Source organism: Rhinoderma darwinii, chromosome 3 (genome assembly GCF_050947455.1).
Source record: "Rhinoderma darwinii isolate aRhiDar2 chromosome 3, aRhiDar2.hap1, whole genome shotgun sequence".
Classification (NCBI taxonomy): Eukaryota; Metazoa; Chordata; class Amphibia; order Anura; family Rhinodermatidae; genus Rhinoderma; species Rhinoderma darwinii.
The window spans coordinates 396,865,852-397,010,030 of NC_134689.1; the positions used below are offsets into that span (position 1 = coordinate 396,865,852).

The 144,179-nt window shown below is 43.3% G+C and overlaps 3 protein-coding genes across 10 annotated transcripts in view; 1 reads left to right on the top strand and 2 right to left on the bottom strand.

The window, feature by feature from the left end:
• Positions 1 to 457: 457 nt before the first annotated feature.
• KANK2 (KN motif and ankyrin repeat domains 2) lies at positions 458 to 89,038 on the bottom strand. 2 transcript variants are annotated; one of them, XM_075859015.1, is made up of 14 exons: positions 88,992 to 89,038; positions 70,438 to 70,502; positions 33,224 to 33,309; positions 25,981 to 26,230; positions 24,711 to 25,900; positions 24,192 to 24,314; positions 15,545 to 15,614; positions 14,450 to 14,668; positions 14,057 to 14,144; positions 11,822 to 12,041; positions 10,044 to 10,186; positions 8,602 to 8,802; positions 3,291 to 3,383; positions 458 to 2,750 (listed from the first exon to the last, which is right to left on the bottom strand). In XM_075859015.1, exons 3-14 carry the CDS (start codon positions 33,261 to 33,263, stop codon positions 2,694 to 2,696), a joined length of 2,694 nt encoding a protein of 897 aa, XP_075715130.1. In that variant the 5' UTR covers positions 33,264 to 33,309; positions 70,438 to 70,502; positions 88,992 to 89,038; the 3' UTR covers positions 458 to 2,693. The 2 variants fall into 2 exon arrangements, with proteins under 2 accessions (XP_075715130.1, XP_075715132.1); XM_075859017.1 differs by lacking the exons at positions 70,438 to 70,502; positions 88,992 to 89,038 and adding an exon at positions 37,417 to 37,477.
• An 8,054-nt stretch (positions 89,039 to 97,092) lies between these two features.
• The window catches only part of DOCK6 (dedicator of cytokinesis 6), a 91,189-nt gene continuing 44,102 nt past the window's right edge, over positions 97,093 to 144,179 (bottom strand). Inside the window, exons 7-50 of one of the 7 annotated variants that reach the window (XM_075859018.1) lie at positions 140,785 to 140,870; positions 140,579 to 140,645; positions 140,014 to 140,163; positions 139,656 to 139,736; positions 138,642 to 138,795; positions 137,544 to 137,668; positions 137,041 to 137,134; positions 136,667 to 136,829; positions 128,240 to 128,357; positions 128,061 to 128,131; positions 127,381 to 127,519; positions 125,600 to 125,701; positions 125,363 to 125,449; positions 124,899 to 125,130; positions 124,319 to 124,483; positions 123,287 to 123,465; positions 119,306 to 119,410; positions 118,739 to 118,822; positions 117,589 to 117,684; positions 117,350 to 117,490; positions 115,497 to 115,610; positions 114,782 to 114,952; positions 114,227 to 114,366; positions 113,097 to 113,266; positions 111,498 to 111,655; positions 111,206 to 111,388; positions 110,248 to 110,374; positions 109,749 to 109,833; positions 109,534 to 109,630; positions 109,318 to 109,452; positions 109,038 to 109,190; positions 108,520 to 108,678; positions 108,150 to 108,250; positions 107,102 to 107,294; positions 106,871 to 107,014; positions 104,966 to 105,097; positions 104,388 to 104,402; positions 101,260 to 101,385; positions 101,027 to 101,116; positions 99,882 to 100,118; positions 99,591 to 99,734; positions 99,355 to 99,461; positions 98,553 to 98,720; positions 97,093 to 98,449 (exon numbers count right to left, since the gene is read on the bottom strand). In XM_075859018.1, the coding sequence (XP_075715133.1) occupies positions 98,407 to 98,449; positions 98,553 to 98,720; positions 99,355 to 99,461; positions 99,591 to 99,734; positions 99,882 to 100,118; positions 101,027 to 101,116; positions 101,260 to 101,385; positions 104,388 to 104,402; positions 104,966 to 105,097; positions 106,871 to 107,014; positions 107,102 to 107,294; positions 108,150 to 108,250; positions 108,520 to 108,678; positions 109,038 to 109,190; positions 109,318 to 109,452; positions 109,534 to 109,630; positions 109,749 to 109,833; positions 110,248 to 110,374; positions 111,206 to 111,388; positions 111,498 to 111,655; positions 113,097 to 113,266; positions 114,227 to 114,366; positions 114,782 to 114,952; positions 115,497 to 115,610; positions 117,350 to 117,490; positions 117,589 to 117,684; positions 118,739 to 118,822; positions 119,306 to 119,410; positions 123,287 to 123,465; positions 124,319 to 124,483; positions 124,899 to 125,130; positions 125,363 to 125,449; positions 125,600 to 125,701; positions 127,381 to 127,519; positions 128,061 to 128,131; positions 128,240 to 128,357; positions 136,667 to 136,829; positions 137,041 to 137,134; positions 137,544 to 137,668; positions 138,642 to 138,795; positions 139,656 to 139,736; positions 140,014 to 140,163; positions 140,579 to 140,645; positions 140,785 to 140,870 (5,631 nt within the window). In that variant the 3' untranslated portion in view covers positions 97,093 to 98,406. The other 6 variants (XM_075859021.1, XM_075859020.1, XM_075859019.1 and 3 more) reach the window with 6 other exon arrangements.
• Positions 123,259 to 133,465, top strand: ANGPTL8 (angiopoietin like 8). The gene is made up of 5 exons (XM_075859025.1): positions 123,259 to 123,433; positions 129,799 to 130,193; positions 130,476 to 130,622; positions 131,578 to 131,688; positions 131,851 to 133,465. Exons 2-5 carry the CDS (start codon positions 129,873 to 129,875, stop codon positions 131,872 to 131,874), a joined length of 603 nt encoding a protein of 200 aa, XP_075715140.1. The 5' UTR covers positions 123,259 to 123,433; positions 129,799 to 129,872; the 3' UTR covers positions 131,875 to 133,465.

The window sequence follows — 144,179 nt, forward strand, 5'->3', positions numbered from 1 at the left end:
GCTGGTAGACGTCGGACTGGTAGACGTCGGACTGGTAGACGTCGGGCTGGTAGACGTCGGTATACCTTATTTTTGAAGGATGGAATAGCGTAGTAGACTTTGCTATTCCATCCTGAGAGATTCCACAAAAAAACGTATACCGCTCCTGACATTAATATATGGACAGTGACGTCAGGAGCTTCCCAATGCCAGAGTCCCCAGACAGAGCATCACAAGTGCTCTGCCCGTGGACTTTGTCCCTGGGAAAGCTCCTGACATCACTGTCCATATATGTAAAGTGATGTGAGGGAATTCTCCAGGGCCGGAATCCCGTTGCCGACCCTCCGGCCGTGTACTCAGGCTTTGCAAAGCTTCTGACGTCACTTTACTTACATGGACATCAGGAACAGCGTCCACACTGTGAGTCCACTACACAAAAACATGTGACACGTAGCAGCGAGGCGTCATTTATAGCCATTTATTTATATACATATATTTATATAGTGATAACCTTAATACAATACAGGTAGTAAACCGTCTCACATATAAGTATGGATAACAAAAATATATATATATAGCAGTGCCTCTCGTACAACCAATATCAGAAAGATTATTGCTGAAACTCATGGAAGGAGTTTAGACGGCAGGTGTAGGGAAGAGCCTGAGAGAGGGTACCCCAAACTCAATGGGCCTCATCATGGACCAATACTTGGGCAAAGTGGGGCAAATGCCCCCAAGGCACCAATCACATCACTGCTTACATTATTATCAGCCATAAAAATAAACCAAAAACTAAATCTGAATAGTTGCTACGGGCAACGGATCCATTTTTTCGTCTGCACCAGTTATAGTACATGAGACCCTAGACCTGCACATATCACCTCTCTACACATCACCTCTTAGGGTCAGTTTGCACAGAGTTTTTTGGTGCCGATATTGACGCGGAAACCACTTCGATTTTATTGGGAGTCGGAGGCAGTTTTTTCCTGCTTGCGCTTTTAGCTGCTCGCGGGGGAAAAAAAGCGTCATGCTCTTTCTTCCCGCCGTTCCGTCTCTGATCTCCCATTGAAATCAGTGGGAGGCAGAGAAAGCATTTTTCATTGCGTTTTTTGCCCGCGGTGCTAAATGACCACTGCCAAAAAATGCCGCAAAAACCACGGCAAGAAAGTGCAGGAAGGTGAAAATCGGCCTCTAAATTCCTACTTTGAAAGGCCCATATTCTATCCTGTGTCCTTCACTCCAAAAATGTACAATGATTGCTCCCTAATAAGTGCCCATGATCTGTGATGCAAATTATTCCCAGTACATGTAAAAGTGGAGTTGTCCTTTAAGCCACCTGGAGATCAGTGGGAATCTCTTCTTCCTTTAGGCTCCCGCATTGATTGTCCTGAAGTGACAGACCTCACGCTCTCTGTCTTTCATTGATAATCTAAAAAGTGAGGACCCAATAGGGACCAGTAATATCTACAGAGCTCCCCGAAGACAGTGACAGGGGCATGACTGAGGTCTGACAACATGGTTCAGCTGGATTGGGACTACCCAAAGGTCGAAGAGTAGAAACTCCAGAGGTGGGGGGGGGGGGGTTGTTAGTCAGAACCCTCCTTTCCAAATACTACACATTGATTGGTCATCAATTAAAGGGGTTTTCTGGGTTTTTTCTCGTAATTAAAGCTTAATCATTGTATAATGAAAAATTCTGCAATTTTTGGTATTTCAGTTCCTCTGCTTGCTGTGAATGAATGAAAACATTCCTTTTTCCATCCAGAAGCTGAAAACCTATACAGGCCTAATACTACGCACAGCTGAGAGTTTGTTGCATTGTAACCAGTCTATGCAATCCGCTGTGAGCAAGGGCGTATGTAGAGGCATAGACATAGTGCCAGCTCATACTACTTTAATGGGGCACTAAATCTAAACCCTTATTTTAATGGGTGGTGAGAACCTGTCCTCTCTCCGCTGGACCTAAAACGTTAGCAAAATGTAGAAGGAATTAACCCAAGGATCGGGAAAAGGAGCAAACAAGCAGCAAGTCCTCCTGTCCCAGGTAGGTAGGGGTGTGGTAGTGTCAACTAGCGCCAGAAGGGGGCATCATTTGGCGTCCTCATCCATATGTATGCACCTGTATCTGAGCTCAGAATCCTAAGCTCCAGGCTGATACATTGTATATAGACGGATACATTGTTGGAAACTAGGAGGCAAGACAGGAGATAAAATTGTGTTTCTGCTGTGTTTAGCTCACAGGGGATTGTCTAGACTAGATGCAATTGTAACAAATCCTCAGCTGTCAGGTCTGTATATCTTATGAATGTTCCCATTCACTGACCACAAGCAAAGTTCTTGAAAATGAGAAGGAATTTAGTGGGCTTAATAACAAGCGTCTTTTCTATTTCTTCAGCCATTTCTATGTCATCACTTGTCCACATTCTTACTTTCAATCTTGAGTTCTGCTTTCTCCCTCAATTATATCTTTATTAACTCTTTCTGAACCTCCACATTAACCTGTTCCTGCCTGCCCTCACTGATAACCCATCCCTCAGGCCTCCAGCTCTCCTCTCTCCATGGTGCTGAAGCAGGATGAATAGTGGTTTTTGCAGTGCTGTGTTTCAGGGGAAGCCATATGGCTCTGGACGGCATGCAGAGGCAACGATCCACCCGAGTCCTTTTTATAAAGACCACAGGCATCAGGTGGAGAATCGTAACCCAAAATCCTCCTTTTATTGGGATTCATCACTTGGGTTTGTACCTTGGGTCTTAAGATTTTTCTCCGCTCCCTGAAAAGAAAATACAGGAATGTTACCATTTCCTAGACAAGTAACATAGTCACATCACACCCTCCTGTCCGTGTCATCCTGTAGTGGGAGGAGCAGATGTCATGTCACATAGCTCCTCCCTCCTGTCTGTCACCCTGTGATGGGAGGAGCAGACCCCATGTAACATAGCTAATCCCTCGTTTCTGTCACCCTGTGGTGGGGGGAATCGACTCCATGTCTTATATATACCCTCCCCTTGTCAGTGTCACCATGTGGTCGGAGGGGCATGCTCCATGTCACATAGCCCCTTTCCTTTGTCAGTGTCATCAAGTAGTGGGAGGAGCAGGCTCCATGTCCGATAGCTCCTCCCCTTGTCAGTGTCACCCTGTGGTGGAAGGGACAGCTCCCCCTGCAACAATGGCCTTGTTACCCAATGCAACCAATGAGCGTTCAAATATTCCTGATACATGAGGCTCATTGTCTAAAGGCAAAAATAAATGGCGTTGCCTGAGCGTAATAACAGGATAATAAACAATGGTTACCCTCTGGGTAGTAACTCACCATAGTGGAGGACTCGGAGTTCTGAGCATAGAGAAGCATCGCTATGTCATTCTGCCCAGCTTCCAGCGCAATAGACAGAGCTGTGCTCCCATCCTAAAAAAAAGATTATACACGGTGTATTATACATGCTATATGTGTGTTATATCTGTACATCTGATGTCAGAATCAGAACATTATATAGAAATGACGACCCCCGCCTGACAATACAACAGCACAGGTTACACTCCTCTCCAAACATCCAGTGCGGCCCCTTCATTTCCCACCTCATGTTTCCTCCTGGCTCCAGCACCTTTGAGACCCAACCTGTACTACCACCCTCTCAAGAGGAAGATCAAGTCTACCCATTTTAAAAGAGAAAACCAACAATATCCCTTGTAAATTCAATGTGTTAATATAAAAAGAAAATATATCCAAGTGAATCATATAGAAAAATAACTTTATTGTACCTAATATAACAGAGCTGGCAAAAGACAATCAAAAGAAATAATAGCAGCATCCGTCGAAGCAGGTGCGAAAGACGCATTGAGGTCCTGGACAGTGTGTTGTAGGAGTCCATTATGGCATGTGGGTAATTTGGATACAGCTTGGTGCTTCTAGTAGATGTTTTTTTAATAGTCTTCCGTCAGCTGTGTTGTATTCATAATACATAGTTGATAAGGTTGAAAAAAGACACAGGTCCATCAAGTCCATCCTACAATCCTACCGTGTTTATCCAGAGTAAGGCAAAACCCAATGAGGTTGGTGCCAATTGCCTCAATAGGGAAAAAATTCCTCCCCGACTCCAAATATGACAATCAGAATAAATCCTGGGATTAACATCCCATCTCCAGAATCCAGTACTCATAACCTGTAATATTATATTTTCCAAGAAAGGTATAAAGGCCCTTGAATTTGTTCAAAGAATCCACCAACACAACATCCTGTGGCAGAGAGTCCCATAGTCTCACCGCTCTTAGGCCCCATGCACACGAACGTGTTTTTGCGTCCGCAATTCCCCCGAAAATCCACGGGAGAATTGCGGACCCATTCATTTCTATAGGCCCATACACACTATCCGTGTTTTCACGGGTCCCCGCATGTTCGCAAATCCGTGCCGCACAAACTCGGGACATGTCTTATTACGGCCCACAAATTCGATGCGGACATGCCCATAGAAGTCAATGGGCCCGTGGAAAATGCGGGTACACCTCCGTGTGTCAACCGCAGTTTGCGGATTTGCGGAAGTGTTGCTAGGCTACGACCGGGAATGAGTTCTGTCGTCATCCTGTTTTACCTAGGCTTTTTTTTTTTATCCGCATTTTGCGGATTACATACGGATGAACTGCGTAGGACATTTCACGGAACACGGTCCTGGAATTTGCGGACCAGAAAAACACTACGGTCGTGTGCATGAGGCCTTACAGTAAAGAATCCCCATCTGTGATGATGGTAAAACCTTTTTTGCCTCTAGATGAAGAGGATACACCCTTGTCCTTGTTATAGTTACAGGCCTAGCTGTAAAAAGAGCATTAGAAAGATCTCTGTATTGTCTAGTTATATATTTGTACATTATAATTAGATCGCCCCTAAGCCGTCTTTTTCCTAAACTGAATAGCCCCAAGTTTGATAACCTTTCTTGGTTCTGCAATCCGCCCATTCCCTTAATTACCTTGGTCGCCCTTTGCACCCTTTCTAGTTCAGCCATGTCCTTTTTATACACAGGTGCCCAAAATTGTACACAATATTCCATGTGTGGTCTGACTAGCGATTTATATAGAGGCAAAACTATGTTCTTGTCATGAGCCTCTATGCCTCTTTTGATGATCTCATTTTTCTATTTGCCTTGGCCGCAGCTGCCTGGCACTGGTTGCTAAAGGTAAATGAACTGTCCACCAATATCCCCAAATCTTTTTCAGTATAAGTTTTACCCAGTGTTTTACCATTTAAATCTGTTTCCTCGGCCCAAGTACATATTCTTACATTTATCCCCATTAAACTTCATATGCCAGTTCTCTGCCCAAACCTCCAGCTTCCCCAAATCCCTCTGTAGTATTACATTATCCTCCTCTGTGTTGATTACTTTACAGTGCTTAGTATCATCTTCAAATACTGAAATTATACTCTGTAAACCCTCTACAAGGTCATTAATAAACATATTAAAAAGAAGAGGGCCCAATACTTCCCCCTGTGGAACCCCACTGGTAACGGTCACCCACTGTAAAGATGTACCATTAACCCCATCACGACTGCCATATGGCTAGATACGTTCTAACTTCCGATGCCCCGTGCACTTAGCACGTGTATAAACACTGACAGCCTGGAACGGGTTTAATGAGTGCAGTGTAGCTTCAGTGTGAGCAGCACTGCATTGTCCTAACGGCCGGGGCTTGAGAGCCCCGGAATATACCCCCCACTGTAGATAGTGCCACCCACAACCCCCTGTAGGCAGCTCAAAACCCTGGCCGAGGATTCCCCTCCTAGAGGGAGCCCATGCCGTCTCTCCATCCCCGCTGTAGATAGTGCCACCCCCTGCAGATAGCAACTTCCCCGCTATAGATCGCATCGCACTCTCAACTGTAGATACCACCACCTGAACTGACTCTAGGAGCGGAATCCCCGGTGTCAGAGCGCTGTCCGGGGATTCCGCTTCTAGAGAGCGTTTGGACAGGAATCCCTGGCCGACACTCTGCCCAGGGATTCCGCTACTGGAGAAGCCCCAGGTGTCACTATCCATATAGGGACAATGACGTCAGCATCTCTCTCTAGGAGTGGAATCCCCGGGGTCAGATCGCTCTGTGTCGGGGATTCCGCTACTGGAGAAGCCCCTGGTGTCACTAACCATATATGGACAGCGACGTCAGGGGACACTCCTGGAGCGGAATCACCACTTTGGAAGGGGATTCCGCTTTTAGAGTTAACCCCTGACGTCACTGTCCATATATGGACAGAGACATCAGGGGCTTCCTGTAGGAGCGGAATCTTCGGCCAGAGGGATTCCACTCCTACAGGGAGCTACAGTGGTGAAATTTACAGGAAGGGGGTGCCATTTACAGGTGGGGTGGTGGAGCTAACTGCAGCGGGGATATTGCTAAATACAGGGGAGATGTTGCTATCTACAGTGGTGGTGGCGCTATTTACAGGGGGTGTGGTGCTATCTACAGGGGGGTGCTATATACAGGGGGTGTGGCACTATCTACATGGGTACTGTGGCATTATATTGGCACTACCTACAGGGGACACTGGCACTATCTACATGGGCACTATCTACAGGGAGAACTGTGGCACTATTTACAGTGGGCACTATCTATGTGGGCACTGGTACTATCTATATGGGCAATGTGGCACTATCTACAGTAATATTGCGTCACTATCTACATGGGCACTGTGGTGTTTTCAGGGGGCTGGGACAAAAACTCTAATGAATAAAATTCATCAATTTTTTTAACGTCCATGAAAAACAGATGGCAAATGCCGATTAAAAACGGTCAGACGGCCGGGAAATGGATTCAAATTTTGAGACACATTGATGCTAAACAGCCACGAAAAACTGACATTTGATTCGTTGTTGACTGACATTTTTTTCACGGTCGTGTGTATATAGCCCTCTTCACTCTCCCCTCACAGCGAACCAGGGTGACAGAGAGAGAAGAGCACTAACTGTTACAGAGCTCTATAGTGTATGGATGGATGGATGCATAGATAGATAAAAAAAATAAAAAAAATTTGTGATTTGTCTGCTCATAATAAAAATTAAAAACACACTGAATTAATTAAACTAATCTAAAAAATGAAAGCCTCATAAGTCTTATAAAAAAAAATAAAAATAGTTGTGATATTCAAAGCGGTTCCAAAAATATTATCGTTTAAAGAAGTGCATATCAAAAATTTAAAATTTGACCTGGACACACGGGCATCAATGACCCTTGGTCATGAAAGGGTTAGGCTGGGTTCACACGACCTATTTTCAGACGTATTGGAGGCGTTTTACGCCTCGAATTACGTCTGTAAAAACGGCTCCAATACGTCGGCAAACATCTGTCCATTACTTTCAATGGGCTTTACGATGTACTGTGCCGACGACCTGTAATTTTACGCATCGCTGTCAAAAGACGGCTCGTAAAATTACAGCCTCGTCAAAAGAAGTGCAGGACACTTCTTGGGACGTTTTTGGAGCTGTTTTCTCATAGACTCTATTGAAAACAGCTCCAAAAACGGCCGTAAAAAATGCAGCGAAAACGCAGCAAAAAAGGCGAGTTGCTCAAAAAACGTCTGAAAATCAGGGGCTGTTTTCCCTTGAAAACAGCTCCGTATTTTGAGACGTTTTGGACTCTACGTGTGAACATACCCTTAATAACCACCCTCTGTTTTCTATCACTGAGCCAGTTGTTAACCCAATTACTCCCATTTTCCCCAGTCCCATCATTCTCATTTTATGCCCCAGTCTTTTATACGGCACAGGACCGATCCCTCATAAGCCCATACCGATATGAAATTTTACCTATATTTTCATTGGGATATTCCCGGATGGCATCTCTTACAAAACCTTCAAATATTTTACTCACAGTGAACGATAAACTTACAGGCTTAGAGTATGTGCAGTAAACATATTTTTGTATATGATCCACTTGGATATATTATCTTTATGTATATTGAGACATTGAATTTACAAGGGACATTGTAGGTTTTCTATATAGTTTTGGTGGACCCCTTTTTGTCTTGTTCGAGGTTATGTGGCCTATTGTCCTTGATAGGTTAACCATTTTATAAGAGGTTCTACAGCAGCCAGGGCATTGAACTGTATGATACACACAACAGCTGCCTCAGAACCACTTTATTAACATGAACTAACTGAGGTTCTGCAGCAGCTGGGAGGCGCATGGGCATAGATAGGTGAGGGGGCCCGTGGACATGTGCCAAAGGTGCTGGGTACCAACAAACCACTTTGCCTCAACCAAGGTATACAGATAAAAGGCTAGGACAATAAACTGAATCTCTGTTCCAGGTGAAGTAGAGCCTAGTCTAGCTGTAATACACTGCGCCGTGCCATAACTGCTGCAGAACTTCTTTACGAAGAGAAGGGAAAGTTCATAACAGTCAATATGTAACAGGAATGATTTTCTGTACAAACCGGCACATGTGTTATGCAGCATATTGCCTCAGATGCTGCAGAACCTCTTTGAAAATGATTGGGGCAATATATTTATATGCACCTCAGTGCCTAATGCCCCCCCCCCATAGTGTGACCAGGTACTATTGTATAGTTATGTGTTTTCAAAGTCTTCCTATAGTAGGGGTACATTAAGGGGTTGTCTGTTACTATATAATGACTTACGTTATCTGTAAGCCCCATGTCACAAGTAGGAACAGCCAGTAGGAGGCTGACGATATCCACGTGTCCGTGTTCGCAAGCACACATGAGCGCAGTGGAGCCATCGTGATCCTGCACATTTACATCCGCCCCACACTGCAGCAGAGCACGCACCACATCCAGACGCCCGTGACTGACCGCCAGCATCAGAGCGGTTTGACCTGCCTGAAAAAAAACGTGCAAATTGGTGTCAATTCATAAGAAAGACTGCGCCAGGACTATAATAGGGCCACTAGGGGGTGATATCCAGCACTTTCTAAGCAATGCAACCCATTTTTCCATTTTCTCATTTCTATGGAGACAACCCAACATTTCCCCTTGGGGAAAACAGAAAGAATAGGATAAATTTATACTGGTCTGATTAAAAGGGCTCTCCACTTTGGACAATTCTTGCTTATTAAAATGGTCCCTTGACAATAAGCTGGTCACAAAGTGTCCTCCTGCTAGGACCTCCAGCGATCAGCTGTAATCTGTGGGGAACCCTGGCAGTAAGTGTTTCGTTTCCCTGCAGCGCCACCACAGGGGAAATTAAGTATTACACAGTGCTCTTTCAAATCAATGTGTTGTCTGTGTAATGCAGGACATGAGATGTCGTCCAGAGAGAGACGCTCTTTGTAACCACTCTCCGCTCTGGCCAAGAGAAGAGGATCCTTAACAGAAGATCTCCTTTTATTATCTGAGAATTCCCTAATAGAGTGAATGAAAATGGGTTTTCTTAATTGGACTATACGGTCATGATGATACCAAATGTTTATATTATCTTATTTTTTGGGACTTAGGTTTAATAAAGTTTATTTATTGTAAAAAATGTGCATTCGTGTGTATTTTTTTATTTTACATTACTGTGTTTTTATTAATTTTACTTTTTTTTTCTTTTTCAATACCATTTGGCAATCTTTAATTTTGTTGTATTTTGTTCCCGGAATTCCTGAAGCTTTTCTAATATTGATGACGCGCCAACACGGCCCCGTGTGACTGAGGGCTTGCTTCCTGCGCTGTTCATGTCGACGTGTTATCAATGGCATGACCGCAAGGGGCTGTCACATTGCCTATTGCTGGAGTCCCCGAGCAGAGCATCAGCTAGCGCTTTGCTCGGGACTCCAGCACTGCTCCCGACATTTAGTCAGTGACTTCAGGGGTATCCTATAGCTGGAACTCCCAAGCAGAGCACCAGCTGATGCTCTACTCGGGGACCCCAGTACTGCTGCCGACGTCACTATAGGGTTTTAGCAATATATGTCTTCGTTCTCTGCAAATTTCCCATTCAGGAGTCTGGAAAAGCTGGGTGACAAACGCTTGGACCTATAGCAGCAATTGTCCAATGTGGTATTCACAATGATAATATATTTTCGGTCACTTGGTAGTGGATTTAACCCTTTAATGAGACCCCGTCTGTAAACACACACCTGGCTGGCTCTGCAGTTGACGTCTCCAAGACGAAGCATCTGTGTGACCGTCTCAATGTCCTCTTTGGAGCGGAAGGCTGCCAGAGCCGTGAGCATGAGCGGGGTGAAGCCGGCCTTATTCTGTCTGTTCACATCACACAGGCCTGGGGGTGAGTAAGAAGGGGAGGAGGGGTAAGAGAAGGCATCTTGGAGGGTTTGAAGCTTACTGAAAGGAAAGGGACATATACTGGAACAGATGGAGTAAATTAAAGGGGTTCGGTTTGCCAAAGGACGTTCAATAGCAAATGGGGCGAAATATAAGGATAATTAAAGGGATGCGCATGGATTACATGAGAACACGTTGAAAATCAGCTAAGCACAGGGTGCACCACTGCTGAGACCCCAGCGATCAGCAGTAATCTGTGGGTGAACCGGGCATCAAGTGTCCACTTTCCCTACAGTGCCTCCGCAGGTGAAGTGAAGCATTACATGCCTATAGAAATCAATGGGCTGTCTATGTAATGCACGGACATGCCTTCTAGAGAGAGTAATGTGGACCATGGAGGGGATAATAAATATCGTGCCAGCCACACAGCAGTGGCTGGTACATTCCTATTGGCTCTGGTCTGACTGCCATATTGTATGGGCAGTTCATTGGCTGGAATTTGTATGGCCACTGCTGTGTTAATGGGACTATTTTATGCTATGTTTCTGGCATACTTTTAGTGGTAATTCTTCTATGTGCAGAATCAAAAGGTATGGGCAATTCTGTTTGATTACAATGTTGGCACTACAGTGGGGAATATACTTCTATGTATGTGGCCAGATGTGGCGGCAGTCTGCTGTGAGAACTATCAATTGGCTCAGCTGAGGGATATCATTTTCTTCATCATCTCTGTGCCAATCTGAGAACTCCTGATTGTATTCAGGTTATTACAAGGGTTGGTTTTGGATTTGTGGGCAGATTATTAAGAGTTGGGGCATACAGCTAAAAATATTGCTGCGGCATATACTTCTATTACTGAGGCTCCTTAATGGCGGCTAGCCCTTATTGTGGCAACCGACAGGTAGTTAGTTGGATCACCCATATTATAGATGGTGGGTGAAGTGGTCACCTTGTACCATCAGAGTGATGATGTCACTGGTGTCAAATGCAAACTAACCAACATTTAAATCTCCTGAATTTTAGCCCCCCAAAATTAGCAGAAACACTAAACTTGCATAAACTTCACCCTATTCTGTGGTGTGGTTCGACAAAATCGGGACTGTAGGCAAGTATGGTCACATGACACATGATTGTGGGAGCTTCCATAATGTCAGAGGTGTCGTTTCTTGGATGCTTACTGCAAAATCTTTACTAGTGCTCCCAATTTATACTACCACTGTCTTTGGACCCCTTACCCAAGTGAGAATACTGCAACCTCAGCACCCCCTATAGCTATGCCACTGCCAAATATATCAGGCTAAACAACGTACTGTGCCACAGTCTATTATAGCCCTTAGCCAAAGCGTTGTGTTAATGACCTTGATGGGGGCCGGGACAAATCCATCATGAGTATTAATTTCCATTAGTGATGAGATCGGGCAATCATAGCATTGAACCAAAGCTATGCACAACAGTGACATCTACTGGCGGAGAGTAGTTACTGCGTGTGAAGTTATACTGAGGAAGAGTAAAAACATTAATTTCACAAAATATAGGCATTACAATTTAATCAGATGTGTTTTGATAAATTCCATGTTATCACCCTTCAAGAAACCGTCAATCACCACCCAATAAGCAATATGTGTGTTCTCACCAGAATCAAGGAGCTGCCTGACCACGGTAAAGTTAGACTGGGACACAGCATAGTGGACTGCAGTGTTCCCTTTAGTATCGGCCATGTTTATGATGACTTCCAGGAGACGAGGAGACATAGCACGGAAGACATTTAAATGATGGCGTATGATGGCTGGCTCCACCTCCTTCTGTCTGAAGATTTTCATCCATTCCTTCATAACGGCTTCATATGCTGCTGCCTAAACACACAAGCAGAAGCAATGTTAAAATATGACGCACATGTCCAGCTCCATATATTTTATTACTATATCTATCTATCTATCTATCTATCTATCTATCTATCTATCTATCTATCTATCTATCTATCTATCTATCTATCTATCTATCTATCTATCTATCTATCTATCTATCTATCTATCTATCTATCTATATCTGTATCTGTATCTATGTATATACAGTGAAGGAAATAAGTATTTGATCCCTTGCTGATTTTGTAAGTTTGCCCACTGTCAAAGTCATGAACAGTCTAGAATTTTTAGGCTAGGTTAATTTTACCAGTGAGAGATAGATTATATTTTAAAAAAAAACTGAAAATCACATTGTCAAAATGATATATATTTGTTTGCATTGTGCACAGAGAAATAAGTATTTGATCCCCTACCAACCATTAAGAGTTCAGCCTCCTCCAGACCAGTTACACGCTCCAAATCAACTTGGTGCCTGCATTAAAGACAGCTCTTACATGGTCACCTGTATAAAAGACTCCTGTCCACAGACTCAATTACTCAGTCTGACTCTAACCTCTACAACATGGGCAAGACCAAAGAGCTTTCTAAGGATGTCAGGGACAAGATCATAGACCTGCACAAGGCTGGAATGGGCTACAAAACCATAAGTAAGACGCTGGGTGAGAAGGAGACAACTGTCGGTGCAATAGTAAGAAAATGGAAGACATACAAAATGACTGTCAATCGACATCGATCTGGGGCTCCATGCAAAATCTCACCTCGTGGGGTATCCTTGATCCTGAGGAAGGTGAGAGCTCAGCCGAAAACTACACGGGGGGGAACTTGTTAATGATCTCAAGGCAGCTGGGACCACAGTCACCAAGAAAACCATTGGTAACACATTACGCCGTAATGGATTAAAATCCTGCAGTGCCCGCATGGTCCCCCTGCTCAAGAAGGCACATGTACAGGCCCGTCTGAAGTTTGCAAATGAACATCTGGATGATTCTGAGAGTGATTGGGAGAAGGTGCTGTGGTCAGATGAGACTAAAATTGAGCTCTTTGGCATTAACTCAACTCGCCGTGTTTGGAGGAAGAGAAATGCTGCCTATGACCCAAAGAACACCGTCCCCACAGTCAAGCATGGAGGTGGAAACATTATGTTTTGGGGGTGTTTCTCTGCTAAGGGCACAGGACTACTTCACCGCATCAATGGGAGAATGGATGGAGCCATGTACCGTCAAATCCTGAGTGACAACCTCCTTCCCTCCACCAGGACATTAAAAATGGCTCGTGGCTGGGTCTTCCAGGACGACAATGACCCGAAACATACAGCCAAGGCAACAAAGGAGTGGCTCAAAAAGAAGCACATTAAGGTCATGGAGTGTCCTAGCCAGTCTCCAGACCTTAATCCCATCGAAAACTTATGGAAGGAGCTGAAGATCCGAGTTGCCAAGCGACAGCCTCGAAATCTTAATGATTTACAGATGATCTGCAAAGAGGAGTGGGCCAAAATTCCATCTAACATGTGTGCAAACCTCATCATCAACTACAAAAAAACGTCTGACTGCTGTGCTTGCCAACAAGGGTTTTGCCACCAAGTATTAAGTCTTGTTTGCCAAAGGGATCAAATACTTATTTCTCTGTGCACAATGCAAATAAATATATATCATTTTGACAATGTGATTTTCTGTTTTTTTTTTTAAATATAATCTATCTCTCACTGGTAAAATTAACCTAGCCTAAAAATTCTAGACTGTTCATGACTTTGACAGTGGGCAAACTTACAAAATCAGCAAGGGATCAAATACTTATTTCCTTCACTGTATATATATATATATATATATATATATATATATATATATATGCATATCCTCATCTAAACAAACAACGGCTTTCATATGCGATAGGACTACAACTCTCAGCATACTATGCCAACTAATGCGTCCTTCCACTGAGGGTGAATATTTCTAGCTGGGACTTTTGGTTCCACCACGCATGGTAAGTCTGGTCTCATGTTTTCTTACCTTCTCAGCATCTGTAAGGGTGGCAGGTTCATCGAGAAATTTCTGTAGAGCGACACAGCCTGAGATCAGTACGTTACTGAGCTCCACCCTGCAACAAATCAAGATGGAGACCCAAGTTGGAGAACTGGGACAGGGAAATCCCTACCCATTTATTGAAGGAGCAAAACAGTGTTATTCTTAAGGCAATTCCCATCGCCCTTGTTCGCGATCATTATGGCCACTATAGAACGGGGGATGCATTTGAAGGTCCGCGGCCATTGGGCAAGGATGGAGCCAACCTGAATGTGGGCCCGTTTGTCCAGCAGTGATGACCATCCGTGATATAGTCTAAAGCCCCATTGTGACTGGCTCTATATGGTTAGCGCTATACAGTAATATCTGTACTAGTCTTACCTGGGCACTGGACTAGTTGGGGATGGGATGGTTGCTGGGGTCTCTGGGGCTTTGTGCTTCTCAGTGTCTTTCGGCTGGCTGCTGGTTGCGAGTGGTAGATGAATGTCTGTCTGGGTCGTTGTCAGCCCCTCACTGGCCTCATGATATTCACTTTCTGTGCTTTCACTGTCAGATGGATTCTCCATAGTTCCAGAATCTTCTGACGATGCCGCATCCATTCTATAAGAGGTGTGGCAGCCATTAGAGTTGACTAATAGCACCTCAACCTTTTGTCGTCATGTCATTTTAAGGTTTAAAATTCTGTGCTGAATAATTTCCTAATATATCTTTATAGTGTTCTGATATGGAGCTTCAAATCTCCTGCATGTTCTGGCTGCCAGTAGCCGCCACTAGGGCGTGGTCACTGCATGCTGTGATATTACTGAGAATGTAGGAAGTGCCTGAGCTCCCTCTAGTGGTGACTGCAGGCAGCCATAATTCTATCATTTTACTCTGTCTATACAGCACATTTAGACCCTTTTCACATCGAGTTTTTTGAAGGCGGAAAAATCTGCCTTAAAATTTCTTCAGGAATTTTGAGGCAGATTTTGACCTGCCTGCACTCTTTTTGACGTGTTTTTTGCAGCGTTTTTCGGCCACCGCCATTAAGCGACACGGCAAAAGACGCAGCGAAAACAGCTTTTTCTGCCTCCCATTGATGTTAATAGGAGTTCAGGGACGGAAATGCCTAAAGAAAGAGCATGTCACTCAATGGGAGGCAATTTCGGACGTTTTTTTGTCGTGGTGTCCCACGCGGTTCCCGCGTAAAAAACAGCGCCAAAAAACTTTGTGAACTAAACAGAGCTCTAACTACTATAGCGATATATTAAGAAATTAAAATCGGCACAAAAGTATGAACTTAAATAAGATAAAAAGTAAAAATGGTATTCAAGGGTGGACATTCAATTTAAGATACATGGTAAAGAAGAATATGGTTTCTGTAGGGAAACCAGTCAGTGTGTTTAATTTCCCTGCAGCACCACCACAGGGGAGATTGAGCATTACACAGTGTCCATAAAGCCGTATATGTATTCTAATTACTCCTCTGTCACTTACTCTCCATTAACCCCAGAATACTGAGATTTAGTTTCATGTTCATCCTGAGGGATTCCTTTCCCTGAAAAATCTGAAAAATACAATAAAACATTATCACAATTTTCCCATCTTTCCATGGACATAAATAAATCAAACAAATAAGACCAATTAAAGGAGTTGGCTGGTTGATAAATATTCATAGTAAATGACATATTATCCAGCCATTGTGCAGATATGGAATCAACATCTACATCAATATCTACATCCCCCTGGATCAATGTAATTGATGGTTTGGATCCACACCTCTATGACAACCTTGCACCTAATAGAAATCAAAAGTGGACATGTTGTCATCAGAATCTCTCAGTAGTGCAGCCTCAGGCTTTGGGTCTGTAACTTCAAGCAATCATATCTCAGCCTAGAATTAAGATATTAGCAAACAGTTTTCATATTTTTAGTGTACACTAAAGGGACGTTTTAAAATTTCTTCTTGCAGGTCTCCTTTAAGATGAATTTTCATAAGCCAGACAAACCCTATAAGGACTAAGTGAAACAGATGACATCTAGTAAGGAAATCCCACTTGTAATCAATTATGATATTTAAGGGGAAGTCCACCCAATAATGTTCTTTTATTATGTAAATCACATAAGCCTTGAGTTCTTTTGCGTCGTTCATACTTCCGTCACTAGAAATCCCTGACAATGTTTCAAACCGATGACCATCCTGCTTCCGGCTCCCCTCCCTCCCCCCCCCCCCACAAAGTAGCGGACTCAGTACTCTACATAAGAGACATAATTAGTTTGGTCAGCAGGTGGCAGTATTACACAGCCTTACCTGGAGTATTCTACATGGAGGAACGGGGGCATGTGAATATGGGGTAATAGGCCGCATTATTTATAAGGCATGGGGATGCACTCTATATAGGTTGATATGGCTACACTCTATATAGGGGAGTATATGACTGCACTTAGTTGCACATGTAGCTGCACTCAGTGGCGTAACTACCGCCGCAGCAGCCGTAGCGGCTGCTACAGGGCCCGCGGCATGAGGGGGCCCGTGTCGCCCGCCGGCACGGGCCCCCATCATGGCCGGAGGCTCCGCTAGCAGCCGCTATGGCTGCTACAGCGCGACGCCACTGAACACTACGGCAGAGCAGGGAGGTATCTCCCCGCTCTGCCATTAAACAAAAGACATGTATCTCCTATCCACAGGACTGGGGATACATGTGTGATCGCTGGCAGCGATAGGGAGAACGGGGGACTGATAGTCCCCTGAAGTTCTCCATCACAAACCTCGAACTTCCGGGGTCTGTGTCGGCAGCTCCGTAGAAATGAATGGAGCGCCGGTCGCGCTTGTGCGCATGCGTGACCAGCGCTCCTTTCATTTCTATTGAGCTGCGCAGACGCCGGAAGTCAGAGGTTAGTCATGGAGAACTTCGGGGGACTTTCGGTCCCCCGTTCTCCCTATCGCTGCCAGTGATCACTCATGTATCCCCTATCCTGTGGAGAGGGGATACATGTATTTTGTAGGACACGCTGTAGATCGGATTTTTTTGGGGGGTTGGGGCTGCATAGCATTACCTACAGGGGGGGGGCTGTATAGCGAGACCTACAGGCGGGGGGGGCTATATAGCGTTACCTACAGGGGGGGCTGTATGGCGTTACCTACAGGCGGGGGGGCTGTATAGCGTTACCTACAGGGGGGGCTGTATGGCGTTACCTACAGGGGGGGCTGTATGGTGTTACCTACAGGGGGGGCTGTATAGCGAGACCTACAGGCGGGGGGGCTGTATAGCGTTACCTACAGGGGGGGCTGTATGGCGTTACCTACAGGGGGGCTGTATGGCGTTACCTACAGGGGGGGCTGTATGCCGTTACCTACAGGGGGGCTGTATGGCGTTACCTACAGGGGGTCTGTATGGCGTTACCTACAGGGGGTCTGTATGGCGTTACCTACAGGGGGAGCTGTATGGCGTTACCTACAGGGGGGGCTGTATGGCGTTACCTACAGGGGGGGCTGTATGGCGTTACCTACAGGGGGGGCTGTATGGCGTTACCTACAGGGGGGGCTGTATGGCGTTACCTACAGGGGGGGCTGTATGGCGTTCTCTACAGGGGGGCTGTATGGCCTTCTCTACAGGGGGGGCTGTATGGCGCTATCTACAGAGGGGGCTGTATGGCGCTATCTACAGAGGGGGCTGTATGGAGTTATCTACAGAGGTGGCTGTATGGCGCTATCTACAGAGGGGGCTGTATGGAGTTATCTACAGAGGGGGCTGTATGGCGTTATCTACAGGGGGGGCTGTGAAAAAGGCACTATCTACAAAGGGGGGGGTTGTGTGACACCCAGGGGAGGGGGGGCCCAGTCTAAAGTTTGCTATGGGGCCCAGTCTTTCCTAGTTACGCCCCTGGCTGCACTCTATATGGGTGGATGTATAGGACTATATGGAGGCACATTATATGGGGGCTTCTGTCTGGCACTGTATATAGGGGCATGTGACTGACAGTGTAATTGAAAGCTTTGTGGTTATCACTGTATATGGGGGCCAGTAGCTATTGGTGTGGCTTTATTTGTATTCAGTAGCTCGCTCTGTCACCTCAAAAGGCAGAACACAGAAGGTTACCCCAGCATGCTATCGGCTTATATTTGGCCATTTCTAAATCTTCTACATATTGAAGAGAGACAGCATGTGCAAGATCACTTCTCCACTGCAAATGAGGGGATTCAGACAGAGTTAAGGCCTGCATTTGGCACTATTAACCCCTTCCCTCTTTAGCCACTTTTGACCTTCCTGACAGAGCCTCATTTTTCAAATCTGACATGTGTCACTTTATGTGGTAATAACTCCGGAATGCTTTCACCTATCCAAGCGATTCTGAGATTGTTTTCTCGTGACACATTGGACTTTATGTTACTGGCAAAATTTGCTCGATATGTTCAGTATTTAATTGTGAAAAACACCAAAAATTAGCGAAAAATTGCAAAAATTAGCATTTTTCTCAATTTAAATGTATCTGCTTGTAAGACAGGCAGTTATACCACACAAAATTGTTGCTAATTAACATCACCCATATGTCTACTTTAGATTGGCATCGTTTTTTGAACATCCTTTTATTTTTCTATGACCTCACAAGGCTTAGAACTTTAGCAGCAATTTCTCACATTTTCAAGAAAATTTCAAAAGGCTATTTTTACAGGGGCCAGTTCAGTTGTGAAGTGGTTTTGAGGGCCTTATATATTAGAAACCCCAAAAAAGTCACCCCATTTTAAAAACTTCACCCCTCAAAGTATTCAAAACAGCATTTAGAAAATGTCTTAACCCTTTACACATTTCACAGGAATTAAAGCAAAGTAGAGGTGAAATTTACAAATTTCATATTTTTCTGCAGAAATACATTTTTAATACAATTTTTTTTATAAAACAGAAGGTTTTACCAGAGAAATGCAACTCAATATTTGTTGCCCAGTTTCTGCAGTTTTAGGAAATATCCCACATGTGGCCGTAGCGTGCTACTGGACTTAAGCACCGGCCTCAGAAGCAAAGGAGCACCTAGTGGATTTTGGGGCCTTATTTTTGTTAGAATATATTTTAGGCACCATGTCAGGTTTGAAGGGCTCTTGCGGTGCCAAAACAGTCAAAATCAACCAAAAGTGACCCCATCTGGGAAACTAGACACCTCAAGGAAATTATCTAGGGGTGTAGTGAGCATTTTGACCGCACAGGTTTTTTACAGAAATTATTGGAAGTAGGCCGTGAAAATTAAAATCAACATTTCTTCAAAGAAAATGTAGGTTTAGCGATTTTTTTTCTCATTTCCACAAGGACTAAAGGAGAAAAAGCACCGCAAAATTTGTAAAGCAATTTCTCCCGAGTAAAACAATACCTCACATGTGGTAATAAACGGTTGTTTAGAGACACGGCGTGGCTGAGAAGGGAAAGAGCGCTATTTGGCTTTTGGAGTTCACATTTAGCAGGAATGGTTTGCGGAGGCCATGTCACATTTACAAAGCCCCTGAGGTGACAAAACAGTGGAAACCCCAAACAAGTGACCCCATTTTGGAAACTATACCCCTTGAGGAAATTATCTAGGGGTATAGTGAGCATTTTGACCCCACAGGTTTTTTGCAGAAATTTTTGCAAGTAGGCTGTGAAAATGAAAATCTACATTTTTTCAAATAAAATGTAGGTTTAGCTAATTTTTTTTCATTTCCACAAGGACTAAAGGAGAAAAAGCACCGCAACATTTGTAAAGAAATTTCTCCCGAGTAAAACAATACCCCACATGTGGTAATAAACGGCTGTTTGGACACACGGCGAGGCTGAGAAGGGAAAGAGCACCATTTGGCTTTTGGAGTTCACATTTAGCAGGAATGGTTTTCGGAGGCCATGTCACATTTACAAAGCCCCTGAGGGGATAAAACAGTGGAAACCCCCCACAAGTGACCCCATTTTGGAAACTACACCCATTGAGGAAATTATCTAGGGGTATAGTGAGCGATTTGACACCACAGTTTTTTTGCAGAAATTATTGGAAGTAGGCCCTGAAAATAATAATCTACATTTTTTCAAAGAAAATGTAGGTTTAGCTAATTTTTTCTCATTTCCAGAAGGACTGAAGGAGAAAAAGCACCACAAAATTTGTAAAGCAATTTCTCCCGAGTAAAACAATACCCCACATGTGGTAATAAACGGCTGTTTAGACACACGGCAGGGCTTAGAAGGGAAAGAGCACTATTTGGCTTTTTGAGATCACATTTAGCAGGAATGGTTTGCGGAGGCCAGGTCACATTTGCAAAGCCCCTGAGGGGACAAAACAATGAAAACGCCCAAAAAGGGACTCCATTTAGGAAACTACACCTCTTGAGGAATGCATCTAGGGGTGTAGTGAGCATTTTGACCCCACAGATGTTTCATAGAATTTATTAGAATTAGGCAGTGAAAATAAAAACAATCCTTTTTCTTCAATAAGACGTAGCTTTAGCGCAAATTTTTTCATTTTCTCAACAAATAAAGGAAAAAAAGAACCCAACATTTGTAAAGCTATTTCTCCCGAGTACGGCAATACCCCATATGTGGTCATAAACTGCTGTTTGGGCAAACCGCAGGGCTCAGATGGGAAGGACCGCCATTTGGAGTGCAGATGTTGCTGGATTGGTTTCTGGGCACCTGTGGGCCCAAAACAGTGGAAACCCCCCAGAAGTGACCCCATTTTGGAAACTACACCCCTCAATGCATTTACCAAGGGGTGTAGTAAGCATTTTAACCCTGCAGGTGTTTTGTAGAAATTAGTGTGCGCTCAATGTTGCAGAGTGAAAATGGGATTTTTTCCATAGATATGCCAATATGTGGTGCCCGGCTTGTGCCACCATAACAAGACAGCTCTCTAATTATTATGCGGTGTTTCCCGGTTTTAGAAACACCCTACATGGGGCACTAATCTTTTGTCTGGACATATGACAGGGCTCAGAAGTGAAGAGTACCATGCGGAGTGGAGGCCTAATTTGGCGATTTACAAAGTATTGGTTCACAACTGCAGAGGCTCAGATGTGAAATAATAAAAAGAAACCCCTGATAAGTGACCCCCACTATGGAACTGCACCCCTCAAGGCATTTATTAAGGGGTGTAGTGAGCATTTTCAACCCACAGGTCTTTTCCATAAATGAATGCGCTGTGGATGGTGCAAATTAAAAATGTATATTTTTCCCTAGATATGCCATTCAGTGGCAAATATGTCATGCCCAGCTTATGACGCTGGAGACACACCCCAAAAATTGTTAAAAGGGTTCTCCCGGGTATGACGATGCCATATATGTTGAAGGAAACTGCTGTTTGGGGACGCTGCAGGGTTCAGGGCCGAGGGAGCACCATTTGGCTTTTGGAGAGCGGATTTTGCTTGGTACTATATTTGTTTGAGTATTGCTGGTGTTTTATAATGTGGGGGTACATGTAAGCGGGGCGGAGTATATAAGGGGGATAGTCAGGTGGTATAAAAAAAAAAAAATAATCCATAGATGTGTGTTACGCTGTGAAGCAATCCTTTCCGCACAGGCCGGTGTCGCACTGATAAATGGTGTCATTTCTTATCCCCCTTTTGGTCCACACTCCGCACCTTTTGTAGTTTGGGGAATTTTGCTGGGAAAGTGTTGTCCTGGTATAATACGGGCACCGTCGCTTCCAGCGGATATGTTTGGGCTCTCCCCTTCCTGGTTCCCTAATTTTAGGTCCTTGATAAATCGCCTCTTGAAACTGAAGAAATGTTCCCCTCGGGCACAACTGCATATTTTTTTATTTCCTGACTTATTGGAGCCATAACTAATTTTATTTTTCATAGACGTAGCGGTATGAGGGCTGTTTTTTGCGGGACAAGCTGTAGTTATTATTGGTACCATTTTGGGGTACATGTGACTTTTTGATCACCTTTTATCCTATTTTTTGGGATGCCAGGTAAACAAAAAACGCAATTCTGGCACAGCTTTTTTTGTTTTTTTTATACAGCGTTCACCACGCATTATAAACTACATGTTAACTTTATTCTGCGGGTCAGTACGATTCCGGCGATACCTAATTTATAGCACTTTTTTATGTTTTACAACTTTTTGCCGCCAAGTTGTGAGAACCATAACTTTTTAATTTTTTTGTCGACGGAGGTGTATGAGGGCTTGTTTTTTGCGGGACGAGCTATAGTTTTTATAGGTACCATTTTTGGATACGTGCGACTTTTTGATCACTTTTTATTGTAATATTTGTAGGGCAAAGTGACCAAAAAACAGAAACTCTGGTAACGTTTTTTACGGGTTTTTTTTACGCTGTTCACCGCGTGCAATAAATAATATAATATTTTGATACCTCCGGTCGTTACGGTCGTGGCGATACTAAATACATATGGTTTATTATTATTTTTCAATAGTAAAGGACTTGATAAGAGTAAAAGGGGGATTGTGTTTTATTTGATTACTTGAAACTTTTATTGTTTTCAAACTTTTATTTTTTGCACTTTTTTTTACACTTTTTTATACTTTTTTTACACTTTTTCTCAAGTCCCACTAGGGGACTTGAAGGTCCAACGGTCAGATTTATTTTTTTCTAATACATTGCACTACCTATGTAGTGCAATGTATTAGATCTGTCAGTCATTCACTGACAGCAAGCCGTTTAGGCTTCGCCTCCCGGCGGGGCCTAAATCGGCTTCCGTAATGGCAGAGCAGGAGACCATTGTGTCTCCTGTTGCCATAACAGCAGTCGCCAGTCCCGATTGCCTGTCAGGGCTGGCGATCTGCTAGTAACCGCTACGATGCAGCAATCGCTTTCGATTGCTGCATCGAAGGGGTTAATGGCAGGGATCGGAGCTAGCTCCGGTTCCTGCCGTTACAGGTGGATGTCAGCTGTACAGTACAGCTGACCTCCACCGCTGATGACGCCGGATCAGCTCCTGACCCGGCGCCATCTTGCCGGCAGCTACGGAAGCCGATCAGGCTCCGCCGCCGGGCGGATCTTGACCGGCTTCGGTGCTAGGCAGACCGGGAGGCCAGTATTAGGCCTCCGGTTGCCATTGCAGCCACCGGAACGCCGGCAATTTCATTGCTGGGGCTCCGATGAGCTGCAAACACCTTAAGTGCAGCGATCGCGTTTGAGCGCTGCACTTAAGGGGTTAATGGCGGGGATCGAAGCTAATTTCGGTCCCCGCCGTTACAGTCGGATGTCAGCTGTAAGATACAGCTGAGATCCGGTGATGATGGCACCGGCTCAGCTTCTGAGCCGGTGCCAAACGTTTGACGTACATGTACGGCATTTTGCGGGAAGTCAATGCTTTCCATGACGTACATGTACGTCAAATGTCGGGAAGGGGTTAAGCCTTGCCAGTACAAAAAAGTAAACAAAAAGTTTATCAACATTAAACAATAAATAAAAGTTAAAACTAAGCCTTTTCCAAATTTTCACATAAAAAATGTGAACAATAAAAAAGAAACATAATTGGCATTGCCGTGTCCATAAAAGTCTGAGCTATTAAAATAACCCGTTATTTATCCAGCAGGATGAACGCCGTAGGAAAAAAAAATAGTCAAAATTGCTGTTTTTAGTCACCTCGCTCCCCCCAAAAAATTTTAAGAAAAAGTGATCAAAAAATCGTATGTACCCCAAAATGGAACTCCGCTCGCTCCGCAAAAACCCATCTATTGAAGGAAAAATGAAAAAAGTTATGAGTCTCAGAACATGGCGTCACAACATTTATTTTTTTTAACAAACGTTTTATTTTGTAAAAGTAGAAAAATATATGAATTTGGTATTGCCGCAAACGTACTGACTTGCAGAATAAACTTAACATGTCTTTTTTACCGCATGGTGAACGTCGTAAAAACAAAACCCCAAAAAAACTATGGCGGAATTGCATTTTTGTTTTTGAATTCCACTTTTCGAGAATAATTTGTAAAAGTTTCTCATATGGAAGATTAAATAGTACCATTAAAAAATATATCTCGCACTACAAAAAAACGTAGCCCTCATACGACTATGTCGATGGAAAAATAAGGATTACAAAATAAGGGGGTGAAGTAAAAATATGCAGTTATTGGTACAATCACGCTCCTATGTTATGGTGCTCATGGAAAGTATGAGACAAATCCTCCCTGACATTAGGAAGACAGTCTAAAGTTCATGACTACATTACCTGCGCCATCTTCTTTCCCGGGCAGTGACTGTGAACCCCTTCCAGTCATTTCAGCTCCCTGAATGTTTTGATCGACAATAGGACAGGAAGACGGCCCTTCTTTTTGATTGTCCATATCAAATCCTGAAGACACAAAGAATCAATAGCAGAGAAAGATGGACACATACTGTATCACAACGAGTAAGAGGTTTATGTAGAAGTGTCACCCAACCACTGGCTCGAGAGTGGCATGTGGCTCTCCAGCAGTTGGCGGCTACACATACTATTGTATACTAGTAGCACCACGGATATCATAACAAATGAAATGTGGCACCAGGGTCAAAACCATATTACTGTCGGTCAACGCTAGGGTAAGAGCCATATCACTTGGTCCTATTTTCAGCAAACCTGAGATATCTGAAGGTGGCTCACAAGCTTGGCGCACAAGGTTGGGGGAAGGTAGTTTTTTTATACATTGGGGCTTGCTTAGGAACCAATAGTTAAGGTCCACGTTATCGTCATACATATTTCACCACTCACCTTTCTTCTCCTCAATGCTTTGCCCAGTAATGCTGATCTTCTTGACCAAATGGACATGGGACGGAGGTCCAGTAGAAGTAAAAAGTGGTTTCTCCATCACCTCCCTACTCTTGTAGACTCTCTCCTCATCTTCTTTAGTTTTAAGTATTCCTACTCCTCTACCTTCCAAATCTCGTGACCTTTGAGGATGGACGCTTGGTCCAACCTCAGTACTGGAGACAACCTCACTTCCTCTCTCCACTCTTGCAACTTTCACTGCATCAGCTCTTACATCCTCTTTCTTTTCTTTTTTTAATGTATCTTCATTCCATGACGCTCGCTCTGCTTCTTCTAGTTTCCGGTTGGCATCTTGAACCTCGGTCAATGCCCGGTTTAGCTGCCGTTCCAATACTGCTACTTTGGCTGATAGTGCCTGAACTAGCAGTTTTTGTTTTTCTGCCTCTAGCTGTCTAGGTGGACCATGAGGGTTGAGGTCAATCTCTCTGACCCACACACCAACACTGCAGAATTTCTTAACAGGTCTTCCATTCGAAACCATACATTCTTTCTTGGCTTCTGTTCCCGTATGCTCCTTTTGTTCTTCTGACCCTTTCCTGTCTTCTCCTTTAGTTCCTTCATGACCTACTTTTGCCTCTTCTTTAATTCCAAACTCATTTCTTCCATCCCTTGACTCTTCCTCTGGAATTTCAATGTATAGTTCTCCTCTGGTCTTGCTTTTAATGCTTCCTCCTGGGTGTCCTAGATATTTCTGGCTCTTGAGTTGGACGCTGAGCTGACGCTTTTCCTCCTGGAGCACCGAAATTTTCACTTGAAGTACTGGGATCATTTTAACCTGTTCTTCCAGTTGACGCAATCTCTTCAGTGCCACAGCCATTTGCTCCCGTACATGTTGAAGGTGGACCGGAGTTGGAGACACTGGAGTAGACATCCCAGAACTTAGTGGAGTAAAAGAAGACAGCTGCTGACAAGAGGATGAGGATGGAAGACGAGAGAGAGACGGAGTCGACAAGTTGCTGGTGGACCTGCAGCCAAGACTAAGTGGACGAGACTGTCCAGCCTCAAGCTTCTTACTAGCATCCAGCAGTGTCCTCTCAACTCGGGGATTGAAGTTGCTTGAAGTTTGAGATCCGCTCCTAACTTCATAGGCTGGATAAAACCCTCTACCACAGTAGGAATAAGATGAATGACGACTGCAATACAAGAAACAAAAGTCAGATCCTGACACTCTTTACATTTACCAAGCTTTATCTATGTGTATACAGTAGAGTACCTGTCATTGCTGGCATTGGAGCAGAGGGATTCAGTAGATGTCCACCATGATCCGGTATATCCGGGGCCCCGGGGTAACGATCCATAACGAGGTCTGCGGCTGACCGGCACTCGTTTAATTGTGTGCCCTTTTTCTATATCATCAACATATTTCAGGAAGTCCAGATCAAGTCGGTATCCATACGGAGTCTCCACAGAATATGATGCATCAGGCTCTTTTATTGCAGATAAAGAATTTGGGACAGATTTACCTATAAATGTAAAAGATTTAAAAAGGTTGTCCATAGGAGGCAGTATTATAGAAGTTATATTCTTGTATATAGGGGCAGTATTATAGTAGTTATATTCTTGTATATAGGAGCAGTATTATAGAAGTTATATTCTTGTATATAGGGGCAGTATTATAGTAGTTATATTCTTGTATATAGGGGGCAGTATTATAGTAGTTATATTCTTGTATATAGGGGCAGTATTATAGTAGTTATATTCTTGTATATAGGAGGCAGTATTATAGTAGTTATATTCTTGTATATAGGGGGCAGTATTATAGTAGTTATATTCTTGTATATAGGAGGCGGTATTATAGTAGTTATATTCTTGTATATAGGGGGTGGTATTATAGTAGTTATATTCTTGTATATAGGGGCAGTATTATAGTAGTTATATTCTTGTATATAGAGGCAGTATTATAGTAGTTATATTCTTGTATATAGGGGCAGTATTATAGTAGTTATATTCTTCTATATAGGGGCAGTATTATAGTAGTTATATTCTTGTATATAGGAGCAGTATTATAGTAGTTATATTCTTGTATATAGGGGCAGTATTATAGTAGTTATATTCTTGTACATAGGGGGCAGTATTATAGTAGTTATATTCTTGTATATATGGGGCAGTATTATAGTAGTTATATTCTTGTACATAGGGGCAGTATTATAGTAGTTATATTCTTGTATATAGGGGCAGTATTATAGTAGTTATATTCTTGTATATAGGGTGCAGTATTATAGTAGTTATATTCTTGTATATAGGGAGCAGTATACAGTAGTTATATTCTTGTATATAGGGGGCAGTATTATAGTAGTTATATTCTTGTATATAGGGAGCAGTATATAGTAGTTATATTCTTGTACATAGGGGGCAGTATTATAGTAGTTATATTCTTGTATATAGGGAGCAGTATTATAGTAGTTATATTCTTGTATATAGGGGGCAGTATTATAGTAGTTATATTCTTGTACATAGGAGCAGTATTATAGTGGTTATATACTTGTATATAGGAGCAGTATTATAGTAGTTATATTCTTGTACATAGGAGGCAGTATTATAGTAGTTATATTCTTGTATATAGGGGCAGTATTATAGTAGTTATATTCTTCTATATAGGGGCAGTATTATAGTAGTTATATTCTTGTATATAGGAGCAGTATTATAGTAGTTATATTCTTGTATATAGGGGCAGTATTATAGTAGATTTATTCTTGTATATAGAGGGCAGTATTATAGTAGTTATATTCTTGTACATAGGAGGCAGTATTATAGTAGTTATATTCCTGTATATAGGGGACAGTATTATAGTAGTTATATTCTTGTATATAGGAGCAGTATTATAGTAGTTATATTCTTGTACATAGGGGGCAGTACTATAGTAGTTATATTCTTGTATATAGGGGGTAGTATTATAGTAGTTATATTCTTGTATATAGGGGCAGTATTATAGTAGTTATATTCTTGTACATAGGGGCAGTATTATAGTATTCATATTCTTGTACATAGGGGCAGTATTATAGTAGTTATATTCTTGTACATAGGAGCAGTATTATAGTAGTTATATTCTTGTACATAGGGGCAGTATTATAGTAGTTATATTCTTGTACATAGGGGGCAGTATTATAGTAGTTATATTCTTGTATATAGGGGCAGTATTATAGTAGTTATATTCTTGTATATAGGGGGCAGTATTATAGTAGTTATATTCTTGTACATAGGGGGCAGTATTATAGTAGTTATATTCTTGTACATAGGTGGCAGTATTATAGTAGTTATATTCTTGTACATAGGGGGCAGTATTATAGTAGTTATATTCTTGTATATAGGGGGCAGTATTATAGTAGTTATATTCTTGTACATAGGAGGCAGTATTATAGTAGTTATATTCTTGTACATAGGGGCAGTATTATAGTAGTTATATTCTTGTATATAGGGGGCAGTATTATAGTAGTTATATTCTTGTACATAGGGGCAGTATTATAGTAGTTATATTCTTGTACATAGGTCGCAGTATTATAGTAGTTATATTCTTGTATATAGGGGGCAGTATTATAGTAGTTATATTCTTGTACATAGGAGGCAGTATTATAGTAGTTATATTCTTGTACATAGGAGCAGTATTATAGTAGTTATATTCTTGTACATAGGTGGCAGTATTATAGTAGTTATATTCTTGTATATAGGGGGCAGTATTATAGTAGTTATATTCTTGTACATAGGAGGCAGTATTATAGTAGTTATATTCTTGTATATAGGGGGCAGTATTATAGTAGTTATATTCTTGTATATAGGGGGCAGTATTATAGTAGTTATATTCTTGTATATAGGGGGCAGTATTATAGTAGTTATATTCTTGTATATAGGAGGTAGTATTATAGTAGTTATATTCTTGTATATAGGGGCAGTATTATAGTAGTTATAGTCTTGTACATAGAAGTAGTATTATAGCAGTTATATTCTTGTACATATGGGCAGTATTATAGAAGTTATATTCTTGTATATAGGAGGCAGTATTATAGTAGTTATATTCTTGTATATAGGAGCAGTATTATAGTAGTTATATTCTTGTATATAGGGGCAGTATTATATTCTTGTATATAGGGGCAGTATAATAGTAGTTATATTCATTTATATAGGGGACAGTATTATAGTAGTTATATTATTGTATATAGGGGCAGTATTATAGTAGTTATATTCTTGTATATAGGAGGCAGTATTATAGTAGTTATATTCGTGTACATAGGAGTAGTATTATAGTAGTTATATTCTTGTACATAGGAGTAGTATTATAGTAGTTATATTCCTGTACATAGGGGGCAGTATTATAGTAGTTAAATTCTTGTACATAGGGGCAGTATAATAGTAGTTATATTCTTATATATAAGGGCAGTATTATAGTAGTTATATTCTTGTACATAGGGGGCAGTATTATAGTAGTTATATTCTTGTATATAGGGGGCCGTATTATAGCAGTTATAATGTTGTACATTGGTGGCAGTATTATAGTAGTTATATTCTTGTACATAGGGGCAGTATTATAGCATTCATATTCTTGTACATAGGAGCAGTATTATAGTAGTTATATTCTTGTATATAGAGGGCAGTATTATAGTAGTTATATTCTTGTATATAGGGGGCAGTATTAGGGCATGACCACACATGGCGGAATTCCTCCGCAACTGTCCGCATCAATGCCGCACAGAATCTGCGTTGCAGATTCTGCAGCGGATCTGCACAAAATGTGCAGAAAATTGATGCGGACTGGCCGCTGCGGACTGCAGGAAAAGTGCTTCTCTTCTCCCTATTCAGTGCAGGATAGAGAGAAGGGACAGCACTTTCCCTAGTGAAAGTAAAAGAAATTCATACTTACCGCCCGTTGTCTTGGTGACGCGTCCCTCTTTCGGCATCCGGCCCGACCTCCCTGGATGACGCTCCAGTCCATGTGACCGCTGCAGCCTGTGCTTGGCCTGTGATTGGCTGCAGCCGTCACTTACACTGAAACGTCATCCTGGGAGGCCGGACTGGAGACAGACGCAGGGAGTTCTCGGTAAGTATGAACTTATATTTTTTCTTACAGATACATGTATATTGCGATCGGTAGTCACTGTCCCGGGTGCAGAAACAGTTACTGCCGATCGCGTAACTCTTTCAGCACCCTGGACAGTGACTATTTACAGACGTCTCCTAGCAACGCTCCCGTCATTACGGGAGCCCCATTGACTTCCTCAGTCTGGCTGTAGACCTAGAAATACATAGGTCCAGCCAGAATGAAGAAATGTCATGGTAGTAAAAACAATACGCTCCGCAGCACACATAAGATCTGCGGACTTCATTGCGGAATTTTGACTCTCCATTGAAGTCAATGGAGAAATTCCGCCATGAGTCCGCAACCAGTCCGCCACTGCTCCGCAACAGACAGAGCATGCTGCGGACACCAAATTCCGCTCCGCAGCCTATGCTCCGCAGCGGAATTGTACGCATCGTGTAAACGAACACTGCTAAATTAAAGTGAAAGTCAATGGAGAAACGGCTCCGCTGCGGATTAACGCTGCGGAGTGTCCGCAGCGGAATTTAAGTGAAATTCCGCTATGTGTGAACCCGCCCTTATAGTAGTTATATTGTTGTATAAAGGGGGCAGTATTATAGTAGTTATATTCTTGTACATAGGGGGCAGTATTATAGTAGTTATATTCTTGTATATATGGGGCAGTATTATAGTAGTTATATTCTTGTACATAGGGGCAGTATTATAGTAGTTATATTCTTGTATATAGGGGCAGTATTATAGTAGTTATATTCTTGTATATAGGGTGCAGTATTATAGTAGTTATATTCTTGTATATAGGGAGCAGTATACAGTAGTTATATTCTTGTATATAGGGGGCAGTATTATAGTAGTTATATTCTTGTATATAGGGAGCAGTATTATAGTAGTTATATTCTTGTATATAGGGGGCAGTATTATAGTAGTTATATTCTTGTACATAGGAGCAGTATTATAGTAGTTATATTCTTGTATATAGGGAGCAGTATTATAGTAGTTATATTCTTGTACATAGGAGGCAGTATTATAGTAGTTATATTCTTGTATATAGGGGCAGTATTATAGTAGTTATATTCTTCTATATAGGGGCAGTATTATAGTAGTTATATTCTTGTATATAGGAGCAGTATTATAGTAGTTATATTCTTGTATATAGGGGCAGTATTATAGTAGATTTATTCTTGTATATAGAGGGCAGTATTATAGTAGTTATATTCTTGTACATAGGAGGCAGTATTATAGTAGTTATATTCCTGTATATAGGGGACAGTATTATAGTAGTTATATTCTTGTATATAGGAGCAGTATTATAGTAGTTATATTCTTGTACATAGGGGGCAGTACTATAGTAGTTATATTCTTGTATATAGGGGGTAGTATTATAGTAGTTATATTCTTGTATATAGGGGGCAGTATTATAGTAGTTATATTCTTGTACATAGGGGCAGTATTATAGTATTCATATTCTTGTACATAGGGGCAGTATTATAGTAGTTATATTCTTGTACATAGGAGGCAGTATTATAGTAGTTATATTCTTGTATATAGGAGGCAGTATTATAGTAGTTATATTCTTGTACATAGGAGGCAGTATTATAGTAGTTATATTCTTGTATATAGGGAGCAGTATTATAGTAGTTATATTCTTGTACATAGGAGGCAGTATTATAGTAGTTATATTCTTGTATATAGGGGCAGTATTATAGTAGTTATATTCTTCTATATAGGGGCAGTATTATAGTAGTTATATTCTTGTATATAGGAGCAGTATTATAGTAGTTATATTCTTGCATATAGGGGCAGTATTATAGTAGATTTATTCTTGTATATAGAGGGCAGTATTATAGTAGTTATATTCTTGTACATAGGAGGCAGTATTATAGTAGTTATATTCCTGTATATAGGGGACAGTATTATAGTAGTTATATTCTTGTATATAGGAGCAGTATTATAGTAGTTATATTCTTGTACATAGGGGGCAGTACTATAGTAGTTATATTCTTGTATATAGGGGGTAGTATTATAGTAGTTATATTCTTCTATATAGGGGCAGTATTATAGTAGTTATATTCTTGTATATAGGAGCAGTATTATAGTAGTTATATTCTTGTATATAGGGGCAGTATTATAGTAGTTATATTCTTGTATATAGGGAGCAGTATATAGTAGTTATATTCTTGTACATAGGGGGCAGTATTATAGTAGTTATATTCTTGTGTATAGGGGGCAGTATTATAGTAGTTATATTTTTGTACATAGGGGGCAGTATTATAGTAGTTATATTCTTGTATATAGGGAGCAGTATTATAGTAGTTATATTCTTGTATATAGGGGGCAGTATTATAGTAGTTCTATTCTTGTACATAGGAGCAGTATTATAGTAGTTATATACTTGTATATAGGAGCAGTATTATAGTAGTTATATTCTTGTACATAGGAGGCAGTATTATTGTAGTTATATTCTTGTATATAGGGGCAGTATTATAGTAGTTATATTCTTGTACATAGGAGCAGTGTTATAGTAGTTATATTCTTGTATATAGAGGGCAGTATTATAGTAGTTATATTCTTGTATATAGGAGGCAGTATTATAGTAGTTATATTCTTGTATATAGGGGGCAGTATTATAGTAGTTATATTCTTGTATATAAGGGCAGTATTATAGTAGTTATATTCTTGTACATAGGACCCCAGTATTATAGTAGTTATATTCTTGTATATAGGGGGCAGTATTATAGTAGTTATATTCTTGTATATAAGGCCAGTATTATAGTTTTATTCTTGTATATAGGGGGCAGTATTATAGTAGTTATATTCTTGTATATAAGGGCAGTATTATAGTAGTTATATTCTTGTACATAGGACCCCAGTATTATAGTAGTTATATTCTTGTATATAGGGAGCAGTATTATAGTAGTTATATTCTTGTATATAGGGGGCAGTATTATAGTAGTTATATTCTTGTATATAGGGGGCAGTATTATAGTAGTTATATTCTTGTATATAGGGGGCAGTATTATAGTAGTTATATTCTTGTATATAAGGGGCAGCACTATATAAGTTAGTATTGCTGAATTAAAGATATTATACTTAGTTCTACTATCAATGTAATGGGTTTTAAAATATTGGTATTGCAGTTTTCACCCATCCCCCAATTTTTTTGTAAGGTCATATAAAGTGCATTACTCAGACGGGGCTCAGCAATGAGTAGTTGCAGGCACAGACAGGGACTGGGTATAATGGGGTTGTCTCATTACAGATGTCTTTAATATGTGGGCAGCTGGCCTGATCAGGTTATTCCTACGAGCTGGGGACGGACCTCCCTGTATGACGACCCTACCCAGATTTTCCTTTGAAATATAAAATTATGAAATTAGATTCCAGCTCATAATAAAAAAATAAAATAAAAACAATACTGGACAACTGGTACCTGGAAAGTGAGTCTCCATGTGAAGAACTTGTGCCATCATGTCTTCAATTGCTTATGCCAAACAGAAATAATAGTTTGCTGGGTCACTGTACAAAAAAAGAGAGGTTGTATAGTTACAATGTACAGACATAACACGGAGTCTACCCCTCCCATAACAGGGTGACACAGACAGGAGGGAGGAGCTATGGGACATGGAGTCTGCTCCTCCCACCACAGGGTAACAGGAGGGCAGGCATAATCGCCTTGGGGAACGGAATCAGAATAAAGTCTACCATAGCAACCAATCAGATGACTGCTTTCATTTTCTATCCTGTACTGAGTGCTGGAACCTGGTTGCTATGAGCAACGACTCCTTCTTTTCAGCATTGATTTTTTTTTTATAAATGGCCCCTGTGTCTCGTCTCTGCTGACTTGTAATCACACGGCAGTATCTTGTCCTCATGTGCTGTGTGTCACACGTTCTGTACACGCTCCATCACGAGTTTCCTCTAATCTGTCCCTGACACACGTCTCCCAACTCTGTCCTCCTTTCTATAGTCATGGCTGCCTCTTCTTCTTCTTCACCCTAGTCTTCATTCACTCATTCGTCTCCCTGCTTGCCCCCTCTATCTCCCCTCTGCAGACATTATCCTTATTCTTGACCCTCTATATTACCCCACCCCCCAAGTCTCTCAACTTTTCTTACAGAAATATCTCACAATAACCCTCCACTCCCTCCTCTTGATTTTTTTTTTTGCCCACAATTTTTTTAAGCCACTGGAGCTTATGCAAAAACCGCCGCAAAAACGCTCCAAACGATCGCCGTGACTTTTTTCTTCCTCCTGTTGATTTCAATAGAAGGTCTGAGGTGAAAACCACCTAATTCACACAGAGTTTTTTGCCGCAGCCATGAAGCTAATGCAAAGACCTCGGGCAAAAAACAGCGAAAAATGCTCAAGTGCCACACGTTTTTTTAAATCAATCGGAGGTCAGGGGCGGAAACCACGGCAAGAAAGGACATGTTGCTTTTGTCGCCTCTAAATGCCGCCTGGGAAAAAAAAAATGCTTGTGACCCCTGTGAATATATATTATTCAGCAGATAATTTTGGACCAATTTAATTCAATAAAATGGCCAACTTAAAGGTCGTGGCAGGCCCCCTTGCCTACTGGGCCCCTGTGCAGCTGCACATGTGGTATGTGCACCCTTGTTATAGACCCTTCTACCCTTCATATAACCATTTAGTTAGTTAGATTATATAAATCGGTCTGCCTCCAGCTGCCACTAGGAGGAGCTCACTGCATAGGGATTTATACATCTCCACCTGAACTCAATAGTGAATCAGTATGTTGTGAGCTCCCCCTTGTGGCCACAGAAATGTTCTTTGTTTTGTTTTCAATGTTTTCCCCTGAACTGTGTGGTTTCAGGATACTAGTACATCACCCTAAGGCCGGATTCACACGAGCGTGTGCGTTTTGCGCGTGCAAAAAACATGGTCCATAAAAGCTCCGTGTGTCATCAGCATATGATGCGTGGCTGCATGATTTTCGCGCAGCCGTCATCATTATGACACTCTGTTTTTATGTTTGTAAACAGAAAAGTACGTGGTGCTTTTCTGTTTTCACTCAGTTTTGACTACTGTTGTGCGCATCATGCGCGGCACACGGAACTGCATTGACTTCAATGGGTGCGTGATGCGTGAAAAACGGGCAAATATAGGACATGCCGTGAGTTTTACGCAGCAGACATACGCTACGTGAAACTCACGGACTGTCTGAACGGCCTCATTGACTAACATAGGTCCGTGCGACGCGCGTGAAAATCACGCACATAACACGAACGTATTATACGTTCCTCTGAATAAGCCATTAGTTCGCCCATGCTCTTTGCTGTCTCTTTCCATTCCTCTATCCCTGTCTTCACACATCGGTGCAGATTTACTAAGCTGTCTAATATTTAAACATATAAACTTAGACCATTCAGTCTGAAGATGCGCCAAATTTACGCATGCTGTATGATTTGGCGCATCTTGCTACAGTTTTCCTCCTGCCAACACTTTGATGGCAGCTTTTGTTTGGCGCACTTTGTTGCATGTGAAGCCACACCCCTTTTTAGATTATTTTTTTTAAACGTGCCTAGTGAGACGCAGACATCTGTTCTTAATTTAGTTGAAAAATGTGCAACATTTTGGCGCATATCATTTTAAACACATTCAAGACGCAGACACAGAAGTAAATCTGCCCAGTGTCTGACATTTTCTCCTAATTTCCGCACATCTTTGTTTTTTGTACTCCTTTCCTCTCAGCCCCTCCCTCACCATCTTCGCCTCCTGATCCCTCATCCACTTCTGCCCCCAATCCCTCACCTTCTTCTCCCTCTGATCCCTCACCCTCTTCTCCTCTTGATCCCTCACCCTCTTTTTCTCCCCCATCCTCTTCTCCTCCTGATCCCTCACCCTCTTCGACGCTTGATCTCTCACCCTCAATTCCTCCCAATCACTCAGCCTCTTCTTCCCCTCACCCCTAACTCTCTTCTCCCCCTGATCCCTCACCTTCTTCTCCCCCAGATTTCTCACTCTCTTCTCCACCTGATCCCTCACTCTTCTTCCCCCTCAACCCCACCCTCTTCTTCCCCTGAACCCTCACCCTCCTCTCCCCCTGATCACTCACCCTCTTCTCACCCAGTCCCTCCGATTCCTCACCCTCTTTTACCGCTGATTCTGCTCTCTTCTCCCCACAATCCATCACCTTCTTCTCCCCCGATTCCTCACCCTCTTCTCTCCCCGATCCCTTACCCTCTTCTTCCCCTGATCCCTCACCCTCTTCTCTTCTCAATCCATCACCCTCTTCTCCCCCCAATTACTCACCCTTTTCCCCCTGATTCCTCATCCTTTTTGCCCCTGATTCCTCACCCTTTTTCCCCCCTGATCCCTCACCCTCTTCTTCCCCTGACCCCTCACCCTCTTCTCCCCCAGATTCCTCACCCCTTTTCCCCCCTGATTCCTCACCCTCTTTTTCCCCTGACCCCTCACCCTTTCCCCCCCTGATTCCTCACCCTTTTCCCCCCTGATTCCACACTCTATTCTCCCCCTGATTCCTCACCCTCTTCTTCCCCTGACCCCTCACCCTCTTCTCCCCCAGATTCCTCACCCTTTTTCCCCCTGATTCATCACCCTTTTTCCCCCTGATTCCTCACCCTCTTCTTCCTCTGATTCCTCACTCTCTTCTCCCCGATTCCTCACCCTCTTCTTCCCCTGACCCCTCACCCTCTTCTCCCCCAGATTCCGCACCCTTTTTCCCCCTGATTCATCACCCCTTTTCCCCGATTCCTCACCCTTTTTCCCCCTGATTCCTCACCCTCTTCTTCCCCTGATCCCTCACTCTCTTCTTCCCCTGATCCCTCACCCTCTTCTCCCCACAAGCCTTCTTCATGCTGTTCTGCTCTTGTAGACACACACTTATTGTCTGTCCTTGTCACAGCCGTTCCTCAGATCACAGTGACAGCAGGCTCTCTGTCTACTAGCTCCAAGCCACAGCATCCCGTACTGTGTGCAGCTGTAATATGGCCCCCACCCCTCTATGTTCCTTATACCCTTAAAGCGGCTACGCGAACTACAAGACTGAGCTATACTGGGAGCATCCATATAGTCAACATATACCATGATGCAGTGATCACAGTTCATAAGTTTTATCCATAACTACACTACTATCCCTTTGCTACTTTTCAGCTATTCTTGTATAATCTACATATACAACTCTGTCACTATCTCATGATCTTACTTCTCAGCTATTCTTGTATCATCTACATATACAATCCTGTCACTACCTCATGATCTTACTTCTCAGCTATTCCTGTATCATCTACATATACAACTCTGTCACTACCTCATGATCTTACTTCTCACCTATTCTTGTATCATCTACATATACAACTCTGTCACTACCTCCCCATCTTAACTCTTTGCACTCTCCCATTCCTGTATAATCTACTTAAAAAGCTCCCATCTCATCTCTTTGCACGCTCTTATTCCTTTATAGTGTCCACATATAAAGCTCTGTCACTACCTCCCCATCTTACCTCTTTGCACTCTGCTATTCCTGTATGGTATAGTGTCTACATATAAAGCTCTGTCACTACATTCCCATCTTACCTCTTTGCCCTCTGCTATTCTTGTGTAGTCTGCTTATAAAGCTCTGTCACTACCTCCCCATCTTACCTCTTTGTACTCAGCTATTCCTGTATTTTCCCAGATGCAGGGTTGTGGTGTTGAACCCGCTGTGCAGCTGCAGCAGAATGTATTGTTTATTTTTAGAAGTTGCCCTCGCCTCACGCTGCCTGACTGTTCCTTCTCATCTCAAGTCATTTTACAAACAAGGAAAATTGAATTTTTCTGCCTGAACGGCAGCAAATCGGAACATCTCGAACACAACGTCCTAGTCTCCCAAGGAAATCCTCCTTATATCTCACCCAGTTTTCTAGATCATTGGTGTCTCATGCCACTCCAGTATACCTATCTTGTGTACCCATCTATATCCTGCCAGGGGATCTAAATAAGGGTCAGATTATTTCATGAGAAAAGGACAAAATGCCCACGGCCTCCACCATTAAGGGGCCCTCTTCCTCCCAGCATTATGTAGAACTGATAACTGGGCACTCTAATGGCGGATATATTTTGGCTCTGTGTATCACCACTATTATATTTCATCAGTGTGTACTGGTATTACATGAGCACTCTATGGCACTATTATGTGAGCACTGTATGGCACTATTATGTGAGCACTGTATGGGGCTATTATGTGAGCACTGTATGGCACTATTATGTGAACACTGTATGGCACTATTATGTGAGCAGTGTATGGCACTATTATGTGAGCAGTGTATGGCGCTATTATGTGAGCACTGTATGACACTTATGTGAGCACTGCATGGTACTATTATATGAGCACTGCATGGTACTATTATATGAGCACTACATGGCACTATTATGTGAGAACTGTATGGCACTATTATGTGAGCACTGTATGGCACTATTATGTGAGCACTGTATGGCACTATTATGTGAGCACTGTATGGCACTATTATGTGAGTACTGTATGGCACTATTATGTGAACACAGTATGGCACTATTATGTGAGCACTGTATGGCACTATTATGTGAGCACTGTACGGCACTATTATGTGAGCACTGTATGGCACTATTATGTGAACACAGTATGGCACTATTATGTGAGCACTGTATGGCACTATTATGTGAACACAGTATGGCACTATTATGTGAGCACTGTATGGCACTATTATGTGAGCAGTGTATGGCGCTATTATGTGAGCACTGTATAGCACTATTATGTGAACACTGTATGGCACTATTATGTGAGCAGTGTATGGCACTATTATGTGAGCACTGTATGGGGCTATTATGTGAGCACTGTATGGCACTATTATGTGAGCACTGTATGGCACTATTATGTGAGCACTGTATAGCACTATTATGTGAACACTGTATGGCACTATTATGTGAGCAGTGTATGGCGCTATTATGTGAGCAGTGTATGGCGCTATTATGTGAGCACTGTATGACACTTATGTGAGCACTGCATGGTACTATTATATGAGCACTGCATGGTACTATTATATGAGCACTACATGGCACTATTATGTGAGAACTGTATGGCACTATTATGTGAGCACTGTATGGCACTATTATGTGAGCACTGTATGGCACTATTATGTGAGCACTGTATGGCACTATTATGTGAGTACTGTATGGCACTATTATGTGAACACAGTATGGCACTATTATGTGAGCACTGTATGGCACTATTATGTGAGCACTGTATGGCACTATTATGTGAGCACTGTATGGCACTATTATGTGAACACAGTATGGCACTATTATGTGAGCACTGTATGGCACTATTATGTGAGCACTGTATGGGGCTATTATGTGAGCACTGTATGGCGCTATTATGTGAGCAGTGTATGGCGCTATTATGTGAGCACTGTATAGCACTATTATGTGAACACTGTATGGCACTATTATGTGAGCAGTGTATGGCACTATTATGTGAGCACTGTATGGGGCTATTATGTGAGCACTGTATGGCACTATTATGTGAGCACTGTATGGCACTATTATGTGAGCACTGTATAGCACTATTATGTGAACACTGTATGGCACTATTATGTGAGCAGTGTATGGCACTATTATGTGAGCAGTGTATGGCGCTATTATGTGAGCACTGTATGACACTTATGTGAGCACTGCATGGTACTATTATATGAGCACTGCATGGTACTATTATATGAGCACTACATGGCACTATTATGTGAGAACTGTATGGCACTATTATGTGAGCACTGTATGGCACTATTATGTGAGCACTGTATGGCACTATTATGTGAGCACTGTATGGCACTATTATGTGAGTACTGTATGGCACTATTATGTGAACACAGTATGGCACTATTATGTGAGCACTGTATGGCACTATTATGTGAGCACTGTACGGCACTATTATGTGAGCACTGTATGGCACTATTATGTGAACACAGTATGGCACTATTATGTGAGCACTGTATGGCACTATTATGTGAACACAGTATGGCACTATTATGTGAGCACTGTATGGCACTATTATGTGAGCAGTGTATGGCGCTATTATGTGAGCACTGTATAGCACTATTATGTGAACACTGTATGGCACTATTATGTGAGCAGTGTATGGCACTATTATGTGAGCACTGTATGGGGCTATTATGTGAGCACTGTATGGCACTATTATGTGAGCACTGTATGGCACTATTATGTGAGCACTGTATAGCACTATTATGTGAACACTGTATGGCACTATTATGTGAGCAGTGTATCGCACTATTATGTGAGCAGTGTATGGCGCTATTATGTGAGCACTGTATGACACTTATGTGAGCACTGCATGGTACTATTATATGAGCACTGCATGGTACTATTATATGAGCACTACATGGCACTATTATGTGAGAACTGTATGGCACTATTATGTGAGCACTGTATGGCACTATTATGTGAGCACTGTATGGCACTATTATGTGAGCACTGTATGGCACTATTATGTGAGTACTGTATGGCACTATTATGTGAACACAGTATGGCACTATTATGTGAGCACTGTATGGCACTATTATGTGAGCACTGTATGGCACTATTATGTGAGCACTGTATGGCACTATTATGTGAACACAGTACGGCACTATTATGTGAGCACTGTATGGCACTATTATGTGAACACAGTATGGCACTATTATGTGAGCACTGTATGGCACTATTATGTGAGCACTGTATGGCACTATTATGTGAGCACTGTATGGCACTATTATGTGAGCACTGTATGGCACTATTATGTGAACACAGTATGGCACTTATGTGAGCACTGTATGGCACTATTATGCGAGCACTGTATTGAACTATTATGTGAGCACTGTATGGCACTATTATGTGAGCACTGTATGGGCACTATATAGCGATATTATGCGGTTATCATATATAGAACTGCTATGCACTCATTGTATGTCACTGTCCACTCTATGGCACTATTATACAAGCATTTTTTAGTAGTAGTTTGGAACACTATTATTTGGGTAGCGCTATGGCATTAAGGCCCTGCAAAAAAGGACCCCCATGGGTTGTGCCCGGGGGCCTCAACTAACCTAAATCTGGCCCTGTCAGAAAGTAACATAGATGATAGGCTTAGATACATCGGCTGACAAGGACATCAGTATCATTACATGATGGGGATTGTAGTGTTGTGTGGTTCTCTGAGACAGTCACACATGTTTGGCTTAGATACTCTGGATTATCAGACAGTATAACACATGAAAGGCTTAGATACCATGGCTCAGCAGACAGTGTCACACATGATATGCTTAGATACAATGGCTCAGCGGATCGTATCGCACATGATAAGCTTAGATACATCAGCTCAGCAGACCGTATCACCCACGATAAGCTTAGATACACCATCCAAGAATTACAACATCCCTGATAATTATTCAGTTAACCATTTATGGTACAGGCTTCTCTGCAGATAATTGTAATTTGTATTGCAGTATGTATATGGTTGTTGTTTATTAATTAAAGAGACCAATGTGAAAAAGTGTGAAAAATCATTCCAGTCATATCAAGAACTTTCTAGACGTCTGCCCTGATATAACATTTTGGAATTTGTTATCCACTATCAGGAATCATACCCAGCCCCGTCTGCATTTGTAGCACTGACTGCTCTCCTGAATTCACCTTTGTTCAATTATCTGAGGTACACGGGTTGTTTCATATCCTTCAATGAACTCAAGACATTCTCAAGCTGCCTGGCAGGACCCAGCGGTGGGGTTTGGGTGGTCCCACACTAGGTAATGGGAAGTTTTTAAATAACCGCTAATTGCAAAAGAAACACAGATCAATCACCGCAGTGTAAACAGCATCATACAGGCGGCTCCGATAACATGCGCCTGGATGTGATTATAATAAACCATATAATGAGACACCCCCATAATGCTCTTCTGCTGCTATGGAGAAACTGGGGGGTCTAGGGGTCTTATAGCCCCCCCCCCACTATAACACAAAGATTTAAAGGGTCAATATAACAGAGGTACCTAATTATATGTATCATACAGCTGTGCCCCTACAATATATAGTACCAGATGCAGCTATACCCAAACATTATATATATGAGGAGTGACAAAGCAACATCTAGTGTCAGCCACAGCAATGCCAATACAACATATAGTGCCATCCATAGCAGTAACCATACAATATACAGTGCCAACCATAGCAGTGACCATACAATATACAGTGCCAACCATATCAGTGACTATACAATATGCAGCACCGACCATAGCTGTGACCATACAATATACAGTGCCATCCATAGCAGTAACAATACAATATACAGTGCCAACCATAGCGCTAACCATACAATATACAGTGCCAACCATAGTGGTGACCATACACTATATTGTGCCAACCATAGTGGTAACTGTACAATATATAGTGTCAACCATATCGATAACCATACACTATACAGTGCCAACAAAAGCAGTAACCATACAACATACAGTGCCATCCATAGAGGTTACCACACAATATATAGTGCCAACCGTAGCACTAACCATACAATATACAGTGCCAACCATAGCAGTCACCATACAATATACAGTGCCATCCATAGAGGTTACCTCACAATATATAGTGCCAACCATAGTACTAACCATACAATATACAGTACCAACCATGGAAGTGACCATACAGTATACAGTGCCAACCATAGCAGTGACCATACAATATACAGTGCCAACCATAGCAGTGACCATACAATATACAGTGCCAACCATAGCAGTGACCATACAATATACAGCGCCGACCATAGCTGTGACCATACAATATACAGTGCCATCTATAGCAGTAACAATACAATATACAGTGCCAACCATAGCAGTGACCATACAATATACAGTGCCAACCATAGCGATAACCATACAATATACAGTGCCAACCATAGTGGTGACCATACACTATATTGTGCCAACCATAGCGGTAACTGTACAATATATAGTGTCAACCATAGCGATACGATAACCATACAATATACAGTGCCAACAAAAGCAGTAACCATACAACATACAGTGCCATCCATAGAGGTTACCACACAATATATAGTGCCAACCATAGCACTAACCATACAATATACAGTGCCAACCATAGCAGTCACCATACAATATACAGTTCCCTCCATAGAGGTTACCACACAATATATAGTGCCAACCATAGCACTAACCATACAATATACAGTACCAACCATAGAAGTGACCATACAATATACAGTGCCATCCATAGAGGTGACCATAGAAGTACACAGTGCCAACCATAGCGGTAACTATACAATATATAGTGCCATTCATAGCAGTGACTATACAATATACAGCAGTGATTATATGATGCCAACTACAGTAATGTCCGGACAAAAAAAGTACCAGCCAGATCTGTGCCCATATACATCAGTGCTCGTACAATATTCATCAGTGCCCGTACAAAGAGCCACAAAACCTGCAATATACAATAGCGCCCATACAATATGTTTATTCTAAATAGTAACGTGGGCACACATCCAGCCTGTGCAGCTTCTTTATAGATCATGATGTGGGCAGAGAGGTCAGAATGTTCTATGTGGGCGTTTAGGACCATTTTACAGAGGACATTTTTGTTTATATCACTGATGACCTCCGGTGATTTTTGACACTGATGCGACCAGAGCAAAAGGGATTTCTTAGGAACTGATATATGTTATTGTGTCATTTCAGGCTCCCAGTCTACATATGGAATAGAAGGTGCATAAGGCGGCACATGCCCTTACTAGCTACGCCCCTGCAGAGGAGATGTCCAGCAAATCGGCCACGTGCAGACATACCACAAATGTATGATGGAAACATTGTGAAGCTGGAGAACCTCTGCATGGAACAAGTAATGCACTAAAACGATGGCACAAATGATGGGTGTAATAACCTCTAATGACAGAGACGTTCTGTACACTGGACACACCCTGACTAATTATATAATTATCATCATCATCATCATCATCATGAGCCAGCAAATGCCTCCACATGTAGAGAATCACTGTCAGCTAATGACGATATGTCCAGCACCTCATCTCTACACACATTTCATTATACTGAGATTCTCCACACAAATTTCTCTACCTATACAAATGCAAATTTTGGCCCCTAGGAGGCAGTATTACAGTAATTATATTCTTGTATATAGGAGCAGTATTATAGTAGTTATATTCTTGTATATAGGGGGTAGTATTATAGTAGTTATATTCTTGTATATAGGAGGAAGTATTACAGTAATTATATTCTTGTATATAGGAGCAGTATTATAGTAGTTATATTCTTGTATATAGGGGGTAGTATTATAGTAGTTATATTCTTGTACATAGGAAGCAGTATTATAGTAGTTATATTCTTGTATATAGGTGGCAGTATTATAGTAGTTATGTTCTTGTACATAGGGGCAGTATTATAGTAGTTATATTCTTGTACATAGGAGCAGTATTATAGTAGTTATATTCTTGTATATAAGAGCAGTATTATAGTAGTTATATTCTTGTATATAGGAAGCAGTATTATAGTAGTTATATTCTTGTACATAGGAGTAGTATTATAGTAGTTATATTCTTGTACACAGGGGGGCAGTATTATAGTAATTATATTCTTGTATATAGGAGGCAGTATTATAGTAGTTATATTCTTGTACATAGGGGGCAGTATTATAGTAGTTATATTCTTGTATATAGGGTGCAGTATTATACTAGTTATATTCTTGTATATAGAGGCAGTATTATAGTAGTTATATTCTTGTACATAGGAGCAGTATTATAGTAGTTATATTCTTGTACATAGGAGCAGTATTGTAGTAGTTATATTCTTGTATATAGGGGGCAGCATTATAGTAGTTATATTCTTGTATATAGGGGCAGTATTATAGTGGTTATATTCTTGTATATAGGGGCAGTATTATAGTAGTTATATTCTTGTACATAGGGGGCAGTATTATAGTAGTTATATTCTTGTATATAGGGTGCAGTATTATACTAGTTATATTCTTGTATATAGAGGCAGTATTATAGTAGTTATATTCTTGTACATAGGAGCAGTATTATAGTAGTTATATTCTTGTACATAGGAGCAGTATTGTAGTAGTTATATTCTTGTATATAGGGGGCAGCATTATAGTAGTTATATTCTTGTATATAGGGGCAGTATTATAGTGGTTATATTCTTGTATATAGGGGCAGTATTATAGTAGTTATATTCTTGTACAAAGGGGGCAGTACTATAGTAGTTATATTCTTGTATATAGGGGCAGTATTATAGTAGTTATATTCTTGTACAAAGGGGGCAGTACTATAGTAGTTATATTCTTGTATATAGGAGGCAGTATTATAGTGGTTATATTCTTGTATATAGGGGCAGTACTATAGTAGTTATATTCTTGTATATAGGGGGCAGTATTATAGTATAGCAGCAGCAGGGTAAATAGCCAGCTCACCTCCAAACAAACCACCGATCCACAATTAGCACATGGCAGTATCAGGCACGGATAAGTCCAGAGCGGGAGACACACAAGGTTGGAGGGAGAAATTCCAGCTATACAAATCCACGGTAATGTAGTAAAATCTTTGCTTCTTTGTTTGAACATTTTAAAACAACCACGGCATTACCAAGGAGCACAGGTTTCGCTTACGCGTTTTGGATAAACAGCCTTAGTCATAGCTTCCCTGTGAAGGAAGCTGGAAGCTTTATTAGGCTATGTTCACACGGAGTATTTTGGGGGAGGAATATCTGGCTCAAAATTCCGTTTGGAACTTTGAGGCAGATATTCCTCTCCCTGCACGCCGATTTTCGCGCCGTTTTTTGCCCGCGGTCATTGAACGCCGCGGGCATAAAACAGCGAGAAATACGCTTTCTCCTGCCTCCCATTGAAGTCAATGGGAGGTCAGAGGCGAAAGCGCCCGAAGATAGGGCATGTCGCTTCTTTTTCCCGCGAGGCAGTTTTACTGCTCGCGGGAAAACGACGCCGACGCCTCCCATTGAAATCAATGGGAGGAGTTCTCGGGCCGTTTTTGCCGAGTTTTGCGACGCGGTTTCCGCGTCAAAAAACTCGGCAAAATACCCCGTGTGAACATAGCCTAAAAGTGTATTAATGAACACCTGTTAAAAACAGCCTGTTTTAGTGTCTCAGGTAATTGCACAGAGAAGTGAGTGCAATGATGGGGTTAACCTTTATAGAAACTACCAAACATAGTACAAATAGAAACCAGAAATCCCAAGGTTATGAACAAATTACAGGATTTAATATAGCAATATTGATTATTTATAGGTTATTCCATGTGCACTATGTTTGGGAGTTTCTATAAAGGTTTACCCAATCATTGCACTCACTTCTCTGTGCAATTACCTGAGACACTAAAACAAGCTATTTTTAACAGGTGTTCATTAAAATACTCTTAGAAAGCTTCCAGCTTCCTTCACAGGTTAGCTATGACTAAGGATGTTTATCCGAAACGCGTAAGCGAAACCTGTGCTACTTGCTAATGCCGTGGTTGTTTTAAATGTTCAAATAAAGAAGCAAAGATTTTTCTACATTGCAGTGGATTTGTATCGCTGGAATATATCCCTCCAACCAATTATTATAGTAGTTATATTCTTGTACATAGGGGCAGTATTATAGTAGTTATATTCTTGTATATAGGAGCAGTATTATGGTAGTTATATTCTTGTATATAGGGGGCAGTAATATGGTAGTTATATTCTTGTACATAGGAGGAAGTATTATAATAGTTATATTCTGGTATATAGGGTCAGTATTATAGTAGTTATATTCTTTTACATAGGGGGCAATATTATAGTAGTTATTTCCTGATGGTCCTTGGCAGCACAACACATATGGGTTTTAGTCCCCTAGGTACAATTAAGCAGAGACAGGTTAATTAGCAATAAGCATTAAGCAATTAAGGACTTCCCCTATAAGTATGTACCGGTAACCGGGCCCAAGCGTATTTTTTTCTTTCTCTCTACGATCAGTTCGGAGACCGTTCCCTATCCTACCACTGAGGAAAAGATTTGTTCCGGGCTGTATGTAGGGCTGCGTCTCTGTCCCTCAGTCACGAAGGTAACCAAGATGGCAGACATCTTCTTGGTACACGGTGACAGAGCACCTTATCTTATCCTGGTAAAGGTAGCAAGGGAGGAGGACCCCCTGTTGGAGCATCCCCCGTTCGTCTAGGTCCGAGGTGGATTTCCATACCGACCCTCCGCCCTCTTCCGGTACCCGGAAGTGCTGCTCGGCATTACAGAGGCATGGATGGGGGCGGAAGTGATGTCAGCTTGGCCCCACCCCCAGATGTGAAGCGCTGACGAGGCGGGCTCATAATGCCGGTGTCTCTTTTGAAAGATTGCGCGCTCTGTCTCTGGACAGCCCTCTGCTTGCTAAGGTCAGTACAGCTGTTTACATTGATGGGTCCTGATGTGTCTCTATGCTGATGGCTATGCACATTTCCTACCATGCGTTTGTTTCTGCCTCTTCTCTAGATGTCTGCCAGAAGAGAAGGTAGAAAAAGGACCCACAAATACAGGCACAGGCTTTGCAGGGAATGCCTCCAGCCTCTGCCTGATGACACTGTGTCAGATCTGTGTGTATCATGCTCCACCCCAGTCGCCTCCCCTCCCAGGGAGGATTCTAGGGGATTTATGCAATGGTTCAAACAACAGTTATCTGTAGTATTTGAAGATGTCAAATCATCACACCATGCTAAAAGGGCCAGGTGCTCTCCCTCTCCACCTCCTCAATACATGGAGGATTCCTCCTCAGCTGGAGGTTCAGATTCAGAGGTGATCTCTGACTCCCCTGACTCTGATGACCCTTAAGAATGTTATATCTGGAGTAAGGATAAGCTCCATGATCTCCTCAGAGCGGTGAAGGATACATTAGAGACGGGGAAAGAGGTTGAGCATAATCCTAAAAAGGACAGACTGTTCTATTTTCCCATTACCAAGGAGAAACATTTTCCCAGCCATCTTGTCCTCACGGAATGGATGAAACGGGATTGGTATAAGCCTGAGAGGAAGACTGAACTGGGCTCTTGGTTTAAAAACCTCTACAGGCTGGATAAAACTGACTCCAAAGATTGGGAGAATGTACCAAAACTGGATTTGCCAGTGGATAAATTGGCAAAGAAAGGCGTTTTTCCATCTGATGAATCAGCCCTGCTGAAAGACCCTATGGACCGCAGAGCGGATTCCCTTCTGAAGAAGGTGTATACCTCAGCAGTGGGCTCGTGCAAAGCCTCCTTGTCTTCAGTACCGGTGGCTAGGGCACTCCGGGTCTGGCTAAGCCACCTATCAAAGGATCTAGAGGATGGAGTCCCAAGGGAAGAAATTCTCCAGTTCCTCTCAGTAATGAAGTCAGCTTCGGAGTTCCTCTGTGACTCCCAGCTGGATAACATCAAATGTGCATCTAGGGCATTGTCCCTGTCGAATGCGGCCAGGAGGGCTCATTGGCTTTCCAGCCAGAATCTCTGTTTGGTCCCCAACTAATGGATATATTGAATTCCTTAGGGGAAGGCAAAGGGGCTAGGTTTCCTGAACCTAAAAGCAAGGATACCGGGCGTTACTTTTGGGATCAGAAAAGAAGGTCCCCAAAGTTCAATAGAAGGTTTCCAGACCACCAGCGCACATTTAAAATGAAGCAGGAAAACCCTTCCTCCTTTCAGAAGAAAACCCCCGGTCAAAACCCAAACGGTTTATGACACCGAGCCAATCCTACAAGTAGGAGCAAGACTTCAGAGATTCTCCTCTCGGTGGTCGGTGACATCATCCGATGACTGGGTGACGACGACCATCAGAAGAGGATGCTCGAAGTTCAGAAATCTCCCCCAGACCACTTTGTCCTCAACAGGCATCACAATCCGATAGTCCATCAGCTTCTACATGTCTTTCTGCAGAAAGCAGCCCTGGAAGATGTTCCAGTCTCAGAAAGAGGGCAAGGAGTTTACTCCAGAGTGTTCCCGGTGCCCAAATCAGACGGCAGTTGGAGACCGGTAATAGACCTGACCTTCCTCAATCAATATCTGGTGAGGAGAACCTTCAAGATGGAGACCATGCGGTCGGTGATTAATCTTCTGGAAAGAAACTATGTTCTGGCAACAATCGACCTTACGGACGCATACTTGCATGTCCCTATTCTGTCCGCGCACTAAAAGTTCCTCCGACTGGCGGTCCAGACGCAGGGGGCGGAATACAGCACTTACAGTTTACCTGCCTACCCTTCGGGATTTCGTCGGCACCCCGTGTGTCCATGACAATCGTGGTGGTCCTAACAGTAGCGCTTAGGCTGAAAGGGATATGTGTGGTCCCTTACTTGGACGACTGGCTAATAAAAGCGCCATCAAAATCTCTTCTCCAAGAGTATCTTCAAACCACATTGGAGTTTCTTCACTTTCACGGGTTCCTGGTGAACTTCAGAAAGTCACAGCTCTCACCATCACAGAATCTGAAATTCTTAGGATTCATGGTGAATTCCCGGTCGATGACAGTCAAGTTGTCTCCAGAGAGGATTACTGTAATTCGGGGTTCAATAGAACGGCTTATTTGCAATCCGAATACATCGGTTCGAGGGGCCATGAAAATCCTAGATCTAATGACCTCATCCATAGATGCGGTCCACTTGGCCAAAGCCCATATGAGATTATTGCAGCTCGACATCCTCAAATCCTGGGACAAAAATTTCAGAAATCTGGATGCTCTCTTCAAAGTCTCCAACTTATGAGTTGGGCAGAACAACATTCGTTGGGAATTTCAGCAGTTCACATCAAATGCCCCTTGAACCGGACTGCAGATTTCCTCAGTCGCAATATCCTCCATCCGGGGGAGTGGAGTCTCAACCCTCAGGTTTTCAACAGCTTAGCTGCTACATGAGGAATGCCAGACTTGGATGTGATGGCATCGGAAGAGAACAACAAAGTCTTCGGCTTCTGTTCTCTATACCACACCCGCCATGCAGTAGCATTGGATGGCCTGTCTCTCAGTTGGGGAGAAAAATGAATCCACATCTTTCCTCCCCTCCCCTCCCCTTAATACCCAGAGTATGGAGACAAGTTCAGGACGAAAAAGCGGAAGCCATTGCAATCCTGGTGCTCCCTAGCCTTGTCTCTCTCGAAAGGCAGGTTCCTGAAACTACCGGTGTCACTGGAACTTCTGTCTCAGAAAGGGGTGTATCACCCAAACCCTCACAGTCTATATCTCACGGCCTGGAGACTGACCGAGAGAATCTGACAGAAATGGGGCTCTCATCTGAAGACATTAAAACTTTGCTGTCAGCCAGACGCCCCTCAACGGTCAAAGTATACAACAGGGTTTGGACCCCGTTTACCTCCTGGTGCTCTAAGAATTCAGCAAACACAGTTTCTCTGAATACTATACTGCAATTTCTTCAGGAAGGCTTCAATAAAGGTTTGAAGCTAAATACCCTCAAGGTGCAGTTCACGGCAATCAATGCCCAATTGCAAAATCGGTTCTCCAACCAACAGTTGGTGAAGACCTTCTTCAAGGCTTTAAGAAACCTTAGCCCAATCTCTCAGGTACCCTCTCCTTCCTGGGACCTTCTAATAGTGGCGTCGGCTCTAACAAAGCCACCATTTGAATCCATGCAAGAGTCGTCCATCAGATTGCTCTCTTTCAAGGCCTTCTTCCTGGTGGCAATCACGTCGGCCAGGCGCATAAGCGAGCTTCAGGCCCTTTCCTTCAAAGAACCCTATTTGTGAGAGCTGGGAGATTGTCTTCTACTACGTACTATGCCTGGGTTCTTGCCTAAATTTCCTTCCTTTAGGAATATAAACCAAGAGATATTATTGCCAGTTCTTTTCCCTCATCTCCAAGGTGAAAATCAGGAAAATTGGCATAGACTGGACGTGAGAAGAGCAGTTCTCACCTATATTCAAAGGACAAAGGCTTTTAGGAAAGCAGAAAATCTGTTCCTTCAACATGCCGGTCCTAATAAGGGGCAAAAAGCAAGTAAAGCCACCCTAGCCAGGTGGATTAGGTTAAAGGAACAGTGTCATCACAAATATTTTATTTATATGTTAAAGATGTTAGTGCCTTAATATAAACGTTTATTTTCATTTGTGTGTTTGTGTTTTACTGTTTCTTTTTTTCACACTTTTTCTTCCCTATGGGGGCTGCCATTTTTTGTTCCATTTCTGTGTGTGTCGATTAACGACACACACAGACATGGAATACGGCAGCCACAGTCCCATAGGGACTGCGAACGGCTCCCGTCCCATTGACTGCCGTGTACGGCGTCTGTGTGGGAACTGCGCATGCGCCGCTCCCACACAGTCCTATTCGAAATTGGCGCCGTCCGGCGCCATTTTCCTGTGGACCGGAAGTCGCGGCCGGACAGTGATATTACTACTTCCGGTCGCGGCTTCCGGACAAGTGCACATGGGACAGCGGCAGCAAAGGGAGCGGACGGGCCGCGGCGGCAGGAGCAGGTAAGCGATTTCAATGTATGTTAGTGTTTGTGTGTGTTTACTACTGCATGTAAACCTACTACACTGTGAGTTACCTCAAAAAATGGCGACACACAGTGTTGCAGGTTAAACCTTTCAAACCCCTCGTTTATCCCGGCACTAGCCAGGATAAAGGAGGGGGGGATGCTGAGCGCTCACTAGAGCGATAGCTTTTAACCCAATGTTGCAATGCTGCAATTTTGGGAACTAGCTCCAAACAGCTCCATCTAGTGACCAAAAATGGGTAGTATTATAAATTTTGAAAAATTTGAAAAAATTTATAATATTTCCTGACTCGCGAAAAAAATAAAAAAAATTTGAACAATGTTTAATCACCCACACACTAAATGTTTAAATTTTAAAAAAAAAACATGTTTTTGGGGCGACACCATGCCTTTAACTATTGAAAAATGCTATCATCTCAGTGACGTTCAATCTCCTCTACAGATCAGGGCACATTCCACACGCTCTACAGCTACCTCATGGGCAGAAGACAGGCATATTCCCCTGGATCAAATCTGCAGAGCTGCTACGCGGGCATCCACGTCAACCTTTGTCAAGCACTACAGGCTCGACTCACTGGCATCAGAGGGTTCTCTATTTGGCAAAAGGGTGCTTGAAATGGCGTCTGCTATCCCGCCCATATAGCTATTGCTTGGCAAGTCCCATATGTGTGTTGTGCTGCCAAGGACGATTAGGAAAACAAAAATTTACTCACCAAAATGTTTATTTCCTGGAGTCCGTAGGCAGCACAAGCTTCCCTCCACAAGCTTCGTAAAAATACGCTGGGGCCCGTTTACTGTACATACTTATAGGGGAAGTCCTTAATGCTTATTGCTAATTAACCGGTCTCTGTTTATTTGTACCTAGGGGACTAAAACCCATATGTGTTGTGCTGCCTACGGACTCCAGGAAATAAAAATTTTGGTGAGTGAATTTTCGTTATTCTTGTACATAGGAGGCAATATTATAGTTGTTATATTCTTGTATATAGGGGGCAGTATTATAGTAGTTATATTCTTGTATATAGGGGGCAGTATTATAGTAGTTATATTCTTGTACATAGGAGCAGTATTATAGTAGTAATATTCTTGTATATAGTGGGCAGTATTATAGTAGTTATATTCTTGTACATAGGGGTAGTATTAGAGTAGTTATATTCTTGTACATAGGGGGCAGTATTATAGTAGTTATATTCTTGTATATAGGGGCAGTATTATATAGTAGTTATATTCTTGTACATAGGGGGCAATATTATAGTGGTTATATTCTTGTATATAGGGGTAGTATTATAGATGTTACATTCTTGTACACAGGGGGCAGTATTATAGAAGTTGTATTCTTGTCTATAGGGGGCAGTGTTTTAGTAGTGCGTGCAGATAGTAATAGTTTGGAATAAATCCTTATTTATTACATTATAATGTCTGTGGCTTAACTTTGAAATAAAATAAATGGTCCTACAAAAACAGAACATCTGGGACACTTGTAGGATTGTGTAGAAAGAAAATATATTTCTCCTAACAACGTAACATTATTGTCATGTTCACAGACGTGAAATAAATCCTGCGCCCTGACCCCTCCGCTTCTACCAGTCCTGAGTCCCGGCCCCCTCTCTCCCACATCCCGTCCCCTTATATGGAATTAATTTTCTCTATAAATAAACATTTCTAACCCACTCTGGTTACTGACTGGATTCCCGCCAATTACGACTCCCTCCCTTGCAGCCCCGAGGGAAGAAGTCAGGAGAGGGGAGACCTAGGACATCCCTTATATAACTGAAATCCTCGTAATTACAAGATAGATCCAAGAAAAGAATTAGTCTGTAAAGCTGAAATGAAAAGTAACGCTATAAAGGAATAACATGCTGTAAATGAAGAGGCATAGTGCAATGAGGCCAGGCCAGATTATGGTATTAATTAAAGGGGCAACTGCAAAAGGCTGTCCATGCACAACTTATGGGCCGCCGCCTCCCTGCCTTCACCTAGTTTCAGAGTCCACACTGTAAACTTCTCCTAAGTGGCAATTGTACCTATGACTGTACTATTTAAGCAAAAGTATGGTGCTACTATTTGGGTACTACATAGAACTGCTATTTGTGCATTATTTGGAACTATTAAAGGGATATCCCCATCTGACAATGTTCTAGCATATCGCTAGGATATACCATAACATTATGGTTGATGGTGGTCTGACCTCTGGGACATTCGTTAATCAAAAATAGGAAGGGTTTCAGGACCTTTCAGTTTTTTCATGCACAGTGGCGCTCTCTACTGGCTGTACAGGGAATTGTGGCACAACTCCGTTCAAGTAAATGGGGCCATGATGTAGTTCCCTTCACAGTGGGAACATAAGGATTGGTGGGAGTCCTGGAAGTTGGACTTTCTCTAATCAGTAAGCGATGGCATATCCTAGCGTTATGCCATTACATTCAATGATGAGAAAGCCCCTTTAATTTTTCACTGTATAGCCCTGTTTTGAAGGCATTGAAGGGCAGTACTATGTGAGCACTGTATGGTACTGTTTGCACTATATGGCAGCATTATTTAGACACTCAATGATAGTAAAATACAGTCGTATATATAGAACGAAATGACAAGACTCCAGTGTAATATAGCATATAGATGCAGAGTTGTCATGTTAATCCTGTCATTTATAGTTTATTTTCAGGGAGATATGATGTCATTTGTTCCCCATTTCATGCTGGAATGTTCCAAATTAGAGTGTAATAATAACACAGCTAAGTGCCATAACATAAGCAGTCACATACCCCATCATAGTAATGGAAAGTAAACAATTGCAGGCACCAAAACGCTGCTTTTCATAATTTAGCTGCCACATGGCATTGTGCTGACAAAAAGCAACGTCATCTAGTGGCACCACAAAACAGCTGCTATCTATATATTAATTTGGAGAATATATATGTACTAGTAATTCTCAATGAATGAGAATATCATCAAAAGTTAATTTATTTCAGTAATTCGATACAAAAAGTGAAACTCATATCTTTGCTCTCATTTGGGCTTGGTGGACTAAGTGGCTTGTGTAACAAGTGGAGTTATTAAACCGGAGTTAAAAGAGTTCAAGTCCCTGTAAGTACTCTTCTTTACTTTAACTTTTTGAATTGTTCATTGTTTTTTGTAACTGGGATAATGGATAGAAATATTGGAGGTTTTCTTCAGTGCACAGTTGGCCATATGTATGCACGACTGGAGTCGGAGTTCCAGCGTGACTACCTCTGTGGCAGATGTGAGCATGTTGTTCACCTGGATGCTCGCATTAAAGATCTGGAGGAGAAAAATGCAACACTGAGGGCGATAGACAACCTTGAGCGGAGCATGCTGCTCACTGAGTACGCAGTTAGTGGGGTAGACCTGGAGGATGAAGACATGGGTCAGCAGGACCAGGCAAGTAGGTGGGTTAATGTAGTGTAGTGGTGGAACGGGCGGATAAATTACTGGGAGGGGCTGGTGATGAGACAGCTGTTGTGGTCCATGTGGAAACCAACAACAGAATAAATGGTAGGTAGAGGACCCTTAAGACTAATTTTAAAGAACTAGGCTACAAGCCGAAGGGAAGGACCTTCAAGGTTGTATTCTCAGGAATACTGCCTGTGCGATGCGCTTCATAGGAGCTCAGGGAGTTAAATGCATGGCTGAAGTCTTGGTGTAGAGGAGAAGGCTTTGGGTTCCTAGAGCACTGGACTGACTTTTCATTGGGGTACAAACTGTATTCTGCAGATGATTTGCACCTAAATGGAAGGGAGTCTGCTGTTCTGGGGGGTGGGGAATTCTAACTGGGGTGGAAAAGTATTTAAAACTAGGGCTGAGGAGGGAGGTCAATCAAGAAAATAAAGGGGTAGCTAGGTTAGAGAGGGGTCAGACTATGTTAGTGGGTGGAGAAATAGACGGTGGGGAGAGGATTAGACAACAGGATAAGCAGATCCTCTTGTTATAAAACAGTAATGAAAGTAAAAATGCCCAAATAATGTTTAATAGTCACATTTCTGATACCAAACGTGGCAATTTGAAATGCAAGTTAAAGTGTATGTCCACAAATGCCAAAAGTCTAGCGAGCAAAATGGGGCAGCTGGAGGCCTTGGTACTGGAGGAACATATTCATATAGTTGCTGAAACATGGCTAGACTCTTCACCACACGACTGGGCTGTATTACACTATTTCCAAAAGACAGGGCACATAGGAAAGGTGGTGGTGTATGTCTGTATGTGAGAAGGGATATGAAGGCGGTGGTGTATATCTGTATGTGAGAAGTGATATGAAGGCGGGTGTATGTCTGTATGTGAGAAGTGATATGAAGGCGGTGGTGTATGTCTATGTGAGAAGTGATATGAAGGCGGTGGTGTATGCCTGTATGTGAGAAGGGATAGGAAAGGCGGTGGTGTATGTCTGTATGTGAGAAGTGATATGAAGGTGTTGGTGTATGTCTGTATGTGAGAAGCGATATGAAGGTGGTGGTGTATGTCTGTATGTGAGAAGCGATATGAAGGCGGTGGTGAATGTCTGTATGTGAGAAGTGATATGAAGGCGAGTGTGAAAGAGACATTAGAGGGTGAAGATTGTGAGGAGGTTGAAACCTTGTGGGTGGAATTACAAAGGGAGGTAAACACTGAAACAATTACTTTTGGTGTAATCTATAGACCCCGCAATATATCTGAGGAGATGGAAGGTCAGCTATATAAACAGATGGAGTGGGCAGCACAGGCGGGTACTGTAGTGATAATGGGAGATTTTAATTACCAGGATATTAATTGGGGTCATGGTTCGGCTACAACTTCGAAGGGGGGAAATGTCATCAACCTGTTGCAGGAAAATGTTATGTGCCAGTTTGTGGAAGACCCGACTGGAGGTGAAGCTCTGTTGGATCTGGTCATTTCTAATAATGCAGAGCTTGTTGGGAATGTCAATGTTTGTGAAAAACCTCGGTAACAGTGATAGTTATATTTTACCTATACTGTAAAAAACAAAACACAGGCTGGGAGGGCAAAAACACTTAATTTTAAGAAGGCCAATTTCCCCAGGATGAGGGCTGCAATTCAGGACATAGGCTGGGAACTAATGTCAAATAATGGGACAAATGATAAATGGGAGATCTTAAAATCCACTTTGTATAATTATAGTGCAAAATTTATTCCTATAGGTAACAAGTATAAATTACTAAAATTAAACCCCACATGGCTTACACCTTCTGTAAAAAGGGCAATACATAACAAAAAAAAAGGGGCATTTGAAAAATACAAATTTGAGGGTACAGCTGTAGACTTTGTAAATTACAAAGAGCTTAATAAAATCTGTAAAAAGGTAATAAAATCAGCAAAGCTTGACTTCCGGTTCCGGCGCTGGGATGTGAGGACGGCGTGAGGTGAGCTCCCGAGACCCGATCCCCTGAACCTCCGCCGCCACACACACCCGCAAAATAAACCTACCTCGGCAGTTAGCTGGAGGCACGGTGAGAGGGCACAGATAGTGCATGGAGCGGTACCTCCTCAGGAGCGGCAGCCGCGAGAACACCCGTCCGTCCGGACACACGAGGCAGGGAGAGGAGATATCCAAGATGGCGACGTTGCAGCATGTCTCTCCGCCGGGCAGCAGGCCACAGAGTCCAGAGCCCCTTGTAGAGCAAATATCACAGCCGGAGGTGGCAAAACTGGATTATAGGAGATTGGCGATAGAAGTTGCCACACATCTAGCTCCCGACATCAAAGATTCGCTGGTGGCTACGGTAACAACGACATTGCAGAAACTGCAAAATGAGGTTACGTCACATGGTGCACGGCTGGATGAACTGGAGCAACGAGTCAGCCTTATGGAGGATGAATCAGCGGGGGCACATACACACATCCAAGGCCTATTGCAAGACAACTCCAGGCTCAGAGACCGCCTGGAGGACTTGGAAAACCGCTCCAGGAGGAACAACCTCAGAATTGTCGGCCTGCCTGAGCACATTAAACCCCAGCACTTACAGGGGATATGCGAAATGGAGCTTCCAGAAGCCCTAGGCCTGAACAGGTCTTGCAGAGTGGAGAGAGCGCATCGGGTCGGCCCACCGGGTGCAGTAAAGGCCAACACAGGAGAACCGCACAACAGGCCACGTCAAGTGATTATGCGATACCTAGACTACAATGACAAAGAGGAACTCTTGCGAACCTTTAGGAATCGAAATACACCATTACAGCTTCGAGGAGCTAAAATAATTTTATTTGCCGACTACTCTGCAGATGTCACGCGGAGACGGAGATCATTTGGAGGAGTATGCACTACTTTATACAAGAGCAAAGTTAAATTCCAGCTGCAATACCCGGCAACATTGAGGGTTACAAGACCAGACGGTTCAGTCAAGGTTTTTCATACGCCGGAGGAGGCGACGCTCTTCGTGGACAAGATGGTGAGACATGAGAACTCCGACGCAACAATAGCGAACACCCGGCAGAGCTCAACGACAAAGAAAAAGACCTCGATGGACTCAGCATTAGCACGGGACAGTTCCTGGTCCTCCATTGCCCGGGTTCCATCACCCAAGCAACAACGCACAGAGTCCTCCAAATCCTTGCAAGGATCCCGCATTGATAGGATGATGGAGGCGCTACCGGACTGATGAGTATAACTTGCAATATGGAGGGTGTATACATGTCTCATGGCACGCACAAATGTGGTTTTACTGTGGGGTACGAAGGCTAGACATATAAGGCATTATAATTGTATCTAAAGGGTAGGATATTGTACATTAATGACACTTTGGCAAAAGGAATGGTCCAGAAACACCCGAGGGTCATTAAAATCACAAAAATAAGGAGGGGGGGAGGGGGAAGGGCCTTCACCCAGAAAAAAGTGAAGTCAGGCATACCAATATGACGCGAGACACACAAGAGAGAGTGTGGACTTTGCTGGTCGGGTATTATGTTGATACTGGTTATAATACTGTTTTTTTACTGTTTGCACATGAAAATGTTATGGGTTTAGGAGCAACGTGGAGCAGGAACCCCCGAGCAGCCACCATAGGAACGGGGCGCACATGCCCGGAAATAGATATACAAAATAACTCAAATTTGATCCTTATAGAGAAATTTAGAATATGCAAGTGACCTCATGGAATGTTAAGGGGCTCCGTTCCCCCAATAAACGGATGATGGTTCTTCGTCACCTAAAAAAATTACACACTGACATCGCTCTCCTACAGGAGACCCATTTGGAGGAGAGCGACTTCCACCGCATGAAAAAAAATGTGGGTGGGTGCAGTTTACGGCTCTTCAGCTTGTGGTCGTAAAGCAGGTGTACTCATTTTGATCAATAGAAACATGATACACAAGGTACTACGCACAAATTCCGACTCGGCAGGTCGCTTGCTCCATGTCGTTCTTGACACTCCGTGTGGGGTCCTAAGCATATACAACATCTACGGACCCAATGATGATAACGTTAAATTTTATAATGAATTGGAAAGGGCGTTGCTAACAGATGATATCCCACATAAATTGGTAGGGGGTGATTTCAATTCTGTCTTAGACCACAGAGAGGATAGGAGGTCACACAAAATTCAAGAGTCGGGACCCATCTTTGCAGGGACCCCCAGAAAGCACGATAGGGTATTGGGACCTTTATTAGAGAGCACTCATCTAATAGACGCATGGCGGGAGGGCAACCCGGACGCAAGGGAATTCACACACTATTCGCATTCTCAGCAGTCATGGTCAAGGATAGATTACATTTTCATATCGGCACCCTTGAGGCAACGAATAGGAGTTTCTACTGTGGGGGACTTGGTGATATCGGATCACGCACCTATAATGATATCCCTTCAAGAGGTGTACCCGAGAGGGACAGATTTTATTTGGCGCTTTCCGGCTCATCTAGCGCTAGATGATACATTCAAAAGACAGTTGCAGGGATGGTGGTTGGAATATGCATCCGAGAATGACGGGCACAGGGATAATACCTCCCTCTTTTGGGACACAGCGAAGGCAGTATTGAGGGGTAGGATTCTCGCTTACTCTGTAAGCAAAAAAAGGGAAATAGCAAGACAATTTAAAGCAGCAAGCAGTGCGTTGAGGTCAGCATACACAACATATCTCTCCCAACCAACGGAGGGCAATAGACAAACCTGGGTACAGGCCAAACACAACTTTGATGAGTGGACTTCTCAGAAAGAAATAACCCGCAATTACGAGTTTGAGGCAACAATACACAGATTTGGAAATAAGGCGGGAAGATTGCTAGCAAATGTAGCTAGGGGACAACGCCCGGCACAACACATAGCCAAACTTAGGGATCACACGGGACAAATCACGGGAGATCCTTCACATATAAATTCCATTCTGGCCAGATTCTACGAGGAGCTGTATTCCGATGAATCAGTCTCACCGTTAGAGGCTACACTCCTGGACAGCACCACTCTTCCTGTCATCTCAGAGGATCAACTGCAAATACTGAATGCGCAGGTTACTAGGGAGGAGGTAGATAGGGCTATCAGAAACCTGAAAAACTCCAAAGCCCCAGGCCCAGATGGCTTCTCAGGAGAATTTTACAAAGCGATGAGAGAACAGGTGACCGAAACCCTGGTTTCGCTCTTTAACAATGCCCTGGGTAGTGAAGGTCTGCCACCATCGGCAAACACGTCCTATATCAAACTTCTGTTGAAACCAGGAAAAGATCCCCTGCTACCAGGGTCTTACCGACCCATATCCCTGATAAACGTCGATGCGAAACTTCTCTCTAAAATCATAGCAAATAGATTAGCGGATATAATGCCGCACCTCATAGCTCCTGAGCAGGTGGGGTTCATTAAGGGGAGATCGGCGGTCACCAATATTAGAACGGTATTGGCGGTGCTAGACAGGGTGCAGCACAGTCCAGGACAGGGGGAACACCCAGCACTGCTTTTGCTGGATGCTGAAAAAGCATTCGACAACGTTAGATGGAAGTGGCTGGATGCGGTTTTGGACAGAGTAGGGATTACCGGGGCTTTTCGAAACCTACTGCGACACATTTATAAGTCCCCTAATGCTAGGATCTGCACCACAGGGTTTCTATCTCAGCCGTTTCGCTTATATAAAGGCACAAGACAAGGCTGCCCGCTGTCTCCATTGCTGTTTAATCTGGCATTGGAGCCACTGGCAAGACATTTGAAATCTTCAGAGGTATTCAGAGGCATCTCGGTGGGGGAAATGGAGGTTAAGGAAACACTGTTCGCAGATGACATACTTTTATTCCTAGCAAACCCCTCACGGGACGTTCCACGGGTATTTCAGACGCTAAGTGACTTTGGGGAATATTCAGGATATAAAATTAATTATTCAAAGTGCCAACTGCTAGATTTGGGACCGAAGGAGGGTAGTCATGGTCGACTATTGGATGCTCTAGATGTGGAGATAGTGCGGTCACAGATCACGTATTTGGGCATCAAGGTGGGGCGAGCACCTAGCTCCCTATATGATCTAAATTATCCCCCTTTGATACGGGACATACAGGCGGATCTTCTGAGGTGGCACGGACTGCCCCTTTCACTCCTGGGAAGGTGTGCCTTGGTCAAAATGTCGGGATTTGCAAAACTACTATACCCCTTACAAACCATTCCATTACTAATCAAACACGGGGATATCAATACACTAAATTCGTCCTTCACTAAATTCATATGGGGGGGAAGAAAACCGAGAATAGCACTGGCAAAACTTATGTTAAGAAAAGAAGAGGGGGGCATTAACTTCCCTAACATACGGGGATACAACCTGGCATGCTTGAGCAGACACTTGCTGGATTGGCAACATGGCACCGGATGCCATTCCAACATCAACCTAGAAAGGCAGCTAGCAAAACCATGGGATCTTATGGCTTTAGCGCATACAGCATTTGCGTCCCTGCCCACTAACATTAAGAGATCGGCCCTACTACGGGATACCATTATCACATGGAAAGTATTGCGTAAGCATTATGGTCTTCCATATCGCATTTCAAAACACATGCCTATATGGAGACATCCAGATTTGTGGGCGGGAAGGCATAGTCAGCTACTCCAGAGATGGAGAGAGAGAGGGATAGCGACTCTGGGTGACATGTTCCAGGAACAGGAAGGGAGATGGCTGACCCTGCAGGAAATACAGACAAAGTACAATTTTGACCATCCCCAACATCTACAATATTATCAAATATTATCTTCATGCAAAGCAAAACTGGCGGACATATCCGACGAGACCCACCCCAACCTGTTTGACTCATGGTTCCTAAGCACACACCACAGGTCCATATCGCAACTGTATAACACCCTAAAGCCAGTGCTATTAAAGGTGACACCAGCTCAGGCATTTATGAAATGGGAAAAGCTATTTGGCTTGCCTAATATTGCCAAACATGTGGAAATGGGGTTGGTGGATCTCAGAAAACATATAACAAGCGAGAAATGGAGAGAAACCCACTTAAAAATCCTCCATCATGCCATATATGCGTTCACCTTGCCCCCTTCCATAACTAAACCAGATAGAAAGACTTCATGCCCGAGGTGTGGATCACCTCGCACAGACATGTACCATGGGTTTTGGGCATGCACCAAAATACAGCCATTTTGGAAAGAAATGACATCTTTAGTGCAACAAATAAGCAAATTTAAGGGGCTCCTGGGGCCAATGGAAGTTCTTTTACATGTCCAGCATGATGGAGGGTCAGATGACACAGAAGTAACCCATTTGCCCCCCATTACACATGCGGCATTGATGGTGGCAAAACGATGCATACTCCAGAAATGGTTGGTACCAGATATCCCGCAATCAAGTGAGGTTGTACAGGGGATGAAAAACCTATTCTATTTAGATAGAATGGATGTTCTAAAACACAAAGATGCACAAGGGGGGAGATTTTTTGGGAAATGGAAACTATTCATAACAGAGCATTTCTCGGGGGAGGAGATACGCAAAATGATCGATCCATTCACGGGATCACCTTGGTACCTGATAGAGGATCTTAAGGGCACCTTAGGAGTGTTGAGAACACGTAGAACATAATATCTATAACTTTGAAATGATATCTAGGCCAACTCGGTTAGGAATGTAGCTTCATGTGGCTCCAGTTTAGGTTATTCATGTTTATACGTATATTAAATAAGTTTTGTATGCATTGTTTCTCAGGGATATTCATTGTTAACGCTGTTCACCAAATGTTATGGAAATTTCTGTAAGGACCTTCAATAACTGTCACATAATGATGTAAACAACTATGAGCTTAGTGTCATTGTAGGAATGTGTTTTTCATACCATCAACAATAGGTGACTATATTCCTGTAACAGTTTATTGCATATCATGTTATGTGAAAAATTTTCAGAAAATCAATAAAAATATGTTTTAAAAAAAAAAAAATCAGCAAAAATACAAAATGAAAGGCAGGCGGCCAAGGATAGCAAAACAAATCCCCAAAAATTCTTCAAGTATGTAAATGCAAAAAAGCCAAAGTCTGAACATATAGGACCCCTAAATAGTGGTAATGCGGAGATGGTCGCAGGGGATCAAGGGAAGGCAAAATTACTAAATGGGTTCTTTAGCTCTGTATATACAACACAAGAAAGAGCAGCTGATGTAGCCGATGCCAGTGCTGTTAATATATCAGTTGATATACTGAATTGGCTGAATGAAGATATGGTCCAAGCTAAATAAAATAAATGTGAACAAGGCCCCGGGACCAGATGGGTTCACTCTAGAGTTCTTAAAGAGCTTAGTTCAGTTATTTCTGTCCCCCTCTACATAATATTCAGAGATTCTCTAGTGACTGGTATAGTGCCAAGGGACTGGCGCAGGGCAAAGATGGTGCCTATTTTTAAAAAGGGCTCTAGGTCTTCCCCGGGTAATTATAGACCAGTAAGCTTAACATCCATCGTGGGAAAAGTGTTTGAGGGGCTATTGAGGGACTATATACAGGATTGTGTGACAAAAAATAGTATTACAAGTGACAGCCAGCACGGTTTTACTAAGGACAGAAGTTGTCAAACCAACTTGATTTGTTTTTATGAAGAGGTGAGTGGAAGCCTTACCCCGGGGTAGCTGCTGTGGATATAGTGTTTTTGGACCTTGCAAAGGCATTTGACACTGTCCCTCATAGACGTCTAATGGGTAAATTAAGGACTATAGGTTTAGATAGTACAGCTTGTAATTGGATTGAAAAATGACTCAAGGACCGTATCCAGAGAGTTGTGGTCAATGATTCCTACTCTGAATGGTCCCTGGTTATACGTGGTGTACCCCAGGGTTCAGTGCTGGGACCACTATTATTCAACTTATTTATTAATTATATAGAGGATGGGATTAATAGCACTATTTCTATTTTTGCAGATGACACCGAGCTATGTAGTATAGTCCAGTCTTTGGAAGATGTTCGTAAATTACACACACTGAGTGTTTGAGCATCCACTCGGCAAATGAGGTTTAATGTAGATAAATGTAAAGTTATGCATCTGGGTACCAACAATCTTCAAGCATCATATGTCCTAGGGGGAGCTATACTGGGGGAGTCACTTGTTGAGAAGAATCTGGGTGTACTTGTAGATCATAAACTAAATGATAGAATGCAATGTCAATCAGCTGCTTCTAAGGCCAGCAAGATATTGTCGTGTATTAAAAGAGGCAAGGACTCGCGGGACAGGGATATAATATTACCACTTTACAAAGCATTAGTGAGGCATCATCTAGAACAGGGGTTTCAAGCACGCGGCCCACGGGCCGCATGCGGCCCCTGAGGGAGTCATCTGCGGCCCGCGGGACACAGAGTCGCTAGTATCGGCTCTGCTCCGGTACTCTGTGAAATCCCTGTCCATGAATGGACACGCGATGTCAGGGTCTTCCCCAGAGCGGAGTCCCGTGCAGAGCGCTAGCATCGGCTCTGCTCCGTGACTCTGTGGAAATCCCCGACATCGCTGTCCATATATGGACAGTTTTGTCAGGGTCTTCCCCAGAGCGGAGTCCCTGGCAGAGCGCTAGTATCGGCTCTGCTCCAGGACTCTGTGGAATTCCCTGACATCGCTGTCCACATATGGACAGCGATGTCTAGGGATTCCCCAGAACTGGACAGTGATGTCAGGAGAACAGCTAGAGTCCCAGTAGTAGCGCTCTGCCCGGGACTCCAGCTCTGGGGTTGTCCCTGACATCTCTCTCCATATATGAACAGTGATGTCAGGAGCAGAGCTGGAATCCCAGGCAGGGTGCTAGAAGCGGCTCTTCTCCGGGACTCCAGCTCTGGGCAAGCCCCTGACATCACTCTCCATATATGGACACTGATGTCAGTTGCTTCCCCAGAGTTCCGGAGTAGAGCCTATACTTGTGCTCCGCTCTGGGACACCGGCTCTGGGGTTGCCCCTGACATCACATTCCGGTCCAGGAGGATCCCCTCACGTCACTGTGTATGAACAGTGACATCAGGGGCTCCTCCAGCAGAGGAATCCCTGGCCAAAGCGTAGGCAACACTCTGGCTGGGGATTACACTCCTAGAGGGAGCCCCAATGGAGCTATCCACTCGGGGTGTCTGTGGCACTATCTACAAGGGGTGTGTGTGGCATTATCTACAGAGGGCACTGTGGCAGCATCTACAGAGGGCACTGTGGCAGTATCTACAGAGGGCACTGTGGCAGTATCTACAGAAAGCACTGTGGCAGTATCTACAGAGGGCACTGTGGCAGTATCTACAGAGGGCACTGTGGCAGTATCTACAGAAAGCACTGTGACAGTATCTACAGAAAGCACTGTGGTAGTATCTACAGAAAGCACTGTGGTAGCATCTACAGAAAGAACTGTGGCAGCATCTACAGAGGGCACTGTGGTAGCATCTACAGAGGGCACTGTGGCAGCATCTACAGAGGGCACTGTGGCAGCATCTACAGAGGGCACTGTGGCAGCATCTACAGAGGGCACTGTGGCAGCATCTACAGAGGGCACTGTGGCAGTATCTACAGAAAGCACTGTGGCAGTATCTACAGAAAGCACTGTGGCAGTATCTACAGAGGGCACTGTGGCAGTATCTACAGAAAGAACTGTGGCAGTATCTACAGAAAGCACTGTGGCAGTATCTACAGAAAGCACTGTGGCAGTATCTACAGAAAGCACTGTGGTAGTATCTACAGAAAGCACTGTGGTAGCATCTACAGAAAGCACTGTGGCAGCATCTACAGAGGGCACTGTGGCAGCATCTACAGAGGGCACTGTGGCAGCATCTACAGAGGGCACTGTGGCAGCATCTACAGAGGGCACTGTGGCAGCATCTACAGAGGGCACTGTGGCAGCATCTTGAAGTAACTTATTACTTGATACTATTTGTTATATGGCCATGCTAAATGAGAATTTTTCTTAAAACTGATTTATTTGCCATTCATTACCCGGCCGGGTTTGTGATGTCTGTTTGTAGGTTTTTGTGCAAGATTGCATAATTTTACATATATATTAATAAACTTTTGATAATTAAATTGCGACTTTATTGAGCCGAGTGCCTTTTTTACCAGGTTTTTGTTTTTTCTTTTCCTCAGCATCTACAGAGGGCACTGTGGCAGCATCTACAGAGGGCACTGTGGCATTATCTACAGAGGGCACTGTGGCATTATCTACGGAGGGCATTGTGGCATTATTTACGGAGGGCACTGTGGCATTATCTACAGAAGGCACTCTAGCAGTATCTATAGAGGGCTCTGTGGCACGATCTAAAAAGCGGTTGCCTAATTTTGACATTTGTGTGTCTGCCAAATGAGCTGCTGGACTGCATTTAGCGACACTTAAAATGTAAAAGTGGATTGTTGAAATAAGCGCGTGGAGAAATCTCGCAAATTTCCGGTAAGTTTAAACCTACCGCTATTATTATAGTAATGTAGTATTATAGTAACGTAGTATTGTTATAGTAATGTAGTATAGTAACATAGTGTTATAGTAGTTCAAATAACTAATTAATGAACAATAATTTTGTAATGTATCAAATTTGAAAGTAATGCGGCCCGTCAACTTAAATTTTTTTCTATATGTGGCCCACATACCCGGCCGAGTTTGAGACCCCTGATCTAGAATATGAAGTTCAGTTCTGAGCTCCAGTTCATAGGTGTCATGATATGTGGGTATGTGGACCCACTGTGCCGTACCGAAATAGCAGCTGTACCAAGTCAATGTCTATATAGTCCAGGCACAAGGGTACCTGTAGCAGTTCAGACAATAGTAACGGCTAGGCTCAGATGGGACCTTGGCAGCCGACACCAGGCGTGGTGTAACACAGCAGGCGTCACCGATGGCACAACACGACTCCAACTTTCTAAGGCACGGGAACAACTGTAGCTTGGGATACAGGTAGCAGGTACAGGAACACTGCGAACTGGATAACACTAAGGGACCATTTGCAAGACTAACACGGGTGAACACAACAATGATCAGGCCATGAGTGAGAGGGCAGAGCCTTTTTTATAGTCCAGGGTGATCATGGGTAAATTGATGATTATTTTCATGTGCGCGCGCACCCTACGGGACACAGCAGACCGGAGCGGAAGTGAGCGCTGGATTCTCCTGGGGAGGAGATGTGGGCCAGCGCTCACAGATCCATGGCTGTGGCCATCGGGGGTGAGTAATCTCGACGGTCCGCGGCCGTGGACGCTACAATAGGAAAGATGCCCAGGAGTTGGAAAAAATACAAAGAAGAGCAACTAAGCTAATAAGGGGAATGGAGAATCTAAGTTATGAGGAAAGATTAAAAGAATGAAACCTATTTAGCCTATTTAGAAAAAAGCAGACTAAGGGGGGACATGATTAACTTATATAAATATATTAATGGCACATACAAATAATATGGTGAAATCCTGTTCCATGTAAAACCCCCTCAAAAAACAAGGGGGCGCTCCCTCCGTCTGGAGAAAAAAAGGTTCAATCTGCAGAGGCGACAAGTCTTCTTTACTGTGAGAACTGTGAATCTATGGAATAGTCACCGCAGGAGCCGTCACAGCAGGGACAGGAGATGCTTTACAAAAGGCAAAGATAATTTCCTAGAACAAAAAAATATTAGCTCCTATGTGTAGAAATGTTTCCCTTCTCTTTCCCATCCCTTGGTTGAACTTGATGGACATGTGTCTTTTTTCAACTGTACTATGTAATATTCTATAGATTCATTACACACAGAGTGATCTATTTCCAGCATTTTTTTATTTTAATGTTGATGATTATGATAACAGTTAATAAAAACCCAAAATTTTGTGTCTCAGAAAATGAGAATATTATATAACCCCAATTTAAAAAATTATTTTTAATACCGAAATGTTGCCTTACTGAAAATTATGTACAGTATCTGCCCTCAATACTTGGTCGGGGCTCCGACTCTGCATGAATTACTGCATCAATGCGGCGTGGCACGGGGGCGGTCAGCCTGTGGCACTGCTGAGGGGTTATCAATGCGGCGTGGCATGGAGGCGATCAGCCTGTGGCACTGCTGAGGGGTTATCAATGCGGTGTGGCATGGAGGTGATCAGCTTGTGGCACTGCTGAGGGGTTATCAATGTGGCGTGGCATGGAGGTGATCAGCCTGTGGCACTGCTGAAGCCAGTTACTTTGATAGCGGCCTTCAGCTCGTCTGCATTGTTGGGTCTGGTGTCTCATCTTCCTATTGACAATACCCTATAGATTCTCTATGGGGTTTAGGTCAGGCGAGTTTGCTGGCCAATCAAGCGCAGTGATACTGTGGTTATTAAACCAGGTATTGGTAGTTTTGGCAGTGTGGACAGGTGCCAAGTCCTGCTGGAACATGAAATCAGCATCTCCATAAAGCTTGTCAGCAGAAGGAAGCAAGAAGTGCTGGGAAATGTCCTGCTAGACGCTGCGCTGACTCTGGACTTGATATAACACAGAGGACCAACACCAGCAGATGACACTGCTCTCCAAACCATCACTGACTGTGGAAACTTCACACTGGACTGCAAGCCACTTGGATTGACGCCTCTCCACTCTTCCTCCAGACTCTGGGACTGAGATTTCCCAATGAAATGCAAAATTTATTTTCATCTTAAAACAGGACTTTGGACACTGAGCAACAGACCAGTCCTTTTTCGTGTCCTGGAAACATCTGTGTGTGGTGGATCTTGAAGCACTGACTCCAGCCACAGTCCACTCCTTGTGAATTTACCCCAGTTTCTTGAATGGCCTTTTCTTGACAATCCTTTCAAGGCTGCGGTTATCCCTGTTGCTTGTGCACCTTTTTCTACCACACTTTTTCCTTTCTCTCAACTTTCCATTAATATGCTCGGATACAGCACTCTGAACAGCAGCTTCTTTAGCAATGTCCGTTTAGGGCTTACCCTCATTGTTCAGGGTGTCAATGACTGTCTTCTGGACAAATGTCAAGTCAGCAGTCTTCCCCATGATTGTGTAGCCTACTGAATCAGACTGTTGGACCATTTAAAGGCCTAGGAAACCTTTGCTGGTGTTTTGTGCTGATTCGCTGATTAGAGTGTCACACCGTGAGTCTACAATCTTCAACTTTTACCCAATATTCAAATTTTTTGAGACACAATTTTGGGTTTTTATTAACTGTTTGCCATAATCATCAACATTAAAAGAAAAAAAAATGCTGGAATAGATCACTCTGTGTGTAATGAATCTATATAATATATGAGTTTCACTTTTTGAATTGAATTACTGAAATAAATTAACTTTTTGATGATATTCTAATTCATTGAGAAGGACTAGTAGAAGCCTATGAATCTATCTCGCATATATAATTATATGTCATCAAGAATTGCACTGACTATATAAATGCGAATCAAACTATAATAAAGGGGATATAGGGCATGTGTAGAGTGGCCAATATGCATGAAGGCCGCCTTCACATATTCTCTAATACGTCATTGAGAAAAGTCACAACATATTATAAGTGGGGGCCGTGTGTTAAGATCCCCTCCTATTGCTAAGAGTCCAGGGATGCATTTCTCATTCATTCACTAAACGAACGAGCAAATGAATGAATGAGGAGCAATGGGGGCAGGTATAAGCAGTTGTGATATAGCATAGGAAGTGCGTGTAGGATCATATGTCAGTACAGATAATATTATGGGGGTCCTGCATTAATAATTATGGTAATGGCGTACAGTCATACAGAAGAGGAATAAATAGCAATGATCCAAGTAAAATAACTCACTTGTAACAACAACCTTCTTAGAAGTTGCTAAGACGGAAAAACACTCAACGGTGCGGGGAAGTATAGACACAATATGTACGCTCTACCGGAGGTTAAGGGGTTAAGAATGTAGCCCCAAACCCTCAGTGACAGAGAGCAGACTCGACACTTCCCTCCCCCTGGCATGAGATTAAAGCGGAAACCAGGAGTTGGGGAGGAATGACACAAAATGGGTTATTTCAACACCATGGAGCAGACAGACATCTCCCAGGGCCCCTTATCCCCGACACATTCCAGTCCGGGGTTCAGATTCCTCTTAATCCCTAGACGGAGCAAGAGGAAGGTTACCCCAAGGCCCAGCTTAGATGGCTATAGGACGCAGGTCACATGATACAGCCAGACAACCCCAGCCAAACTGGATAAATGTCTGTGTGATCTTCTTGTAGCACTGGGGTCAAAACAAGCCAGGGCCACATCTGTATGGAGTGTTAATGTTCGCCACGTGTTTCCTCCCACATTACAAATTATGCTTAGGTTAAAAAAAAAAATAATTTGACTTTTTATGAAATTCTTCCTACAGTGCTCCACCCACCCACAATGGGGTGCCATAGAAAAAAAAAAAGGAGGAACTTTATGTGACCTAAAGTCTGCTCCAACCACAATGGGGTGACATAGGCATGAAGGATGAGTTATGTGACATAGTGTCTACTCCACCCAAAAAGGGGTGACATAGACAGGAAGGAGGAGCTTTGTGACTTGGAGTCTGCTTCACCCACAATGGGGTGACATAGGCAGGAAGAATGAGTTATGTAATCTAGAGTCTGCTCCACCCACAGTGGGGTGACATAGACAAGAAGGAGGAGCTATATGACATGGAGACTGCTCCTCCAACCATAGGATGACAGTAAGGAGGGAGGAGCTATGTGACATGGGGTCTGCTCCTCCCACCACAGGATGACACAGTCAGGAGGGAGGAGCTATGTGACATGGAGTTTGCTCCACCCAGCACATAAAAAGAGATACTGACCTTATATAAAGCGTGTAAACATTAAACATCCAGTATGTGTCAGTATCACGTCATTTTCCGGTCACCTGAGGAAAACAAAATTATTTGAATTTTATAATTTTGGCACATGCAGAATTTCTGATTTTGATGAAAAATAAGGACAGCATTAGCAAAAAGCAAATCAAAGTGGACACATAGTGCCCTCCCAGTATTGTAGAAATACATTTTAATTGATACATACACAATACATTTTAAAAAAATGGAAAAGTAACTTGGGTCCTCTAAAATATGGAGACACCCCTGCAGTACACACACAAATAGAGTGAGAAAATCAAAAAGTTAATGCACAATAATGCCTCACATGTGATACATAAAGTAATATACTGTATATAGAATACAAATGACCGAGAAATCCACCAACAAGAACCACCGAAATAATCCCTACAGTGCAATTATAAGGACATCAGTCAATACTAAACAGACAACAGTTGACATTATGGATACAAGAACACATGCAAAGGATATCTATGAGGTCACATTGCTGGGAGCCCCTCGTGAACAGATGGGGGAACCCCTGCAGCAACGATGCAGAGGAAGGGATGCATTACAAGCACCCCTAAAAATCAATGGGGCCCTTGATATAAAACGACTCAAGAGGTCCTCCTGAGTGACACATTTTGCAGTGGCTCTCTGCTCTTGATAATAGACAGTGGACACGATCAGGAGACCTTTTCTATCACCTCAATATGCCCTAATAGGGCATACAGTATATACAAAGGGATGTCCAAAGCGGACAACCCCTTTATCCATATTCAAGTGATCTAATTTGGATGACCGGTAACATCTCATTTTTCAAGAAAGTATACAGAGAACCTCTGATTTTGGAGTAGGGCACATTGGTAATTCACTGTATATACTTGGACATTTTGGAAAAGTTTAATTTTCGATCTGAAGACCAGTAGAGTAAGATATTAAGAAACCAAGGCCAAGAAAATCAGGAAAAGTAACAAATGCGGCAAAATTGCTTTAGTGTCAAGCACAACTCTACGAAGACTCCACAACAAATTGAGCGGGCCAAGTTTGACACTTCTAGAGATTATGACACTGTAGCGCACGGACCGGACACCTTCTAAAAGCGGTCACCTTCATGCAGATGCTACAGTCCTGGTACAAGTAATGTAATGGTGGCAACAGAAATACAGGCTGGGACCCGTCAAAGCTTGAGGAGACAGATGTTGTTACCACTATGATGTTCCCGCTCTCATGGTTATTATTAGACACATGTGTAAAATCAGAATTTGCAGTTTGGAGATGGCCCAGGAACACAAAGAGCCATTTATATCAAAAGGACCCCTTGCAGACTGATGAAGAATGGAACTTTGGGGGGGGGGGGTAGTTACTTAATAAACAGAGTAAAGTGGCATGGTGCATTTACATAGATTAAGATCATCTGTCTACATTACATGGATATAAATATAGACACCCAAACATCTAATTTCATAAACATCTCCAAACCGTTTTCCAAACCCCCACTCTATCGGCTGCTATAACAGCCGCCACTCTTCTATTAAGGTTCAACCCCGAATGCATTAGTGAGGTTGGCATTTGTGCTGGGTGATGAGGCCTGGTTCACACTTGTGGTTCTAACCTATCCCAAAACTCTTTGAAGGGTGGAGGTCAGAACTTAAGGTCTTCCACACCCAACTCAGAATTTTTTTTTTTTATGGATCTCACATTGGGTACTGGACATTGTGATCTTAAAAGAGGAATGGACCTTGCCCAAATTATTGCCACTAAATTGGAATCTTACAATTTGCAAGAATGTCATTGTATGCTGGAACACTAAGAGTTCTAAAGGACACAAATCATGAAAACTAGCTCCCAACTATTAGTCCGATTTGACCAAACTTTACGCTTGACAATAAACATTCAGACAGGAAGCATTCTCTTGACAACCCTCGTATCCAGGTGTACCCATCTGAGCTGCTAGACAGTAATGTGATTTATCGACGTGCTACGACATCCAATACTGATGTCCTTTACACCACACTAGCCGACACCTGGCATTGAGCACTGTGAAATTCATGGAGCTTCTGATCTTACTTCTAGAGGAGTTTAGTCTTCCTTCTCAATGAACTTGTCTGTCCACTACTTCGTGGCTGAGCTGTTACTCCTGGATGTGTCCACTTAGTTATGATTAGTTACTCTTGGCTGGAGCAAAAATTTGTCAATAAACGGTGGCTTCCTATGACAGCGCCATGTTGAAACTCAATTGGAGAAATTATTAAGACTGGTGTTTCATACACCAGTCTTAATAGAAAGAAAGTTGGGGTATAATGCAACACATTTATTAAGAGGCGAACGCTTCTTAATAAATGTGTCGCATCCACCTTCCCCATCGGTCTTAAAAAAAAACAAAAAAACATACTCATCTCACCTCTTCTCGTCTCCCCTCTGGGTCCCCTCACCATGCTGTGGCTCATACAAGCTCATACATGCTGAGGGAGTCTGAGGGGAGCTGGAGGGGAAAAGAGGAGCAGTAAGGTGAACAGAATAATAACTTTTTTATTAATTTGTCCAATGGGAAGGTTGCCTGATCAGGGGTCCGGCAAGGTATGGGGTCCAGCACGGGCCTCTACCTCGCTACGCCCCACAGAGATATCAGCTGGTCTAGATTTCCGCTATAATTTCCGCCAGTTTTCTGAAGTAAATTATAATAAATGTGTCACGACCCCTTTCCACAAAAGTCCCGAGGCTGGCGTAAATGTTAACTTTTAGACCCTTTTGCAACTTTTCTACGCCAGAAAACTCACGCAGACAGGTTGATAAATTCCCCCCCATTGAGTTAGTCAGTACAACCCATTCTACTGCTAATGTTTGTCTGGAGAGGTACTTGTTAAACCTGTTAGCAATAGTAGTTGACCCTACTAATTTGAGGGGGGTAACATACTTTTAGCTGTCTCTTTAATTATCTATTTGTGATTACTAGAGAAACTCCTTACTAAATTATACTGTAAGTCAACGTCAAGTTCTGGGCCTCCTATTGACCTTTTACTCTCACACAACGTCTTGCAGTGTTTCAGTCTCTCCTCCCTTCTAAAAAATGTCTTTATTATCGAATACAATGGCCTTAAGAATTCTTCCAAATTTGGCAGGACTGGATATGTTATTGTCCCGTTACCAGGGCATTTAATCAGACACATTGCTCTCGCGGTTGACTAGGACCCACTCAGATAATGAAATACTTGACATCCAGTCTTGTGAGTTTGAGTATAGGGTAGTCGTATGTGCCAGGGGTGTACTTTATTCTGTATAATAGGTCAGTTATTTCTATAATCAGATATGATATATCTGGACCTGGCCTGAAAACCTCCAGATCAGGAATGTACATAGAGAACATAGGGCCTGATAGCAAAAATAAATGCCATCTCTATTCCTGGTGCTCATCAACAACATGACATCCTTCATCATAAGAAAGGATGATTTTGCCCTCCAACCTTCGTTTGGCCTCCTGTATAATGAGATATCTGTAGCAGGCCAGAAAACCTCCATATCAGTGTTGTACTTAGAGGACATGAGAACGGATAGCAAAAAATAAATGCCCACTCCTTTCCCGATGCTCCTCCACAACATCACACCCTTGATCCTCCTGGGGAAAGATGACTATGCCCCCCCCCCCCAGCTGGCCATGCTGCCATGGTCAACTCTATAGTGTGTACACCCTTGTGTATGAGTTTTTCTATGCTAACCCTGACCTGGTGGTAATTTTGGTTTAAAAAAAAGTTACTTACATTTTTATAACATTTTATTGGCTCATTGCCCAATTGCACCATGGCCATGAATTCATAACAATGGACAGTTGTGGTGACCCTTGACTAAAGCAGACTGTGTCCTCTGACAAATTTCTCCTGCGTTCTGGTGCTGCCCTTTAAAGATCTGTGTTGTAGATGAATGTGTTTGGCTTTTGCTTAGCAACAACGCACACAGCCTCTTGGTCAATGCTGGATCACCAGAGACCTGGCCGGGAAATCAGTAGTCATATGCGCCTACCAGCATTTCTGGCTGCCAGATAAAGGAAGATGGCCCCCGGGATCCAGATTTTTGGGTATTTATTAGTTTCATACTGCGGTTGGGGACAGGTCACATCAATGATGATTTATTTGCTTATAGTCTCTCATTCAGTAATATTGTACTATGGTGAAATAGGTTTTTGGTAGTTATGATGTACAATGACCATAGGACCTCAAATTTTTGGGATAATAACCGACAGCAACAAACTGGTAATTTCCAACCAATAGAAAACTCATCAACTTGGATACAACATGGCAGCTGGTTGAGATTTTGAGTTGGGTTATGCGAGCAAGAGAGAGAGAGAGAAAAGAGAGCAGGAGAAAAGAAACATAGAAAGACAAAGAGCGAGACAGAGAGACAAAGTAAAAAAAGAGAGACAAAGTCAAAAGAGGGAGACAGAGGGAGAGAGACAAAGGCCAGAGAGGGAGACCCACACAGACAAGACAGATACAGACAAGAGAGAGACAAAGACAAGAAAGAGAGACAAAGACAAGAGAGAGAGACAGAGCGAGACAAATACAATGGAGAGAGTCAAGAGAGATAAAAAGACGAGAGAGACAGGGAGAGCAACAAAGACAAGAGAGAGACACACACACAGAAAGAGAAACACAAAGAAAAGAGATGAGAGACAAAGATAGAGAGAGGCAAAGAGGCAAAAACTAGAGAAAAAGAGAGAAAGACAAGAGAGAAAAAAGAGAGAGGAGAAATAGTAAGAAGAGAGGAGAGAAATAGTGAGAGAGAGGAAAGAGATCTAGACAAGAGAGAGACAAAGACGAGAGAGACTGACAAGAGAGACTCAGACAAGAGAGAGAGAGAGAGCTACACAAACAAGAGAGACACAGAGACAAGAGGGAAACAGACATAAGAAAGACAAGATATAGAGAGACAAAGACAAGGGAGAAAAAAGAGAGCAGACAACTAGAGAGAGAAAAGAGAGTGACAAGAGAGCGATAGAGAAAGAAAAGAGAGATGAGAGAGACATATATATCTATCCACATGCTTCACATTCACAACATCTGTGCGTGCAGGGTCTTGTGTCAGTCTCTCTATCATTTCATCTCTCCCTCATAACAGTCATAGTGGCGCCCTCGAAGCCAGTCGTGTCTAAGTCATCCAACAGCCCTGCCTTCCTCCATATCACTCCATGTTATATTTACTGATTGCCCAACTTTCCCGAATCCCCCGTTATCCGGTAATATATTCCCTGCTCAGTTCCGAGCTGGTACAGTAATAAATATATGTAGTGGGCATGAGGCCTGGACCACAGCAGTCATCTGCCCTTACTACAAGCCTACCATTGATACATGCCACTATACCCAACATGTATCCATGCTTCCACCAAGTGCTTACACTTGACTCCATAAAGGGACCTGCATGATGGCTTATATACAGCGTTGGCCCTTTATTGTTGAAGGCACATGTGGCGTTGGGGGGGGGGTCCTGTTTTGATTTCACTAGGGAGCCCACACCATGCTGAGATATGCCTCACCTCCTCATGGCACCAGTGAACCCATTGTGGGTAATATACACATTACGAGAGTCACATTGCAGCAGGTTCCTGAGCATGCAGTGAGTTAATCCACTGACTGAGGAGATAAGAAGCAGCAGGGTCTTGGATGAAGAATGTCAGGGGCTGAGTCTCCTTATTAGGGATGATCTGCTGGTATCTACAAGAGCCTGGAATTCAGAACATCACAACAGAACGTGTAACACAAACACACTGTTGTCACGCAGGACACTAATACACCATGACCCGCATTAATTATATTACCCGTGCCTAATATCCTATATAACCGGACAATGGGTGCAATGTAGGCCTGGACAGAGCGCTCCTCATAGAGAATAATGGCATTCTTATCACCATGAGCGGTGACATTGCCCCTTTACACTATAACTGGAGAGTTTTTCAGTAACCCAACATTACAGCAACATGGAGAAGGTGTCAAAAAACAAACATTGTACACCATTGCTATGGCACAAACCACAAGCACCATCATTGGTAATTAGACGAGGGATATTGCTAGCTGGTGCCATATCATTGCTGTGGTGGGGTAGGACCGTTCTTGATCTAGGAATGGCCAATCCAATGGTGATGAATCCAAGGACCTGATGGTGTAAAGAGGATCCAGTCTGAGAAGACAATAGGGTCGAGTAGGTGGTTGCGGACTCCACAAAGGCCAATTAGGGTATTGAAGACTTGAATTTTGTTCGGAATGGTTGGGTGTATAGGAGATCGCTCAATATAGGTTGCTGAGGGCACAGATGGAGGTGGGTGGGGGGTTTGTAGCGCCTCTGTCACCCATGCTACTAAAATTGAGGATGGAGGAGAGCAAATGACTTTGCCCTCTCCTAACTACAATGTACACCCTCTACTACCACTACCGAAACAGAATAACCTGAATGAGGTGAACCTTATTCAGCCCCTATTATTTATTTCTGTTACATTGCACCAACATATTCCGACATGGATGTACAGAGTTTGTCCTCACTCACTGTCCCCATTGAGACTCACAATCTAAATTCCCCATTTGTATGTTTTTGAGGTGTGGGAGGAAACCGGAGTACCCGGAGGGGACCCATGCCAACACGGGGAGAACATACAAACTTCATGCAGATGTTGCCCATGGTTGGGTTTGAACCCAAGACCCAGAATCCAGGACCGAGCCACCTACAAAAGATAACTTTCCTGCGTGGTCATGACACCTGGAGTGGACTTCAGAGCCACACTAAAAATGGTGCATCGTACTAGTGCCATCATCCATTACAAAAAATAGCTATTACAATAGGATCCAACGTGTATAAGGATAATATTATTTATATCATACACATAATGTTGAGGTCGTCTGTAGAATTTTTGGTGCCCATTAGGCTGAGGAACATTATACAGTTCTTAACAGTCTTGTGCCGAAAAAGGGTATTGAATTTTTTTTAAAGAAACAGCTGCAGAAAAGGTTCTTAGATCTGCTTCTATTAAAATCACATGTGAGGTACCGCCTGGATAATAGGCACATAGGGCTTTTATACGCAGTTAATATGTTGGAACTAGAACGTGGCGGGAATTCCAAAAACTGCAGCAACTTCAAAACTTTACTAAAACAGTTTATTGACTTCCACAGCCACTTGGGTTTCTTTGCCCCATAACGCATCAACAGGTGATCAATCTGAAGCCTTGTTCTTGTCCCATATCTGCCTGGTGACCTTCACTATTCATATAATTTACAGCAGGGAATGAACATCCTAATGTGAATTTTTATGGTATGTTTATAACTCAGTCCATGATGAGGCTCTGGATGGAGCAAAGAGCCCAGTAACCCGAGATCTACAGACAAACAGCTGGAAGCAGTCTGGTACCCAAAGAGGGGGATGGGGGCTTCTCATGGCAGACAGGAAGAAACAGAAAAAGTCTTGAGGGGGCTGCGAGGTACAGTCAGAGCTGTCGGGAAATAAAAAGTTGTTATATATATATATATATATATACAAAAGAGAAGACAGCAGCACTCACAGAATAAATGTGAATCGGGTGCCAGCAAAAAACGTCCCGATCCTCGGACGTGGTGTATATAGAAGAAAGAAAAACTTTGCGGCACTCCAATTTGAAAAAATGGTGGTTTATTCAATCCAAATATAACAGCAACGTTTCAATCCTACATTAGGATCCTAATGTAGGATTGAAACGTTGCTGTTATATTTGGATTGAATAAACCACCATTTTTTCAAATTGGAGTGCCGCAAAGTTTTTCTTTCTTCTATATATATATATATATATATGTTAGTGCTGGTTTGTCCACTTTGGAGAATCAACTTTCCATGGGCGTAAGAAGGTAAAGCAATTGGAACCACCATCTATTAAGGAGAGAAGAGAGCTTCGGCTCTGGAGCACACTGGTATAGATGCATTCAATTAATAGGTTCGCAGAAGTCCTCATCACTAGGAAGACCAGCCAAATGAAGTGAAAAGCCATTGTCCTAAGTGTGGACAACCTCGTCAAGAGCATAGCTATAGGGGGTGTAGAGGTAGCAGTCAAATCCGGCCACTGGTGGTTCAGGGGGCCTCAAAAAAGAAGATACGAGTATTATAAAATAGCATATGGTCGATGGGTGCCCTGTTACAGATCAATAGCCATAGAGCAACCATCGCGCCACCTAGAGTAACCTAACACAAAAGCCTCTACACTGATGTAGCTTACAATCTTTCCTACCACAAACTACACATCATGTTCTCCACATCCAAAACAAAACGTCTGAAATCAGAATATAAAAAGCGTCAGATGTAGATGTGTTCTGCAGTTCTCTGTGTTATTCCGGTTACCAAACGTCAGCAGTTCTATGAACACCGTGTAAACAAGGGGAAATATCCTGCCGTGTGTCAGCGTCACTGGTCTGTGTGTCCCCGCTGTGTCACTCTGCACAAAAACAACTGATGTCACACTAATATGTCCAATATGTACGGTGCAGCCCATGGAACCTATGACAAGTCATGTTTTTCTAAGGGTAAACAACATGAACCGGCCAAGCGTGAATACTCATCATAGACTATCCCAAAATATGCATTCAGTGGCTATAGCACCTTAGTAGACCAACTCTGGATAGAGGCGTTCAGAAGAAGGAAGCAAGTGCTGACTCTAGGTTTGGTATGAACTAATAAAAATGGTCTTTCAACCCTCCTGAAAGGCGCCATGCTCATGTCAGAACATCCGCGCTTTCTGAAAATATCTCAAGATCTTCTACCCAACTCAATAGCTTTCTTCTCAATCCTTCACGTAAACTTCTACATCATTCTATCACCTCTGTATTATTCCTACACGTCACCTACTACACTAATTCGTCATTTCCTCATCAATCCACACATCTCCTTCTAGGCCAATACATCACTTCCTTCACATTTCAATAAATCACCATTTAGATTGCTTTATTATCATTCTCACATCTTCTCTGCTCCATCACTTCCTTCTCATTCCAATATCAACTTATACACAGCTCCATCGCTTCCTTCTCATACATCGACTTTTATATTTCTCCATCTGGTTCTGTTGTCTCTACTCTCGTCCATTACTTCCTTATCAAGACACACATCTTTTACATTCTCAACATATTACTTCTCTTTTTAACACTCCCCCCTATTTCCTGCTCTATTACTTCCTTTTCATGGCCACACGTGTCCTCTATTGCTCTATCATTTCCTTTTCATTCCTGCATCAATTTCTATAATGATCTATTACTTCTTGCTTAGTCACATATTACTTTCTCCATTACTCTATTACTTCTTTCCCACACATTTCCTGTACTGCTTGTCAGTTCCTTCTCTTTCCCACGTCACCCTGTACATCATTTACATCCCATTCCCTCATATTAGCTTCTACATTACTCCATCACTTCCTTCTCATTTCAACACACCACCTTCTAAATCACTCCATTACTTCCTTCCCATTCCCTCATATCACCTTCTATATTACTCCATCATTTCCTTCTCAATTCCACATCACCTTCTACTTTCCTCCATCACTTCCTTCCCATTCTCAGACTTCTGAACTCTTATGTCCGTTCATTCCAATTTCTGCACACCACCTTCTACATCACTTAATCACGTTCTTCCTGTCTGTACTCCTCCATCACATCTAATCACTTCCCATACATTGCCCGGTCATTTCCTTCCCATTACTGTACACCACTTTCTACATCACTTCCTTCTGATTCTCACACATGCCCTGTGCTGCTCTATCACTTCCTTCTCATACTTTCACATCTCAGAGTCTAAACCACTCCATCACTTCGATACTCTGTCCTATACCCCCTTCCTATACATCTCCTATTCTAAACTCACTTTCTTCTTATTCCCATACATCTCCGATCCTATTCTAACTATCTTCTCATGCCCATACATCTTCTATTCGAAACTCAATTCTTTCTCATTCCCACATCTCCTTCTACATCACTTCCTTCCCCTTCCCATACATCTCCTTCTACATCACTTCCTTCCCCTTCCCATACATCTCCTTCTACATCACTTCCTTCTCCTTGCCATACATCTCCTGAACTGCTCCAACACTTCCTTCTCGGCCTGCACACCCCACCTTTTACCCCCAGTCCATCACCTTCTCTACTACTCCATCACTTCCCTCTCATTTCCACACATCTGCTTCTTCCTCTCCTTATTCTCACACTAACCTTGTATCTCCTTTTATCTTTGCTGGCAGTCCTCTCCTCAGTCCATCCATTCACACAACTCCATCACTCCCTCCTTTAGTTTTTCCATTCCTTCTCATCTCCTTCCTCCTTCCCAGGCTCATTTCTTTCGTTTCAAACACTTTCTACCACCGTCGACTCATTCCTCTCATGACTCATTTTTCCCCCATAACAATCCCTCTCATGAGAAATCCAGATAATACACTCAGCCACATGACACCTTATCTATGGAAGCTTAACTTCATTCCAGGAACATGTGATCTCGTCTTACAAACCTTCCCAAATAAAAGACTATTTACTGTATTAAAGGAATCGACACAATCCTTGTAAATTGTATGAATATAATATTAATATAAATGGGATAACATTAAATACATGACAGGGTGGAGCTCCTTCACAAATAAGTTAAGGTCATAATAGCAGCAAGAGAGGACAAGTTTCGTATGAACGCCCATGGCTTTGGAAACAGAAGTTCTTCAAACACATATGAAGGTGATGGTCGGTTGTCCACATATGTTTGTCCATGTAATATATAGTGGATGTGGATGTAGATGTAAATGCGTGTGGAGGATCTTCTGGGACATATCGTTCATTACTACTAGTTGCCTGGAGAACCTATGCTCGAATAAGGAAGCATCTGACAGGAAAGGCTCGACACCTCGAAAGGAAGCGTCAAATTTCTGCCTCCTACTAATTGGTTTGCAGAGTTAGATAAAAGACTTCTAATGACTCTTGTGTTACGCACCTGTCACCACTAAGTGTCATCACCCCTAGTCCCTTCACCCCTCTCCGTCTGCATACCACGTGCCACATCTCATCAGCTCTACTACATACTGTGGTGGTCACCTACAGCTGCTGTAAAGAAGTAATTCAGTGTGGTCCTTAAGTACATTTCTGGGGATAAATTTTTTTGTACCTTCTCAGTTGTGCAGAGCATTGCACCTATAATAGCAAATGATCTGCTTGCATTCCTAAACCTCCCATACACATTGAATAACTATGACTGACCGTCACATGAATGCGTCTGTGCTGCAGTACCAGGCACGGCCAGAAGTGTTGCTGTGTCTGGTACAACAAGGAAGTGGTTGTCCTGCCATGGCCCCTTGGTTTTGATTATCATGGGGGGTTTCTAACAATGCAGTTCCTCTGTAGAGGGAAGTCCTGGATAAGTTCTGGTCACCTAAAATGAAGATACGACTAACCAGGACTGGACACCCTCTTTCCAAGAGTTCCATAGCAGCCAGATGGGCTGTATCTATGCTCTTGACAAGATCGGGTCATGGTCTATGGAGGCTCCTGAGCAAAATCTTTTCTACAGTGTCCAAATAATACCACCATATTATACAAAAATAATGCCACCACAATACCCAGATAACAGAGCCATATAGTGCCTAATAATACCAACATACTGTACACGGCCTCAATAACAGTGCTTATATAATGTCCAGAAAATAGTGTTCTGATCCCGGGTTTCTAAATGTCAAAAAATTGCAGTTGCTGTCACACGAACGGACGCCGGGGGTGTGAACCCCAGTGCATTTGCTTTTTTTTACCCTCCTATAACCCAGCCCTGGCCATAGGCAACTGCAGTGACTCAATGAGCAATTTATGGCTGCTACCAGGCAATAGCCTTCATGTGACCTGATCATTTATAACGAGGTCTTCCAGAGAAAGGTTGCCTTTCTATCATCTTATGCCTCCAGCTTTGTAAACACGAATACTATATATCCATGTTGCCTTAATTCCGTTTTTCATTTGTCGATCTTATTTTGTCAACCCATATTTCAATCTATCATTATTTAACTTCCCCTAAGCTCTCTCTCCGAATACATCTCTCGCTTTTCCCTATCTTATTTCCTCTTCCCTCACTCTATTTTCTTTACTGAATCCAACCAAATTCTCAAGTCCCTGCACTGATCCCAGATTTCCCTCTCTCCTTTCAGCTTCACATTTCACCCAGGACAGGGCGGAGGGCCCAGACTGCAAGAGTGAGCTCAACATCTGTTTTCCAGATGTACTCACACCCAAATGTGCCCTCCTACCTGAATCCTGGAGGATGATCTGATTCCAGCACTCCATCATATTATTCTCCTGTAGTATCGAGCTCCTGAGCCTCTTATTACCCCTGTAACATCTTATTACAGTAACCCGACTCCTGAGCCTCTTATTACCCCTGTAACATCTTATTACAGTAACCCGGCTCCTGATCCTCTTATTACCCTGTAACATCTTATTACAGTAACCCGGCTCCTGATCCTCTTATTACCCCTGTAACACCTTATTACAGTAACCCGGCTCCTGATCCTCTTATTACCCTGTAACACCTTATTACAGTAACCCGGCTCCTGAGCCTCTTATTACCCCTGTAACCTCTTATTACAGTAACCCGGCTCCTGATCCTCTTATTACCCCTGTAACCTCTTATTACAGTAACCCGGCTCCTGATCCTCTTATTACCCCTGTAACATCTTATTACAGTAACCCGCCTCCTGATCCTCTTATTACCCTGTAACATCTTATTACAGTAACCCGGCTCCTGAGCCTCTTATTACCCCTGTAACATCTTATTACAGTAACCCGGCTCCTGATCCTCTTATTACCCCTGTAACATCTTATTACAGTAACCCGGCTCCTGAGCCTCTTATTACCCCTGTAACATCTTATTACAGTAACCCGACTCCTGAGCCTCTTATTACCCCTGTAACATCTTATTACAGTAACCCGGCTCCTGATCCTCTTATTACCCTGTAACATCTTATTACAGTAACCCGGCTCCTGATCCTCTTATTACTCTGTAACATCTTATTACAGTAACCCGGCTCCTGATCCTCTTATTACCCTGTAACATCTTATTACAGTAACCCGGCTCCTCATCCTCTTATTACCCTGTAACATCTTATTACAGTAACCCGGCTCCTGATCCTCTTATTACTCTGTAACATCTTATTACAGTAACCCGGCTCCTGATCCTCTTATTACCCTGTAACATCTTATTACAGTAACCCGGCTCCTGATCCTCTTATTACCCTGTAACATCTTATTACAGTAACCCGGCTCCTGATCCTCTTATTACCCCTGTAACATCTTATTACAGTAACCCGGCTCCTGATCCTCTTATTACCCCTGTAACATCTTATTACAGTAACCCGGCTCCTGATCCTCTTATTACCCTGTAACATCTTATTACAGTAACCCGGCTCCTGATCCTCTTATTACCCTGTAACATCTTATTACAGTAACCCGGCTCCTGAGCCTCTTATTACCCCTGTAACATCTTATTACAGTAACCCGGCTCCTGATCCTCTTATTACCCTGTAACATCTTATTACAGTAACCCGGCTCCTGATCCTCTTATTACCCCTGTAACATCTTATTACAGTAACCCGGCTCCTGATCCTCTTATTACCCTGTAACATATTATTACAGTAACCCGGCTCCTGATCCTCTTATTACCCTGTAATATCTTATTACAGTAACCCGGCTCCTGATCCTCTTATTACCCCCGTAACATCTTATTACAGTAACCCGGCTCCTGAGCCTCTTATTACCCTGTAACATCTTATTACAGTAACCCGGCTCCTGATCCTCTTATTACCCTGTAACATCTTATTACAGTAACCCGGCTCCTGATCCTCTTATTACCCTGTAACATCTTATTACAGTAACCCGGCTCCTGATCCTCTTATTACCCCTGTAACATCTTATTACAGTAACCCGGCTCCTGATCCTCTTATTACCGTGTAACATCTTATTACAGTAACCCGGCTCCTGATCCTCTTATTATCCCTGTAACATCTTATTACAGTAACCCGGCTCCTGATCCTCTTATTACCCTGTAACATCTTATTACAGTAACCCGGCTCCTGATCCTCTTATTACCCTGTAACATCTTATTACAGTAACCCGGCTCCTGATCCTCTTATTACCCCTGTAACATCTTATTACAGTAACCCGGCTCCCGATCCTCTTATTACCCTGTAACATGTTATTACAGTTACCCGGCTCCTGAGCCTCTTATTACCCTGTAACATCTTATTACAGTAACCCGGCTCCTCATCCTCTTATTACCCTGTAACATCTTATTACAGTAACCCGGCTCCTCATCCTCTTATTACCCCTGTAACATCTTATTACAGTAACCCGGCTCCTGATCCTCTTATTACCCCTGTAACATCTTATTACAGTAACCCGGCTCCTGATCCTCTTATTACCCTGTAACATCTTATTACAGTAACCCGGCTCCTGATCCTCTTATTACCCTGTAACATCTTATTACAGTAACCCGGCTCCTGATCCTCTTATTACCCCTGTAACATCTTATTACAGTAACCCGGCTCCTGAGCCTCTTATTACCCTGTAACATCTTATTACAGTAACCCGGCTCCTGATCCTCTTATTACCCCTGTAACATCTTATTACAGTAACCCGGCTCCTGATCCTCTTATTACCATGTAACATCTTATTACAGTAACCCGGCTCCTGATCCTCTTATTACCCCTGTAACATCTTATTACAGTAACCCGGCTCCTGAGCCTCTTATTACCGCTGTAACATCTTATTACAGTAACCCGGCTCCTAATCCTCTTATTACCCCTGTAACATCTTATTACAGTAACCCGGCTCCTGATCCTCTTATTACCCCTGTAACATCTTATTACAGTAACCCGGCTCCTGATCCTCTTATTACCCTGTAACATCTTATTACAGTAACCCGGCTCCTGATACTCTTATTACCCTGTAACATCTTATTACAGTAACCCGGCTCCTGATCCTCTTATTACCCCTGTAACATCTTATTACAGTAACCCGGCTCCTGATCCTCTTATTACCCTGTAACATCTTATTACAGTAACCCGGCTCCTCATCCTCTTATTACCCTGTAACATCTTATTACAGTAACCCGGCTCCTGATCCTCTTATTACCCTGTAACATCTTATTACAGTAACCCGGCTCCTGATCCTCTTATTACCCCTGTAACATCTTATTACAGTAACCCGGCTCCTGATCCCCTTATTACCCTGTAACATCTTATTACAGTAACCCGGCTCCTGATCCTCTTATTACTCTGTAACATCTTATTACAGTAACCCGGCTCCTGATACTCTTATTACCCCGTAACATCTTATTACAGTAACCCGGCTCCTGATCCTCTTATTGCCCTGTAACATCTTATTACAGTAACCCGGCTCCTGATCCTCTTATTGCCCTGTAACATCTTATTACAGTGCACGATGACACTTGTCCATATGGCTGTGTTAGGTACTGCAGCTTTGCCACAGCTCAGCCCCATTTATAGCCGCACGCATGTGGATGGGTACCGCAGTGACAGGGCCACAGTTTGCTGATCCATGATGGGTCAGACCTCCATCGATCACACATTGATGACCTATTTTAAGGATAAGCCATTTATAATAAATCCTGGAAAACACCGTTATCAATCACAGTCATATCTACAACTTTTTAAAACCCTGGAAATCACCATCGCTTTGTTTCAACAACCGCATCTTAAATATTCCTTATATAGAGCACAGCGAACTCCCTGCTAAATTCCATATTTATCATGTACATTAGCCAAGAACATCTTTATCGACATTATCCAGACTGGTTGGTTTATCCTTAAAACACGTACATGTTCCAGATCCTATATATCCAGCTAATTATACGCAGCGTTGATAATAAATCTAAGTAAGCGTCAAATTATTGCTTGCGAAAAAAGTCTCTGCCGAAGTGAAATTCTCCTATATGTAGTTGGTACTATAAGGGCATTGTATGGCAGTATTATTTAGTTAGTATAATTTTGTGCATTGTATGGCGCTATTATTAAGGATGTTTTGCCCAGGGGCCTTCACAGACCTTAATTCGTCTCTGTTGAGAGCATACGTACAATAGAGGCAGCCCATGTGGCAGCTATGGGGCCCTTGGAGAGAGGGACCCAGTCTAGTTTGGTTGCATCCCCATTAGGTGGTGAGAAACTGTGCAGGACACCCCTCTCCAGGGGAACGTCATTGTTAGTAAACATAAGGGTTGGGAAATTGGCCAAAGGGTAATGGACCTTCTGTCCTGGGTAGCTAAATAAGGCCCCTAGGCTGCCATGACAAGAATCGGCACACTGCGATTGCGTCGTGGGAGGGCCAATGGGGTGACAGAAGGGGCTTGTGAATCAGATCTATACTTGCTCTTCCCGGCCAGGATATATAGTTATATCAAATGTCAGGAAATGGTTAAAAAAAAGGTTCTATGGTTCGGGACTTTTAAAAAAAATAAAATAAAATCAGCTGGGCCTGACTTAGACAGTCTATTAATTTCCATGGAAACTGTAATTCTTCCTTTCTCCTGTTGTGGCGCTGCAGGAAAATGAAACACTTGGCGCAAGATTCCCCCACAGATTACAGCTGATCACTTGGGATCACTGAAAGCACCATCCCACCAGTACCCAGTATTCCTAGAGTTTCCGCCGATTATACTTTGTAATGTTGTATCATGGAGGTCTAGGGTTCAAATCCAGACAACGCCATGCATGCCCCAAATCCAATTCTTAATACACACATGGGGTGGGCCGGTAGTAATGTATGGTTTTGTAAATAGTGCCCAATAAGCCCCATTTGGATTAAATGGTGATTCCCCCCCCCCCCCCCCCCACCTAGAAAGGCACGGTTATTATAGTGTGTACAGTGTTGTATAAGCAGTAGTATAGACTCGGGAGGACCGAGGTTGAATCACACCTGGGCCCTAGCCCCCAATAGGGCCAAATGCCAACTAACCGGACTTTTAAAGGCATACACACTACTTCTAGGTCTTACTATTTCTGCATTACGGAAAAAAAAAAACTATTTTCAAGGCACATGAGAAAAAAAAAAAAACGGCAATAAACATAAATGTGAGGATGAGGCCTTCTGCAAGTCTTGCCGAAAATGTATTAAGATTCCAGTTTTCTGCCTCTTGTGGCAGAAATGACTAGGACCCTAGAGCAACTGTTATATGTTTATTGTTCATGGCTCCCCAGACTTATCCCGCTGAGCCAGATCAACTCTGAAACTTTAGGGCCAGTAAAACTTTTCATAGGATGTTATGGACGGACTAATAAATGTAGCAGAGCTAAACTTGTCATGGGACTGTATTTTGTTAAGATCATGTAGTTGGCTTATCTGCAATTCTCTACATCTGACCAATTTAGCTCTGCTACATCTGTATAATATAATCCAGTATTGTGCAAAATAGTTTCACCTGTAATGTCATGTAATGGGGTCATATCCATTATATGATAGGTAGATTTTACAACGGACATAGGATTTGTTGAAAAAAACTAAAACGTGTTTCCATCCTTAGCCTGATACCCCTATCTGGCCCTCCATAACTCTACACACACCCAAAGCTCGACACTCCACCTCTGCCTTCCAAATCCGCGCTGCTCCCAGTTATTTCAGTCTCCTCTTTCCATAGAAATGGGTTTCACATAAAAAGCCATTGGCACAGCACATAATGAAATACAGATGTAGGAGAGCAGGGTTTGTCATTTGGCACAACTCAGGCTTAATATACCAAAATATATTATCTGTGTCTTTACATAGGACTGGAGGTAAATCATCTACATTATCTTAATTCTGGAAATCATTATCAGCTGTATATAGAATTCAGCTCTGCTACATCTATATACACTGTCTCATCATTAATCTGCATGAGTTCCCCAGAAAAATCTGGAATTCATAATCCTTAATACGGTTTCTTTTTGGTCCCTGGAATAAACCAAGAATTCCTGCATCCACCCTACGTTGACTGTGAACCAAGCTGAGCAAAATCGATTGTCAGCTCCTGTGGTTTAGCAGCCCCCAGGGAGACAATATGGCGTAATATTATTATCCGAAACCTACGCAGTTATGTAAAGCATGAGAATATAACTTCATAAGACTCCATATATGATCCCTATACATTTAGTTATGGACCCCGCTAATACTTTTGCAATGGTTTCCTCTCCATATTGCGGGAGAAGCTTCATCCTAATACTATAATAGGTCCTCAATGATATAATACAAGTCTGTACATAGTACTAATAGCCCTCATCTGCAGAGCATTGCATTAATAATCACACCCTCTTAGTGTCACACACCGGTCCCCTTCTGCAGAGCATTGCACTTTAGAACACATCCTCTATAGAACATCTGGTCCTAGTTAGCGATCCTCCAAAATACCCATCCCAATCCTAGGGGTGTGGGTTGCAAAAATAGCCACGCTGGCATCCACCCCCCACCCCCCTCGGGTTCATAAAGTTATATCCCCCCCCCCACTATATTATAAGAAGTTACCCCATTTTTCTTAAGACTCACCCCAAATTCTCAGCCCTGCATTCCAGTGCTCTCTCTTCTCTCTACTGATAAATCCTTGTTTCCAAACTCAACCTCTCACTGGGACCCCCCCCCCCTCTCTCTCTACCCCAACCCCACCCCCTTCATCTGCACATCCCTTAAAGGGACAGGAGAACATAAACAGATTTTGTAAAATGAAAGTAGAGGAAAAAAAAACCATGAGAAATGTACATTGTGGGTGTTACATGTTTTATTATTACGTGATATCAGACATGGAGGTTTTGTTGTTTTTATGCAGTCGGTTGTCATATGATGCGTAATAACAAATGATGATGCCGGATATTGAATGAGTGTGAATGAGCCGCATTGATAGCAGCGTGTGGCTCAGACGGTAAAAAAGCGCCATTTATACAGTTATTATGACTCGCTTGTAGGTTTGGTCTGGGAAATGAAAATAAAAGTAAATAAATTAACTTTTTACATTTTTTTTTAATGAATTTACTCAATTTATTACAAAAACGAGTCCTATTTTATTATTATTTATTTGAATTTAATTTTATTATTTTATTATGTATTATTTGATATATTTTATGAATTATGTATTATATATGTATTATACGTTTTCAAAATTTTTATATTTTAGGACTTATTTTATATATTTGTTATGTATTATACTTTGATATATTTTTTATTTATGACTTATTTTATTTATTTTTTATATTATATATAATATTATTTCTGAGCTCTCTATTTTTAAAGGGGTTTAAGGCCTCATGCACACGACCGTGCTCGTAATTACGACTTATAATTACGAGCACGGCCGGGCACGGGCAGCCGGCCGGTTTTCCGAGCCGTGCTCCCATTATAAAGTATAGGAGCACGGCCCGTAAAATAAAAAAATAGAACATCTTCTATCTTTTTAATGGCACGGGCACCTTCCCGTGAGAAAACGGGAAAGTGCCCGTGGCCAACAGAAGTCTATGGGCCCGCTATTTCGGGACGTAATTACGACCCGTAATAACGGGTGTTTTTATGGTCGTGTGCATGAGGCCTAAGGAGATTAGAAAAATTTGACTGATTTCTTCCAGAAACAGCACCACTCTTGTCCATAGGCTGTGTCTGGTATTGCAGCTCAGCCAAGTTAAAATAAACCTTTCATCATGCACAAAATAAATTGTGCAAATATGATCATTAATGTATGGTGAAATGTTTTTTTTTCCCAACCACTTATGTCAACAACAAATAAAATTATATATAATTTTTCACATTGAAAGCATAAAGGGGTTTTCCCATCTTGGATATTTATGGTACAGCCGCAAGATATGTCATAAATGTCTGATAGATGCGGGTCCCACCTATGGGACACACCCCTATCTCCCGGAGGAGGGTCCCCAAACCATGTCCCGCCTAGTGGGGTGGCCGCTGGCTGCCGTATCCAGAAGGTGAGTCAGTGCAGAGACGACCAGTTGTAGCTTTTAGTGGCACCATTTTGTGGTACATATAATTTATTGAATAACCTTTAAAAAATGTTTAAAAAAAATGTATAATTTTTTTATGTTTGTTAAAAAAAAAAAAAAAAAAAAATCATGTTAATGTTATTCTATGGTTTTCGTTTTCCACTGTGGTGGCCATTATGAGGGATCATTTTTTTGCGGGACGAGTCAGTTTATATTGGTACATAACATTTAATAATTTTTGTATACTTTTGTTTTGTCCCACGAGGGCACTTGAAGCTGCGATCATCTGATCACTACTATAATGCTTTGGAATTCTTAATGGCATGGCCTAATAGACAGATACCTATTGTAGAACTGGGGACATTTGTTAGGCCCCCGGTCGAGACGGTAAGGCCCCATGCGCACGACTGTATTGATCATCCGCAATTACGGCTGACATTATGGACCCATTAATTTCTATTGGCCACGGACATTTTTCCGTATATTTACGGATGTGTGTCTTGGCCGTAGAAATGACCCGCAAATTATAGAACAAGTCCTATTCCTGTCGGCAACTGCGGCACGGTCTCAATCATAGAAGTCTATAGGCGCTTCCTCAATTGCGGACGGAAAGGGATGTGTATCCGTAACCGTCGGATCTGTATTTGCAGACAGTAAAAACTTTTACGGTCATGTGCAGGAGGTCTAACTGACCGGCAACCCGCAATTAGGTTGCGGGGCACCAACAGCAGACAGATCGAGCCCCTCCCTCTATCAAGCCCGTTAGACGCTGAGATCCTACTGTTGATTGCACGGGTATGAACCCTGAGCATGTGCGATCCTCATGACAAAACATATACGACTTCATGGAGCCTTAAAGAGCTATCTCCTATTGCAGCAGATCGGCGCTGCAATGTAGATTACAGTAACGTTTTTTTTTTCAAAAACGAGCATTTTTGGCCAAGTTATGACCATTTTTATATTTATGCAAATGAGCCTTTCTTAAGTCCAACTGGGTGTGTATTGTGTGTGTAACATCTGGGCGTTTTTACTTGTTTTACTAGCTGGGCGTTGTGAATAGAAGTGTATGATGCTGACGAATCAGCATCATCCACTTCTCTTCGTTACCACCCAGCTTCTGGCAGTGCAGACACAGCGTGTTCTCGAGAGATCACGCTGTGACGTCACTCACTTCCTGCCCCAGGTCCTGCATCGTGTCGGACGAGCGAGGACACATCGGCACCAGAGGCTACATCGACTTACCTGCAAACGCCGATGCTGCTGCAGAATCATCTGTAGCCTCTGTCGCCTGGTGCCGATGTGTCCTCGCTCGTCCGACACGATGCAGGACCTGGGGCAGGAAGTGACGTCACAGCGTGATCTCTCGAGAACACGCTGTGTGTCTGTGCACTGCCAGAAGCTGGGTGTTAACGAAGAGAAGTGGATGATGCTGATTCGTCAGCATCATACACTTCTATTCACAACGCCCAGCTAGTAAAACAAGTAAACACACCCAGATGTTACACACACAATACACACCCAGTTGTACATAACTTTAAACACGCCCAGTTGTACTTAAGAAAGGCTCATTTGCATAAATATAAAAATGCTCATAACTTGGCCAAAAATGCTCATTTTTGAAAAAAACAAAACGTTACTGTAATCTACATTGCAGCGCCGATCTGCTGCAATACGAGATAGGGGTTTGAAAATCTGGTGACAGAGCCTCTTTAAGAGCGTTAAAGGGGTTCTCCGCTTTAAACAATGCCTACTTGCCTCTTGACAAGAAGCGGATAACAGCTGGACCCTCAGGAATCAACTGAAATCTGTGGGGGAACCCGGCAGCAATTCTTCAATCTTCCTGCAGTGCCAGCAGAGGTAGGATTAAGGGTATGTTCACACGGCGGGGGTCCGTAACGGCTGAAATTACGGGGATGTTTCAGCCTGAAAACATCCCCGTAAATTCAGCCGTACCGGCATGTGCAGGCGCTTGAACGCCGCGTCAATTACGGCCGTAATTAGCGCTGCTATTCATTGGAGTCAATGAATAGCGGCTCCAAATACGGCCAAAGAAGTGACAGGTCACTTCTTCTACGCGGGCGTCTATTTACGCGCCGTCATTTGACAGCGGCGCGTAAATATACGCCTCGTGTGAACAGACAAACGTCTGCCCATTGCTTTCAATGGGCAGATGTTTGTCAGCGCTATTGAGGCGCTATTTTCAGACGTAATTCGGGGCAAAAACGCCCGAATTACATCCGTAAATAGGCCGTGTGAACATACCCTAAGTATTACACAGTTCCCATTCATACCAGTGAACTGTGTGTAAAGCAGGACAGGGCTGGTCCTCCAGAGTTCTTTGTAACCGCTCTCCACTCCGGCCAAGAGATGAGGATCCTAAACGGAGGATTTCGCTCTATTAATATGGGTTGTGTAGGATTAGAAAACATGGTTGTTTTCCTCTAAAACCAGCACCACTTCATTCCAGATCATAGATGTTATTGCAGCTCAGACCTATTCACCTTAATGGAACTGAACTGCAATACCAGACACAACCAGTGGACAGGTGTGGCGCGGTTTCTGGAAGAATTTCAGCATAGGGTATATTTAAATGGATTTTCTAAACTAGACAACCCCATTAATGTGTAAAACAGTCCTTAAAGTGTTTTTCCCACAAGGGACATTTATAACATCCACAGGATATGTCATAAATGTCAGATAAATGCGGGTCCCACCTCTGGGACCCGCACCTATCTCCAGAACGAGGTCCCTAAACCCTGTTCTACCTCTTTGTGTGTCGGCTGATTTCCGACCATGAAGGTGAAAACAGCGTATCTCGCTGAGCTCCGCTGCTTTCGTAAAGGCCCATAGAACTGAATGGTAGTTTTGGAAACAGCGTAGCTCGCATGCTACGCTGCTTCCATAACTGCTATTCACTACTGTGGGAGTTACGGAAACAGCGTAGCTCAGCGAGCTCCGCTGTTTTCGTAACTCCCGACCATGAAGTCAGGAAGTGGCCGAGAGTCAGCAATGGTAGACAAAGCTAGAACGGGGATTAGGGGGTCTTGTTCTAGAGATAGGTGGGACCCGCATCGATCTGACATTTATGACACATCCTGTGGATATGTCAAATGTCCCTCGTGGGAAAACCCCTTTAAATTAGTGGTAACTGGGCTATAACTCTCAGCAACAGAATGTTGGGAGTTGTAGATTCACAATAGTTGGGGGGCTACAAGCACTAATTTTTTTAAATATATTTTAGGTTTGGAAAAATTTTCTACTACTAGGTAGTGGAACATACAAAAGTTTCAGCGCTGTTTTTGCCAACCTCATTATGTGCCAAGAAAAAAAAGGGAGGACTGGCAGATTTCATAGAAGAAATTACCAACTTCTGGTGGCACAGCACCAACTATAGACTATAAAGGGAAGGGACCACGAGGATGCTGGTCAGGGTAACGCAGCCACGTTCTATAGGTTGGTATGAAATGTTTTGTTTATTAGTAACTATGGTCAAGTCACCTAGAAGATTATTTTTTAAATATCCCATGGTCGTAAAGGGGGAAGGGGAATGGAGACAAGACGACTCCTAGAAGTACAGAGTATTTCAGAAAAGGAGCGTGCTGATCTTGTGGGACACAGTAATCTGTCCACTCATGTGATTGCCCCGGTCACATGCCATCCTGTCCTTAGTGAAAAGAGCAGCATACCACAGCACCACATAGTATTTCAGGAAAGTAGTGTGTTAATCGTGACCTGTCCACTCTTGTTACTATGTTCTTGGAGACAGTGTTACAACGCGAGGAAGTGTCAGGTGAAAGAAGCAGGGTATCCCAGCAGCACAGATTATTTCAGGAGAGTAGTGTGTTTATATTGTGTTAGCATGTGACTGTAGTTAAGAAATGGACTGCATGTGATAGGGGCAGAATTAGGCTGCGTTCACAAGAGCATGTTACGTCCGTAATGGACGGAACGTATTTCGGCCGCAAGTCCCGGACCGAACACAGTGCAGGGAGCCGGGCTCCTAGCATGATAGTTATGTAGGAGTCCCTGCCTCGCTCCAGGACAACTGTCCCGTACTGTAATCATGTTTTCAGTACGGGACAGTAGTTCCACGGAGAGGAAGAGCTCAAAAACTAAAATGAACAAGGTCTTCCACCATCATAGACTAGCATTATCAAGGTGCCCTAATTGTAAAAAATACTATGGAATCCTTCCATTAAAAATGTTTTTCTTTTTTTTCCTGACTTGAACCTGAAGATCACACAAATGAACACAAGTGCAACATTCAGTCATGCAAAAACAGGGGTGGGGCCATGACAACCCCTAATTTTGTGACCAGAATTTGTTACTTGCAATGAAAAAGTCTCCTATACAGTGTGAAAGACCTTGACCAGTCTACAAATGTAAAGGCTGGTCGAAGGCAGCGGGAAAGGGGTTAACATGACTGGTCCTCTACAGACAGTGCAGTGGGGGAGAGCTCCTGCTGCAGCCAGTTGCCTTACAGGCAGAAACAAGTGCGATCCCAGGTTTGTAAATATAAGGAGAAGGGGGAAATGTATCACCAGGACATATAAAATCGCTATATAATATGAAAATCCTTCAGCTCCTCATTTTATCTATGCTTCAGTCCTTGTTCTGATCTTTTACAAAAAGCTTTTTTTTTTTTACAAATGTCCCATTAATAAGAATGCACAGTCTGTTTATGGACAGTCTACGTCCCTCCTGCAGGCACAACAACACACAATGGTCTGTTTTGCAGAATTAATTAACCCACCAGTTTGCCTTCAGACTGTGGGTGGAAACTGGAGAACTTCGCATGGCCACCAACAGAGCCCAGTTACGCTTGTCACTATTACAACCCCCATCAGGAGAAAACAGTCAACTATTACATCTCAAGGTTTAATAACACACTTACAATAATTCTTCCTCTAATCTCCATATCCCGGGATCGGAGATCGGTGATTCATCTATGGCTCACATTACCAGAAAATTCACTTTCCGCACAGACAGCTGAATCCACCTCCCGCTACGCTCGGAGATGTAATTATTGCGGTATAACGGCAAATTACTCCAGCATGATGGGCACAGAAATTACTACCATATTAAAAAGGTGTTATCTATGCTCATTGCACAGTGAAATCTCGGAAGTAGAAGTAACGACCGAGAATGAAAATCCCAGAGGAGCTCGTATTGTTCCAAATATGAATTCTTATTTTTACCTCAAGGTCATGCAAAGTACCGAATGACAGAGCCACTGACTGAACCAAGGTCAAGGACATGTCCCAGATCTAGTGGGTACCCCCAGGTCACGCTCCAGTCAATGACTTTTTACTCTCTCTTCCAAGTTGTCTCTTTGATGGGGGGGGGGCATTGTGGCATGCGGACTCCTGTAATCGAAACAATGTGATTGGTCTAGGCAGCTGGCTCTTGCAGGGGGCACTGCTGCATTTTAATCGTACCATGGCACCTGAACAATCTGCCAACGCATGCACAGCTTACCGAATATTTAAGTGCCCATTGGTGATCTGCACTTACCCCCTACTATACCATCCAGACTTTAACTCAACGACATCCTCGGTTCTTCGTTACACAGATTTAAAAAACACAACAAGGACATGCGTCCATCAAGCTCAACCCCTCTCAATCAATTACATGTCTTTTATTGCTAGATTAATTAGAACCATCAATGTCATTAGTCAGAAACTAAACATCTAGCCTTTTTGTAAATGCTGACATAGTATCTGCCATCACTACCTCTTGGGGACGGGAATTCCATAATTGGACTACTCCAACTGTAAAGAACCCTTTCCTATATTGAGGTTTGAAACGTCTTTCTTCCACACGCAATGAATGTTCCCTGGTCCTTTGTAAATTCCTTGAAAAGAACAGATCATGTGCTAGTTCTTTGAACCTTCTCCAGTTCTCCTATATTCTTTTTACAATGTGGAGTCCAAAACCAAATCCCATATTCAAGATGCGGCCTCACAAGGGATTTATGGAGGGGTAATGTTACGTTTGAATCACAGGTTTTTATCTCTTTTTTTTTATACAGCCTAAGATCCTATTGCTTTTACAGCAGCTGCCTGACATTCGTTAGATATCATGGACGACAATCCAAGGCTTGTGCCAGTATGCCCTAACAATGTGGGAGGAAAAGATTTACCCTGACGGGAGACGTAACCATCAGACCCCTCAATTTTGTGGTCATTGGCTATTGTAGTGCCCGTATTTAGAGTGGTCTTTTTGCCAAATGTGGGATTCAGCTTAGTCAGAAGTGTGGAACTAGATGTCCTAATAGAGACCTTATAAAAAATAAATAAATAAAAAAGTAACGGTAACTGCCATGGTGCCCGCTATCCACCTAGCCCTGTCTGTAGCAGTTATGTGTTTTTTAGTTGCCCGACAATTAGTGGGTACTTTCCATGGATGGTTTATGATATACACCTATACTGGCATAAGGCAGCACTTGTGCAGTAAACACTATGGAAGAACATACACAGCATATATCTCAGGGTGGCGCCAATGTTCACTGTGGGAGTTCAGACAAAAGATAAAATCTCAGGAACCCGTTTAAAAAAAAAAAAAAAAAAAAAAAAAAAAAAAGGTGGATGTTGTATCCCCTACTACGGCGGGCATTGGTAACAGTCAGAAGACGAGGACTCCATAATAAGGATTAATTAAGTACGCGTTATTAGAAGATTTTTATTACAAAAATAGCCCATCCACTGGCAAAGACATCACTTATACAGCAAAACACGACAACCGGCGGGGCTACGACACAGCAGGTAATAAGGACGACACTGTACAACAGCAGGACAACTAGAACAACCAGGCAACCAATCAAATACTGGCTTTTATTCTCCAATAGAAAAATGACCACTAGAATCTGATTGGCTGCCATGTCCTCCAATATTACAACAGACCCAGTGTAGTGACATGGATAACAAGACGGGGCACAGCGGCCATTCCGGATTATAGGACAGGGATAGGATGACAGTTGGACATCGGACATGAGCAGTTGGACTAGACAAAGGGGCTTATTAAAAAGACTAGTGCAAAAAAATTAAGCTAATCAACCAATGAGATGCTTAGAAAAGAAGTGATCTGATTGGTTGCTATGGACAAAGTATATCATTTTTAGTGTTTTTTTTTTTTTTTTTTGTAAATAAGGCAGAATGAACTTCATGCCAAATGGCATTTTTCTATTTATGTTATTTTTGGTTGTCGGTTTTTGGTTCCCTCGGGTACGGTCATTGTCCCATACAAGCAGTAACATCCAAGCAGGGGTCACCCACAGTCCTGATAGTGGCTACAAGCACCATCATTACAATGCCCATTCAAAAAAGTAACCACATTTACTAACCGGCCTTGCCCATTACTGGTGCCCGTGGGCCAAAGCTTCCCTGAGACCAGATATATATATATATATATATATATATATATATATAAAAAAAAAAAGAAGAAGTTTAGACTCCATGTTTCAATTTTAGGTATTTCTGTCCAGCGGTTATAAAATCTTAAGAGACATCATTCAAACTGTTAAAGTGGGGCCTGGAGACGGAGGAGGCAGTGTACGATAGGAATGTTAGATGCCTCCAAATCTGACTGCCGAGGTGGGCATCTTGGCATATCTGATATCCCTCTCTCCCAACAATACACCCATCATCAATTTCCATTTCAGGCCAACTACATCCGACCAGATTCCTGAGCCTCTTCATCCACTCTCCAGCCCTTTACCCCTTGTCCAACACCAGCCCTTTCCCTTCCTTCAGTTTTCTCCATTGCACTCTTCTCCCACCCCAGATCGAGCCACAGTTCTCATCCCTGCTCCTTTCTCCCTCTCCACATACAGATCTATAGAGGATAACAACAACGTAAACATTTTGGAGTTCAAAAAATCCGGTTCGGACGTCACTACAGATGGTGCGGACATAGAAATCACTTGCACCCCCTAGTGGCATGTCTGAAATCTGCACATCCATACTGCACTCCTAGTGCATTTAGACTTCGATCCTGCGTAGACTTGTTCGGGTCAGGGAGTCCCTGAAATAAGAGCAGGTTCGAATTAAAAAGAGTCCAGTCTATACAAAAAAAAGGCAAAAACCTTTACATTGACATTAGAAATGCACATGATAGGTGGGTATACCTGGCACTCGTATGAGGAAGTAGATCATTATATAACTGCGGGATCTTGCGAGACGTTAGTGGGGCGAGAGCTTCCCGGAGACGTTGATAGTTCTTCTCCAGCTCTCGGTGATATTCCCTCTGATCAGTTCCAATGAGAGTCTTATTTTTCCGTAGGGCATCTTCACACCTGGTAAAGTGGTGAAACATACAACAACTGTGAACTAGTTCTTAATAGGTGACGCCACCCTTGGTGAAAATAAAGAGTTCTAGAACTTGTTTTTTGTGATCATCAGGTTGTCAGATACGAAACATACTTTGTTCGAAGACCCCAATAGACGCCGGGTCTCCACAAAGAACTCTGGTACTGGTTCTGCTCCAGCTTTTGTAGCGGATGCTGCACGTAGTCTTCTTCTGTAGCCTTTCAATCATTATTTGTAACCCGTCTTCCCTCCATGGGTGGTGCTGCATTTTCTTGTATCTATTATTTTTCACTTCAGTACCAGTAACACCCCCCCCCCCCCAGCACTTCCTGTTGTCCCATTGTGGCCCTCTCTAGGCCCCTCCAGTCCCACTTCCCATTGTGGTCCTATTTTGGCCCATCCATTCCTCTCCATTGTGGCTCTTTTTGAGCCTGTCCAGTGCCCCCCCCCCTATTATGGCTTTCTTTGAGCACCTCTAGTCTCCCCATTGTGGTCTTATTCGGGCCCTCTGGTCTGACCCCATTGTGGCCCTCTTCAGGTTTCTCCGATTGCTTCCTCTCCCCTCAGGCACTACTATCCTTTGCACCCTCCCAACGGTCTCCACTCTTCCATTCTTTTTACCTCTTGGTAAAATCCCTGAAACAAAGTCGGAGCTTGTTATGGAGTCTGTATAGACGAGGATCTTCCGGTATCACCGACAGGAACACTTGGGCCACCTCCAATGGTCCCTGAAACACGAAATCTCATTGTTGATGCCTCTTATAACAAGTTTATCAGTCACACATACAAGTCTTGAATTGTTCTTAAATATTAGTAAAGCCGTAACTTCCCCACATTCACAAAAAAAACCTTATTACCTGGTTAACAGTTGTTCCTACACAGCCCTGAAGCACCATCTGTAGCATCTTAGCGTCAGCTGGGTCTTGGTGGGTAGCAAACGCCAGCTCCTGTGTCTTCTTCTGCATGTCTTCAATTGCAACTTCAACTGGTATTAGCACCACCTAAAGAACCAACCAACATCTCCTCAATGTCTACCAGGGGTAGGACTTCTCTTCAGACATTAAAACCAATCAAATCCTCCACAACAGATCCCACCATGACAACAGAAGGATCATCCCTGTTCGGACTGCCCCCTCCGTCATTCTTACCTCTTCTCGATGTAGGACGTTGACCCGAGTCTTGATGTAGGGAAATGCATGCGACGTGGTTAGCACGGTTTTACGTTTGTACTGTTCATGGAGATCTCCGTGAGCCCGACCGTCAAGTGTGAACGGCGTACAGAATAGGAAGGTCCGGAGGTTGTAGTTCTTATCAAAGTATGTGACCCTGTCCTTCAGTTCATAAGTGTCAAAATATGGTTCCACATAGGTGATCTGGATGTATGCCTGATGGGAAAAAAAAATGTGTCATATACAGGGCTTACAGGGGGACCTCATTGAGAAGTCTGGTAAAAAAAAAATGTATATCTTTCTTGTATGCCGAGATATGATGGCTTGAAGTTACAGGCCCAAAGCCTGAGGCTGCACTACTGAGAGATTCTGAGGACAGGTCTATTGATTTTTGTCAGGTGCACTGTTGTCATGGAGACCTTGTGTGGATCCAAGTATAACAATGTCCCCTCATCTACCACGATTTATAGCCAGGAAACATATTTCTGGTCTGTTGGTTCAGGAGTCTGGGAAAGCAGGGTGACCACCAATGTGCCATATGGTGGTCTCCCAGCTTTCTAGGAAAGGGGCGGATCAAAACAGTGTAACAGTAAAACTCTCCTTGTTGCCCATAGCAACCAATCACAGGACAGCTTTCGTTTTTTTCAGAGCAGGTTAGGAAATGAGAGCTGTGCTGTGATTGGTGCTATGGGCAACAAAGACAGGTTTGATTAATTTGCTCCAAAATTAAAGCAGTCAAGGGGATCAACTTGAATGCAGCGCCTAGACACAAGGCATCATGGTCCATAATTTGTGATTTTTTAATTTAATTATTATTTTTCTTCCTCTCATGTCGTATGAATAGTCTCAGCCTACAAAATGGCCGTTCGCAGCAACATGTGGCTATCCACATAAACTACAACTCCTAGCATGCTCTGAGAGTAGTTAAGTCTATGGGGCAGGTTGCTCAAAACGGTCTACCAGTAAAACGGTCCTTGTTGCCCATAGCAACCAATCGCAGTTTTCATTTTTCCAAAGCAGTTTAAGAAATGAAAGTAGTGCTCTGATTGGTTGCTATGGGCAATAAGGACAATTTTACTCTTAGACATAGGGCAGATTTATGAAAAGCCTAGGATGTCGCTCACCTTGGTGGGGTCAAGTTTAGTTTTGTCCACAGGGTTCGAATCCTTCACAACCTGAACCGTCCCTTCCCCAAACTGCTCAGTGTAAAACTCCTGAAAGCACAAGACGTTAGTGCAGTGTGTGGATCATAGCCATGATGATGTAGAGAAGCCGACATACACTTTATACAACACTCAGGTGGCTATATATATACACAGACCCAACAGCGGCACACCCCCCCCCCCCCCCCCATTACCTCCAGACGATGAGAGATCTCAGCCAGCTTGGTGATGGACGGTTCTTTATACACAAACTCTTGCTCATCCAGGTCACCAAATTTGGCACCATAAAACCCTACACGGAAATATGTCCCAAACATCCGCTGTGGTTCTGCATGGAGAGAGGGTGGAGTAAAGGGTTTATCCATATTAAATATAAATTCTTCTATAATTTCTACATAAAAAGTAGAGTCACTGTGTACATACATTACATTACTTATCCTGTACTGATCCGGAGTTACATCCTGTATTATACTCCAGAGCTGCACTCACTATTCTGCTGGTGGAGTCACTGTGTACATACATTACTTCTCCTGTACTGATCCTGAGTTACATCCTGTATTATACTCCAGAGCTGTTCTCACTATTCTGCTGGTGGAGTCACTGTGTACAAACATTACATTACTTATCCTGTACTGATTCTGAGTTACATCCTGTATTATACTCCAGAGCTGCACTCACTATTCTGCTGGTGGAGTCACTGTGTACATACATTACTTCTCCTGTACTGATCCTGAGTTACATCCTGTATTATACTCCAGAGCTGTTCTCACTATTCTGCTGGTGGAGTCACTGTGTACATACATTACATTACTTCTCCTGTACTGATCCTGAGTTACATCCTGTATTATACTCCAGAGCTGCACTCACTATTCTGCTGGTGGTGTCACTGTGTACATACATTACATTACTTATCCTGTACTGATCCTGAGTTACATCCTGTATTATACTCCAGAGCTGTTCTCACTATTCTGCTGGTGGAGTCACTGTGTACAAACATTACTTATCCTGTACTGATCCTGAGTTACATCCCCTATTATACTACAGAGCTGCATTCACAATTCTGCTGGTTGCGATCGGAAACGATCAGCGAGGTTGTTTACAGATACCCCGCTACCAGCTAAATTTTTCCTACATCAGATTATTTTATAGTGCCTGGCATAAAGAGGACATTTCCCAGAATACACACTGTGCAGACACGGAATAAGCAGGGAGTGCTGGAAAATTTCAGCTCTGAAGCCTGCAATATTGTGAAATTGTAACACAGAAACGCAATATATTTACATTGTAAGATTTAGGTAGAATAAACTTAGAACAGGCAGTCTGAAGATGCGCCAAATTTATCACAGTGACGCACGCTGTATGATAAATTTGGTGCATCCTTCTAAATCTTTATTTCTTTCTTATGCCAACTCTTCGCTGGCTTAGTTTTAGTTTGGGGCAATATAGCAAATCTTAAGCCACACCCTTCTCCGCTAAACCCTGCCCTCCCTTTCACTTTTAAAAGAGTCTATTGAGCGACGCTATAGTGGTCTTCTGATTGGCCAAATTCTAAATGGCTAATTTGCATGGGTGGTGGAGATATGGCAGCCATGGGCGATTGGTACAAACCAACATTGTAGCTCAGCAGAATAAAGCAGTGGGAAGAATAGATTTCTCTTACCAGACATTCCAGTTCCAGGAGGGCAGGTCAATGTGAGGTGGAAGTTAAAGAAGAGGGAAAAACAGAGAGACAATTAAAAACAGAAATCTGATGACGTGTAATGTTAGCCGGCCACACACGGTGATATTAAAGGGGAACACTAGGAAATCTTAAAGGGGCTCCGTGAACTCTGCATTCTCCACCAGAAGTTCTATATGGACAGCTTGCGGTAATATTCAGAGGACTAGTGACCACCATTTCTGCTCACATGGGGTCATCAGATTTGGCCTGGCTGAATATTCAGAGGTTCGACTATGTATAAAGGATCGTTCCGCATCAGATTTGACAATGTGTGGCGAGATTGAAAGTGAACCCATCATATACATGCAGTGCAGCAGCCATTTATGGGACCGTACTATATAATAGTTACATTTCTTTCTGGGAAATCTGGGTGTCAATAAATATGACCGCCATTAGAGCCCCTAAACTTCCCCAGAACCCCGAATGCCCATTTTGCGGCTAACTAGGCATATTTTTCAAATGGAGGATGAAGCGCTATATAACCAAGATAGGATGTTTAGGATCCTTGGAAATCCGGCTGATCGCTCCTATGGGACCTGTCATGGCGACCGTCAGGCAGTGAGTAAGAAACGGGTATAAAAAAGAAGCGGCTGAATAGAATATTAAAAAAGAGTTAACAACCCCTGTGATAAGACAACCCCTTTAATGACTTCTTCACTGGGGATTTTTAGGTTAAGTGCTCTTTATAGGGGTTGTGCACTTCCCAGTCACAGGCTGTTGAGCCGCTGGGACCCACAGCAATCAGCTGTAATCTGTGTTGGGGATCCAGCAGCAAGTGTTCAATTTTCCTGCAGCGACACCGCAGGGGAAATAAAGCATTACACAATTCCTATTGTAAACAATGGGCTGTCGGGTCCTCCAGAGCAAGGGACGCTCTTTGTACCCGCTCTCGGCTTTAGTTAACAGAGTGTACATTCTCTAATAACTCAAAGTGATCTAATAGCGTATTTAAAAATGGGGTTTCCGAACCAGAAAACTATTTTATAGACCGAATATGGACTCAACCCACAAAATGGCTGCTAATACTAGGCATACATGATGGGTACACACAGACAGATAGGAACTTTGGTGATGTTATAGACTGAGTGCAGTATATATACATACATGAATATTTAAGTGTATACATGCACAGTATACAGACTTCAGTCTCACAAACAACCCCCCCCAACATGCTAATACAAAGGCGTGTACTCCTCTCTTCAATGGAAACACGTGCCCCCCCCCCCTCCGCTTTGTAAATACAGAAGACTCATGTGATGTGCACACGTATACAAAGCCATACACTGTATTCATCTACACGTGCTCTAATTATGCAATAGGACTCAGCTCTTCAGAATTGGCTCTAGTGCCCATTAGTGGGCCGGAAATATTATCCCCTCACATTTATAGCCGAACATGCGGTACATGTCTGTCATCCGGAGGGGCGAGGTGCCCAGTGGGTCATCATTTCTGCCTTTCCTACTGCATAAGTAGATCCTGGCAGCGCACTGGGGTGGGGGGGGGAGGGGGGGGTTGAGCGTTAGCTCCCGTGCAGCAAGTGATCGTGGGTAAGAAAAGCGAGGTGAACACATGAGAAACTGGTTAATTTTTCACACTTCCTACCTCCCAGCTTGTGATCTGCCCGGGAGCAAAGGAGAAAAACAAAAGAAGAGGAGAAAAAAAGATCAGTCACAAGAAGGAGGCAAAAATAAGGAAACAGGAAGAAGAGATGGAGGAGGGAGGAGGAAGGAGGTACAAAAATGGAGGAGGTAGAAGAACGGGATGGCAAAACGGCGCAATAGATTTGCCACACAGCCAGAAAGCGAGCGAAAGAGAAAGGAACGAATAAAAGATTCATAAGAGAGTACACGGTAACAAAACAATAACACCCAGCATCTCCAAGTCATTTGTACACTAATCCCAGCAGTAATGACAGGGTTAACTGCACTAGGGAGGATCCTGGATGAAGCAGAGCTGAGATTGTAGAGAGTCGTTATTCACATTAGTCACACTGCGCTCATTTCCATATATTTTGCAGGAATGTTATTGAAGTGGATACGTCCCAAATGATAAGTCCTAAGACCTCGGGGCTCCCCGTTTATTTTTCGGATACGCTGATGACTCAGCGACAAAAGGCTTGGCTTTACTTACTACCTGGGCTCAAAGTAAATTTACCCATATAAAAGAATAGCGCCCCCTACCTGGTTGTTGATTTTGTTGAACGCCTCCTGCAGTTTACCGTGGACAGAAGCCAGTTTCTTGTAGTCCCGATGGGCTTCATAAATGGGTATAAGTATTTTATAGACCTCGTTCACCGCCTCAAAAAGTGCGCCCTGAAAAATAAAACACAATAAAAGACACAAAATGAGCCCGTTCAGTAAATATCCGGAAGGGAAGAATGTTAAGATAACGTCAAATTGGACCAATAGTTTTTTTCTACAGTTGCTCTTAAAGGGATGGTCTATTATTTTGGAGAGATTATTATTGCCTCATGCTCTGGAGATCCACGAGTTCTGTGTTACATGGACTGCCATGGATCATAATGGGTGCCATGTTTTAGCTCACATTAAACGTAAAGTGGTTTTACGGGATATTACATTAATGGCGTATCATTGTATGATCGGTGGTGGTCCTGGGATCTCTACCGATCAACAGAACGCCAGGGCCCCTTCATAGCGATGTCCATAAAAGCATCACAAAATATCACTAATTTGCGATTAAGCAAAGAGAAGCCCTAATTTCCAGCTAACTAAATGGAGTAAAATATAACTTTTATTAATTATTCCTAAATAAACAAAATAAAACACACACTTTAAAAATAGCCAATGCTAGCTGACCGTGAGGAGTTTATACGGCACGTTGCCAGAGACGACCGAACGTAGAATTGTTAGGATCAACGCCTGCAGAACGCTGGATTTGGAACTTGTAATGAACTGCCAGTTGAGCATTGAAATTAAAACAAGGTAGGGAGCCCCCCCGGACATGTTTCTGTACACACGTAGCGTCCTCAGCGGTTCAAATGGGGCTACTGACGGCGTTTTCCAAACCAGCCCCTCTTGTAACCTCGGATTGACGTGTCAGTGGGCGTGAGCCCATAACCAAACCTTAACTGGTTTACATTTCAATGCTCAATTGGCAGTTAGTTGCAAGTTCCAACTTTGTTGGTGTGAATACAGCGTTCTGCAGGCGCTGATCCGAACACTTAGGCTGGGTTCACACGAGCATGTTACGTCCGTAAAGGACGGAACGTATTTCGGCCGCAAGTCCCGGACCGAACACAGTGCAGGGAGTCTGGCTCCTAGCATCATACTTATGTACGACGCTAGGAGTCCCTGCCTCTCCGTGGAACTACTGTCCTGTACTGAAAACATGATTACAGTACGGGACAGTTGTCCCGCAGCGAGGCAGGGACTCCTAGCATCGTATATAACTATGATGCTAGGAGCCCGGCTCCCTGCACGGTGTTCGGTCCGGGACTTGCGGCCGAAATACGTTCCGTCCATTACAGACCGAACATGCTCGTGTGAACCCAGCCTTATACATTAGGTCGTACTGACCGAGTGCGTCTCTGGCAACGTGCCGTATAAACTCTTCACTGTCAGCTAGCATTGGCTATTTTTAAAGCGTGTGTTTTTTTTAAATTTAGGAATAATTAATAAAAAAAGTTATATTTTACTCTTTAGTTAGCTGGAAATTAGGGCTACTCTTTTCTTAATCGCCTGCCGGCTACTAGGCTCCTCTATTGCTTTAGTAATCCATTTGAGTATGGCTGTGCCTGGTACTACAGCACAATCACGCTCGGCCCCGTTCACTTGAATAATCTAGGCTGCAGTACTAGACACAGCCACGATTTTACGGACGCCGTTGTGCCAGGTACTGCGGTAAAGGGGTGAGGCCAAGACATATGCCATCAATGTAATATCCTGGAAAACCGCTAGAACAATTGGTTAAACCAATGACAGCAGCTGACCCAGCAAAATGTCCCTATATTCAGCTAGTTCACGACAAGCTCTGTAATGATGTCTTCTTTGCATAGCACTAGTGAACAGGTGCCCCCTGCTGTATTTGTGGGGTACTACATAGGTGTAAATCATGAATACCCTTACCATAGAGAAGCTTGCACAGGCTTGTTCCAGCAGTCCCACCAGGCCGGCTTCTGTGAAATATTTTCCAGTACAGATTCCTTCTTCATCTGGAGATACGACATCATCGGACACTGCTGACTCTTCCAGCACATTGGAGGATATGCTCTGTGGGGATAGACGTCAGGCAGGTATATAATATAATCACTCAAACACCTATATATATATCCATTATAATAGTCATTGTCGCAGTACCTGGAAACTAACACACCCCACGGGCAGGTGCCTGGCATCTTCAATCATGCTGAGATACTCCGATACCAGTGCGGCTCCGTGTACCAGGCAGTGCGCAGCCTCTGCATGGTTCCCGCGCTCCGTGTGCTTGGCCGCCATGTTCTGGAGCCATGTCAGACGCAGGTCCGGAGAGTTCTGGTATCCTTTAGCAATGCTGTATTTGGAATTATAGACCACAAAATGATAATTTAACTGGTTCAGCATGACGGCATCTAGAATATTAACTATTTATAAACCTTAATACACTGCTTATATAGGTATATAAAAAGGAACTTGGTATTGGTTAGGATTAATCTTTTTGAGGTTTGGCATATGAGAAGGATTCTCCGACTTAGAAGACCTGCCGGCATCCGATCTCCCTTTCTATTAACATTCCCATAAGAGTTGAAAACTAGATTTTGTCTATCTTGTGTTCTTCCCCCGTCCGTACTGACCCGGCATGCACTAGAGAAGAAGCTGAGCAGTACAAGTGCTGTATACACAATCTGCAGGGGACTATATAAGCCATAGAAAAAAAAACCTTTTAAAATGGCATTGTCCCAATTGTACAACCTTATTAGGACATATAGATGTCATGGAGGGGGGTAGCCTAATCGGGACCCCCCTCGGGAAAGATGCTGCAGAATGGTTCCTGCTCCAATCAGTGCATGGGTGCCATGTAATAGTACAGCCTCCCCGCGGAGATATTGCCGGGGCATTCAGCAGCCAGGCCAACGTTGATCAGCTTGCTCTGTGCTATGCAAGGCTGGTATCATAGGGAGCTATTCTGGAGATCATTATAAAGCAGAGCAGTACCAGTTTGGAAACAGTCAGCAAGCTTGTTGACACATCACTAAAGTCAGCAGTGCTCCTATAATACAAGGGAAAGTTAGTTTTTCTACAAAACCTATATGGAGAACTATTCTGCCTGATAAACGGTCTGTGTATAGGTCTACATAGGCGTGTGGATCCGGGTATAGGACATATGGAGTCGGCAGCACACACAGCCTATATAACTGAGCCCTCTCACCGGTACATTAGATCCAACAGCATCTCCGGGTCCTCCTGGTGTTCCTTCATCTTTACTGTATCAGTCAGGATCATGTGAAGATTAAACGCCAGATCCTGAACCTAGAAAACAGAAAAAATAAAAAAATAATTTGTTAAGGTGGGGTGTCGAGACACTTTCGTGGCCTATTGGATCAGTGGAGGTTTGACCCCCAAGACTCCTGCAGATCAGCATAATAAAAGGGGCCACAACACTCAGCGGCTCTTCCACACGTGCGGCTGTGCCTGACACTACAGCTCAGTCACATTCTGTGGATAGCGTTGCTTTTTTGCTGGCCAGGGCAGAATATAATAGTGTGGAGGCAGGGAATCTATGTAACTGGGTGCATTACCTGCTCCGGGAAGGTGGTGTCTCGGAGTTCTAGATCCTCTTCCGAGTAGGTCAGAATAGTCTTCAGGGATCGGCGCAGATACTCTTCATTAAATTTCTGAGAGGTCCCCACTAGTGAGGACAGCGACATGGTAACCTGCATCTTCACACGGGCAAAATTCTAAATAAATTTAAAAAATGACATTAAAAAGGGTGAGAAACAAAAATTGCAAATCCAAAATTGACTGGATTTATGCTGCCCCCTGGTGAGAAAAACTATGTATTGCAATCAAGGTGTAAGTAGTGTGAAGAAAACGTTTGCTTTTCCGGAGATTCTAGATTATCTTGTCGAGAGTACGGACTAGTAGTAGCAGATTTTCGTGTTACGTTCTCTACCCTTACAATTGGCGTTTTACTTACTTTTCTATGAGCGTCTGGTAATCCAACATCTATCAGGTTCCATTGACGCCAGATTAAAAGTAGTGTATACTGTATATATACCGCATCAGTAATAATCATTTAGTGTTGTATATCACTTACATTCCCAATCTCAAAGTTCTGCCTCATGAGCAGGTAGAGCGATGCGCTGGCATGGGTTCGCACGCTGCTTATACAACTGCCGCAATGGCGCAGGAGGCGGAGACATAGATCAGAGCAAAGTTCTGTGTCATCTTCAAACAGCATCTCCGGGAACTGAATATCAAAACCAGGCGGTGGCATAGACCATGTGTAGAGAAAAAGTGGGACACACATTGAGACTATGGGTAGAGGCAATTTCCAAAAGGTCTATACTACGTGCATCAGTTCCGCACACACGCACCTTGCACACTAGCGCCCTCTGGCTTGTGAAGCAGTGCTGCAGGTACAAGGCACTTTGGTTGCAGCTCATACTTAGCAGTAGGACCCTCAGCACACCACCCAGGACGCTCTCCTTCATTTCGGACAGCAGGACAGTCTGCAAGACAAGACGACAGATGGGTAAGTCTATGTGCCACCATGCTGGCAGGGGAGTCACCTAGCAGGTCAAAGGACTTACCTGCACAATGATCTCCAGTGTGTCTAACACCACCAAGTTGGCCTCAGCCGCCATATTTCCATCTACTGTAATTTCCAGTTCTCGTTCCGCCTGTGATCTGAGATTGGAGACAAATGAATGATTTCCTATAAGGAGGTTGTTCACGTATGACCCTTTCCGTAACACGACCGTATCGAGGGGGTACCCTTCACGTCTATGGGAGTTTTAGGACTCACTTCTCGGTTTTCTCACAGCTCGGTCTCCACTGTGGAACATTTTTCCTCCATCGCACGTTCTCCTGGGCTCCATAAGGGCTGCGCTCTGTAGGGAAAACAGAAGAATAAGACACAACGGGGAGGGGGGCACGAGACACAAGGAGATCCTGGCCTGTATCCTCAAAAAAAGATAACGCACGTTAAGGAGGCATCACCACCATCTCTTGTCCTGACCATGGTGCCAACTTCTAGACTGACCAGGCTAGGAGAGCAATCTCTACATGGGCCCATTCTGGAGCAGGAGGGCACTTGCCAGTCTTGCAGTACCCTCTTATGTCATGGTTCAGGTCTGGAGAGTGAACACATAGGCTTCACCATTTCCCTGCCAGCATGGAAATCAGACACCACTATTATTGGGATTCGTGCAGGTCCCAGCGGGCGTGTTGTCCAAAGCCAAGACATCTCCAATGGACAACCAACCAAGAAAAAAAACCCACCATTCTTCTAAAGAGCTTCTCACCTCGGCTACGTTTCACCATGTCCTGGCGGGCACCGATGGTTCCAAGTATGGCCTCCTCCAGTCTTGCCTTCATATCTAGAGATTTCTTAAAGGTCAGACTGTTTATACGCTCAAATGCTTTCTTACCCTAGAAAAAAAATAAAAAATGGAAAATGGTACAAGGGGCATTGGGTCTCACCTTGTAATGGATCAACTTATATTGGGTAAGAATTAAAGTCCTATTATAGAGGTATGAAGTGCCTCCTCCCTCATCCTGTATTGGAAGAAACGCATATACATACATACTAAGGGGTATGGGGTGCTAAGAAGGGTATGGAGCATTTTGAGGTATAAAGCGCCTCGCGTCTCACCTTGTACTGGAAGCAACGCAGAAATACTAAGAGGAGGTATAGAGAGCTAAGAAGAGTATAGAGAATTAGGAAGTATGGAGTGCCTCGTGTCTCTCCTTGTAGTCTATAGAGGGATAGCGTGTAAGAATTAAAGTGCTATTATGGAGGTGTGAAGTGCCTCGTGTCTCACCTTGTACTGGAAGCGATGTATACATATGAAGAAGAGGTATAGGGGGCTAGGAAGAGTATAGAGAAGAGGTATTGAGTGCCTCGTGTCTCACCTTGTACTGGAAGCGATTAATACATACGAAGAAGAGGTAGAGGGTGATAATAAAAGTATAGAGCATTATGAGGTATGGAGTGCCTCGTGTCTCACCTTGTACTGTATAGAGGATAATATTGTGTAAGAGTTAAAGTCCTATTATGGAGGTATGGAGCGCCTCCTGCTCCATCCTGTATTGGAAGAAACGCATACATTCTAAGAAGGGGTATAAAGTGCTAAGAAGGATATGGGGTATTTTGAGGTATGGAGTGCCTCGTGTCTCTCCTTGTACTGTATAGATAGAGGTAAGAATTAAAGATAGTGTAAGAATTCTAAAGTCCTATTGTGGATAGATGGAGTGCCTCACCTTGTACTGGAAGCAGGACACGCACAGACTCAGCAGCTCCAGCACCCGGGTCAGTTGTATTACCGACAGACTGGAGAACCAGCGCTGCAGACAGTCTTGCTCGGCGTTCTTCAGCACCCACAGAGCGCACACCAGGAGGTTGCGGCTGGACTCTGCAGAGAGCGCACTGCCGGCACGCATAGTCTGGGGAGAGATCAACGCTACTAAACGTATATAGAAAACCACATGATGTAGGACAATGGCGGGGATTTGGTTTCATAGTAATAGGAGATACAATTATTTCTACACTTACAGCAGGGGGAAGAGGGAAACTTGTGGTCTTCTGCCCCGTAGGTAGTGGAGACCCCGCTATTGCCATAGCAACGGTCTGACTGATGGTGCCTCCATCCGAGTCCACTTCATCCTCCACCACGGAAGAGGCATAACGGACCCTCTGGGCATGTGGATCCGCTAAGACAGGAACTGTGTGTCAGCAAGTATTGCATTTTCCAGGATTACATTTTTCTAATACACTTTTCCATTCCTAACCACTGTTAAGATCTTTGCTTGCTGTCAGTGAATGGGACATTCTGTCCTGATCAGGTCTGTAACAAGCACTACACCTGTGTAAGTGGCATGTGAGGTCTGATACAGTCAGGAGAGGTTTTTTTTAGGACAAAGTGGGGCATTTACTAATACCACCTTCAATTTAGACTAGATGCGTCAAGTTTATCACATCGGCTCATGCTGGATGATCAATTTGGCCGGCCTTTAGACACCACAGTCTGACTTCATACCACCTCTTGGTTGGCTTCGTTTAGCCCACTTTTTTTGCGCCAAAATCTTAAATCACACCCCTTTCCAGTAGACCACACCCCCTTAGCGGACAAATCAGACATCTGTTCATTTTTGACAAATTAGAAAATGAAACGCACCAAAAAGATTTGTGCCGAAAAGAAAGTGCAACTTAGGCCTAAATTCTGGTGCAACACCAATAGTAAATCTGCCTTTAGGTTTTCATTCACAGACACCAAGTAGAGATCTTGCCAATGCTAAGGAATTAAAATGCAAAGTTATCTCTCTATTAAAACCAGTGACAGACCCTGTTGGTTTACAGTATCGAGGCCCCCACTGATGTGACCCTTATTATTAGATTCTATTATGGTAACAACATTACAGAAACGACGTGATGATGTATAAGCTTGGGTATGTGACACTGTGAAAGATTTGATATAGGGTTTACACCAGGCACTCTACAAGATCCTGAATGAAGAAAAGCTACATCTCCCGCAATGCACTACACCCGAGTGCATTGCATTATGGGTGCTCATCTAAGTAGCTGACTGCTTCCACCTTACTTCTCATTTTACAGATGAAATCAACATAAAAATGCGGTTTATAACACGCTATGGCTATAATTTTCTACATGTAACACGAAGTGTGAACAGCATTGTAGAAGTTGCCGGCATTTGATTATCGTATCATGAAAATTTCTGCAGCATTATACAAGATCTCTGCTTGCGGTGACGGAATGGAAACAATCTTGGCACAACAGCAAAACAAAAAAACTCTCCCGTTCTGAATTTTGTGACATTGTATCAGACTGGAGTCCATAGTTTAGCTCACACATGATTGCCTAGACTGGATCCAATTGTAACAAAACCTCAGCTGCGATAAATATTAGACCTGAAAGGGTTTTCAGCCTCTGAATAAAAAACAAGAATGTTTTTATTCACTGACAGCAAACAGATCTTTCAGTTCCTCCATCTCTTACTGCCACGGTTACCATACTTACGTAAAAATAAACGTAGGTGGATTATGAAGATACCAGCGGATACATTATTTTGGTCCGGTCTAGAGGTCAGGATCAGTGTCGTACCAAGTTAGCAAAGTGCGTTAATTAGATATTCACCCGTGAAGTCGTACAGCTGCGGCAGCGTTTCCATGACTATGCCAATCAAAGGAAGATAAAGACGGGAAATACTCTGATGGACGGGAGGCTCAGAATAGCGGGGGTCAGTGTCGTGGCTGCAGAGGAGATTGTGCAGAGTGCTGATCGCCTTCTTCTGGAGGAAAAATACTCTGTGGAGAGAGTCGGGTAGAGGCGATAAGAAAAAGTAGTGAAGACTAAAATGTAGCGTAATGAAAAGAGGCGTAAAGTGGAAAATAAATTCCCCACTTAGCGTTTCAACTCATCGAGATCTCTACTTGTTGTCAGTGAATGGAAACATTGTCTTATGTATATCTAAAAGCTGAAAATCCGTACAGACCTAAAGGCTGGGATCGCATGCCGAAATTTTTTTTATGTAAATTTCAAGTAGAATCCACGCGTCGTCCAGTTTATGTGCCACGAGTTAGATCTGCACGAGGATTAGCCCCATTCAACGGAATCCACGTTAATAAGTGACAAATCGGAGGCGGGCTTCGTACTGAAAGTCACATGAAAGAAACGCCGTGTGAACATACCCGGATACTTCCGATGGGTGAGGATTTGTTACAATTGTATCTAGACTAGGCTATCTTCCGTTTGCCAGCACTTAAACTTTATAAATCAGGATAGGAGAGAGATTTGTGCTGCTGTGTTTAGCTCACAGAGAATTGTGTAGATTGGATGCAATTGTAACACGCCCTCAGCTGTGAGAAGTATCAGATCCGGACAGGTTTTCAGCCTTCGCGAATGAAAACGTTTCCGTTTACATCCAGACAACAAGCAGAGATCTTGAAAATAGTGAGGTATGGACAAACTATATTGAATAGATTATACCACCTATGTCAGATTGGTGAGGGTCTGACTGCTAGGACCACCCAGGCCGCTTCAGCTTCCTCCCGATACAGCGTCACAAAGGACCATTCAAGTGAATGGCATTATATTGTAATTGGGTGTTGCATTAAATGGGTTCCCCACCGATGACCAGCAAGAAATCAGACCAGCACATTCATCTATGAAGATCTCGGACCACAAAGCATCCTGGGAGATGCCAGTGTGTGCCCAGGATCCGATGCGCTGGTCTGAGAGGGCTTCAATTTAAGGACAGGACTCACCCTTCGACATCGGGTTCGAGTATTAGGGCGAGCTCGGTCAGGATAATGCCTGACAGGAAATGTTGCTGTCTGAATGGGACTGAAAGTTCAAACATATTGGTGACCGTCTTGTCCTGGGCCGGGCTGGAGAAGACGGAGCTCTAAGGAACACAGAAGATGTAGACACATTACTGGACTGGCCGGCACCACATCCACCATGTCTGTGCCAGCTACGTTTACCCAACTGTACTTGGAGAAAGACCTAATATCATAACGGACAATGACAAACTCCTTTAATCCATTATCAATAATTGGGCCGGATAGATGCTGGATTATCAGATATTCTGAATTATTGGACAGTCACATAAGAAAACATAGCCAAAAATAAAGTGTTAAAGGGGTTTTCTGATAATCCTGACACTTTTACGTAAACGTTCATCTATTATTTTAAGAAAATGAAGAGATAAGCAGCCGTTGAACACCCCTTGTGCTGCTTATCTCTATGGATGTACCAAAAAAAAAACAAAAAAAAACTCTAATGTTTATGGTGTGCAGAATCCCATTATATAACCTTACCTGTGATGTGGTAGAAGAAATAGAGGGTGAGGGGGAGTTGGGTGGGGAGAGGCGGCCACAGGGCAGGTTTAAGGAGACGTAGTGTTCATGGGAGCACACGATGCGGATCAGGTCCATGCGCAGGGAGATCAGCACATTCGGGTTCGGTGCCTTTGGCAATTTATTGTTGATCTGTAAATCACGACATAACAGACACAGGTCCCAACATTACAATAGAAATAATCAGGTTGGTTCCTACGGGCAACTATATCCCAAAAGAGGATCATATGACGACATGTGGGGTGTTCCCACCTAATGGGATATCCATTTGCAATGCCATAAGGGCCCCACTAATCCAAGAATAGGAGAGCCCAGTCCCAATGCCCGTAGGAGTGGTGGTCACATATGCCCAATTATAGGGAGACAGTCGAGTAGATGAGCATCACTGTATTTGGTGGTCCCACCCCATATCAGACGGATTTATGCCATGATGGTTTTTCATGGGAATACCCATAATATAATATGTGGCTTGTCTATGGGACGCTATATCCAGTCACATGATATCACCTCATCATCCAAGGCTATAATAGTTTAGAGCAAAGGGGTAAGCAACCCGTGGCACCGGTGCCACGGCCGGCACGTGAATCATGGTTTGCCGACACATTTTCCTCTCCCCGTGTCCAGCCTGGTTCCATGGACCTGACATTATATGAATGGGCGGTTCTAACATTTTTACCTGTTTGTAGTACGAGCGGATGAGACAAAATACAAATCCTCGATCTATCAGGGACAAGAGATCATTGAGGAAGAAGGCCAAGCTGCTGTTGAGTCGCTCGGCAAGTTCTGCATCCTAAAGACAAGAGAAAGACATCGGAAGATGGAGGAAATCCAGGAAAGATCTGTAGAAATGGAGACTAGGTACACTGCCACTCTTGTCCATGGACGGTTTCTGGTATTGCAGTTTATCCATATTGTTTACCATTTCAGATTTTTATGGAATATCCACAGGATACGCTATAAATGTCCGATAGATGCCGTTCTGGGACAGGCAACTATCTCGAGAACGTGGGTCCCCCGACACCCGTTACCTATTAAATCTTGTGGATATGCCATAAACGTCTAATATGAGATACAGGACAAGTGTGGCGGTGTTTTGGAAATAAAAAGCAGAATTTCTCACCTCTCACAGCCAATTTAATTTAGATTTTTAGAATTATAGATTGCTTTAAATTAAAAAAATGTTAAAAATCCAGGCAACCTGCGACAATAATAATGCGTAACTTTTTTCTCTATAGGGAAACGGAGGTCGAGCGACGGTCACGGTAAACCAAACAAGTGAATATTTTTTATGGTTAACTCTCTGATGTGATCTGTAGCAAGGACAGGCCGCTTTAAATAATATTAAACCGGCACCCACTAAAATCACCCCCAACATTTTAAATACGATCAAGGGGCTGAATGCTACGGCGCTCTCTGGTGCCAGACCATTATGGCCCCTTCAACCTTAAAGTTTTCGGAGGCTGGAAAAGCGCAGTGTTAAAAAAAAAAAAAAAAAAAATAAAATAAAAATTTAAAAAAAAATTCTGAAATATCCTAGGTCTGAAGAAAGCTTAAGTGCCCTAAATAGGCATTGTAAACGAGCGCCGATCAATGAGACAGCTCATTGATCAGCGCTCGTTTGCTTCTTTCACAAGGATCTAATATGGGGACAAGCACTTGTTACTACGATCGCTCGTCCCCATACATTTCTATCATGTCGGCAGCGCGTCTCCCCGTTTACACAGGCGGATCGGCTACCGACAACGATAATATTTTTGGCTGCATAAACTATACGACATGGGCCTTTATACACACACACTATTTAGGAGGCTCTAAGGTCATGTGATTCCGCTCACCGTTCTGGGGTCCTTTTAGTGGGTGTCTAATGATTGCTTCACTAAATTAAAATGGAAACCTACAAAACCGCGTGGTACGGATAAAGGCTCAGAATGAAGTACAGTCAATAAGAGCACGACATGTCTCCAATCCAAGCCACCGGCTAGATCAGGCATGTGTAAGACCGCCATACACAAGTCTATGTATCCCACGCCCCCCGGGATTAGGAGCTAGTCATTAAAGGGCCACAAAGTGCAAGATACACTAGATGGCCAAAAGTACGTGGACACCTCTCCTAATTATTTCGTTCAGGTGACTCAGCCACACCAACTGCAAACCGCATAAAATCAAGCACACAGCCATGTAATCTCCATGGACTTACATAGGCAGTAGTATGGGAAATTGGGAAAAAAATTCTTGGTGTGGTGGAATGAGGAAAAAAACAACGTATTTCTCCATTGTTTTTAGGTTTAGTTTTTAATGGCGTTCACAGGGCAGTAAAAACGACATGCTAACTTTAATTGGCGGGTCAATTCAATTACGACGATACCAAATTGTTGAAAATGAAATTTGTTTTGTGTCGCCATATTCTGCCTCAAGCAGGGCTTAATAGGAGTACAATGATGGCAGACCTGGGGGCCTTCATTAGGTACTGCAGCTCAGAGAACATAGAAGAAAAAAAATCCTCAAATAACAATGTGCAAGAAATCGAACCTTGAGGTATCGGCTGATGATTTCCGTGCAGACATTGCACACAAGAGCCGCTATGTCGTCCACGAACCTCTCCGGAAACCTTTGTACACGGGGCGCGTCCAGCCGCTCAGAGTTATGGAGGTGCAGCGTCATGCTCTTAGTCTGAACAGGAAAAAAAAAAAAAGTGTTAAAACAAGTTGGCACTAAGATGTGGCATTCGGCCAGTTCTACCCAGTATTGACCAATCCAGAGCCACTTACCATGAGCTGGAAGAAGAACCAGGCCTGGCTGAGCGCCGCTTCACGTACCGGAGTAGCGCTCACCACCCACTGCAACGCCAACTCCTCATGTAAAAGCTGCACAGAAAGAACAGCGTCACATCCTGTACCGGACAGCAAACTGCTTATCTCTACAGCCCAGTCCTTCATAATATATAGTGTGGTGTGCGGTACGGTGTTCTATAGTATAGACTGCAGCGGTCATTAAAGGGGTATTACCACAACACCAAATGTCTCAAGGCCACATTGCTGAGGGTCTGATAAGCAAGACACCCATCAATATCCTACAAGGAGGAGTCCGGATTTTCAGGATTTCATTGACTTCTAATGGGCAAAGACAGGAGTCCTGGATCCTCCACCACAGTGACTTTTCAGGGAATACCCCTTTATCCATATATTTGGACTTTCTAAAATGTAAAGACTATACAGAATTAGAAAAACATGGCTGCTTTCTATAAACAGCGCCACATTTGTCCATGGGTTGTGCGATTGCCACTCGGTCCCATTCACTTGAATGTGGCCTAGCTGCAATACCACACACAACCCATAGATAGGCGTGGCGCGGTTTCTGGAAGAAAGCCGACATAGTTTCCCAATTCTGTAAAGCTCCTTTTAAGATCGGCCGACTCCATGTGACATATCTTCTATAGGTCATCTTTTAGTGGGAGGGGCAAACTTCATGTCAAATAGCTCCTCCCTCCTGTATGTGTCAGGCTATGGTGGAAAGACCAGACTACTTGTCATATAGCGCCTCCCTCTTTTTTGTGTTACCCTGTTGTGGGAGGGGCCAATTTCATTTCCCATAGGTCCCTGCGTTCTGTGTAACCCTGTGGTTGGAGGAGCAGACTGATTTTACATAGCCCTCTTCTTCTGTCCGTCACCCTGTGGTGGGAGGGGCAGACTCCAATACAGGTTAGACAAAAGTGTTATTTCTTGTGAATACCGCACGGAATGTGGTTAATAAGCCGGTGAATGAGTTAACAGCCCGCCCTGCGCCCTCACTACAGCCCCCTACACCCAATTAAAATTAACTAGTAAGTTACCAATTAAAACTTATTACAAAATCAAAGTTCATTTCTGTGCCGCTGTCACCCTGGACCATGCTTCATCCACTCTGGTCTTGATCATATACCTTTTTGGCGACGGGGCGAGGCTGAGCGGAGGAAGAGTCACCCTCCATGTAGCTGGAAATGCGGTTTGGACTGCGTTCATTATTCTACAGTAGAGTTAGAAGACGGCAGAGAAAAGGAGATGGAAAGGTAACATGGAAAATAGAATGACGGGTTAGAGATCAGGTGCTCATGGGAGAGAAGAGGAAACGTGAGATGGATGAATGACAATCATAAAAACGCATGTGGTATATAGTAGAATATATAAAATAACCTTTATCTACAGAAGTGTTCTTCAACCGGTGACTCTCCAGCAGTTGTGGAACTACAACTCCCAGCACAAAAGCTGGAATGCCATAGTTTGGAGAACACGGACTAACAAGACATATCATAGCAACTAGTAATATCCATATCCAAGTATTTTTTTGCTATGGTATGAGATATTTAGCAATGAACATGCCACCAGGAAAGAATGGAGATGTTACAGATGGAGGGTAGGACTACACAGCTATGGCGGGTGAAACGGGTGCACAGGGCATGCATGAAGGGAGGGGTTGGCACATGCATGACATATAATGGAGGAGTGCCACCTGTCGAAGCTCCGTGTTGGAACTGGGCTGGGTCCGCCGTTGCACAGATTTTGAACCCCCGGGACAATAAGCCGAGTTGACCCAAGAGTGAGAGCGATCGATGCCCTGCAGGAGAGACAAGTCCGAGGAGAGTAGCATGGATCAGTGGAGAGAAGAGCAATATACCCAGTACAGGCAATGTCCAGGAGGAGGAAGACATATCCAGTATACATTAAGATGGTAGCGAAGGAGAAGATATACCCAGTATAGACTAACCCAGGAAAGGGTCAAAGAAGATGAAGGTATTGTATAGAAGACATTGTATACACAAAGACCAGAAGGAGGAGAATTAAGAATGAATACAAGACAATGAGCAGAAGGATATGGATGAAGATCCAGTATACATTATACCAGGATGAAGAGAGTGAAGCTAAAAGACATGCCCATAATAGACAATGCCCAGGAAGAGAAGGACAAGGGTGAAGATAGAAGAAATATCCAGCAGGAGAAGAAAGAGGGTGAAGAGAGAAGACATACCCAGTACATTATACCAGGAGGAGGAGAAGGGTGAAGACATACCCAGTATACATTATATGGAGGAGGAGGAGCAGGTGAAGTAAGAAGACCCTGTATACAGTACATTATACCAGGAGGAGGAGGAGGAGGGCAAAGACATAACCAGTATAGATGAGGAGGAGGAGCAGGGTGAAGACATACCCAGTATACATTATATGGAGGAGGAGGAGCAGGTGAAGTAAGAAGACCCTGTATACAGTACATTATACCAGGAGGAGGAGGAGGAGGGCAAAGACATAACCAGTATAGATGAGGAGGAGGAGCAGGGTGAAGACATACCCAGTATACAGTACATTAATCCAGGAAGAGGAGGAGGGTGAAGACATACCCAGTATACATTATATGGAGGAGGAGGAGCAGGTGAAGTAGGAAGACCCAGTATACAGAGTACATTATACCAGGAGAAGGAGCAGGTGAAGTAGGAAGACCCAGTATACATTTTATGGAGGAGGAGCAGGTGAAGTAGGAAGACCCAGTATACAGTACATTATACCAGGAGGAGGAGCAGGTTGAAGACATACCCAGTATACATTATATGGAGGAGGTCGAGCAGGGTGAAGACATACCCAGTATACATTATATGGAGGAGCAGGTGAAGTAGGAAGACCCAGTCGAGATTATGACAAGTAGGAGGAGAATAAAGATGGAAGCCATGCCCATAATAGACAATGTCCAGAAGGAGAAGAAAGAGGGAAGACATACCCAATACAGATTATCCCGGGAGGAGAAGAATGAAGACATGCCTAGTATAGACCAGGAGGAAAAGACGAGGCATAAAGAGAAAACACATATCCAGCATAGACTACATCAAAGAGGAGAGAAGGAGAGTGAGGAGATACCTTGTAAACACTATCCAAGGAGGGGGAAAAAGTGACACATACTCATTGTAGACTATGGGTCTGGGAGGAGAACAGGGAAGACACCCAGTAGAGTCTACGGCTTGGGAGCAGAGTCGGACTGGCAGGTGTTGTCCAGGTTGGAGACTGTTTTTTATACGGATGACCTTTCCACAGGAGAGGTCATCCCTATATAAAATCACACAGACCCTGCACCAATCTGCTGTACCGGATGCCTCTGGAAGCTATGCGGGGGTTGGTGCCGGAAGCGGAAGGCTCTCGTCACAGTATAGCGGTCGCGATGGGTTAATGAAGCTATATGATTCCGGCACCCACCCAGCAAAGCTTCCAGCGCCTGAAGGCAACTGGAACAGATGATCGGTGAAGGGTCCAGGTGTCAGACCCCCACCGATCATATACAGATTACCAATCCACAGGATAGGTCATCAGTATGAAAAACCGCCCCCTGTCTGGACAACCCCTTTAACCCACCAGAGGAAACCATTCTGAGGACCTACGATCAACACCATCACATATCATTGATAAACTCTAATACATTACATTTGAATCAACCCATAAGAATTGTCCGGAGCAGCAAGAGATTGGCTGCAAAGTCCACTCCAAATAGAGAAGTGTCTTCTGCTGGACCCCGGGACCCATTATTGTGCCAGAGCCCAACAGAAAATCCCCTGCTACTCTGGTGGACCAGAGGAAGAGTAATGACACATCATCAAGTATCAGCAATGCCCAAGAGGGAACACATACCCAGTATAGACACTGGCGAGGAGGAGAACAAGTAGTAAAGACTAAGGAGTATGACCTTATTCACACAAGCGTGTCCGACTTGCGACTGCAAAAAACGGGCAGTTTTTCATGCATATGGCTGTCCGTGTTACGTCGGTGTGGTTTCCGTGTGTCATGCGGATGTAGTCTGTCTGCTGTCTGCTGCAGTCGTTTTTTTCATGTACCCATAAACTTCAACATGCGAGTCTGATCCGCAAAAACGGACCAGAATGGGATATGCAGTGGGTTTCACGCAACGGACACGCGTTCCATGAAAAAACAATGTGTGAATAGCCCCATTGAATTGCATTGGTCAGTGTGACGTCAGGTATTTAAACAGAGAGCACACTGATGTGAAATACGTTTGTGTGAATGAGGCCTAAAAGCGGCGTCATATAGGAGGTTCAGCTGCCCAGTGTACCGACTATGCATGGACCTGGCACCCTTGGGAAGATTTATATGGTAGGACACCACACATCAGACACGGTTCTCTCTACGATGTGTATTCAGCGCTTACATACCAGGCACACGTGCAAGTTGTAGGGTAGCCTATAATGTATACTGCCTGTAATGTTCATTCTAAGAAGGAAAGAGTTAATGGGGTCGTATAAGTTTTGTTAAAATGTCTAACAACCGTGCCTGCCTTTTATTTCCTCCCCAAACCGCACCACTCTTATATACTGGTTGTGCCTGGTATTGCAGCTCAGCCTTATTTACATAATTATGGGGCTGAGCTGCAATACCAGACAAAACCCCAAAACGAGAGTGGCGCTGTTTCTGGGAGAGAAGAAAAAAAAACCCCCCCAAAAAAAAACAACGGACTCTCCTGTCAATTCATTAAAAAGGGTTTTCCAGTTTTATGTAAATGAAAAGTTCTGCAACTTTCCAATACACTTAGTTTCCATTCCTCACAACATTCAAAATATCTGGACGAAGACAAGAATGCGCCATTCATTGACAGGAAACAGAGACTGAAAACCCTTCCAGGCCTAATACTGCTCACAGATGAGGTTTTGTTACAATTGTATCCAGTCCAGACAATCAAACCGTGAGCTAAACAATCTGGACTCCAGCCTGATACAATGTATCAATGCAGGAAATATGTAAAAAAAAAAAATGCAGGACAGGAGAGAGATTTGGGCAAAAGCTCATAGGGGATTGGATACATTTGTAGCAAACCCTCAGCTGTAGAAGTATTTGCTCTTTACATACATTTTCAATCTCTGGATGTAAAAAAATAAATAAAATGTTTTTATTCACCAAGAGCAAGGAGAGATTTTTATGATGAATTGAAGCACAAAGTATATTAGAAAGTTTTAAAAAAAGGTACATTATAACGTTGCAGGGGTAGAACCAGGCAAACCTGGGCAGATGTTAGTGCCCACTGGGGCTTGGGTGGCAGGAGTTCGCTATGATAATCTAGGTAAACCTGCCCCAAAAAAATAAAAAATAAAAAAAAAAAAGAAAGAAGGGGAGGTAGGGGAAAAAGGAAGCCCTTGCTAGTCTGGGTTCACATGACGCAGATCCGTTGCAGATTTTACCCTTTGCAATGCAAATCTACAACAAAATCCGTGACAAATCTGTGATGTGTGAACTCAGCCTAAAGAGCAGGTCTGGATAAAGAAGACCTGAAATAACTGGTAGAGAGAGAAGCAGAGTAAATAATGAAGATTGTGGAGAAGAGCGGAGGGGGGAGAGTGTGAATACTACAAACAGGAAACACCCGTCCACTCAAGCAAGTGCCCCCGCTCCCCAGAATACCCACAGCCGGACCTTATGTCAGCAGCACAGATGACGCAATGTGTACCTTGCCTCCCATGATCTTCTGTACTTCCTCATCATCCGTGGAGCCCGGAGTACTAGTCAGATCGGGGTTACTGTTACTAATACTCCTGCAGCGGGCTAGGTTAAGACTGCTGGGACGCCCCGTCACACGAGAGAGCGTGGCAGACTGGTAAGCAGAGGACGACGATGCATGGGAAATAGCTGTGGTAAGAGAAGAGGACGATTAGTGAGGTATCGGGGGAGACATTTAAGTCAACTCAATATCTTACTCTTGTTCTCATCTGAAAATCTACATGGAAAGTGTACGGTTGGCGTCATTTCTGAAAGGGTTAAAGGGGTACTCCCATCTCAAACGTTTACGGCATATCCTTTGGACATGCCCCAAATGTTGGCGATGGAAATACAACCTTAAAACTGTCAGAAAACAAAAATAAGTGCTGCATTTAAGCCTTTAGCCAGCAGATGGCGCTGTAGTGACATATTTAGGGTGTGACCATTTGGATGATAACAGATAGCAATGGTCTTTCCATCTTTTTGGATTTTATTTTTCTCATGGGAAACAAGAACACCTTTTGCCTATGACACGAACCCATCAAGGTTTGATTTTATCAGATTGACCTTGATGTCTTATTATTCACCTTTCTTAAGGCCGGGCAATAATTATAATGTTTAGCAATCGAAATCATGAACAGCGAAAACAGCTGAAGGGGCCGCGGTTCTATAAATAATGCTTATTCTTATTTATTTTAGTCAGTATTGGCTGCTTTTCAGCTCTTCTCCATTTGAGCACAGATCTGATCCGTGACTCCAGCTTAGGATTCTGCTGTATCGCCCACCATGCTTTACACTGCAGCTCTGCTGGTTCAGATTGGCTGCTGTGTAGAAGCACAAGTTCTCCAAAATCAAATAATCCTAAACTGCAAAAAAAATAAAAAAAATTCGGTGAGGAAAGGATCAGCAACAGATAATACTGAGGGGATGGAGGCTCAATAAGAGGGACCGTAAAAAGCTCATGGTCCTGTGTCAACGATCTCATAGTCTAACCGACACTTACAGCTGTTCAGCTGGGCTGGCATGTCACTAGGAAGGTGGAAAGCGTAGTGCAGATATGATGCCAGTAGTGCATTCCTGCCATGTTGATCCTGAGACCCCTCCAGCGTGCGGTGAATTTGGCTCACCAGAAGAGCCACTACCTCGAAGGCTGTCCGGCCCAAGTTCACTGCAAATAAATAGGACGGCAACATTTATTGAAACAAGATTTAATTATCAGAATAATAATGTTATATGTGCAGACCCGAAAACCTAGATGGATGATCCCGAGATTTTAAAGCAACAGGCCCAATGGAGTCATTTTGCAACATTGCAGTAAACCATGTAGCTGCTGCTTAAGGGGTTTAACAACAAGACTCTGCCCCCCCAATAACAGCGCCACTCTTGCCATTAGGCTGTGTCTGGCATTGCAGATATCCACTTAATTGAGGGTGAGCTGCAATACCAGACACAGCCCATGCGGTGGCGCTGTGTCTAGAAAAAAAAAAAATGACTTTTTTCTTATTGTGGAAAAACGCTCCGACAATGTGGAGGAACCGAGGAAACCACAAAAGATCTACAAGGGGATTAAAACACGTACTAACCAATTTGTCCCCCAATGACTGGTGGTCTGACGATGAGGAGTATGAGCTTATCCAAGAGCTGGTGACAGAAGCAGACAGCGGGGCCAAGGGCGGCAAGTCGCAGGTTCCCCATACTGCTCTTAAGCTCCGACTCGAGGTTACTTTCTGTAATAATGACATCCTTCAGCCGGAACGGAAAACTCTGCTCCTCCAGCACCTGCACCAGTGTGAAGAACTTGTCCAAATGGGGGTCCTAGATGGACAGAAAGAAGTTGGTCATCCCAATATCGGAAAATCCCATAACCCTGCTATGTAGTCAAGGAAAGCAATGGGACGTGAATCAATATCGTCTCAGAGTTTCTGCTTGCAAATATATAGCCGCCACTAGGGGGAGCTCTCTGCACCACGGGCCCAACCTATTACCGAGCAATCAATCACAGCCGAACCACAGCTCCAACAACAAAATATGTCCGAAAATACTCAACCTGTGTGTGCACGGATGACGCCGCCACCAGATCTACCGTGAAGACTTGTTTATGATTATCCACCCACTTCATCCCCGGGAGCTGGACCTGTCGGCAAGAACATGAAAATGAAGACATCATAAGGGGGCACGCAGGGGAAGGCGCGGTGAGAGGATTGCGCGTGGCCTCTTCACGTAAAGAACAGAAAGCAGAATTATTAGTGATCCTTTCAAATCAAATGGTGCCTTCTGTACTCACATCAGGGGTCAGAACAGAGTAACTAGGTGGTGGTTTTTCCACAGACACCGGAAGCGAGAAAGAGCCAGTCCTCAGGCGGCCATGTTGCATCAAAGGAATCCACTGTGTAAAGAGACTATGTGTAAGACAATCTGGCGTTACAGGAGCATCTTAAAAATGTTCTAATCTAATAATGAAATCAGAATGACGTACCCCTTTAAGAACAGGGTAGTACAAGTCCCCTGACAGCATTTTGCAGGTTACACATACTTTTTTAGGTCATTTAATTCTAAGTCACTTTGTGATAACATTACTTGTCCTGTACGGAGTTACACCGTATATTATACTCCAGAGCGGCACTCACTATTCTGCTGGTGGTGTCACTAGTACATACATTACTTATGTTGTACTGATCCAGCGATACAGCCTGTATAACGCTCCACAGCTGCATTCACAATTATGTGGGCTTCAGAGCTGAAATCTGTGTGTTCCTTATTGGCACGAAGTCTTCTTATTTGGGGGATTTTGTGACGCGCATCTTTACACCAGGGACTAAACAGTAATCGAAGGTAGCGAAACGCTAGCAGCTCCCCCTGCATTGTAGCCGAGCTCCAGAAATTGTAAGACTAAGTCCCAGCAAGCAATCTGTAGCTTTCACGTCATGCTTGGACTTGTAGTCTTAGAACCATTTGGGAGTTGCAGACCACAGTTCATCATCATAATGATGACCCACCGGAGGATCTTCCGGTGGGCTCAGGAGCCGAACTGCATCCCTCTGGCCCTAGTATTAGGTCGCTGACTAATGCAGAGAAGAGAGCCCTACGATACCCTGCCATGCCTCTTACTTTTGTGGCTACAGGCGGTTTTAGGTCTGTGCCCTCGTAGAGGTCAGGAGAACATCAGTGTCGTGGCACACGTGACGTGATGATATGACTGCGCCGGGTCACGGACAGCAGGAAGTAGGCAAAGGAACCATCTGCTGGTCGTGGAAATGGGGTCAGGGGAGTTTTTTTTAATTGCCGCAAAAAGGGGGACCTAACTACGATATGTGAGCACAAAAGGGGACCAAATTACTATATAGGGACACAAAGTGGGACCTCACTGCTATATAAGTGCACTAAAAAGGGACCTAACCACCATGTGGGGGCACAAAAGAGGACTACTTATGTGTGGGGACACAAGCAGACCTAACTACTGTAGGGGGCAAAAAGGGTGACATTGCTATTGTGAGGGAACACAGAGGCATTGCTGTGTAGGTAGTACACAGAACTATTACTGTATGGGGCACTTTGAGGAGCACTATTACTGTGTGGAGCCTAAAAGGGTAACTAGGATAACTTGGTGTGGAGCACCAAGAGGGGCATATTTTTCTGTACGGGAAATGATAAATAGCGAGATTTTGTGGAGGATGCGGAATAAGTGGAGAGGGTGCTGGAAAAGCGAGAAGACAAAGATGTTTGTGTTGCCAATTCTGCAGAAGCGAGTCATGGCTGAACGAAGTAGTCAGGGTGTTAGAAGACGTCACCTGCGAGTTACTGGATTTCACTGCACCGTAATAACTTCTATGTTCTGCTCAGCGCCTGTGTAGGACTAATATCTACCACTATATGGTCACTATGTGGTGGTAATATTGGTCTTTATTTTACTAAACACGTTTTACTACACAACTAAGAGTGGTCGCATTATTTCTGTATAGCTGAAGTTTGGGTCCCAAAATTTTTTTCCTCTGGTGGGCCTAAGGTACGCCAGTCGGACACTAGTTGTATATCATTATGGCGATATTAGACTAGGGGGCCTCTCACCGTGTAGCCTGCAGGTGTTTCCAGGGAGGTGGCCTGGTTCTGCCGGCAGCTCACATGGTAGAAGGTGAAGAGAAGGTGATGGTTTTCCGTCAGATTTCCAGGAATTTTCATTTTAAATTCCTCATAAAACTCCGGAGATCTGTGAGGGAATTGGGAAGGAAGAAATACAGATTACAAGGCAGGAGACGGCATGGATTGACGCCAATAAGAAGTAAATGGAGTGGAGTTGACTGCATTCTATTGTTCCCTGTTGTCAGGCTAGATGACTGACAAGTGCAGAAATATTCCTGCTTCCCATTAGTCATTTCCATTCCTGAAAGCCTCCAATTATATATCAGGGTTTAAAGTAACAGATAAAAAAAAAATATATATGAAATACATTCATATTGTAAAAAAATTAAAATAAAAAAATTGGTCTTCGTATATTGGCACATAATGAATTTTTTTTAATTTTGGAAACTTAGTGAAACATGAAAAAAAAAAAAAAAAAAAAACAAAAAAAAAAAAAAAAGCCCTCATATGGCTAGGTCAACAGAAATGGAAAAAACAATTTCAAAAACCCGAAAACAGGCCACGGCGCAAAAGGGTTAAAAATCTTTTGACTAAGGAAGGCTCTTTGACGTGGGGCAGATGTATACGGATTACAATAGCGGACAGTGCGTGGGAAACCTAAAACTCACTTATTATGATAGACGACAGCGGTGTACCCCTCACTGTAGAACTCATTGCTGCTCGATCTGCCGAATATCACCTGCAAGAAAGGAGACCGGATATTGAGAGTTGTACATACAGCAATATGGCGCAGGTTTATCGGACGGATACCGCGTTGGAAAGCCACATCCCCCTTTCCACTCCTCACCGGCAAGGCTTGGTTAGGGTCCTCTCCCGCCATGTACTGAACCTTTACGGCAATGTTTCGGACCGATCCCTGGCGACTGCTGAAGTTGAGACACTTGGGGTATACATATAGGAGGTTCCTGCGGATGTATAGATGGTATATTCAGACACAGAGTGAAACACAAGTTTAATTTTCCAAAAGGCCTTTAAAAAAATAAATAAAAGAGAGCTGGAAACTGGTTATCAAGGGAAACTACCAGTACAAAAAGCAGCGAGACACAAAGAACGTCCTGAGAATTTGTGTTTCTATTCTGGCTTTAGTAGTGTCTTACATAGATCTACTGGGAAAGGGATTACTCCAAACCCCCTGTATTTTAGGTTGGCAGATCCTACAGAATCCAAAAGGGATCCCCAGATAATCTAAGGCCTAGTTCACACTGTTTTTTTGCCGGCAGGATTTTGAACTACCAGCGTTGTTGTAGCGCTTTTTTCCCTCCCCATGTTTCCTGCCTATGGCTGTTGAATATAACTCAAGAAAATCAGGCAAAAAACGCTGCAAAAGAAGCTCCGGAACGAGCGCCGCAGGTTTTTTCTGCCTCCCATTGGTTTTAGTAGGTCAGAGGCGGAAACCGTTCGAAGAAAGGAGCACTCTGCCCCCCCCCCCACGCGAGTATCCAAATGCCATCCAGATTTCAATGCGGTTTCTGCGTCAAAATCAGAGCCAAAAAACTCAGAGTGAACTGACCCTGAATGTCTATGAAGCGGTCAGACCCAGGAATCAGACAGAATAAATTTGCTTGGTTTCCCCATGAGATAAGCAGTGTCAAAATATACTTGGCAGCCGCTTATCTCCCTAACTAACGCGTGTTCTGCTAATGGCAGCATCAGAGCTTATATATATATATATATATATATATATATATATATATAAAACTTTAGGGACATTGGATACGGTAGAATAAGGAGATGACGCTACCAGTGGCATAAGAGACAATACTAAACAATATGCTTGGCATCGTAGTGGAATATCGTAGCCGTTATACCAGTTTAGAAAGAGATGTCAAATTTGAGGGGTTATCTCGATTCTCTGTCAAATATTTACTTTGCTGTTATATCCGAATGCGGTTTTGGTGGGAAGGTGAAATCTACAATTTGGCACAGTACAGATTTGTCTTGTGGCGATCAGTTGGTGCCATGAATGAATGCCAGTGCAAGCAACCAACTATCAGAAATGGTCATCATCCCTCCTGCATGAAGTGGGCATAGCTACGGCGGCCAATGAGGAGGCAGCAGACGGCGTCACCTTTTGGTAACCTCGGGGCGAGGTCACCTGTGTTTACCTGGCAAGGACAGCAGACAAGTGGAAGGGTGACTGAACTAATGTAATAGTTTGACCTATGAACCCGATGTAATAAGTGGTAAGAGGGAAGCGTCACATAGGAAATGCATAGATAAATATATAAAAAATGACAAGAATACTGATACTATATAATAAAACTATAGCTAATAATACAAAGCTTGTAGAACGATCATCCAGATGAGCCACAGACAATTTCTGCCCTCTCGCCCCTTCTCTTGCAGAACCTGCTGTAACCTGCAGCTCGTCTTACACAATCCAGCACCTCCTCGCCCACTCCCACCTCCCTTTAACCGGCATGAACGCTGTCTACGCCTCCTCACTCTGCCAACATCCAATACCCTCTGCCATGCTGCTTTTGCTCCTCTTGGTGCTGCCGCTCTCTCTTGGAGAAGAGAAGAAAAAGCAGTCGTTGAATGAAGAATTTAACGTGCTGGTGTATGGGACGCTGCAACTGGGGCAGGCGCTGAGGGACACATATGGCTCCACCAATGACAAACTGCAAAGGATTGTGGGTAGACAAGGCAAGTTGGAAAAGAAGATTGAGAAGCTGCAAGCGGAGGTATCGAGGGCGAGGCAGGAGTCGAGAAGGATGGGCGAGGAGGTTGAAAAGCTCCAGGTAAAGTCCCATGAAAGGGGGGGGGGTTGTACACAATGGCGAACCAGGCACCAAATAAATCTATACACTGGGCACCAAAAGGGACAGACACAGTTAGATCTACATCTTGGAAAGCTGGGTGGCAACTTATATAGACATCATTATAGCTGCCATATGGTTTGTCAGCTTTCCCAGAATCCTGAATGGCAGATGTCTCACTTATTCCATTCTCGGGCACATCAGATTCTCTCCTCTTGGAATGTTGTACTAATTATAACAATGATCTTCTGACCTCCCCGACAGAGAGAAGAGCATGAGAGGAGAGCTCTCTCCCACAGAACAGGGGATGGACTGCGGGCCACCCAGAAGGACTACACAGAGCTCCAGAAAAGGGTGCATGATCTGGAGAAGAGGGTGCAATCGAAGGAGAAACGTCTTCCTGAGCTAAAGGTAATACAGCATTTAGGGGGTTCATCCACCTACATTTTCTAGAATAGTTTTTCTAGAGCAATGCTCTCCATATAGTGCAAAACTACAACTCCCAGCATGCCCCAACATCTGAAATCTTGGGATTTCTAAACGTAGCAATTCTATAGTAAACCCTATATCTTAACATTCATTTTTGTGGCCCCGTTTAACTGCTATATTGATTTCTTTTAAAACGCAGATTGGAGAAGCTAGCTGCTTCCTCCACCACAGATGTCACTATTTAAACGTAGATCTCTCCCAGCATTCCTTGTTTCTCAAAGTTAGGTAGGGATTCCTGACCGATTGGCTGCCAGGGAGAGGTGAAAGAGACAGGGTCGAATGACAGAAAAGTAATCCCCATTAGAGATAATATGGCTGACAATGGATAGCTGTCAGACAGCTACTTCCTGTTCCAGAATCTGAAGACAGGACATTTTTGGCTGGAGATTTCTCAGCTGCCAGGGTACACTAGGAGAACAATAGGGTCTGAAATAATGATCAAACAGGTTTAAAAAAAAACAAAAAAAAAAAAAAAACAGGTAACAGGGAATGAGCGAATATTCAGTCTTGGGATATACAGCGAAGGAGAGGAGAGCGGTCTCTAGTGCCACCTATAGGGGACTACCCTACCCTGGAAGTCAATGTCCTACCCTTTATAGAACCTTGAAACGTGACTTGAGTTATCAGTCAAACCAGAGACACCAGTCTGCAGACTTTTTGCACCTCCTCAAATTCTGCACCCTGTATCAGTAGGACATGATCGGGACAGGTTTTCAGCATTCGGATATAAATTTTAAAAAAAAATGTTTCGTGACAGCAAGCAGAGATCTTGAACATAGTGTAACTAGACCATTAATGTTATATTCTGGAAAAACCCTTTAAGATGAAGTGCCAGGTTCCTTCCTCCAGATCACGGCACTTTATTATTTTAACGCAGGAACGCATTAACCAGCAGAATCTAATTCTCCAAGTCATCACTGAGGAATCGACGCGGCAGAAGAGGCAGATGATCGGACAGCGGGAAAGACTTCGTACTATCCTGAAACAAGTATGTGTAGACTAAACTTCTCATACGCCATATAATGTATCTGCCCATTGGCACAATGTGGGCGTCCGCTCCTGCCAACCCCATCTTGTAATGTAAGGAGACCTTTACTTTATCAAAAGTGACCCAGTTTTAATGCCAACCCCATATGACTTTTCTTACCAGGCCTCGGCTATGGGTTCTAGTTGAGAATCTAAGGAAGATCCCAAAGGGTCATTATTCTGCAGGGTCACAAACGGAGGACAAAGTGCCGTGGATCCAATAAGCTTCCTAACCTACAGATGGAAGACAACCGCATGCTGGCCTGGGAAGTAGATGCTCCGCACCACTGTGATATTGGCATGTTCAAAACTAATGTTGATATTAGAATGGGCTAAATATAACAAAGAACATTTTATAGTATCCTATTCAGCTATTACCACAGGTAACGCGGGGGGGGGCAGCCAGTACAGAGCCCATAGGGCTTGTCACCCAGATCCAAGATAACATATTAACCTTTTTTTTTGCCATTGTTCTATCTGTCATTATTCACTGTTCTGGTATTCTATTCATGCACCAGGAAGCTCAGGATGAACCAAACCTGAGCAGCTCGGCCGGGAATTGTGTATATAACTGTACGGTTATATCATTCTGTAATATAGACTATATGGGTTATTGTATGTACACTATCTGGCTAAACGTATGTGGACCCCTGACCATCACCACCTTTATTAGCTGGTTGGACATCCCATTCCAAATTCATCGGCATTAATATGGAGTTGGTTCCCCCCTTTTGTGACCATATCAGCCCCCACTCTTCTGAGAAGACTTTCTACAAGATTTTGGAGCGTCTGTGGGAATTTTTGCCCGTTCACCCAGAAGAACATTTGTGAGGTCAGACACGGATGTTGGAGGAGACGGCCTGGATCACAATCTCCGTTCTAGTTCATCCCAAAGGCGTTGGATGGGGTTGAGGTCAGGACTCTGTGCAGGTCAGTCAAGTTCCTCCACACCAAACTCACCTAACCATGTCTTTATGGAGCTCGCTGTTGGCACAGGGCACGGTCATGCTGGAATAGGAGAGGGACAACCCCCAAATTGTTCCCACAAAGTTGGAAGCTACAATTGTGTAATAGGCCTTTGAATGCTGTAGTTTTAATATTACCCCTCACTGGAACTAAAAGGTCCAAACCTTGAAAATCAGCCCCAGACCATTATCCCTCCTCCATCACGTACTGTAGGCACAATGTATTCTAGTAGGTAGCGTTCACCTGGCATCCGCCAAACCCTGATTCCTCCATCAGACTGCCAGATAGAGAGACGTGATTCATGCCTCTAGAGAACACACCACTCCAGCCGACACTTGCCATTGCGCATGGGATAGGAAATTTTTACACGCCATGCACGGAGTCTGTATGGGCTGCCGCTTCGTGGCTGAACCGTCATTACTCCAACTTCCACTTTACAACAACAGCACTTATAGGTGACCGGGGCCGATCAGAAATTTTACGAACGGACTTGTGGTAAAGGTGGCATCCTATAACAGTGCCGCGTGTAAAGTCAGTGATCTCTCCAGTACAACCCATTCTACTAGCAATGTTTCTCTATGGAGATTGCGTGGCTGTGTGCTTGATTTTATGTTGCTATTTGCAATGGGTATGGCTCAAACACCTGAACTCAATAATTAGGAAGAGGTGTCCACATACTTTTGGCCATATAGTGTATCAGAGCCTTCTCTATGGAGCTGGAGTCCAGTGATGCCTTTCTTACTGATGTGTATAATAGATCTTCTCAATGATAACTGATGAACTTGTGTATTATTTATGGTGTACAAGCGGCGGGGTAAATGATGAAGGAGCTTTAATAAATCATTGGCTATGAATAATGGACCATCCGTAGCAGCTGGAAGTGGATTTTCCCATTTTGAGAATATACTTTTAAAAGAGGTTTAGATTTTATTCAGAACGATTATCACAATCTAAAAGTCTATCATCTCTCCATTTGCAGAGCAGTGCCGTAATCTATTATTCCCTGTTATCAACCATTTCAGTTGGGAAAAGGATGTCTGCTGTATTCAATGGTATGACTTGACTAGACGTTCAGGAAACTCCCTGCCACCGTTATCACTACTTTATGTTACATATTTCTAGTGCGGAGTACCTCCAGTTACATACATTGGTGTGACGGATATCAGCCTCTTCTAATACGCTGCTGCATATTTATTTATTTTTTTATAACGGTAAGTGGCCCTTTAAGAGGTCCCCTGTAATGGTCAGACCAGCTGAACATGCACATTAAAGGGTTTGTATCATCAGAACCTTTCATTTTGCAGCTCCCCAAACGATGTTGATCACTGGGGGTCCGATGGTAGGGACCCCAAACAGACAAGCAGCAGTTATTGCTGGGGAAAGTTATCCATGAATGGTGTATTACACAGCACCCCCTAAATTCAGTAGGCAGCCGTGTAGTAGATGGTTGTGGCAAATCCTCTAAACCGAGACACACTCTTTGCAGCGGTTGTCCGCTTTGGTTTGTAGGGGGAGGGGGGTACGGAGATCTATATAAAACTAATTGGGATATGGACACTGGTTGTCTTGACAGAACAAGTGGTCAGGGGCGATCGCAAACGTCCGTGTCCAGACCTAAACTGGTTCTAAATCACCCGATCCCTTAGTAAGGTCACACTCCTGTATACTCCACCAGGCAGGATTTCTTGTAATGTATCCTTACAGATAACTTTCTAGTGCTGCCTCCAGAACTTCTCTTGTGCTGCACATCCTGCCTGGAATACCTTTATCTACCAGCTCAGCCTTGATACAAGCACATCCTAACCCAACAGAAACTCAATCCCTGAACATAGGACTTCCATACAGACGCTGAAAACTCAGTCCTTCAGCTCTACTTATCCCATTACCTAGTTACCACACTACCCACATTCAATAACTGGATTTATATGTAAATGTGACCATTTCGATTTTCCTGGGTCTGTATCAAGACTGACCGGTCACCATCTGCAATGAGACCATTTCCTAATATTAATAGAAACTTATGGCATATCTCTAGGACAGTGCTCCCCAACCAGTAGCTAAGGCACTGGCCTGTGGTTCCCAAACTGGTAGCAACTATAAATACTACTTTGCCCCAGAGGCACCAGGGACATCATAGAGCTACTGAAGCTGAGGACTAGGGTTGGGAACCTCTGCTCTACCAGGGCCCCTCAACTATCCTATGTAATTTTTAATATGGCTTCTCTGGTTAGGCGGAATAGGGTTCCTTATGTGTCTCTACGCCACCAGAGGCTGCACCCCTGATGCCACAAGTGATATTTTACGTGTACAATTGCCAGAATGGACGTCCCAATTATAAATGAATAATCAAATTTTGATCATTACACATTCAGTAAATCCAGCCTTAGGCCCAGTTCACACTGAGTTTTTTTGGACGCGGAAAACGCACCAAAAATGCCTCCCATTGATTTCAATGGGAGGCGGACGCGTTTTTTCCCCCACGAGTGGTAAAAATGCTGGCGGGAAAAAGAAGCGACATGCCCCATCTTCGGCCGTTTACGCCTTTGACGTCAATGGGAGGCAGAGAAAGCGTATTTCGCTGTGTTTTTGCCTGTGGCGCTCAATGGGCGCGAGCGAAAAACGTGGCAAACAGCGTGCAGGCAGATCAAAATCTGCCTCAAAATTCCGTAATTTTCTGCCTGCAAAAAAACTCTGTGTGAACTCATAAAGTAAAAAAATGTCAGCTCCTTCCATATTTAACAAAGCTAAAATCAGTTTACGTTTTTTGTCCAATATAAGAGGTAAGAGTATAAAGATTTCCAGACCCTGAAGACACGGAGCACGGTTTATATAAGGCAATGGAGGACTGTAAATGTTTAATCTGTATGATGGAAAAGACACTCCATCCGATTCTGCAAACGGGTTTGGTGGGATCAGATAAGCTAGCAAGTATAAAAAACTAAATAAAACTGTACCCATTAGACAGTGCCTATGTGGGGGTAGACACATACCAGTAGGGCACAAGTTCCTCAGTGGGTTCTCTTGAAGGGGTTATCCGGGGACCAAAACTTGCATTGCAATAATATATTTATGTGAGAAGAAGTCACTTACTAATGTACTTTAACTTAACATTCTGTACTAAATGGCGCAGTTCAAACCTCATGAATTATTCAGTAAGTGCTGGAGCTTTTCTACGAATGATGGCGCCTCGACACGGCCCCATGTGACTGAGCTCTTGCTTCATGTGCTGTTTGTGAACATGACCTCAAGGGGGTGTCACATTGCCTATTGCTTGAGTCCCGAACAGAGCATCAGCTGATGCTCTGCTCGGGGACTCCAGTACTGCTGCCGACGTCACTGTCCATATATGCTCTGCTCGGGGACTCCAGTACTGCTGCCGACGTCACTGTCCATATATGCTCTGCTCGGGGACTCCAGTACTGCTGCCGACGTCACTGTCCATATATGCTCTGCTCGGGGACTCCAGTACTGCTGCCGACGTCACTGTCCATATATGCTCTGCTCGGGGACTCCAGCGATAGGGAACCCCTGAATTGACCAAATATGGACGTCGGAAGCAGTGCTGGAGTCCCGAGCAAAGCGCTAGCTGAAGCAATAGGCAATGTGACAGCCCCTTGCGATCATGTTCACAAGCAGTACATGAAGCAAGAGCTCAGTCACGCGGGGCCGTGTCGGAACATATTAGTAGAAAAGCTCCAGCACTTACTGAATAAGTCATGAGCTTTGAACTGCGCCATTCAGTACAGAATTTTAAATTAAAGGTATATTAGCAAGTTATAGTTTCACTTAAATATATTATTGCAATGCAATTTTTGATCCCTGGATAACCCCTTTAACTACTCTAAAGTACCAAACAGACTGCTGTGTGAGGGGGGGCTTCTAAAAAGTTTAAACGGTGTCATGGCACTCCTGATTGGCCAAAAGGTATTAGTGATGCTTTATTGGCTACCAGCAAGTTAAAGGGAACCTCTGACCTGTAAGAGGTGTATGGGGAATACACGTCCCGTGGAGTGAACTCCAGGATTTCTTTGGTGGGCCGTACACGGGGATCAGGATAGGGCTTGACATGACGCAGTTCTGGAGACAGGCAAAACTGAGGGGTCTCAGGAGCCGGAGAAACGTCGATTTTTAGCTGAGCTAAGAAAAGAACATAAAACGTATAATTACTACTTCTATCGATACAAAGATTTCCCTTTTAGTGCTTAGTCCGCCAAGTCAGTATCACACGGGATAGGACTAGATACACTAACTCAGCAGACAGTATCACACAATAGGCTTAGATACACCAGCTGGGGGGCCAAACAAAAACGAGAGAAAGATGAACTGTATATAGAAGGCTCATCGATACCTGTTACAGGCCGCAGTCTCCGCAGTACAGAGGACGGTCTCTTCATATCAGCCAAGAACTTGTAGAGATCTTCATCACTCAGACGGTCTCCTTCCTGTGAAAGGCAACAAAGCGTCACCGCTTATCTCTACTGTGACCACAATCCTTCCTTCTACAGCCATCAGCATCCTCTTCCTTCAAGCATTAGTCCCCTGACCGTCAAAAAAAAGACTTCTATAACATATCTAATGAGTCGGGGGTGCCTGGTCCCTGCTGACAGCATAGACGGGGGCCACACATGTGCAGCCACCCTCCATTAGTCTATAGGAGATGGTTCTCTCTTTATAAAAGTCAACAGGCAATAGAGAGTGACTGCGCTGCCAATAGGGGGCCACGCAACCTGTTCTAGAGACCATCAGATATTTATAGCCTATCCAGGGATGACCCCCGACATCTAATAGAATGTAGATTTTCTGCTCCACCTGCGGTTATGGCGAACACGACGCTGGCCGTATGTTTCTCACCTGCTTAAAGAAGTTAGTGACCGTGAGTGTTGCTGGCCTGAAAGAGTTAAATCCACACACTTCATCGCCGACGCTGAGCCTCTCGATGGCTTTCTTCTTCCTTTCGTTCCATGTACCCTTCCTTTCTGTGAATGGAAAGAATGGAGTCAACACGAAGGTCACAGGAAACATCTGCTAATGGAAGAGGTAGAGCGCTAATCCTCCCTCACTGACAAAGGAGACCATTGGGAGGATGCGCTAATAGTAGTGAACTGGGAATGTGGGGCAGCTTACCATTGTAGCCAGTATTGTTGTGACCTTCATTTTCCAGTCTGCCTAAAGCAATGCGTCTGCTTTTTAATGCACCCTTTCTATTCTAGCGATTCGAATATTCACATCAGGCACAAAAATGTTTTTGTATTGGCAGAGTGCACGCACAAATTAAAAGAGGTCTGTCCCTTTAAATCAGCCTAAAATCAGGCCACGCCCCTTAAAAGGCTATAGTTTTATGTAAGTAAAGCTTAATCACTATATAAAACATAAAATAATTCAACTTTCTAATATACTGTGTGTATCGATTCTTCAAGGTTTATATGCAAAACAACAATATTCTGCTTGCAGTCAGTGAATGGAAATATTTTTTGTATATATTCATCCACATCAGGTCCAACTAAAACAGGTGCACAGGTTACAGTAAAGTATCACAGAGCTCTCTTGCCCAACAAGTCAGGAGTCAAAATACCGCAAAAGGACGCTTCTGGATGTAAAGAAGAATGCTCCCATTCAGTGACAGCTGGCAGGGATCTTTAAGATGGTAAGAAATGTAAACACATAATATTCAGAAAAGACATGCTATATAAAAAGTGAACACATCATGTAAATGCCCCCTCCCCAGGATGCTTAATATTTAGTTCTTAGTGGGTGCTGTTACATGTATTTGCCCATAGGTGGCCATAGGTTGATCATGTCACCCGACACTTTACGTAACTCTTATTCATTTTAATGGAGAGCGCCTATACACCTGTTCTCAGGATCAGTCGGGTCCCAATGGCCAGACCCCCACCAGTCAGTATTTTAAGACTTGTCCTGTTATAAAGACACTTGGATTTATTTGGTTACCGCTCTCAGAGTCAGAATCCCGTTCAGATGTCCCCATGCTGTTGATGATGTTCATCAAATGAATAGCTGTCCAGGCAAAAGGCATACGGTATCGGCCCAAACGCGAACAGAACTGCTCCGCCTGGGCTCTCAGCTTGTCCACCTTCTCCTTGTTCTAGTAATCAAAAGGAAATGTGGAATGTTATTTGCCAGGAGGACTCGGGCAAGTACGATTTGTCTCAAATATGCACCAAAACCGCAACTTTAAAGGGCAAGTGCACGAAGAAATGACCCTGCTCCATTAAATACATTACACCAAGCAAAAGACTAAATTAGTCCCAACAGCTGATATAGGGCATATGGCCGAGGCTCGCGGTTGTTGCCATGTGACAGCCTTCTCAGCAATGTAATCCCCCTCCCAAAAGAAACACACCAATTGTTGCCATAGTTGTTAGGAAAGCTCTGTATTTAAAAACCTGTCAAATGGCAGCAGCATTTAGGGTGTGTGTGTGTGTGTGTGTGTGTGTGTGTGTGTGTGTGTGTGTGTGTGTGTGTGTATACGTATATATATATATATATATATATATATACATACACACATACATATACACTGTGTTTTATGGCAGAACTAAATTGTATGTGCTTTTGCTGCAGCTGCTTGACACGGAGACCAAGGTATTATTAATATAGAAAAATAAAAATAAATTGCATGGATGTAAAAAGATTCCAATATAATTAGGTCATTCTTCTCATCCATCTATGAAGAGGGGGTACAATTCTGGGTGCCAGTATATAAGGATGGCATTGATCATCTTGAGAGGGTTAGTTATTTCTGTAGTGTGGGAGAAAACCGGAATGACTGGAGCAAACCCATAGACCCGAGAAGAACATACAAATTACACGCAAAAGTATCCCTGATAAGATTCAAAGTCAGAGCTACAGTGTTGCGAACCACTACGCTGCCATATCAATATAACCTTTCTCCTGGGGTCTAATCCCACAAATCAGTATTCGTGTCTTTATGTAGTCGCTCACCTTGATACCGTCACTCTCTTTAAGGACCATGTAAGGTTCACAGCATTCCCCGATGTCCCCTTGTTGTAGGACCTTCTCCAGCTGAAAGACAGTATACACAGACATGACATATGTCATACAAACCAGTATGTAGACATCAACACATCACACAGTGACCAGTATGGAAAATGGTAGAGGATACCCTCGTTGTATGGACTGACAAGACTGGAGGCTTCAAAAGCGGAACAGCCGCACCAATACGATCCCCCTCCCACACACTGTGGCATCCATTTGCCTATCTATATATATATATATATACACACACACACATATATACACATATATACACACACACACACACACACCTATCCTAAAGCACCTTAATGACGAGATATATGTCAGGAGATGGGTATGTGATGGAGAAGATGGCGGATCTTGCAAGGGTGGAGGGCACTTGGTGTCCACCTTGTGTCCGTAGAATATTCTTCATGATATCTGAATTCAGGTCGAAATGAAAGGCCTCTGATATCTGCGGAAACAGCAAACCAAGGTAAAAACATGCGACTTATATTTTTATTATAGAACAAGTAAATAAACTGTATATAAAAGGCTAGATATTGCATCGGACCTCCTATAGTCTTCATAGTATGGGCTCAGTCTACTGGGTTCCCGTATTTATTAACGCTTCTAGTATAAGGAATAGGAGCCTCCAGCACATCTGTCTGTACTGAACACGGGGGACTACGAGGCAGAGCACATTGGCAGGTACACTTCCCAATATTAAGAAAGGGTGCAGTTCTAGCTGCCACCACAGGGGGGTGCACTATTAACGCTATGTGTATGGTTAGCCCTAAATTCTTTTATAGCAGGATGTTTCACTTGTAAACATCTCATTTTGGGAAGTACAAAGTGCTCGTAACCTTACTATGTGTTTAGAAACTTACTTTTTTCTTCTCTTTGGCATCGTATAAGGCCATAACACAAAATATCGGTTCAATCTCGATTTCAAACCTAAGAGAGAAGACAGGAACAAAATGTAATAATTCACCGGGTGTTTATATAAACATCAGAGTGTCAGGGACAAGACGGAAGATATCCAAATACACTGAAAAGCCACAGACACCAAAGGAAAACAGAGACCAATACCCACTTCAGCGATATGCATTTCACCAGGATCCTCTGTCCAAAGTGCTCCTTAGGAACCTCTGGAATAGTCGACCGTTCCACAGCTTCATCCTATGGAGATCAGCATAGACAAAGAATAGGAAAACCAAACTAATACAATAAGATGTTACAGGGTAATAAGAGGATCAGGAGCCGGGTTACTGTAATAAGATGTTACAGGGTAATAAGAGGCTCAGGGGCCGGGTTACTGTAATAAGATGTTACAGGGTAATAAGAGGATCAGGAGCCGGGTTACTGTAATAAGATGTTACAGGGTAATAAGAGGATCAGGCGCCGGGTTACTGTAATAAGATGTTACAGGGTAATAAGAGGATCAGGAGCCGGGTTACTATAATAAGATGTTACAGGGTAATAAGAGGATCAGAAGCCGGGTTACTGTAATAAGATGTTACAGGGGTAATAAGAGGATCAGGAGCCGGGTTACTGTAATAAGATGTTACAGGGTAATAAGAGGATCAGGAGCCGGGTTACTGTAATAAGATGTTACAGGGTAATAAGAGGATCAGGAGCCGGGTTACTGTAATAAGATGTTACAGGGTAATAAGAGGCTCAGGAGCCGGGATACTGTAATAAGATGTTACAGGGTAATAAGAGGATCAGGAGCCGGGTTACTGTAATAAGATGTTACAGGGTAATAAGAGGATCAGGAGTCGGGTTACTGTAATAAGATGTTACATGGTAATAAGAGGATCAGGAGCCGGGTTACTGTAATAAGATGTTACAGGGGTAATAAGAGGCTCAGGAGCCGGGTTACTGTAATAAGACGTTACAGGGGTAATAAGAGGATCAGGAGCCGGGTTACTGTAATAAGATGTTACAGGGTAATAAGAGGATCAGGAGCCGGGTTACTGTAATAAGACGTTACAGGGGTAATAAGGGGATCAGGAGCCGGGTTACTGTAATAAGACGTTACAGGGGTAATAAGGGGATCAGGAGCCGGGTTACTGTAATAAGATGTTACAGGGTAATAAGAGGATCAGGAGCCGGGTGACTGTAATAAGATGTTACAGGGTAATAAGAGGATCAGGAGCCGGGTTACTGTAATAAGATGTTACAGGGTAATAAGAGGATCAGGAGCCGGGTTACTGTAATAAGATGTTACAGGGTAATAAGAGGATCAGGAGTCGGGTTACTGTAATAACATGTTACATGGTAATAAGAGGATCAGAAGCCGGGTTACTGTAATAAGATGTTACAGGGTAATAAGAGGATCAGGAGCCGGGTTACTGTAATAAGATGTTACAGGGTAATAAGAGGCTCAGGAGCCGGGTTACTGTAATAAGATGTTACAGGGATAATAAGAGGATCAGGAGCCGGGTTACTGTAATAAGATGTTACAGGGGTAATAAGAGGATCAGGAGCCGGGTTACTGTAATAAGATGTTACAGGGTAATAAGAGGATCAGGAGCCGGGTTACTGTAATAAGATGTTACAGGGTAATAAGAGGATCAGGAGCCGGGTTACTGTAATAAGACGTTACAGGGTAATAAGAGGATCAGGAGCCGGGTTACTGTAATAAGATGTTACAGGGTAATAAGAGGATCAGGAGCCGGGTTACTGTAATAAGATGTTACAGGGTAATAAGAGGATCAGGAGCCGGGTTACTGTAATAAGACGTTACAGGGGTAATAAGAGGATCAGGAGCCGGGTTACTGTAATAAGACGTTACAGGATAATAAGAGGATCAGGAGCCGGGTTACTGTAATAAGATGTTACAGGGGTAATAAGAGGATCAGGAGCCGGGTTACTGTAATAAGATGTTACAGGGTAATAAGAGGATCAGGAGTCGGGTTACTGTAATAAGATGTTACACAGTAATAAGAGGATCAGGAGCCGGGTTACTGTGATAAGATGTTACAGGGTAATAAGAGGATCAGGAGTCGGGTTACTGTAATAAGATGTTACACGGTAATAAGAGGATCAGGAGCCGGGTTACTGTGATAAGATGTTACAGGGTAATAAGAGGCTCAGGAGCCGGGTTACTGTAATAAGATGTTACAGGGTAATAAGAGGATCAGGAGCCTGGTTACTGTAATAAGATGTTACAGGGTAATAAGAAGAACAGGAGCCTGGTTACTGTAATAAGATGTTACAGGGTAATAAGAGGCTCAGGAGCCGGGTTACTGTAATAACATGTTACAGGGTAATAAGAGGATCAGGAGCCGGGTTACTGTAATAAGATGTTACAGGGTAATAAGAGGATCAGGAGCCGGGTTACTGTAATAAGATGTTACAGGGTAATAAGAGGATCAGGAGCCGGGTTACTGTAATAAGATGCTACTGGGTTAATAAGAGGATCAGGAGCCGGGTTACTGTAATAAGATGTTACAGGGTAATAAGAGGATCAGGAGCCGGGTTACTGTAATAAGATGTTACAGGGTAATAAGAGGATCAGGAGCCGGGTTACTGTAATAAGATGTTACATGGTAATAAGAGGATCAGGAGCCGGGTTACTGTAATAAGATGTTACAGGGTAATAAAGAGGATCAGGAGCCGGGTTACTGTAATAAGATGTTACAGGGTAATAAGAGGATCAGGAGCCGGGTTACTGTAATAAGATGTTACAGGGTAATAAGAGGATCAGGAGCCGGGTTACTGTAATAAGATGTTACAGGGTAATAAGAGGACCAGGAGCCGGGTTACTGTAATAAGATGTTACAGGGTAATAAGAGGACCAGGAGCCGGGTTACTGTAATAAGATGTTACAGGATAATAAGAGGATCAGGAGCCGGGTTACTATAATAAGATGTTACAGGGTAATAAGAGGATCAGGAGCCGGGTTACTGTAATAAGATGTTACAGGATAATAAGAGGCTCAGGAGCCGGGTTACTGTAATAAGATGTTACAGGGTAATAAAAGGACCAGGAGCCGGGTTACTGTAATAAGATGTTACAGGGTAATAAGAGGACCAGGAGCCGGGTTACTGTAATAAGATGTTACAGGGTAATAAGAGGCTCAGGAGCCGGGTTACTGTAATAAGATGTTACAGGGGTAATAAGAGGATCGGGAGCCGGGTTACTGTAATAAGAGGTTACAGGGTAATAAGAGGCTCAGGAGCCGGGTTACTGTAATAAGATGTTACAGGGTAATAAGAGGCTCAGGAGCCGGGTTACTGTAATAAGATGTTACAGGGGTAATAAGAGGATCAGGAGCCGGGTTACTGTAATAAGATGTTACAGGGTAATAAGAGGATCAGGAGCCGGGTTACTGTAATAAGATGTTACAGGGTAATAAGAGGATCAGGAGCCGGGTTACTGTAATAAGATGTTACAGGGTAATAAGAGGATCAGGAGCCGGGTTACTGTAATAAGATGTTACAGGGTAATAAGAGGATCAGGAGCCGGGTTACTGTAATAAGA

Excerpts from the sequence above, each read along its gene's own strand:
- KANK2 (XM_075859015.1), bottom strand. The coding sequence starts at position 33,263 with ATGATGGCACAAGTTCTTCACATGGAGACTCACTTTCCAG. Across the intron at positions 25,901-25,980 it reads TCCAATGCCAGCAATGACAG|TCGTCATTCATCTTATTCCT; the intron begins GTACTCTACTGT and ends CTTGTATTGCAG. Across the intron at positions 15,615-24,191 it reads CGGGAAAGAAGATGGCGCAG|ATTTTTCAGGGAAAGGAATC; the intron begins GTAATGTAGTCA and ends TGTATTTTTCAG.
- ANGPTL8 (XM_075859025.1), top strand. The coding sequence starts at position 129,873 with ATGAACGCTGTCTACGCCTCCTCACTCTGCCAACATCCAATACCCTCT. Across the intron at positions 130,194-130,475 it reads AGGAGGTTGAAAAGCTCCAG|AGAGAAGAGCATGAGAGGAG; the intron begins GTAAAGTCCCAT and ends CCTCCCCGACAG. Across the intron at positions 130,623-131,577 it reads AACGTCTTCCTGAGCTAAAG|GAACGCATTAACCAGCAGAA; the intron begins GTAATACAGCAT and ends ATTTTAACGCAG.